This window comes from Vigna unguiculata, chromosome 10 (assembly GCF_037176805.1).
Source record: "Vigna unguiculata cultivar grain cowpea cultivar isolate G323 ecotype 2 chromosome 10, ASM3717680v1, whole genome shotgun sequence".
NCBI classification, from domain to species: Eukaryota; Viridiplantae; Streptophyta; class Magnoliopsida; order Fabales; family Fabaceae; genus Vigna; species Vigna unguiculata.
Genome location: NC_140801.1, coordinates 24,590,233 through 24,734,411, shown reverse-complemented (window position 1 = coordinate 24,734,411; position 144,179 = coordinate 24,590,233). Strand labels below are relative to the sequence as shown.

The window sequence follows — 144,179 nt, the reverse complement described above, 5'->3', positions numbered from 1 at the left end:
ATACAATGCTCCAACAAATCTGTAAAAATACTCATCATACATCGCTAAAATGTTCCAGGAGCATTGCAAAGGCCAAATGGCATTTTCCTATAAGCATATGTACCGAATGGACAAGTAAAGGTAGTTTTATGTTGATCCTCTGGGGCAATACAAATCTGAAAATACCCAGAGAATCCATCAAGAAAACAGTAATGAGACTTACCTGCCAATCGATCTAACATCTGGTCCATGAATGGTAAAGGAAAGTGGTCCTTCCTGGTGGCCTGGTTTAGTCTTCTATAATCAATACAGACCCTCCAGCTATTCTGAATACGAGTAGGAATCAACTCGTTCTTCTCATTCTTGACCATGGTGATCCCAGATTTCTTGGGGACCACATGTACAGGACTCACCCAAGTGCTGTCAGAAATGGGATATATAATACCTGCTTGTAGCAACTTGGTGACTTCTTTCTTCACAACCTCCATCAGCTGAGGATTCAGTCTCCTCTGAGGTTGTCTTACCGGTTTAGCATCCTCCTCCAAGAGTATTTTGTGCATGCAGAAAGAAGGACTAATACCAGGAATATCTGCCAAAGTCTAGCCTATTGCTCGCTTGTGATCTTTGATAACCTGCAATAGCTTTTGTTCCTGCTCGTCAGTAAGCAAGGCAGATATAATAACAGGGAGTTTCCCATCCCTCTCAAGATAAACATATTTCAAATGAGATGGTAAAGGTTTCAACTCCAAAGTGGGTGGCTGTTCCACAGATGGCAACATTTTACTGCCTAAGGTAATTTCAGCCACCTCAGCATCACACTTGGACGCCACAGAGGTATCAAATAGTGACACCACGTCCTCAACATCACCTGTTTTACAATTTTCTCTTTCGTCTAAAATTGAGCCCGAAATATTCGAAAAAGAAAAATCCAAAGAAGAAGAAAAACCAGATAAAACGTCCAAAAGTCCAAAAGCATAATTGTTCACTACATTACTCAATAAATCAATACAAAACAAAGAATGGTCTTCAATTGGGTGCTTCATGGCTTCTAGCACGTTGAACTGCACCTTCTCATCTCCTATCTCCATAGTCAAGGATCCTGCATGCACGTCTATCTTGGTACGTGCTGTCATCATGAATGGTCTTCCCAAGATAATTGTGGTTGAACTCATTCCTTCATCATCCTTCATGTCCAAGATATACAAATCTGCAGGAAAAATTAATTTGTCCACACGGACAAGCACATCTTCTAGTACACCTGCAGGGTTAACTGTGCTACGGTTGGCCAATTGAACCACACCAGTAGACTTAAGAGGTCCAAGATGAAGTGAAGTAAAAACAGATAAAGGCATTACATTAATGGAAGCTCCTAAATCTAACATAGCATTGTCAAACTTAAAGTATTTGCATTGTCAAACAGATAAAGGCATTACATTGTATTTGCTTACCCGATCTTAAAGTAATAGCACTTACATTTCGCGGGTTAATTACAGTTTGTGCAGGCAAATTGCTTGAGCCTTGTTGAGACTTCATCTGATTTAACTCATTTGCCATTTGTCCAATCTGATTTTGCAAATTTTGATTGGTTGCTTCCATTGTCTGTTTCAACTCATTGATTTGTCCTTTCATCATGTCAGCCATCATTTTCATCATTGCTTCCATGTTTGAATCACCAGAGGTTGCAGCTAGTTGTGGTTGTTGCCTCTGTTGAGGTGGAACATAGACTTGTTGGTGTTGAGGCTGTTGATTTCCCCATTTCTGGCTGGGATATTCCTTCCAATCTGGGTTGTACTTGTTGGAGGACAAGTCATGGTTGTATTGCTGCCGAGGTGGTCTATTATTGCCATAGATGTTTGCAGCATATGCCTGAGTTTGTTCATTGTCTAACGTCCCTGTCTCTTTTAACATAGAACAAGCCTCTGTAGGATGATTAGTAGAAGCACAAATTCCACATAAAGTAGAAGGGATAGGCTTTTTCTGTAAGTCTGTCAAGGTCCTTACCATGGCCGCTAAGTCGTCCAACTTTCCTTCTAATTTCTTGTGATCTGCAACATATGAAGCTTCTACTCCATGGGTTCCCTTCAATAGAGTTATAGAATTACTCCTTGTGGAAAATTGTTGATGGTTCGACGCCATAGTTTTCATCAGTTGTCTTGCATTTGTTGGCGTTTTGTCCACCAATGACCCTCCACTTGCAGCATCTATCATTTGTCTATCCATGATACTCAATCCCTCATAAAAGTACTGAATGAGGAGATGCTCGTTTATTTGGTGATGAGGACAGGAGGCACATAACTTTTTGAATCTTTCCCAATACTCGTGAAGACTTTCTCTTTCTTGTTGCCTTATCCCATAAATATCTTTGCGAATAGCAACAACTCTAGATGCTGGAAAAAACTTTTCCAGAAATAATCTTTTCAGAGTCTCCCAAGTATTGATGGATCCTGGCGGAAGGCAGTATAACCAATTCTTAGCGGCATCTTGCAATGAGAATGGAAAAGCCTTAAGCTTGATATGTTCCTCTGTCACTGTTGTAGGTCTCATGGATGAACAAACAACATGAAATTCCTTCAAGTGATGGTACGGGTCTTCTCCTGCTAATCCATGGAATTTGGGTACAAGATGGATTAACCTAGACTTAAGCTCACATTCTCCATCTGGATATTGGATGCACATGTTTTGTGTAATTGCTGCATCCGGTGAAGCCAACTCTCTTATTGTTCTTTCTTCCATTCTATCTTCTTGAATTTCTGGTTCAGGTGATGGATCAGAGGATATGTTAATCACCGGAGGTGATTCTAGCGGTACACTTTCAGTGGTAGGTTCAGATGATGATGGTGCTCCTTCAGTAGAACACCTGAGTTCAAGTCTCCTACGTGATTTACGCAAGTTCCTTTCAAGTTCTGAATCAAGTTGATAAAATTGACCCGGATTGGCCCGAGTCATGCACTATGCAGTCCACCTGAAAGTGTTTCCCTGTGTGTTTTTTTTTTCTTCCTATTCTTGTTTTGGAGAAAGATTTCAAGAAAGAAATGAGTTAAGATGTCGTTGGGTCTACTTCCAGGAAAGAGAGGTGCGTCACAATGGGCAACTTAAATACCAAATCTTTCCTAGACAGAGTTTTCCAAACTAGTCTCAAAAATTTCTTAAAAGAAATTCTTAATCAAAACAAAAATAGAACTTTGCTTGGAATATATTAAAAGAAAACTAGAGACTACAAAATAACAAACTATATTAAACGTATATGCGTAAAATAAATAAATAAATAAAAATAAATAAAATAAATAAATAAATAAAATAAAATAAATAAATAAAAACAGAATCAAAATAAAAGAAATACTAATCGTACTCCCCGGCAACGGCGCCAAATTTGATATCGCTGTCGTTAGGCGATCAAATTACCACTACTTTAGCAACTTCAGTATTGCCAGTTAGTAGTGAACAAAATAGTTAGGGTTAAGATAACCCTGAGTCGTCTCACAACGAATACGGAATTGATCTCAAATATTTGATTCTTAAAAATGCAATTAAAACTAGCAATTATAAAAATAGGGGGTTTTGATATGCAAAGAAAATGACACGGAAGATTGTAAACACAGTAATAGTAAATAGGTCAATTCCACTGCTTTTTCTAAATAAGATTCTTCATTGGTTATCTAGAGATTATTTTTAAATTAATTATTGTTGTTGATTTACAAATCAATCAATGTAAAGACTCAATTCATTTGTTGGCATCCTCACTTTTAATCAAAGTACAGTCTCAATTAAAAGTGAGAATTGTTAGATTATCCATAGTAAATTCAATCAAAGTACAGTCTCAATTAATTTTACTATGCCTAATCATGTCTATTCCTTTGTTTCTTTACCAAATAGAAAACTTAATTAATCAAAGTAAAGTCCTGACTAATTTTAGTTCAAGTAATTACCTCTAATCAAATTAAAGTCTCAATTATTGGCAAAAACTTATTTAATCAAATGAAAGTTTCTAAACAAAATCAAAGTAAAGTCTCAATTTAATTTAAAAACCTTTTAACTCATATGATTAGCATGCATGTAGATTTAAAATCATTATTTTCTATTCGATTAAGAAGCAAAGGACATAGATAAACAAAAACCACAACAATAATCAAAATAACAAAACATATAAATTCATCTAACCTCAGAATCCAGTTAAGAAATTACAGTGGAATCAACCCTAAAAGCTTAGCCCTCCATGGCTCTGATGGAATACATGATGATATGAAGGTAAGAAAATAAAAGAAAGAATGAGAGATGTGGTGGAGACGGTATCTGCCAAAACCAGAGAGTTCTAAGTGTCTAAGCTGTAAGTTGTCAAATTTTCTTTTGCTTCTGCTCCCTTAAGTCTCTTTATATAGGCTTCAACTGGACTTTGGGCTTTATCTGTCAGTTGCTAAAATCTTTCATTTTTATTTAATTAATTAGCAACTCAATTTCTGTCCAATTTCCAATTCTGCCCCTCTTATTTAAGCATTTTTACAAAATTGACCAGAATTTGACCAGAGTTTGACCAGTTGACCAGAGTTTGACCAGTTGACCAGAGTTTGACCAGTTGACTGCCTATCAAATGCTGACACATGGCGCAGAGTGCACTTTCTAGAATTAGGGTTTCACTCTCACACTCTTCTCCCTCCCTCGTGATGGCGCGGCTGCTCCGACGTGGTGGCTGCTCCGGCGACTTGGCTGCTGTTGCGTTTGCGTGGCGGCTTCGTGATTCCTGTAGGTGCTTCCATGGTGGTTCAGCAGCATTTTCCGGTGAGGACAGGTACGTGAATGAAACTGGTTCGTGCAGATGCAGGTGCAGGCACTGGTGGCTCGTAGTGGTGCAGGTTCGCACTGGCTGCTGCAGAGATGGTGAAGCTGCGATGGAGATGCGCTCACCGGCGTGAAGGTGCAGATTCGTGGCTGCTGGTGCGCGGTGGTTCAAGTGAAGGTGGCAGAGGTTTGTGGACGCTGCTGGTACGCGAATGATGGTTGCAGGTGCTCGCGCTGGTGGCTGACGGAGAAGATGATCGCGACGGATAGTGTGGGAGTTTCCATGGCTGTTGTTGCGGTGTGAACGTGGTAAGGACAACAAACGATGGTTCTGCGTCAATGGTGGATTCAAAACTGGTGTAGCCATGGCTGCTGCGTGAGGAAGAAGAACTCGCTCCATGGCTGCTACGTGAGGAAGAAGAACTTGCTTCATGGCTGCTGCGTGATCTGTGGTGGCCGGAAGAGGTGCTGCGATGGTGCGTGAAGGTTGCGGGAATGGAGGCTGCTGTTTCTGGCGAGTTGCAGTGGTGGCCGGCGAGGAGATGGCGGCGACGGCTGCCATGGTGGGTGGAAGGAAAATTAGGGTTAGGGTTTCATGTGTGAGATGGAGGAGATGATGACGTGGCAAGATCTGAGTGGTCAATTTGGTGAGTGGAGGATTATGACACGTGGCAGCTTATGGTTGGTTAATTTAAAAAGGTGGGGATTGCCACATGGCATGATCTGGTTGAGTGGAGTTTAAGTGGTAGGAGGGGTGCAACTTAGTGAAAACTGGGGGTGCAGAACAGGTTTTTGTGGTCCACTTGAGGGAGGAGTGTGCAAATAAAATCTGGGGGTGCATTTAGCTCCTGATTTATTCTTTTCCAGAATTTCTTGATTTTGGACTTATTTTGTAACTTTGAATACTTCAAAATCACACTATTAATTGACCAAAAATAAATTCCAGCTACATTAACAAACGTTAGAATATCCAATAATATTTTATGCAATTAAAATCAATTTTTACGCCACTTTTACCAAACTTACTCAATAAATCCAATAATCACAAATCCTAATTAAATCAATCTTTAAGCACAGAAAATTCAATTAAATCCCCAAATTTAAATATTAAATGAGGGCAAAAATTTGAACTCATCAACGAGTTTATTGTAGTTTGTGTGCGTTGTTTGTGCGCATTGATGCGAATGTGGATCAAGAGATGTTATGCCATGAGCGGGTAGGTTCATGGATGGTGGTTAACATGTGATGGTATGAACGAGGAGGTTCATACTCAGTTACTCTCATGTGGGGATACGAGCTAGGTAGGTTCGTATGTTCCGTGCTCACATTTGAGAGATGTTGCGTGCAGGGAGGTACGTAGCTGGTAGATCACATGTGTTGGACTACGGGCGGGTATGTCCGTAGAGTAGGACTACGAACAAGGAGGTTCGTAGAGGCAGGACCACGAGCGGGCAGGTTCGTGTGAGCATTATAAATCCCGAGTCCATGACTAACTTGGTTATTTGAATTGAAGGCTGAAAAGCCAAGAGGATATCAAGGACTTGGCCAAGGTCTAATTTTAATAATATAATTGGATGTAATTATATTGTTTAATTTATGTGGTTTCTTTTATTACTAAGCTCACCCTTTTTGTTTGTGTTTGGTGATGATTGTGTAATCCTTTACACGGGAGCATTTGATGATGCAGGTGATGTTACTAATGCATGAGACGGAGAGAGGGGCTAGCTTGGGTTGAAGCTAGGAATTTATTATGTCGTTGCTATTTTATTTGGATTTTGGAAAATTGTAAAGATCTTAATTACTTTTATTGAGTAGTCTTGATGCGTTCAATGATACTTTAAATTTTCCGCATTGGAAATAGTAAAAGATTTGACGTTTGATATTCTCTTCTTATTTTCTTCATTTTAAATAAGTAATATATGGTAGGGATTTTACATTTGGTATCAGAGCAAAAGTTTTTAAGATTTTTGGGAGTCTGGGGAGTTTGTTGATCGTGTTTCCTCTGAGGAACTTGTGTATATTATTGATTGTTAACGATTGCTTGTTTCTTTATATAATTGGAGCTATTTAATGTTAACAGCTAAAAATGTGGCGTGCACAGGCAATGGCAAATAGGAGACGCAGAAACAATGCTGGGGCTGATGAGATTGCGAATGCAATCAATAGGATGGTGGACGCGATGCAGCCAGTGGCAGACGCATAGAGGACTTTATGCGTCATAAGCCTGCAAAATTCACTGGCAAGGCTACCCCAGATGAGGCAGACGCATGGTTGCAGGAGTGTGAGAAGATATTTTAGGTGATCGAGTGCATTGAGGCACAAAAGCTTACGTTTGCTACCTTTTTGTTGGTGACAAACGCAGAGTATTGGTGGATGGGGATGCAACAGCTGATGCAGACCCGGGAGGAAGAAGTAAATTGGGTGAATTTCAGGAGAAGTTTCCTGGAAAAGTACTTTCCTGACAGCGCTAAACATGAGCGCGAAACTGAGTTCCTCACTCTTCAGCAAAGGGAACATGTCAGTGCAGGCGTATGTAGAGCGGTTTGAATATCTGGCGAGGTTCTACTCGCAGGCCTTCTGATGAGTTCAAATTTTTGCCCTCATTTAGTGTTTAAATTTGGGGATTTAATAGAATTTTTGTGCTTAAGGATTGATTTAATTATAATTTGTGATTATTGGATTTATTGAGTACGTAAGGTAAAAGTGATGTAAAAATTGATTTTAGTTGCATAAAATATTATTGGATATTCTAACATTTGTTAATGCAGCTGAAGTTTAATTTGGGTCATTAAAAGTGTGGATTTGAAATATTCAGAGTTACAAAATAAGTCCAAAATCAAGAAATTCTGGAAAAGAATTAATCAAGAGATAAATGCACCCCTAGTTCTTATTTACACACTTTTCCTACAAGTAGACCACAAAAACCTGTTCTACACCTGCAGTTTTTACTGAGTTGCACCCCTCCTACCACTTAAACTCCACTCAACCAAATTATGCCATGTGGCAATCCTCACCTTCTAAATTTGTCAAACCACATGATGACACGTGTCATGATCCTCCACTTACTAAAATGACCAATCATACACTGCCATGTCACCATCTCCCAAAATGGAACCCTAACCCTAATTTTCCTCCTCTCCTTGCATCACCATGCCAGTAGCCACCGTCGTTCACCGTCGTTCACCGTCAACTTGCCGGAAAGCACCAGAACAACAGCCACGCCGGAGCAGCCACCATCTTCCATTGATGCAGATCCACGCACAACCTGCAGTAGCCGCTGTCAAACCTCCACCACCGCGAGTTCCTACACCGCAACAGTAGCCGCAACCGTGCCACCATCACCAACATCACTGTAACACCAATGCCGGTAGTGGACCTTCATGGTAGCACCGTCTTCTTCGCAGTGACACCAGCACCGTGACCAGCTCAGTTTTCATCATCTTCAACCAACATAGATCTGCAGCGAAATCAACCATCTTCATCACTTCCTCACCACATCGGAACACACCTGCAACACAGCCTTGTGTCGCAGCAACACGAACCCGCACAACCATCTTCCACCTTCATAGCGCGCAACATCAACATCTGCATCTGCACCGGGAGTTCGTGTCGTTACAACAGCACCTGCAAAGGCAACATCAACGTTTCACCATTCACCACAGATCTGCAACTCCATTCGAACTTGGACCATTTCCGCAACGCACCTAAACCGACAGCAGCAAGCCTGCACCATATTTGCATCACGCAACAGCTAGATCGGAGAAGAAGACCTTGCCGGAAACGAAATGGTAGCCACCGTTCGTCGTCATCCGTGCAACTGCCAAGGGAGGGAGAAACATGGAGGCAGAAACCCTAATTCTGGAGAGAGAGTCTCTGCGCCACGTGTCCACCTTTGATTGCACGGTCAAATTGGTCAAATCTGGTCAAAACTGCAAAAATGGTCAAACAAGATGGGCATAATTGGAAATTAGACAGAAATTAAATTGCTAATTAATTAAATAAAGATAAAATATTTTAGCAACCGAACAGATAAAGTCCAAGTCCGATTGAAGCCTATATAAAGAGGCCTAAGGGAGCAGAAGGAGGAAACTTACAACTTAGCAATTCTCTGGTTTTGGTAGATATCGTCATCCACCACATCTCTCATTCTTCCTTTCTTTTTAATTTTCTTTCCTTCATCATATTATCATGTATTCCATCAAAGCCATGGAGGGCTAAGCTTTAAGGGTTGATTCCACTATAATTTCTTAACTGGATTCTGAGGTTAGATGAATTTATGTATTTGTTATTTTGATTATTATTGTGGTTTTTGTTTATCTATGTCCTTTGCTTCTTAATCGAATAGAAAATAATGATTTTAAATCTACACGCATGCTAATCATATGAGTTAAAAGGTTTTTAAATTAAATTGAGACTTTACTTTGATTTTATTTAGAAACTTTCATTTGATTAAATAAGTTTTTGCCAATAATTGAGACTGTACTTTGATTACAGGTAATTACTTTAACTAAAATTAGTCAAGACTTTACTTTGATTAATTAAGTTTTCTATTTGATAAGGAAACAAAGAATAGACATGATTAGACATAGTAAAATTTAATTAAGACTGTACTTTGGTTGAATTTATTATGGATAATCTAAAAAATTCTCACTTTTAATTGAGACTGTACTTTGATTAAAAGTGAGAATGCCAACAAATGAATTGAGACTTTACATTGATTGATTTGTAAATCAACAACAATAATCTCTAGATAACCGATGAAGAATCCTATTTTGAAAAAGCAGTGGAATTGACCTATTTTCTATTACTTGTTTACAATCTTTTATTTCCGTGTCATTATTTTTGCATACCCAAACCCCCTATTTTTATAGTTGCTAGTTTTAATTGCATTTTTATAAGAATCAAATATTTGAGATCAATTCCATATTCGTTGTGAGACGACTCAGGGTTATCTTAATCCTAACTATTTTATTCACTACTAACTTGGCAATACTAAAGTTGCTAAAGTTAAGTAGTGGTAATTTGATCGCTTAACGACAACGATATCAAATTTGGCGTCGTTGCCAGGGAGTACGGTTAGTTTTTCTTATATTTTGATTATTTTTTAATTCATTCATTTTAGGGTCTGTCGCCTGGCAGAGCCTACCTACCGCCAGGCACTACGCAGTACAGGAGCACCCCAGGTGATCCTATAACCTGGCGCACACACCAGTGCCGCCAGGCGCTATGACAGTAGCGCATTAGTGCCTGGTTTACAACACCCAACATGTCACTTTAGCTTTATACTACTAAATACCACTATGATATTCGTGTTCTCACATTCTTCACCCTCTGTTCAGCGAAGTCTTGCCTTACTCTACATGATCCTTTACCTATAATCTAATTTCCATAACTCCCTACTTAAGTCTCCACGTAATATGACTACTCACCTAGCCACTACTGCATAAACATTATACTTCTCCAAAAGTGCCCTTGCCTAACACATTTGTTCATGTACCTACTCTCCCAACCAGAGTAATACACTCTTTATTTCTTGATACCATTCACATTTTAATTCTAATCATGCTCTAGTACACATATAACATTATGTTCCTTAAAATCTACTCCTCGTCTTACCTCTATACATTAGTCTTCCCATCTTCACTCACCAAATGTCCCATAACTTTCAATTACCCAAAACTCTCTCCCTCTCTCACAGCCAACTACAACACTGCACCCAAACTAGGTCTGCCCACGTCATCGCCTGGCGGCAAGCAAGGCACCGCCAGGCGGCGTAACAGTATCAAGCCAACAACTGTTTTTCTCCATCCTGCGAGTAATTCAGCCCTCTCTAGTATACATCCCCATTGTTAAGTGAACCAAAATGCAACAATTCGCATATAGTAAACTGGACTTCTATCCCCAATTCAATTTCTTAAAATTTATTTGATCTTTACTCTTTGGAATCAACCTCAATTCACTCCCTTTCAAAATTGCACACATGATCACGGGTTATCAAGCATGAGTGTTTCCAACAATTTCCCAAACCCACAATTTTAATTAGTTTCATGGTATCAAGACCCCCAACAAGGTTTACACAAATCAGTTCCAGAAATCACATTGGTTTCCACTCAAACAACATAAAAAACAACCAAGAAAATGCGAACAGTGTCACGCCGCCTAGCGGACATTCATCCCTGCCAGGCGGTTCATGCAAACATGCAGCGGAAAACAACACAGTCAGATGAGTCGTTTGGCGGCTCGGGCCTTACCGCCAAGCGGTTTCTGGGTAGAAACCCAGAAACCTCAAAAAATAGTGTGAATTGAAGTGTTTTACATGCAATGTGATCATATCAAGGCACGATACATTATATATGAATCAAACACATAAAATACAACTCCCCTTACCTGGAAAATCCTTGCTCATAATGGTCTTTTAGCCCTTTTCTTCATGATACCCCAACAACCTTCCTTTAGCACTCTAAAAAAATCAGCTATCACTTCCAAATCGCACAAAATGATTCTGAAAACCTCTCTTCTCATTCCTTACGAAAATGCAGTATTAATTTCACCCTTTTCTCTCCAATTCAATCTCTCATAATTGTCCCACAATGAGGGTTAAAGCTCCAAAACGAATTTTGAACATAATTATGAGCTTAATGGCTATTCAAGGTCCATTAAGACTATTGTCTCTCTCTTTTGGCTGCCACTTTTGCAGCAAGGGTTTTTCTACCCTTTCATCTTCATGCTAAAGAAAATCTTGGCAAAAAAAAGTTAACTTTGTTCTTAGCAAGGTTTAAACCCACAACCACTCAATCACAAAGCAAGTGCACAACCAATTCAACCAATCATGTTTCATGATAATTCTTATAATTTTAGGATTACATTATCACGACTCACATTCAAATATCATTAAAAACATTAAAATAATGCACAAGTTAAAATAACATACAATTGACATACATAAGACTCAAACCCAAGTCCTTTCACACACTAAAGTACCCTCAACCACTTGAGCTAGTACTTTTCCACGTCATAGCACTCCGCATTAAATGCCTTAAAGGCTCCTACTACCCACATTTATTAAATAATTATTTAATTAACTATTTAAATTTCTCTGGTCTTACCCGCAAAATGCACACATCAAGAATCAAACCCTTGACCATTAGCCCATGACAAGGCTCTAACTTATTATGTTACACTTCACTTCTGTCAAATTATTCATTTATTAATTTAAATAACATTCCTTACATCCAATTATGATGAAGGATTATCTTGTTCCTTTTTAAGATTATTGAATATGGTGTGAGTTGATTAGGAAAGCTAAGTGAAATCCCCACTTAAAGCTCAAGTGAAAGCTAGATGTGAAGGTTCCTTTCTCATAGCTCAAGAGAAGAAGGTGATGGATTGATTCAAAATGAAAAGGAAATGGAAAACACATAAACCATAGAAAACCAAGAACAATTAAAGGAAGAAGAAAACATAAAATGGAAAGGAAAGAAATGGTAGAAATGTGAGAAGCACGCCACTACAAGGCTAGGTTAGAAGCCATGACAACCTTGAAGATGAGTGGATGTGTGCCGCCACTTGCTATGCAAGATAAGGCTTAAAAGTATTCACTCCCTAGGGAGGAAACTCTCACAAATGGTTGAGACACAAGAGTGTTTTTACTTCAAAATGTTCAACCCTTTTACATGTCTAGGAGCACCCCTTATATAGAAGAGTTTAGGGGCCTCTAAGCAAATAAAAGGTACCTAAGGATGTCTCTCCAAAAACCTAACCCTAGCTTCTAGAAACTAGGTCAAATAAGGTTACAAAAAATGAGAGACAAAAGAGCTACCTATGGTGTGTGTGCAAGGCTAATTTCGTTCTAGTACAAAAGGAGACAAAGAATGTGTCTCATATGTCTCCAAAAAGTGGCCAAAGTGTGCTAAAAACAAAGGAGACCAAAGGTACATAGGTACACTTGGTTTATGCCTTTTACTTTATGCTTTATGCCTTTGCTTTACTCTCTCATCCACATCATTTAAGCTCCACAATCACCATGCACCACCTAGCATTGCTTTCTTACTCCTAATTAACCTACAAAGCAAATAAACATAGATTAGCATGTTGGCTTAAGTCAAGTCAACTATAGTCAACAAGTCAAACCTAGTCAAAGGTCAATAAGTCAACTAAAGTTGATTCAACTAAGTCAACTTAGGGAATCAAAAATAACAAACACAAATGAAAGGGGTGAAGGATTAGTGAACTTCCTTTCTAAACATGCTTAGTCTTCTTAAGCATGTGCCTCCATCCTTGGTTGGGGTCAATCCTTCATCAAATTACCACCTTGAAAAATATTTATTTTTCCTAGGTCTTACCGTAGAGGTTAAGGAGGCTCATCAAATTTTAAGGGTTGTTAAAATTCATTTTGTACTAAAATTTAGCTTCCAAATATTTGGATCGACCAAATTTTGACGATTAAGTGTTGACTTAGCTGACTCTAATATGATACAAAAAATTAATTAAAAAAAACTAAAAATATAAAGTTATTTTTAACTTTTTTTAATAACTAAATATTTGTGTTAGTGTTGGCTTAGCAAACCCTAACTAAAATAAATAATAAAATAAATAAAATTATTGTTGGCTCAGTGGACGTTAATCTTATTTATTTTTAATATTTACATTTATTTAAGTTAGTATTGATTAAGTGAATGTTAACTAAAAAAACAAAATTAAAATAAATATTAAAAATAAACAGGGTTAGCATTGACTTAGTATAGGTTAAACCTTATTTGTTTTTAACATTTATATTTATTTAAGTTAGTGTTGGCTAATCAGACACTAACTATAAAAGAATTATAATAAATATTAACAAGAAAAAAGGTTAGTGTTGACTAAGTAAACACTAACCTCATTTATTTTTAATATTTATATTTATTTAGGTTACCATCAGTTTAGTCGATATTAAGTTTCATATTTTGAATACAATGTACGTTTTTCACATTTGTTTTGGTATGGAAAAAATGCTTTACCAAAACACTATTCTGGTTGTGTGATGTGTCATCCTTATCCTAGATCTTTGCTCCTCTATTGGTAATCGATCTAGGTTTCATGAGCAGTTGAGTTTTCCTTTGTCATAAATCATGAGATTTTAGTTACCTCAATTCGTTCTATAACCGATCGACCTATGTACTCAGGTCGATGTTCATTGTAATTTGGGCGACTCAATAGGTGCCTCTAACCGATCCTTCACTGACAACAACCCCTCGGTTATGGATCAATAGATCCTTATTCCCCTTATCCAAATCATTTCCTACCAATCTTTGGCCAACACCGCTTCATGATGACCAACATTGAATATGGATTGTAGATTATTTTCAATATAAAGGTCCAAATTTAAAGATGAAAAATCTCTTCACTTATAATTTTCTTCTCCCACTTTTTGTATAAATCTCATGATACCCATCTTCTTGATTCAAATTCATACATCTCCAAAAACTCATATCTTTCATTCACACTCATCTTGACCCACATCCATCACCTTCATCCACTATATTCTTTTTCATCCTCCTACATCTCATTATCAGCATTTTCTTTCTTCATCCCCTTTGTCCACATTCTTTATTTGATCTCCTTCATTTGTACTTATGTTTTTTCATCCATATTCATCTTCTTCATTTACATTCATGTCCTTAATCATTATACATTTTTTTTTCATTTATATTATTTAAAAATTGAGGTATTGAATTTTTCCTTCAAAATTCAATTCTAACGAATTAACGTCCATGATTTTACATACGATGCAAAACCGATGCTAAATACTATTTAACGTTGACTTTTGGTCGATGCTAAGTATTCACTTTCTAATACCAATAAATAAATAAAATGAGAAATATAAAATCAAGAATAATTATTAATCATTGGATTTTATAATTTCCTTTGCATATTTATGCTTTTCCTTTGATAATTTATTTTTATTACATTCATATTTCTTGACATTTAAGTTTCTCCCATTTACATTTCTTATAATTTACTTACATTTATACTTTCAGATTTTACTTTTTTCTTCTTTTACTTTTTATTATTTGCTTATATTTCAAATTTTTTTGTGCTTTGATTTTTGCACATTCTTCTCATAACAACCTTTTTATTAAAAGACCTATTTGACACTTATTTTAATTAAATTGATTATTTTAGATCCAAAATTAACTTTATATACATATGTGATCTAATGTTAGATGTTTTATTTCTTAATGTGGGCTATACATATTATTTGTAGCATTTCTATTAGTTATTTACGTTTAGTTGGGCTCCATTAAGTGATCTAATTTTAGTGGGTCTTTGGACTACTAGTGGTGAAGCTGATATGAGCTTAAATAAGTGGAAACCATATTTGATCTTGTAAGGGTTAAGGGGAACCCTAATAGGTTTAAAATCAAAAAGGATGGTCATGGTCACCAAGATGCCAAATTTGAAACATACATCTCTATGTCTCCCCATTAGTAGAGAAATATCAAGTCCTATTGAGGAATATGGTAATTTAGTTGAGGAAGATCATTGCACCAAAATACTATTTCACTACAACCTTTATCCAATACCAAGATGAAACATGTATGTTTTAGAAAACAAAAGATATTGGTAATCTGATGAAATGCTTATATGTATTTTTTTGATAATTAATAAAGAGAAAAAGATTTTTTCAAAATAGTTTATGTACAAAATCATAAAGTTTATTCCAACAAGTGGTACCAAAGCCAAAATTGTTATTATATTATTCATATATGTGTTCACCAGTGCAGTGAGGGCTTTTGGGGCGAGGCCAAAAGGCACCCCCTTTGGCCTCGGTTATCACCCGAGGCCATAGAGTTTGTTTTCTGCCTCGGGTATGGGAGAACCGAAGCCATAGGTGTTCAATATTTTTTTTTAAAATTAAAAATTTCGTAGGACCTTTGGCCTCGATTATGGTATGAATCGAGGCCATATACCCACTTTTGGCCTCGGTTTTGGTAAGAACCGAGGCTTATTCTGCTGTTTTTTTTAAATAAATTTTCTATTTTATTGTGATTCCCACATTTAAACCTGCATATTTTTCACAGAATAACACAAACCAGAACAAAATATTTTCTCAAACATCCACAAAGATAGTTGGAATATTCACAATCCAAATACATATGTCCTAATCAATACTATTGTACATTTGAATTATGAACTTTGCGCATGCTATCCTACCAAAGTTTATGGACTTCGTGGGAATTGGCACAAAACGCTTGAATGTCTGCAAAATAAGACATTAACATTAACTTAAGTTAGTATATAGAAAAACAACTTTAGTATACCAAACTTTAGTATATTGCAAAGTAATTGTTTTAATTCAAATATATATTACTGTTTCCCAATTAGTTGTAATACGAGCACGCACAATGGTTGTCATCCATTGCATTATATAGTAACCGCACTCATATGAACCAGTTTGTCTATTACACTACATTACATCAAAAACATTAAAATTAATTAAGGTAGAAAATCAAATCAAACAATTATAAATATATGGATAGAAATATCAAACCTGGAGGGAGCACCATGCAAGACATTTTGCCTTAGTTATTGATCTCCCTAACAACATGTTATGTCCAATAATTGAACTATGATAAAGGGAATAAGTTAGGATACTTTTATATAACATGTCATATTCATGAGATTGAGATTGAGATTGAGGTTTCTTACCAATCTATCACTTGTCTAAGATAGTTGGGGGGAGGGTAGTGCAAAGAGAAAAACCACACAGCAAGGTTCTCCCTTAGGGAAACCACAAGTAATTGCCAATGATGTATGAGAAGAAAATAAATTCAAAGAAGATGCACAATTGAGAATTCAAAAATCCACAATGCAAGAGTACCTAATCATGAAAAATGAAACCACAAAACTCAAACTATTACAATTCATAATAGAAAGAAAAATCAAAGCAATATAAATGAACCAAAACGGCAAAAAAAAAAAAAACAAAACGCGTAGGGAAACCAATTTTTCGACCTCACCGGGAGCGAGGGACAAAGATTTAATTGACGACGCGCGACGGTTGATGGTGGATGTTGGTCGGTGATGGAGGCGGAGCTTGGTGGTGGTGGCAGCAAAGTTCATGCAGAGTTTTTGAACTGACCCGCAGCGGGAGGTGATTTGCAATCGGTGAACCTGGACAGCATGACGGAGGCGACGACGCACGACTATTGACGACGGATGCTGGTCGACGACGGAGGTGGAGCGTGGTGGTGGTGGTAGAGCGGAGAAATTCGCATAGAGAGAAGAGAGTTGGGGAGACGATGAATAGTAGTTAGGGTTCGCGAATTGGAAATTTTAACAAACTTTATGACCTCGGTTCAATTCATAACCGAGGCCAAAAGCCCCATTTACTGCCTCGGTCCTTAAAGAACCGAGGCCAAAAGCCTGATGCTGGCTTTATGGCCTCGGTTCAATTAATAACTGAGGCCAAAAGCCCCGTTTACTGCCTCGGTTCTTAAAGAACCGAGGCCAAAAGCCTGATGCTGGTGGCATTTTTGAAAATTTGAAAACTGGGTTGCCTTATATGCTTTGGTTCATTTGTAATTGAGGCCTAAATTCCCCTTTATTGCCTCGGTCCTTAAAGACCCGAGGCCAAAAGCCTAACAAAATTGCAAAAATGCCACCGCCTCCTTATAGGCTTCGGTTCAGTTGCAACTGAGGCCTATAAGGCGAAGTAAAATGTCAAATCTGCACTAGTGGTTTGTGAATTATTATTTTTATATACCAATAAGCATATATCAAATTTTTTATATGTGTGATTACTATTTGTGCCTTTTCTATCACCAGGTTATGAAAACATGATTATGTGGCATTCATTTTTTTTTTAACCTCATGGCTTCAAATATTTTGACACAGATAAATAAATAGATAATTTTGACAAATTATAGTTTTTTTTTTGTGTCTAGTAAATTTTAATTAAATTAAGTTTATATAATATATTGTCAAAGCAATCTTTGTTATAGAAATTGATTTAATTAATATTACATGGATTTTAGTAAGAGATTATTTATGCTTTTTGTGTTCATCCCAAAGGAAGACACAATTTAACCAAATAATAACATGTTTGTGATAATAAATATGTGATGATTATAAAGTTATATTCATGTGAATAATTGTTGGTCCAAAGAAAGACTATTATTTGAAATAATTAATTGCTAATATTTGATTATTGCACATAGAGTACCAATTGCAAATTAATTTCTATGTCTAAAGACTAAAATATTAATGTTATGTTCAATGGGTCTGCTGTGAAAATTGTCTACTTTTTTTTATTTATTTATTTGAACATATTATTAAGTTTATTTATATTCTTTTCGGTTGTTGTTGATAGTGCTGTTAATTTTTCTGCTGAAATTAACTGTATCCCCATATTTAATGAGACAAACTTTAAGGTTTTAAAGGAAGCAATTAAGATACTTCTTGGCTGCATAGATCTTAATCTCACATTTGGGGCTGAGAAACCTACTTCAACTCCAAAAAACCCGGAGGAGGATAAGGTTGAAAAGTGGAAACGCTCAAACTGAATGTGTCTGATGATCATGAAGCGATCTATTCTAAAAGTTTTTTACGACTCTATTTTTGAGAGCCATGACGCTAAAGGTTTCTTTGATGTTGTTGAGTAGTATTTCAATAGTAATGAGAGATATGCAAATGTCTAATATCACATCAAAACTAAAAGCACTACAGTTAGATTTGTCTGATGGCTTACTTGTGGACCTATTTGATTTCCTTCCTACACACTTTGGGCAGTTAAGGTTAGTTATAATACTCAGAAATATAAATGGACCTTTAATGAAGTAATTTCTCATTATGTGGAAGAGGAGGAAAGGTAGCACAGAGAGAAGACTAAAAGTGTTCATTTAGCATCAAACTCTCATTTAGCACCAATCATATTACTCACTTATACCATTCAAACCTCACAATTCTAAGCCATAATCAAAAACCATAATCCTGAGAATAAACATGTTCATAAACTCAACCAACACATATTACCATTAAGTAATATCAAACGGTATGTCATACATGTATATCATACTTCATCATCACCTTTATTCAATCAACATATATGTTTTAGAAGATAAATATATTGATAATATGATGCAATGTTTGTTTCTCTTTTATTAATATTAAATAAAGAGTAAAAGATTATTCCAAAAAAGATTATTGCGAACAAAATCATAAAATTTATTTCAACATCTAATTCCAGCATGTTACTTATTTGAAACGATGAGATTTATGATTTTATTTGTATAAAAAGCAAATATTCATTTTAGTTTTGAATTGTATTGACTTTGTATGTTGGTGAATATGACTTTGGTTTAACATATTTAACTTGAAAACATTATGACATTTTAGCCTAAGTAAAAAAAAAGGTTAAAATATCTTTTTGGTCCCAATTTTCGTGAAGTTTTTTCAAATAAGTCCTAATTTTGGTTTTGTGTTCAAATAGGTCCCAATTTTCGTCAATTTTGTTCAATTTGGTCTTTTTTTGCTAACACCGTTTAAATCAATAACGGCCATGAACAGTGACTGCCACGTGTCACTTTGTGATTTTTTTGAATTTTTTTTAAATGTACACATGTCAACCCAAGAGTGTGCCACATGTCACTTCGTGGTTTTTTTTTTGAATTTTCTTGAATTATTTTTTACATTTTTTAAAATTATTTTTAACTTTTTTTAAATGTCCACGTGTCAACCCAGTAGCGTGCCACTTGTCAAAGTCAATGTTCTAAATTTAATTTGGTTCCTATATTTGTAATTTTTGTTCAATTAGGTCCCAATTTTTGTTAACATTAACCAATTTGGTCCCTCTCCAAATTAAATCCAAATTTAATTTTTATATTAAATTCACATTTTTTATTAAATATTTTTATATAATATATTAAAATTCACATCATTATAACTTTGATATAAAAATTAAATTTGGTCACATCTTCGATAAGGACCAAATTGGTTGTTAACAAAAATTGAGACCTAATTGAACAAAAATAACAAATATAGAGACCAAATTGAATATAGAAATATTGACTTTGACACGTGGCACACTACTAGGTTGACACGTGGATATTTATAAAAAAAATTCAAAAAAAAATCAATAAAATAAAATAAAAAATTCAAAAAAACCACGAAGTGACACATGGCACGCTCCTAGGTTGACACGTGTACATTTTAAAAAAATTAAAAAAATTAAAAAAAAATTAAAAGTAAAAAAAATAAAAAATAAAATTCTAAAAAACCACGAAGTGACACGTGGCAGTCACTGCTCATGGCCATTAATGATTTAAACGACGTTAGCAAAAAAAAACCCAATTGAACAAAATTGACCAAAATTGGGACCTATTTGAACATAAAACCAAAATTAGGACTTATTTGAAAAAACTTGACGAAAATTGAAACAAAAAAGGTATTTTAACCTAAAAAAAGCTAGAAAATTCTAATTGTTTTTTCTTTTGGAAATTTAAATCAAGTTATTTTCATCTCAAAATAGTATAATAATATACTCCTTATTTTCCTGATTAATTGTTTACAAAAAAAGGACATGCACACAGTATAGAAATAACTTGTCGTAACCAAACTGGCCACATTTGGCTGCAAAAATCATACATATTTCAACAGTAATATTTTGTTCCCCTTCACTGTGAACATCTTTGAATTATTGAAACTCGTATTCTGACTTTCGTTACGATGCCGACTAGTATTAATTAATCTCAATCACGTCACCCAGTTCGATGAACAAATCTACTAAGAAATTGTTTCTGTAATGACTTGTATTTCCTTAACTACCGTGTAATATATCAATTTTTTGGTAAAAAACGTGATTAAAGGAAAATATGGTGCACTTCCATATCAAGTAGTGAATAAACAATGGTATAATCAATTTTCCTGACCATATATAGTCAGAAACAAGCACATTTAAATATCCTGTTTAGGTCAAAGTTCTAAAAGATTGACGAATCGTGGTTATATAATCTTTGTGTACATTTTTTTTACGCTAATTAGCGTCATAACAAAGTTGCATCCAACTCCTTATCCGACGAAAATTCAATGCTTTTGCTTCTATCAAAGAAAACCTTTGTAAATATTCCAACCACACCAAGAAAAACGTAAAATTTTTTGAATAGTCAAACTCAGGTCTAATCTATATATATTGAACTTGTATTCGTTGTACAGCATATTCAAAAACATTCTTTCATTTCGTTAAGCTGTACTAATATTATCACAAAATGAAACGTTTTGTGTTTTTGGTTTTTGCTCTTGTGCTAGCTTCTTCATTGGCTCATGCTGCGATTGTGGAACACACTTTCAATGTATGATGAGTTTGTTCTGTTCTTCTAATTTTCATGGGATAGTCAAAGTATGCATTATTTTACTAAGGTTTTGTGCTGTTATGTAGGTGGAAGACATATCTGTTCAACGTTTGTGTCGTCAACAAGTGATCACTGCCGTTAATGGAACCCTACCTGGACCTACAATTAACGCCAGAGAGGGTGATACCGTTGTTGTTCATGTGTTCAACAAATCACCCTACAATCTTACTATTCATTGGTAAAAAAATTCTTCTCTCTCTCAACGATTAAATAAAACCCTAGAAAACATATATTATACAAACAAAACGCGGTTGGGCTTAACAATGATTTAAATAATGACTTGTGACATCTGCTTTATATATGTTTATATATGTGCACTCTTATATAACCGTTAAATCGTTACCTTTTTTTTTTTTCTTATTAACGAAAAGTATGTCAAAGTTCTTATCTTAAAGTAACCCAAAAAGTTGACTTATTGGTTACAAGAGCAAAATTCTATTTCCCGCTGTCAAAAAATGAAAAGTAATAAGTATTTTGTATTTTGAATAGATAGTTGAAATATAGATACACTACTGAAATATCTTTTTAATTTTTTAAAGATTAATATATATATAGAGAGAGAGAGAGAGGAAAATAATATAATTAATATGGAAATCTTCTTATTTATAATTAGTGTAGTCTTTATATTTTTATTACATATAAGATGAATTTTTGAACATGTAAAACTAAATTTGCGTACCTTATACAATGTATCTCGCAGGCACGGAATTCTTCAATTTTTAACTCCATGGTCAGACGGTCCTGAATTTGTAACTCAATGCCCAATACATTCTGGCAGCAGTTACACATACAAATTTAACCTAACGGGACAAGAAGGGACACTTTGGTGGCATGCACACTCGTCTTTTCTACGTTCTACAGTCTATGGTGCCCTTTTCATTCGCCCTCGACAAGGACACTCCTACCCTTTTCCTAAAGTTTACCAAGAAGTCCCAATACTCCTTGGTACTTTTTCCTCCAATTTTTTTTCCCGAATTTATATTATATATCCGATTGGATCCGTTGAAGTAGAAATTAAAACTACAGAGATTCGTCATGTACAAACACGTACTTTTATTTTAAATATGCAACAATTTTGAAAATTTTCAGGAGAGTGGTGGAATGCTAATGTTGTAGAGGTTGAGCACAATGCAACGGAGTCCCAAGATGCGCCAATCCCGTCAGATGCGTATACAATTAACGGTTTACCCAGCGATGTATACAACTGCTCTCAGGATGGTAACTTCATACTCCAACAAATATTTCAATCCAAATAATTTGGTTCATCTTTCATTCTATAGAGTTTTATTTTTTATAACCATGTCATAAATTCAGGAACGTACCAGGTGAAAGTGAAACAAGGAAAAACCTACATGCTGCGTGTCATCAACGCTGCACTCAATGCGCAACACTTCTTCCAGATAGCGAACCACACGTTAACGGTGGTAGCCATCGACGCTATCTACACCAACCACTACGACACCGACGTTCTAGTGCTTGCTCCGGGTCAAACCGTCGATGTCCTCCTCAGAACAAACCAGCGCGTCGCTTCTTATTACATGGCTTTCACCCCATACCATTCCGCTCCTCTTATAACAATCAACGCCAACATAACCCGAGGACTCATCATTTACGAGGGTGACACGTCAGCAAAGCCCGTCATGCCGGACCTTCCGGCTCAGACCGACACCGAAAAAGCCCACAGGTTCTACACTAACATAACGGGCCTGGCAGGTGGACCCCACTGGGTCCCCGTGCCACGCGACGTGGACGAGCACATGTTCATCACTTTCGGGATCGGCTTCACGGTGTGCAGCAATTTCTCAGGAGGCTGCACTGGGTCCACGCGTCCACTTTCTGCCAACATGAACAACGAGTCCTTCGTGCTGCCACGTGGCAGAGGGGCATCGATGCTTGAAGCGTTTTACGGCAACAACGTTGATGGTGTGTACACCAGGGACTTTCCGGATGAACCTCCGGTTGAGTTTGACTATACCAACCCAAACATATCGAATGAGATGCCTTTCGCCTTCCAAATCGCGCCGAAATCAACGAAGGTGAAGACGTTGAAGTTCAATTCGACGGTTGAGATTGTGCTTCAGAACACCGCCATCATTACCACGGAGAACCACCCCATTCACATTCACGGTTTTAACTTCCATGTTTTGGCTCAAGGGTTTGGGAATTACAACGCCACCAGAGACGAACCCAAGTTCAATTTTAGGAATCCTCAAATACGTAACACTATTTCTGTGCCCGTGGGAGGATGGTCCGTCATTAGATTCCAAGCAAATAATCCAGGTTCCTTAATTTCTTCCATCAAATAATCAAATAAAAAAAATTATTTCAGTTTCTACTTCTTTTTTTAATTGACTAATTGTTCGTAGGTGTTTGGCTTGTGCATTGCCATTTGGAGACGCATTTGCCATGGGGGCTAGCCATGGCTTTCGAGGTTGAGAATGGACCCACTCCTTCATCCTCAGTGCCCGCACCTCCTGCTGATCTTCCTAAGTGCTAATTAACTCACGCCATGCATCAACCATATTTCACACTTTTACTGCAAAACAAAAACATAGATTGCTCAATGTTTATTATTTTGTAATATAGATTTCTAATTTCATTTTCTTTATTCAGAAAAATAAAGTGTAATACAGCATCAAAGTTCGGCTATTCTTTCAACCGTGTGACTTGATAGCCAATTACTCTTATAAATAACACGTTAATCTCCGATGGCGATAAAATATTTCTTTAATTTTTTTCTCATGCGTTGTCTTGTTTTTCCTTTAACATACTTCCTACCGACATAATATTTAAACAACTTTACCACATTTTCCCCAACTGTTAAATTTTTATTGCCTTTTATTTTTGGACGTGAATTAAAAACAACACTCATAGTGCTCGATAGTTAATCAGAAAATATTTATGTTTAGTTTCAAGAAGCATATATAATAGTTCAGGAATATAAATTGTGAAATAATTAATTTATCGCCATCATTACCACGGAGAACCACCCCATTCACATTCACGGTTTTAACTTCCATGTTTTGGCTTGAAGAAGCATATATAATAGTTCAGGAATATATTCACGTTTAGTCTCGGAGGTCGATACTGTGGAAACTTTGATGTAAAAGCCTTGTTATTTTGTTGGAAAGTTTGTTTTGATTGGGTTTGTGGTTGTTAATTTGTTGTTGAATGTGAACCTTTACCCTTTGCTTTGTCTGTTGATGTATTTGCTAGCATTTTCTTTTTCTTCTTTTTTTATAAGGATTGGGACAACCCTATTGTCCCTATTTTCAATTCATATCTTTTATTGTTGATAAAAAAAATAAAATCAAGAGTCTATACCCTTTTCAATGTTTTTCAAAAGTCTTATCATATTTTCTCCTAAATAATTTTTTTTTTTTTGTTATTTGATACATGAAATTGGAAATACACGACCAAAATACAAGATTAGTTTTAATAATATGTAATACTCAATTATGTCTTGTCAAAAACTAATTAATATTATCTGGGTCAGTTTGCATAAATTTCAACCGCTATGATTTTTAACGGATATTTTCAATAGAATTTAAATCATTTGTAAGAATTTAGTAAAAACTTATCTGAGCACATCCGACCATGAACAACATTTACATATTTAGGGTTTTACCAACTCTAAAATCAATTACAAGTGTATTACCAATGATAATAATCAAGCAAGATAATTGTTTTTATAAGAATTATAAAAGTTTTATGAAATCTAGAATTAGGTTTTAGTGATTTATGCTATTATGAGATGTTCATATATGTTTTGTAAAAGAGTTGAAGTATCCGCAAATACTTATTTATTTATTCAATCTTTATTGTTGATAAGAAGAACTATTTAGGTATTTAAAAGGCCATAGTAATTATAATAATTAACAGTTTCTAAAATAGTACTATTACGCTGAAATAGCTCAATTAAATAAATAATATATAAATAGGATTGATTATATTTATAAAAAAATATGAACAAATATTTATATTATATCCTTAAATTAGTGTCTCAGTTTTAAGAAAATTGTCAATAATATAAAACAACATGTTCTTAAAAAAACATCGTCGTTATCAAAATATATACGTATATAAAATGACTAACTATAGTCATAAAAAGATTATCTCGATTTCCTTGTTGTAATTTATATATATGTATAACTTGACGTAACAAATTGCCGAACATTGGCCTTTGTTAATTTTTTTTTTCCCCTTAGAATGTGAATTTGTTTGAATTGTTGAAAAGCACCCATATCTGACTTTTATTATAGAATACTTACTAACCAAGCTTGTTCATACGTCTGCGCCTAAAACACGTTTACTAAATTACAACTTGATTCTGTTCAGTAATAAAACATCAAAATACGGCAAGGTAAAGCTCCGCATTTTTCAAAATCATGAAAACTAAAATAAAAAAATAAATCAGGGTTTAAAAGAGATTACTAGAAAACGAAAACCTTTTGAAAAGCATTTGTAACGAAATTAAATCCCTTACAAATTATGATGGATTATGAAAACTAATTCGTCGTGAACATGTATCACAAAACAATCATTCTACTAGTAAAAATTGATGATCATTAAACTCCATGTTGAAAGTTATGATAAAAGAAATCATCATGTAAATCTTTTGAAAACCAAATAATTGACAATTTTAGTGATAGCACCTAAAATCACACAACTAAATATCAAGCAAATTTTGGTTGTTGTTTTTTATAATGCGGACGATTTTAACCGTTACAATTTACACATTTAATAACTTTAAAAGTTTTTATAAATTTTATCATCACAAAATATAATATAACAATTTAAAATAACTATTACAAGAATATCATTTATTGAATGGTATAAAATGTCGGTTTTCATACGTAAATAATGATAATTAAAATTGTCATAAATTTTCTAATAAAAAACAATAATAATATAAATTAAATGATGATATTTTTAAATATCATTATTCTTATTATATTACAACATTTTTAACCATCATAACTCAATTATTATATTATTTATAATTATTTTCGTAATTTAATAAAGTTTGTTAATGATAAAGATAAATAGAAAATATACATTATAAATTTGATTTAGAAGATTTCAAGTTTTTATTTGATTATGTATAGGGATGTAAAAAAAATCCGCACACGTAGGTATCCGCAGATAAAATCCGCAACGGGTACGAAACAGATATTAAAAATGGATACCCGCTACCCGCGGGTACTGGTATTTTTGTTACCTGCATGTTAATGGGGCGAGTACGGGTATCATAGTATTCGTACCCGTGGATAACCGTACACGCTCAACTTTAATTCACAAAAGTACCTTCATATATATATATATATATATATATTAGTAAAAAATATTCTGGCATAATTTTTTCTAAGTTGCACATCTTGTCTTTTGTCTTCATTCTTCAAACTTCAAGTATTGATACGTTGTCTTGTTCCAAGTACACCCCTTTACATTCTTCTCTTTCCTTTATTTAAAATTGGGCATATACATCAAATCCTATATAGACAATGATGTTTATGGTATGCTTGTTGTCAAATGATAGAATCAAAATAAATACTTGGCACGTGGCAATTGAGGTTTATTATTTGTTTATTTTGTTTATTTTTTAGGAATCAATTGGAGAAAGTGGACTTTTTTTTATCAAAACACTAATTAAAGAATTTTCATTGTGTTGAACATCATTTTATATTTACTTTTATAATTATTCGGACTTGTATGAACTTGAGTTTATTTGAACTTTATTTAAAATTTATGACAGTGATGTATTTTATTTGAATTTATGATAAAATAAATATATATATTTTTTAAATAATTTTTAAATAATTTGGTAAATACCTGTGGGTACCCGTGGATACCCGCAGATATGAAAAAAATAGGCGGATACCCGCATAACGAATACCCGACGGATATGGGTACATGTACGGGGCATATATTTATCCAGCGGGTAGGGTATGGGGCAGCTACTACCCGTACCCTACCCGCCCCGTTGACATCCCTAATTATGCATCAACATTTTTTGTGCAAATGATAAAACTTTCAAAATAACATCTTTTATCACTCAACTTTTCCAACACGCACATTTCTGGGTGGTTAGAGAGTATGTTCGGCGTTGCTGACCAGACGACTTAATAAAATGCACATCAAACGATTGTTGTAGTACATTGCCCAGACAAGATGTCCTTTATCGTCTTCTCTTTTTCATTTTCAAGAGCATTTTATTTTTTTCATGAAGCTTCCCATTTTAGCTTTTTCTGGGCCATTGAGATCTAATCAAATTAGACTTGATTACATGGTTAGTAGTGTATTAAATGATTCAACCTTGTACACTATTAATTAAATACTAATTAATTTTAGTGATTAAAAATTGTTAGTCACTATCAATTTAGATATTAATTTACAAAAAAAAGAGGTTTTTATTACTAAAATAATCACTATTATGAATACAAATTATAATTCGTCGCTAAATTGTTCACTAATTAATTAGAAACTAATTTAGAAACCAATTTTTTTGGTAGACAAAAACCTTGGTAGTTAATGTTTATTGACCAATTTATAAACTAATTCATTTGGTAGCCAAAACATTGGTAGCTAAATTTTAGAGATCAATTATAATTTTTTATTCATAATAGTGACTATTTAGCAAACAATAATTTTTATTCTGTAAATTGATATTTAAATTGATCACTACAGTGACTAATAATTTTTTGTCACGAAAATTGGTTATTAATGAAAATTTTTCTTGTAATGATCCTATATCGACTTACGAGCTTACTTTCACTTCAACCATACAAAACACAAATGGGAAACATTCAAGAAACATCTATGCAACTATAAAACATCATCAAAACTTAGCTCATAGATGATTTATCAAGTCATCTGGTAAATTTCAACACTCTACAAGTAATTATTATATTTAGTCACTACAAGAATTTTTTATCTTTTCATCGACCAAAACCTACGCTACAACTAAAAGGCCGACGATAATATGTACATGGCGTTGATCTAGCAATGACAACGTGACCCACGTCCATTTCCTAGATGCAAAGGTCATTTGTGTCGGCTAAATGGGGACGCATGATTTCTGTGAATTTCTTGTCGGCTAAACCGATGAAAATGAATAACAAATATAATAATAATTTCACATGCGTAGGTCAAGCCAATGAACAATTAAAAGGAAAAAGAAATTCAAATAGTTTTCGTCAGTCAATACGACGCAAATAGGAAGATTTCAACGCAATATTCTGAATTTTGCGTGGGCTATGCGTGGGTCAAGCCCACGAAATACAGAAATAGAAGCTGAAATAGGTTATTTTCGTGGATCTGGCCTACACAAACAATTAGATATTCAATTGTTAGCATCGGCCTTGCGTCGGCTAAGCCTAAGCACTTTACTGCATAATTTGAAATGACCAATCTGTTTCCAAGCGGATCCCAGAAGCCTTATCTAATTCCTCAACCTACATCTAATACCTATCCAGACACGTTTCAAACAATCTAATCAATCTAGCAATCCAACATATGATTTCATTCATTCAATCCAAAAATCGGGCATATGATTTCATTCATTTACAATTGAAATTGCAAACATAAAGTTAGTTGTGAGTTTCACAAAAATCCTGGAGTCTAAGATCAGATTATAGTCAAACAAAAAGTGCCAACATTGGCAGTACAATCCCACTAGCATTCTAAGATCAGATTACAGTCAGACAAAAAGTGCCAATATTGGCATTGCACTCCCACTAGCATTTCATTCTATGTTTTCCTACTTAGCCTATACTAAGCTTATACTAAGCCTATACTAGTTATTGGCAGCAAAACCTACTAGCATCCACCTCCAAGCCACCATCCGCAATGGAAAAGAGAATGATACAAGAAAACTTGTAAAATGAAAAACAAAAATGTAAGAGATTAATCTCTAAAGCCACTTTATGAGTATCCTATAATATAATTAAGAAAGTATTTTTTTGGAAAATGTATACACAATTTGAACAAAAATAAATATGTACCATCTTCAAGGAACTAGATGATCATCCAAGTCCTCATCATAATGCGGATGCACACGACTGGTGCTTGTTGAACTGCCTCTACCTTGTTTCTCCAACATCATGGCTAATTATTGCTTGATCAAACTCAGTTCATCTTGAACGAGAGCATATTTTTTATCAGTTTCATCAGCTCTCATAGTGGCTTGTTTTACTTCTTCTAGAAGCCTTTCTATCTCAATCAGCTGTCCTAGCCTTGGATGAATTGTGCGGGCTAAAGTAGAAGGTTGAGTGAGGGATGACACACCATGATGAATGTTTGCAGCCAAGTCCCTAGTGCCATAAACTCTTCCTCTACTTTTCCCTCCAGCAACATCTTTCTAGCATTGAATCTTTGTTGTTATTGTAGCTCCTGCAGAACTATCCATCTCCATGTCTCGCACACGCTGATGATATGTCTCCTACTCATTCATAATATTTGAAAGTGTCAGAATTGTATAGAATTAAACCAAACTAAACCAACTATTGAAAACCTACATATACTTCATGTGCACGTGTATCTACCCAAGCATCGTCCTTCTTCTTATGAGTGACAAGAAATAACTCATCTGGATTCACAAGACGCCCATGTTTTCGCTCTTGAGAAAATTTATGCAATTAGTAAGATTATATCACCAACCATATAAAATGTTCAATAACATTGTAAGCAAATTTTTTATACGTGTTACAGAAAACTTACGAGTCCTAATGCAATCTCAGGGTGAGATTTACGACCTGTAGAGTGTAGTGCTCCACCTCTAACTGAAGCTCTGTTTGTTTTATTCTGAGAGGATATGTCTTTGAACTCTTTACTCTCCCAATAGTCAAGCAATTGAGTCCAAGTTATTTCACCCATCCAACTAGGTTTCTTCATTTTCTTCCTTGCTTTGGTAAGCATATCAGATAGGCATTTTTTGACTTTTGCCTCATACATCTTTTGAATATGCCACTCATGCTCAGGTGCCCAAGTAATATGGGTCTGCAAAAATAGAAAATAATAAAGTGATAAGTGCTATATAATATTATAATTCATAACAAATATATTCTAATACCTTAAAGTATGTTCACCATTTAAGTTGAACATCTTTAGGGACCTCCTCATAATGATGGTATGGGCCCCTGAACTGTGTCCTTATTGCCTGTCCAATTGCCTCACTGGCATAGTGGTTAGGCGTCCACCTACAAGAAAAATAGAGACAACTTTTAGTATTAAGTACACAATTACTAAGAAAATAAAATAACATAGAAAACTTACCCTTTACCAATGAGTGTAATAATGACCTTGCCATGTTCATCACGCTCGACCTCCTCAGTAGGTAAATTATGGTGCAAAGGAGGTTCAACAGATGGGGAGGGGTCCACTAGGACATCAGGTGGGGTCTGGAGGAGAGGAGGTGGGATCTGGATTGTAGGGTCTAGGATTTGACCTATATGTGTTGGAGAAGACTAAATAGTCTGACCAACTAAAGGAGAAGACTGGAAAAGAGTAACTCGTGGCATTTCTAGGGATGTAATTCTCTCTTTTCACTTTACTTTCGCTTACAAAGTTCACTTTTGATGAAGGATTATTTTGTTTCCTTTTAGAGTTATGAATATGGTGAAGTTGTTTAAGAAAGTTTTTTGAAAATTCCCACTGGACATTAAGATAGCAAGTTATCTAGATGTGAAGGTTCCTTTCACAAAGCTCAAGAGAAGAAGATGATGGATTGATTCAAAACAAAAAGGAAATGGAAAGCACATAAACCATAGAAAACCAAGAATAATTAAAGGAAGAAGAAAACATAAAATGGAAAGGAAAGAAATGGTAAAAAATGTGAGAAGCACGCCACTACAAGGCTAGGCTATAAGCCATGGCAACCTTGAAGATGAGTGGATGTGTGCCGCCACTTGCTATGAAAGATAAGGCTTAAAAGTATTCACTACCAAGGGAGGAAACTCTCACAAATGGTTGAGACACAAGAATGTTTTTACTTCAAAATGTTCAACCCTTTTACATGTCTAGGAGCACCCCTTATATAGAAGAGTTTAGGGGCCTATAAGCAAATAAAAGATACTTAAGGATGTCTCTACAAAAACCTAACCCTAGCTTCTAGAAACTAGGTCAAATAAGATTACAAAAATGAGAGACAAAAGAGCTAATAACTATAGTGTGTGCAAGGCTAATTTGGTTCTAGCACAAAAGGAGACAAAGAATGTGTCTCATATGTCTTCAAAAAGTGGCCAAAGTGTGCTAAAATCAAAGGAGATCAAAGGTATATAGGTACACTTGCTTTATGCCTTTTTCTTTATGCTTTATGCCTTTGCTTTACTCTCTCCTCCACATCATTTATGCTCCCCAATCACCATGCGGCACCTAGCATTGCTTTCTTACTCCTAATTAACCTACAAAGCAAATAAACATAGATTAACATGTTGGCTAAAGTCAAGTCAACTATAGTCAACAAGTCAAACCTAGTCAAAGGTCAACAAGTCAACTAAAGTTGATTCAACTAAGTCAACTTAGGGAATCAAAAATAACAAACACAAATGAAAGGGATGAAGGATTAATGAACTTCCTTTCTAAACATGCTTAGTCTTCTTAAGCATGTGTCTCCATCCTTGGTTGGGGTCAATCCTTCATCAACTTTACAATAAATATTGTAATTATTTGTTTAAAGCATAATTAACTAATCCAATACATGATTATGGGAGTTGAGTGTGACTTAAACAAAGACACCCCATGTTCTAGTGATCTGTGATTGATGAAGCCACTTGGTAGTAAAAAGTATGTGCAAACCAGAAAAAAGTATGTACTTAGAAAAAATTTCCATAAAGCTCTCTAGTACGCAAATATATATATATATATATATATATATATATATATATATATATATATATATATATATATATATATATATATATATATATATATATATTTCTCATGGACAAACCAGAAATGCATAACATACACATAAGGTATTTGAATATGGCAAGCCAAAAATATATATTCACATCTTACCTTCTGTGCGTAGGTACTTAATCCAAAATCTGTAATTTTCAGAACACCATTTGAGTCCAAAAGAACATTCTTTGGCTACAAAATACATTGAGTATTAAATGTGAGTCTCACTCGAGAAGAAAAATAATTGATTCCTGCTCACACTTATATGAGTTATGAATCTGTTAATTAAATTAATGGAGAGAATTGTGGTAGATAATGATAGACCTTCAAATCTCTGTGGTACACCCCTCTACTATGGTAGTAATCAACTGCATTGATTAGTTGGTGGAAATAACTTCTTGCTTCATCCTCTTTAAGTCTCTCAGTTTGAGCCTACAAATCAAATATGCAAGATCCAAGGAAAATCTCAATGTACTAATTATTATTCTAATAATATCACCTCCAAGAGAAAAAACAGAGTTAAAATAGTAGGAATATATACATATATATATTCTTAAAATCCAGCTTCATCCGTCTGCAACAGTTAGTAAGTGTGTGGATTAATCTTTGTTCTAATCACAATGTGAAATAAACCAAAAACTCAGAATAAGAAAAAACTTATAGTGAAAAAAAACTCAGAAATTACTGCAGTGCAATAATGCTACATGGGTGAGTCCTAGTTAGTAAGGCATAGATGGGGATGGATTAATCTTTTATTTAATTAATTGTAGCAGTTTCTTAGTGTCCATTACATTTTCAATAAATGAAGATTGGGAAACGACATATTCCCTTTGCCATCAAGTTTCCATATCAGTAAAATGTGAAAGACTGTGAAGCACCTAGCTATGCTAATATCTCAAAGAATAGCAGCAAAAACACAAGCTCAGACCTCTTTTACAAGTTTCCATTTCAGTAATATGCTATTCAAGAGTCAAAGTAATATGCTATTCAAAACCCAACTTAGTTACGCACCTCAATTCAATATTTTAACTCTCCAAAAGTAATTTACCTCCACTTAAAACGCTTAATGACCAACACCAATCAGTCCTGAATCTTCACTAGACAATGCAACCTTCACTCTTGGTGTTCAAATTAAAAAGCTATAGTTGAAAAGCATGTCTTAAACATCAACAAAGCCTCCCAGAACGTGCCTCCCAGAATGTGCATCAGGCAGATAGAGAGAGCAAGAATGACACAAAATCAATCGAATTTAATCATCCCAACACACACAACAAAGAAACCCTGATAGGAAAAACCCCAAATTAAGAAAGAGAGGGATAAGGAGTTATTGGAAATTGAAAATGGAAAACAAAATCTCTTTGCTCCCCTTGTTGGCTCGTGGGGTGACTGGAACGAAGAAGCGAGAGTGTCCTGGAAGGGGCTTTGAAGCTGAGCACGGAAGCGATGCTCTCGGACCAATGCAGTGTGCGATAGATCATGGAAGAGTGCAGAATGACTTGAAGAAGCCCTTACAATGAATGTAGAAGCAAACTCCCCACAGTCAAAGACGTTGTTTATGGTAGATTGGCGAACGAACTCGCCTTCACAAGAACCCCCGATTCTGCATAACCAATTCCAAACCTTCTCGTCTCGCACTCACTGTAGAAAAGAGACGGCAAACATTGAGAGATGATGCAATGGTTATGGTTGTGGCACACTGTGTTGCGGAAGAGGGGGCAAAGGGTTTATGTTAGAGAAACCAAATGGTGGAGCCAAAATGAAATTAAGAAAAGGGGAAAACTTCACCGCGAAACATAACCTAATTAAAGATTTTTTTTTAAGAGATATATGCGTGGGCTAGCTGACGATTGATTTTTATATTATGCGTCGGCCAAGCCGACGATAAAAGCAATTACTCTTATTTTTTTTATATAAATACTATAGAGTGGGTTGTGCGTAGGTTTAGCCCACGCCCTTTTGTGTCCCCATTATAGCCGCCGACGCCATTTTTGGAAGCTAAACAGTGACATTCTTGTAGTAAGTTATTTATTTTGTTTAATTAATTTATATTTTCTGTAGACTAGAAAATTTTGTGAACAGTTTATTATGACAATTTAAATATTTGATTAGTATGTTAGTCGTAAATTTATGTATACATTACATCAATTCTTCGACACAATCAGTTATGACTCCATGTAAAAAAGTCTGTCAGTTTTTATATTGATAACATCTAATTCGATCATCTAACTAATATTGAATGTAAAAAATAATTGATGTTAAAGTAATTTTTACTACAGTATTTCTTTTTTCGATATACTTTGTTCCCTTAATTTCACACTTCACACTTGGGCATGAGATTGGTTGTAAGATATTGTACGACTGGTAAATTTGAATCTTTGTTCATATTATTTTGGATTAAATAAAGAAATACTTTTTTTTATCAGCAAAGAAATACTTTATTTATATGTATATCTGTATATATGATAAGTAATTTCCAAAGTTTTTTCAACCTTAAAGTTAAACTCCTCAACATCCAAAGTTTAACCGAAAGAAAACGAGCCAAGTCAGAGTCAGGGGATCATTAATCAAAATTTCCGGTTAGATGATGAAAACAAGTTATTGACCAAGTGGTATATTGTTATTTCCCACTGCGGATGCTTCTGACGGCGAACCTAAACATTCATAATTACCATAATGACGATGATTTGCGTCTAATGTGGAGAAAATTCAAATGCTTATGTCAAAATCCATATGCAATATCATAATTACATATACTGCAAAACACGTAATGCTGCTAATTTGAATTCTTCGCTCTCTCTTTATATATACACTAACAATTTTAGCTAATGCTTACTTATTTAGACCATGAAGCGTTTTCTGTTTACTTTGGCCTCGGCTTTTGCTCTTTTCCTAGCTTCTTCATGCGCCTCTGCTGCAGTAGTTGAACACACTTTCAATGTATGAGTTCATAATTCTTCTCCTTTTCTTTCCTTATTACAAGATGAAAAATATATAGATACTGCAACTTTTGGGGCTTGCAATTTTTTTTTTTTTTTTTTTTTTTTACTCTTTAGTCACTCTTTTCAATTTCAATAATAATAACTTATTAGCTTTATTTTTAGTTCGAAATAGTCGTTGTTTTAGCTTTCCATGCCATTTCCCCCCAACTATACAATTAAGAGGATAAATTAGTAAAATACTACTTTTATATGTTGAAAAGTATCATAAATCATGAATGTGTTTCAAGTCATCTTTGAAACATGATCCTAGTTATCAACAAAGTTGAAGAGTTTTACATTAGATATTTCTTATACGTATCTATTACTATAAAAAGTTCCTTTTTTTTTATGAATTTTAAAAAATAGGTGGATAGTAGAATGTATTTATTATTTATAAATCTTTTTCATTTTCTTTTTATAACTCTAACCAGTTCTTAGTTACTCCTATTTTTTATTATGAGTGGTTAATAACTATAAAAAAAGATTATATAAAATAATTTATGAGAATAAAGTTGAAAATGTAAAAATAGTTGATCTAAATTTATATTAATTGAATATTTCCTATTTAGCATGTCATAACATTAAAAGTTTAGAATTCTGAAAATAAAAACATCATCTTGTTTCCAATATGTTCGAGATTTGAATGATTTATACACAAAATAGAAAATAAAAAATGTTTTCGATGTTTCTTGTACAGATATTTGAAAATTTCATTGATTGCAGATTGGTAACTTGACTGTGTCACGGTTGTGCAATCAGCATGTGATTACTGCAGTTAATGGAAGCCTCCCAGGGCCAACGATTAACGTTGAAGAGGGTGATACTCTTGTGGTCCATGCAATTAACGATTCACCCTACAATATTACCCTTCATTGGTAAATTTTTCTACCTTAACAAAATCAATTATCTTTCACGCATTTACATGGAATAGAATTTACCAATATCATTACATATTTTTTTTTCAATTAAATGTATATTAGAAGTCACATTAATTAAATATAAGATTAATTTACAATATACAAATAAATATATATATATATATATATATATATATATATATATATATATATATATATATATATATATATCATCTTACCATCTGAATTTAAAAAAAAATTAAATTTGATTTAAAAATTTATTTTTTAAAATTTATTTTAGTAAAATTTATTGTTTATTAAGAAGGTATATAATATAAATACATTTCTTAAAATTTAATTGAAATTGAAATTTATTATTTCAAATTATTAGGTTCAATGTTTAAATTTATTATTTGAACTTAGGTTCAAATTCATCCTTTAGTCCTTACCATAACTAAAAATGAAAACATTACAGCATATGGGACACCATTTTTTTAACTCATGGAGTTTAATATTTACATGCAAATAACTACTCTCTCAGCTGTGCTATGACACTTTAGATATATATTCGGGTTGAAACCTTGGTCTTCATTTTTTCTTCGATATATTTTATCCTATCTTAAATAAAACATTAAGTTTTACAAAAAATGTATCTTTAATAAACAAAAATGATGAATAAAACTTTTTGATCAATTGTGTTTTTCAGTTGGAGATTTTTTTTATCAGTTAAAATAAAGAGACATCAATATTGAAAGTTGACTAAAACGTTTATCTCACGCGTATGTAATTTTTTTCTAAAATGTTTTTATACCGTAAATTGAAAGTCAAGGTTTACTATACCTGCTAAACTAACAAAAACTGTCACATCACTCTATTAATTTAATGAAAATTTATTTTTCTTTCCACCGGCCTGTGGTGACATATTTTCAATCATTTGAAAAACTAAAGTTAAGGCAAAAAAGACTCAGGTTTCTTCTAAATCTAACTCTTCTAGTTTCTACTTGCGATTTTTCTATACGTAGAAATGTGACTAAGATTTCTGTTATAATGTTTTGACTAACGAAATATATATAACAAAATAATATTAATTATTGAACAAGTAAGTAGTTGGTGTGATATTATTGTTATTATATTATACGTGATGGGTAATTGTAAATGTTTAGGTATCTTTCATGATATATACATGCAGGCATGGAATTTTTCAAGTTTTGAGTGCTTGGGCAGATGGTCCTGAATCTGTAACTCAGTGTCCAATACGTCCTGGTGGAAGGTATACCTATAGATATAACATAACGGGACAAGAAGGTACCCTATGGTGGCATTCCCACTCTTCTTTTCTACGTGCAACTGTTTATGGGGCTCTCATCATTCGCCCTCGAAAAGGAAGCACATACCCTTTTTCTTCATTTTACCAAGAAATCCCCTTATTGATTGGTACTCTTTTCTTTTCTCTTTTTATTTCCTTTAGTTAATCACTAAGTTAATTTATTCAAACGTTTATAGTTGAAAGAAAATAGACACATTTATTAGGTCAATAAAACGCTAAGAAGAATAGAGATAATGAATAAAAAAACTATAAGAACTTAACTTTTATTAGGTTGTAATTCTTAGAATCGAGTACTTGTTACTATGTCAAAAATCTAGTCATTAACGAGGACACAATCATTTTAACTTAAGAGTGTAATAGCTCAAACGCTACTGTGACTCGACTCTGTTGCGGAATAATTGATGTTATATGTAACAATCTCTCCTTCAGCAATTGTCTCACAAGGAATTCCACACTTAGATTGTGACTTGGCCCACCTGACATTCGTCACGAAACAATTGTGCAACCCACAACAATCTTTTCCTTAACAATTACTCATCGAGAATCAAACTCCTAACCTTGACTAAAAAAGTTTGGTGATTAATTGCAGGGGAATGGTGGAATGCTAATGTTGTTGATGTGGAGAACGATGCAACGGAAACTGGTCTTGGTCCAGTTGATTCAGATGCCTACACCATTAACGGCTTGCCCGGTGATTCTTACAATTGCTCTCAAAATCGTAAGTCAACAATTCACCATAATTTGGAAATCAAATATATTTCATACTATATTGAAACATTTTGAATGCGTGACGATCTTATTTTCTTCAAAAATTTAATTATCCCACACTAAGAAATTGACCGAATCTAATACGTGAGAATTCACGAATTTGTCCACATCAACGTGTTCGTTTTTTCAAAACATACTATTACTGGAGTTTAAATGTCAAATACAATGTACAGCTAATAAAAACCAATTGAATATAACTTTTACTATGATTTTTGTAAAAAAAAAGATATTAAACATGACTGGGTGACAAAGTGAGATTATATGGACAATGGACACATTTCAATCGAATTCTCATAATTATATAAAGTTTACGTAAATTTGTATTTAGCATATATATTTAATAAAAATGGAGTAACTAGTTTTAATTAACTCAAAATATATAGCTTCTATAATTTCAAAAATTAAACATAAATAAAATTTTATAAATATTTTAATTAAAAAATTAATATAGTCAATTACTTCAGGGATTGTTTTCAAACATTGTCAAATATTAATTAATTAAAAGTAATATAAGAGTTAAATATATTTTTAGTCTTTTAACTAATAAAAATTAAAAAAATTTGACCTAATTTAAGTTTTAAACTTTTTTACTTTTTTCTTTTTCTGTATATATTAAATGTTAGTAAACCTTATAACTTTTATTATCTCACTGTATATCAAATGTTGATGAAATTTTTTGTGTACAGGAATAAATTTTAATCTATGTATACGTTTCTAACATTTGGAGTATGGTATTTCAGAGACATACGAAGTCCACGTGAAGCATGGAGAAACCTATTTGCTTCGCATCATCAACGCTGCGCTCAATGAGCAACACTTTTTCATGATAGCCAATCACACATTCACAGTGGTAGCGATCGACGCCTCCTACACCAAACAATACAACACCGATGTTATTGTCCTTGCCCCAGGCCAAACCGTGGATGCGCTCGTAACAACAAACCAAACCCGAGCTTCTTACTACATGGTTTTCACCCCATACCACTCCAACCCCAACGTCGGAATCAACGCCAACATCACGCGAGCCTTGCTCGTTTACGACAATGCTACGTCAGCATCACCCGTCATGCCAAACCTCCCGCTCCAAACAGACACACCCACGGCCCACAAGTTCTACACCAACGTCACGGGCTTGGGCTACGGGCCCCACTGGGTCCCCGTGCCACGTCACGTGGACGAACACATGTTCGTAACTTTTGGGATCGGGTTAGACCACTGTAACGAGACGGGACCAAACGCGTGTAACGGACTAAACTTTAGACTCTCCGCGAACATGAACAATGAGTCGTTTGTTTTGCCTAAGGGGCTTTCAATGATGGAGGCTTTGTACCGAAACGTGAGTGGTGTTTACACGAGAGATTTTCCTAGTAATCCTCCGTTTGTGTTTAACTATACTGATCCAGCGTTGGAGACTAATGGTACGGAGATAGCGTTTGCACCAAAATCGACTAAGGTGAAGACGTTGACGTTCAACTCAACGGTGCAAGTCGTGCTTCAGAATACGGCTATACTTGCCCGGGAGAATCACCCCATTCACCTTCACAGCTTCAATTTTCATGTCTTGGCACAAGGCTTTGGGAATTATGATGCAAACGTTGATGAATCAAAGTTTAATTTGGATAATCCTCAGATTCGTAACACAATTGCAGTGCCGGTCGGAGGATGGGCCGTTATTAGATTCCAAGCAAATAATCCAGGTTTATTATCTTTTTCTTTACTAAATTCATATTTCTATTATATGAAAAAAATTATATGTGGATGAACTTAAGTTTGTATATGGTGTGGCAGGTATGTGGCTTATGCACTGCCATTTGGAGACTCATTTGCCATGGGGGTTGGCGATGGCTTTTGAGGTTGAAGATGGACCTGAACCGTGGAAGTTGCCTCCGCCGCCAGCTGATTTGCCGCAGTGTTAAGTGAAAAATGTATCAATAATTTAGACCTCATAAATTAAAGTAGAAATAAATGGTGGAGATTTTATCATATGTATTATGTACAATCCTTTTCGATAAGGTGAATCCCTAATTCAATTTGTTTGACCTGGAATAAATAAAGAGTATGTATGATAACCAGATAAAAGTTTTTTTATGATTCTCTAAGTTCATGCATGCATCTTCTATAAAATATAGATATTTTTTTTTTTATGGGCAAGGCGTCCCCGATTGTGATGTATTTTATTATGAGATTGTAAAATTTGTGACGTCTATTAATAAATAATTGTCATGGAGACTAAATCATATTTTGTTAATTATTTTATTACAAAAGTTATCAAAACCTTTTTTTTCAAATGTGGTAGTGAGAAAACTTGTGGTAGCTATACTTCGTCATTAACAAGTTCATTATAAAAAATGTCACAAATCATGTGAACAATAATGAGTGACATTTTCTAATTATATGATTGTTTCAAAATTACCGTAACAAAAGGAAAAGATTATTAAAGTTCGTAAATTTTTAACCGAGTAAAAGTATCAAATGGTCACATTTTTTAGTGTAGTCGCTCAAATCAAGAATGTAGTCACTTAATGACACTATTTTCAAGCAATCTTGTTAAGCCATTCAAAAGTGCTGAAGCAACACACTCAAGCAAACATGGTGTTCACTTATCTTTGCTTTAAACCACAATGCTCTAGTAAACATTGTATTGCCCTTAAGTAAGCATGTGTAAGTATTACATAGAAAGCAACTTCATAGATTGAAAAGCAAAGTATTTGATACAGGAAAAGCAGTACAAGCCCAAATATAAAAGGACATCAAAAGAAAAGACGAAAATAACAGAAATAGTAGATCCCCTCAAGGGAGAAAAATCTTATCAACTCTCGTCTTGGAAAGAATAGATATAAAGGAATGTCTTGGCAGATTTGACGAAGACTGATAGTATTTTGAGGTTGTGAAAGGAATAGTTGATGGGATAGAGAAAATTGTGGAGATAGTAAAATGTGGAAGTTGTAGTTGGAAGGAGTATGTAGTAGTTGTAGTAGTGAGTGATGTGCTAGAAGTGGTCTTAGTTCTTGTCATTCATCAAATGATTGAGTACATGGGTATTTATAGACCTATAGAATATTCTAGAAACTTCTAGCTAGAACTTGAGCAAATAGTTCTAGATCTTTCTACATAGTAGAATGTTTTTGACTTTTCTTCCTATCCTAAGCTTTTCTCCAATACTCAAGAAGTTTCATTACATTTCAATAACTCTATCTTAGATTTTTTCTAGATTGTTCTAGAATTTGCATTATACTTTAATACTCCTCCTTGATGCAAATTCGGTAACTCCAAGCATAGCGCGTAGTAGTTCAAACCTTGGTCTTGGTAGTGCCTTTGTAAAAAATATCTGCAATTTGGTCTTCTGTTGTGCAGTACTTTTTGCGACCAATCTGGCCTTGTGCTTTTGTATAGTTCCATTAGGATTGAACTTTGTTTTATATACCCATTTCACTCCAATGATGTCTTTTCCTTGAGGACAATTTACGAGCTCCCAAGTATTATTCTTCTCAATCATTTTAACCTCTTCTTCCATAGCCTTGACCCATACCTCTTGCTTTGATGCTTCCTCATAGCAATTAGGCTCAATCATGGCCATATTGCAGGTTTCGTATATGTCTAGCAAAGATCTTACTCGTCTTGGAGTGGACTCTAGTGAAGAATCTTCTAATGGAGGTGGAGAAGGCGTACCTGAAGCTTCTACCTCTTCTTGAATTTCTTCTTGATATTGTTGCACTGGGACTAAAGTGCTGCTTTTAACAATTTTGTCTTCTTCCCAATTCCAAGAAGCATTTTCATCAATTTCAACATCTCGACTAATGACGAGCTTTTTTGTTTGTGGGTTGTAAACTCGATAGCCTTTTGATTGTGTGTTATATCCCAAGAATATTCCTCGTATAGTCTTGTCTTCAAGCTTGTGCCTCCTTTGATCAGGAACATGTATGTAGCAGATAGATCCAAATACTCGTAGGTGTTTGGCTAATGGTTTTCTTCCACTCCAAGCTTCAATAGGAGTCTTGTCTTGGACTGCCTTAGTTGGACATCTGTTTAAAATGTAAACTGCAGTGTAGACTGCTTCAACCCAAAAAGTGTTAGGCATACCTTTCTCTTTTAGCATTGATCTTGCCATCTCCATGACTGTGCGATTTTTTCTTTCTGACACACCATTTTGTTGTGGAGTATATGCGACTGTGAGTTGTCTCTTTATGCCTTCATCTTCGCAGAATTTGTCAAACTCGCGAGATGTATACTCCTTTCCACGATCACTTCTAAGTACTTTTATCTGTTTTCCACTTTGCTTCTCGACAAGGGCCTTGAATTTCTTGAATATTCCAAAGACTTCTGACTTTGCCTTTAAGAAATAAACCCATGTCATTCTAGAGAAGTCATCAATGAAGAGGATGAAATACCTATTGTTGTGATGTGAAGGCGTCCTCATTGGTCTGCAAACATCAGTATGGATCAACTCTAGTAAGTCTTTTGCTCTCCATGCTTTGTCCGTCGAGAATGGTAATCGATGTTGTTTACCAAGGAGACATCCTTCACATGATTCATTATTCTCCTTTAAGAATGGAAGATCTCTCATCATGTTTTTCTGATATAGAAGCTTTAAGGCATGTGTGTTGAAGTGGCCAAATCTCCTATGTCAAAGCCACGAGTCATCAACTTCTGCCTTCATGGCAATATTAGTTCCAGGTTTGAAGCTTATGGGAAAGCTTCTATTTCTCTTATCAATTTTTACTTGGCCAATTTCTATCTTTCTACTGTCATAAATTTTGCATGTATCTTTCTTAAAGTGAAGAGAATATCCATTCTCCATCATTTGGCCAATACTTAAAAGATTCTCTTTAAGATTGGGAACCAGTAAAACATCCTTGATGAATTTCGTACCTTTCTTTGTCTCCACCATGACAGTTCCTTTGCCTTGAGACTCCACTATGACACCGTTTCCTAGTTGAACTTTAACACTGACAGATTTATCAATGTCTTTGAAGATGCTTTGATCTTTGGCTATGTGATTGCTGCATCCACTATCCAAGTACCAACTTTCTCTTCCGCTAGGAGATTCTTGATTGGCATAAAATAAGTGTTGCTCTTGATTACGTTCTTCAGCAAAGTTTGCTTGATACTTTTTATTACGACAATACTTCTCTACGTGACCAAATTTCTTGCAGTACTGACATTGAGGTTTTTCATGATGCCAACAATATTTTTCCATTTGACTTGTTGATAACGCTGTCGTTGACGTGATCAAATTAATACTACTAAACTATAACAACTTCAGTATTGCTAAGATAGTAGTCAAGAAAATAGAAAGGGTAAAATAACCCTAAGTCGTCTCCCAACGAACACATAATTGATTTTTAACAAATTAATTCTTATAAAACTATACAAATGAGTTAGTCAAATAAAATAAAAAAATATAGGGGATTAAGATAAACAAAGATAGAAATAAAATTTAAAAGATAAAAAGAAATAAAAACAATAGTAAGGAAAATAGATTGATTCCATTGCTTTTTCAAAATAGATTCATCATCGGTTATCTAAAGATTATTGCTCAATTAATTATTGTTATAGTTTTACAAATTAATCAATGTAAAGTCTCAATTAATTTGTTGGCGCTCTCACTTTTTACTAAAGTACAGTCTCAATTAAAAGTGAGAACTTTTAGATTATCCACATTAAATTCAACCAAAGTATAGTCTCAATCAAATTTACTATGCCTAATCATGTCTATTCTTTTATCTCCTCACCAAATAAAAAGCTTAATTAATCACAGTAAAGTCTCAATTAATTTTCGTTAGAGTAAATACCTTTAACCAAAGTAAAGTCTCAATTATTGGTAAAAACTCGTTTAATCACATGAAAGTTTCTAAATAAAATCAAAGAAAAGTCTCAATTAGATTTAAAAACCCTTGAACTCATATGATCAATATGCATATAGATTTAAAATCATTACTTTTTATATGATTCAAAGATAAAAGACATAGATAAAAAAAACCTCAACAATAATAAAAAGAACAAAGAAATTATTTCATTCTAACCTCAGAATCCATAATGAAATTACAATGGAATCAACCCAAGAAATTTAGCAATTCATGGAATACAGAATAAAAATAGAAGAATGGAGAGAGAGAAAGGAAACGAAATTAGGGCCCCCTAAGGGTTCCAAAACTCCGAAGTCCCGAGCTTGTTTTCTACTTCTCCCTTGGTCTCTTTATATAGGAATTGGACTGGGCTTTTCTGATGCTAAAATCTCTCAAATATCTTTTAAAATAAAGATAAATATAAATATTTAAAAATATTTGGAGAGATATAGAGTATTTGACAAAAAGTTGGTTGATAATATCAATCTCTAATATAATTAAATAAATTAATTACTTAAAGATATATGATAAATTATCACCAATTAATATTTGTATTAATTTTCCAAATCAACCATTTGCAATCTCCTCAAATTATCTTCTAAATAATCCAATATCTTCAAGATATATTTGTTTGTTGTGGATCTAAAAAGATTCCAGAAGATCTTGTCATATTTAAAAAGATTTGGTAGTTAATATCTTTTAATATTTTATGATATAATTAAATAAGATAATTATTTAAAAATATCAAATAAAATATCTAAAGATATATTTTTCCCAAATTATCTTCTATCATAAAGATAAAGAAAACCGCAAGGTCCAATTTTTTTGTTCCTCTCTTCTTGGTTTAGCCAAACTTCTTCACCTTTTCAAGTTTTTCTTGCCGTCTTCATGCAATGCTTGGCTTGAGTTTTTGTGCTTTTGATAATTTCTTATTCTTGGATTTATCTTTAAGGTGTCATGAAGCTTTAATCAATTTATTTCCGCACCTCCATGAGCTCAACTTAGCTGTAGCTGCAGTAACACACCTCAAAATATCCAAAGAACATTTATGCAACTAAAAAGCTATTTTTAACATGTTTTTGTATCTCATGCTCAATAAACCCAATTATAGGAAATCCCAATTAAATTAATCTTTAAACACACAAATTCAATTAAATACTCAGAATTAAACACTGAATGAGGGCAAAAATACGCACTCATCACTTGTCTTTTTACATATGCCACATGAGGGATATTTTCCTTGACGGGACATAGGGAAGCTTCTAGAATTTTCTTTATTTCTAGAAATTTCTCCTTTACTTTTATTTCCTTCATATTCTTTATTCTGAGATCGTAATTTTAGTTTTGATTGAATGGCATTTTCGACTGAGTCTTCTTCATGCCTTTTCAATCTTCGTTCATAAGCTTCAAGAGAGCCCATTAGTTGTGTTACTGACAATGTGGCCGAATCCTTTGTTTGTTCAATCGCGGTTGCAATTGCATCATATTTTTGGGGAATAGAAATTAAAATTTTCTCAATGATTTTTTTGTCAAGAATAGTTTCCCCATAGGCTCTCATCTGACTAACTATTTCCTTTATTCTAGAATAGTAGTCTTTAATGGTCTCAGATTCTTTCATTCTTATTAATTGAAACTCTCGTCTTAGAGAATGAAGTTTAACATTGCGTACCTCATCACTTCCTTGAAACTCTTCTTGTATTGTGTTACAAGCTTGCTTTGCACTTGTGGCACCAATTATTCTCGGAAAGATTGTGTCATCAACTGCTTGTTGAAGAGCAAATAAAGCCCTTGAATCCTTCTATTTGTTTTCCTTCAACTCCTTCTTCTGAGCTGCAGTAAGAGTTGAAGTGTCTTCTGGAATAGTGAATCCCTCTTCTATAATGTCCCATAAGTCTTGAGAGCGAAAAAATGTTTTCATTTTGACACTCCAAAAATCATAATTTTCTCCTGTGAAAATAGGTACTGGAATTGATGATGTTTGATTGGTAGTGGCCATAGATTGAGAAAATATTTTGGAAGTAGTATAGAATGGAGTTCTAATTTTTTGTTGAAGTAGTTGAAAAATTTATCTACGCCCAGTAGATGACCGAACGTAGCTCTGGTACCACTGATAGTATTTTGAGGTTGTGAAAGGAATAGTTGATGGGATAGAGAAAATTGTGGAGATAGTAGAATGTGGAAGTTGTAGTTGGAAGGAGTATGTAGTAGTTGTAGTAGTGAGTGGTGTGCTAGAACTGGTCTTAGTTCTTGTCATTCATCAAATGATTGAGTACATGGGTATTTATAGACCTATAGAATATTCTAGAAATATTCTAGATCTTTCTACATAGTAGAATGTTTTTGACTTTTCTTTCTATCCTAAGCTTTTCTCCAATACTCTAGAAGTTTCATTACATTTCAATAACTCTATCTTAGATTTTTTCTAGATTGTTCTAGAATTTGCATTATACTTTAATAAAGACATTTGCAATTTGATGATGTCTTCTAATATGGAAGAGTTTGATGACACCTTTTATCCACTTGTTCTAGCACGAAATGGAGATTTATTTCCAAGTGTTTTGTCCACTCATGGTGAGTAGGATTGGAAGCACTACTAATAGTAGTTTTGTTGTCACAATACACCGCAGAAAAAGATGTAAAAATGTGGAAGTCAGTGAGCAAATTTCTAAGCCAAGTGATTTCAGTAGTCACAGATGCAAGGGATTTATACTAAACTTCTGCAGTAAATTTGCTGATTGTAGGTTGTTTCTTGGATTTCCAGCAGACCAAAGAGTTCTAGAAGAATATGTAGAAACCGGTGGTTGTGGCGTATCAATACAAGAACCCCAATCAGCATCCATATAGGCATGTAAAGAATAGTCAGAAGCAGATTTAAATAATAGCATTATCCAACAGTAAGTTTTAAGGATCTCAGAAGGAAATGTGCAGCACTTAAATGTTCAGAACACGGTTTAGACAAAAATTGACTTAATTTATGGACAGTAGAGCAAATGTCAGGTTTCGATAAAACAATATTTTCAAGAACTAAAAAATAGTAAACGGTAAATAGTAATAAAAAAGATAAAAATAAACAAAATAAAGAGTAAATAAGAGATAATAATAAAATATAAATTAAAAAAAATGAATCGGTTGAATTAATTAAATTAATTAAAAATAGTGAAAAATTTTCCTTTTATCGTATCTCATTTTCTATTTTCTTACTACTCATAATCTTATTCTGAAAAGTACTCAGTGTTATTGATATCGGATAACGGAAAATATCGGCAACCCCAAAAACCTTTATAAAGTTATAGCGGAAACCATAACGGGTTATGGCGGAAGTAATTATAACGGAAACCATAACCTTTATAAAAAAAAAAATATAATACCACCACATATAATTTTAATGAAAAAGTAATGATATTATGTATAAAAATTCAAAACACTACAAATTTAAAGTTCAAAACATAAAATAGCAAAACATCATTAAATGTATGTATTAAGTCTCTTTCTAATCATCATATTCTTCTTCAACTCCAACATAATTGTCTTCAATGTCATCATCCAATGGGGCATATCCCTCCTCCTCTTCCCCTTCTGAGAGACTCTTGTCAAAGTTAAGTAATTTTTCAAACTCGGAATCAGAGCTATCATGCAATTCATTTTGAACTTGAATTTGAGTCCTCTCTTTACCCTTCTTAGATTGTGTTGGAGTTGGAGTTGGAGTTGCACCTGGACCTTTCTTAGAAGCATGGGAAGATCCAATAACAATATCATCATTTGATGGTTGCTTTCTTTTATTAGTTGTTTGTCTCCTTGTATAAACTACTGGTTCTCCAATACCTGAAGCTTCATAAACAGTTGCCCAATTAAGAGCGGGATCATCATGAAAAACCAAATCATTACCTCCCTCTTCATTATCATTATCATCATCAACTTCTCCCACTAACCACTCATTACATTCATCAATGTCATTCAATAAAATAGGGTCTATTTCATCCCTAATATTGTATCTTTGAGCAAGTTGTTGATTATACTTTATGTAAACCAAATCATGCAACCTTTTGTGGTCCAGTCTATTCCTTTTCTTTGAATGAATCTGCAATGTGAATAAGTAATATGTAAATTAATTTCTTTCTACAACTTACAAACTAATATAATAATGAAATGAGTTGTCTTATTACTTGCTCAAAAACACTCCAATTGCGCTCACATCCCGATGAACTACATGTCAAGCTTAAAATCTTGATAGCTAGTTTTTGTAAGTTGGGAGCTGCATGCCCATAATTCTTCCACCATTGAGCTACACGAGCAACGAAAGTAGCTTAGAATGTAACCATTATATCTTAGCACAATTTAAAAAGTGTTCGAGTGTCTCACCTGGGGTTGTGGTTTTCCTTGATTCTTTGGCAAAATCATCACCAAAGAGTCCATTTGCACTCTTATAAAGAGGTAACTCAGTTAAAATTTTTTGTTGCACATCTTTACTTGGCACCAACCTCCTAATGCAATCATATAATCCGTTTGTAACTTCCAAATCATATTCCATGTCTGGGTTGGAATAAAAGAACTCTGGGTTCAAAAAGTGACCAGCAGCATGCAAGGGGCGATGAAGTTGACATGTCCATCTATTATCAATAATTGTGAATACATCATTGTATTTACTTTCATCGTTGTTGAACGACTTCATTATTGTTTCCTTGGCTTTCTCCATTGCTTCATATATATAACCCATAGCTGCTTTTCTTTCCCCATCAACTAAACGAAGCACATGAACAAGAGGAGCCATGACTTTGAGAGTAAATACTACTTGATTCCAAAATGAAGGCATAAGAACAATTTTTGTAGCCTCCCTCCCCTTGGCTTCCTTTGATAGCTTGTTATTGCTCCATTCATCAGAAGTGAACATCTTTCTCAAACTTCCCTTCTCTTGATGCAACCTTTGTAATGATAAATAGGAGGTAGCAAACCTTGTAACTGCATGTCTTACTAATTCCCTCTTATTTGTAAATTGTCTCAACAAACTCAAGGTACTAGAATGGCTATAGATAAAGCCAACAAGACTAATTCCTCTTTGAATTGTCTTCTTTATCAAAGGAAGCTTTCCAATATCCTCAAGCATCAAATCTATACAATGGGCAGCACAAGGAGTCCAATAGAGATGAGGTCTTTTCTCTTCTAACAACTTACCAGCCAACACATAATTGCTCCCATTATCTGTTATAACTTGAACAACATTTTCTTCTCCAATTTCCTCCACAAGGGAATCAAGCATCTGAAATAGTTTTTCTCCTGTCTTCACAAAGTTTGAACCATCAATGGACTTGACAAACATTGTCCCTGCAGGGGAGCTCACCAAAAAGTTAATCAAGCATCGTTGCTTTCGATCAGTCCATGCATCTGACATAATAGAGCAACCATGTTTGCTCCACTGCAATTTATGATCTTGCAACAACTTCTCAGTGTACTCAACTTCCTTGTTGAGAAGCGGAACTCTGATTTCATGATAACTAGGCGCGGGTAAATTGGGTCCATAAGCACCTATGGCATCAATCATATCTTGAAAACTTTTCAATTTCACAAGGTTGAATGACAAACCTGCTTGGTACCAAAATCGAGCAATATATTGATGAACCGAGGCCTTTAAATTTTTGTCACATGCCTCTTTGATGTTAGCTTGCCTTAGTTTTTCCTTTTTTCTCTTCTCTATCGCAGCGGCTGGATTTCTACAGAACATATCCATTGGTCCTTTCCTTCCACCGCTATTTTTCCCTTTATCATTGCTAGTCGTAGAAATTTCAACTTCATCTTCACTCTCATGGTTATCATTGGTTGCATTATATCTAGGATTGATAGAGGAGCTATCTGCTTTTTCTTTATATAATTTCCAAAGTTCTTCTCTCACATTTTTCGGAGTCTTAGTGCAAGCAGCAACATTGCCCTTCTTTGCCATGAGATGTTCTTTTGCTCTAGTAACTCCTCCTTTCATGACTTTCCCACAATAATTGCAAATAGTTGTATTTAAATTTGATTCATCCATCAGATGACAATATTTCCATCCCGGATCACTCCTTTGGGATGTTCTTGGAGGATCATTATCATTGGTCATTATTATTACTGAAAAATAGATATATTTTTTACAAAATAATTATAGTAAAATTAGACAAATAGAAAAGATAAACAAAAAAAATTGAAAAAAAAAACAAACTTGACAGCAGCGGCGGCGGCGGTCGGCGGCGGCGGTCGGCGGTCGGCGGCGGTGGTCGGCGGCGGGCGACGGTGGCAGCTGGTGGCAGTGGGTGGTGGCAGTGGGTTGCAGTGGGTGGCAGCAGCAAGTAGAAAAATTTTAAAGACTTTTGGTGTTGAATATAATAAAATAATGAAGAAAGTTTTACCCAAAACTTGGTTAAATATTAGTTTAATGGGTCAAGATTAGATTTTAGAAAATAAATATGGTAATTGAAAAAATAAATATGGTAACTGAAATTATGATGAAATTATGATAGACAAATAAAATCAGAAAAAAGTATTTTAGAGACGTAATCAAATTTTTAAGTTTATTATCTGGGAATAGAATAAAAACAAAATCATAGTTGAAATGAGGTAATAGTGAAAAATTATGGACAGAATCAAAGTACAAATGAGGTAACAGTGAAAAAAATATGGAGATGTTTGATCGGGACTTAATATTAATGAATATATAATAGGTGAATGAAGAAATTTAGATTGGCAGAGTTGAAATAAGGTAACTCTGTACGTATGATCAATGCTGAATATTAAATGGGTGAGTGAAAAATTTGGATGGAGAAGTGGGCCAAGGCCCAATTTCAAACCACTTTGGTTTATTAGGTTTAGGTCTTAAGTTTTTGGCCATCTTCTCTTTCTTCAACCCGCCGCTGCAACCAACACCAACCCGCCACTGCACAGCTTCTTTCTTCTCCTTCTTTCTTCTCTTTCTTCTCTTCTCTTCTCCTGCTGTCCGAGATTTTCGCCACGAGCGTTCCGCAACCGCCACCCGCCACGCGCAAAACGGCCGCCACGAGCCGCCACGCAAATTCCGATTCGCCCCCGCCTTGTTATGGCGGCTGGCCGGAAAACCGCTACCGGTTTCCGCCATATCGGCGCCATGGCCGATATTAAACAACACTGAAAGTACTATTCTTATTTCTAACCATATTGCTGGTTTCTTCTTTTCTTCATACCAAAAATCCATTATACAAGACTGCAACGTGTCATTTTTTCCTTTCTCACACACTCGTGGGACGCGCAGTCCACTCACATTTTTTCTCTATCTCACACACACCCGTGCGACCTACACCCCACTCATCCCTCACTTCACTCACCTTTTCATTCACCATTCACCATTCACCATTCATTCACTCATCCCTCACATCACTAAACCTCAATGCACCATATAAATAAAAGAACCCAGTCTTTTTCATTTTTGTATTCTATGTTTAACTTGAGCCGTGGTCAAGTCAGTGTTGTTTAATATCGGCCATGGCGCCGATATGGCGGAAACCGGTAGCGGTTTTCCGGCCAGCCGCCATAACAAGGCGGGGGGCGAATCGGAATTTGCGTGGCGGCTCGTGGCGGCCGTTTTGCGCGTGGCGGGTGGCGGTTGCGGAACGCTCGTGGCGAAAATCTCGGACAGCAGGAGAAGAGAAGAGAAGAAAGAGAAGAAAGAAGGATAAGAAAGAAGCTGTGCAGTGGCGGGTTGGTGTTGGTTGCAGCGGCGGGTTGAAGAAAGAGAAGATGGCCAAAAACTTAAGACCTAAACCTAATAAACCAAAGTGGTTTGAAATTGGGCCTTGGCCCACTTCTCCATCCAAATTTTTCACTCACCCATTTAATATTCAGCATTGATCATACGTACAGAGTTACCTTATTTCAACTCTGCCAATCTAAATTTCTTCATTCACCTATTATATATTCATTAATATTAAGTCCCGATCAAACATCTCCATATTTTTTTCACTGTTACCTCATTTGTACTTTGATTCTGTCCATAATTTTTCACTATTACCTCATTTCAACTATGATTTTGTTTTTATTCTATTCCCAGATAATAAACTTAAAAATTTGATTACGTCTCTAAAATACTTTTTTCTGATTTTATTTGTCTATCATAATTTCATCATAATTTCAGTTACCATATTTATTTTTTCAATTACCATATTTATTTTCTAAAATCTAATCTTGACCCATTAAACTAATATTTAACCAAGTTTTGGGTAAAACTTTCTTCATTATTTTATTATATTCAACACCAAAAGTCTTTAAAATTTTTCTACTTGCTGCTGCCACCCACTGCAACCCACTGCCACCACCCACTGCCACCAGCTGCCACCGTCGCCCGCCGCCGACCACCGCCGCCGACCGCCGCCGACCACCGACCGCCGCCGCCGACCGCCGCCGCCGACCGCCGCCGCTGCTGTCAAGTTTGTTTTTTTTTTTCAATTTTTTTTGTTTATCTTTTCTATTTGTCTAATTTTACTATAATTATTTTGTAAAAAATATATCTATTTTTCAGTAATAATAATGACCAATGATAATGATCCTCCAAGAACATCCCAAAGGAGTGATCCGGGATGGAAATATTGTCATCCGATGGATGAATCAAATTTAAATACAACTATTTGCAATTATTGTGGGAAAGTCATGAAAGGAGGAGTTACTAGAGCAAAAGAACATCTCATGGCAAAGAAGGGCAATGTTGCTGCTTGCACTAAGACTCCGAAAAATGTGAGAGAAGAACTTTGGAAATTATATAAAGAAAAAGCAGATAGCTCCTCTATCAATCCTAGATATAATGCAACCAATGATAACCATGAGAGTGAAGATGAAGTTGAAATTTCTACGACTAGCAATGATAAAGGGAAAAATAGCGGTGGAAGGAAAGGACCAATGGATATGTTCTGTAGAAATCCAGCCGCTGCGATAGAGAAGAGAAAAAAGGAAAAACTAAGGCAAGCTAACGTCAAAGAGGCATGTGACAAAAATTTAAAGGCCTCGGTTCATCAATATATTGCTCGATTTTGGTACCAAGCAGGTTTGTCATTCAACCTTGTGAAATTGAAAAGTTTTCAAGATATGATTGATGCCATAGGTGCTTATGGACCCAATTTACCCGCGCCTAGTTATCATGAAATCAGAGTTCCGCTTCTCAACAAGGAAGTTGAGTACACTGAGAAGTTGTTGCAAGATCATAAATTGCAGTGGAGCAAACATGGTTGCTCTATTATGTCAGATGCATGGACTGATCGAAAGCAACGATGCTTGATTAACTTTTTGGTGAGCTCCCCTGCAGGGACAATGTTTGTCAAGTCCATTGATGGTTCAAACTTTGTGAAGACAGGAGAAAAACTATTTCAGATGCTTGATTCCCTTGTGGAGGAAATTGGAGAAGAAAATGTTGTTCAAGTTATAACAGATAATGGGAGCAATTATGTGTTGGCTGGTAAGTTGTTAGAAGAGAAAAGACCTCATCTCTATTGGACTCCTTGTGCTGCCCATTGTATAGATTTGATGCTTGAGGATATTGGAAAGCTTCCTTTGATAAAGAAGACAATTCAAAGAGGAATTAGTCTTGTTGGCTTTATCTATAGCCATTCTAGTACCTTGAGTTTGTTGAGACAATTTACAAATAAGAGGGAATTAGTAAGACATGCAGTTACAAGGTTTGCTACCTCCTATTTATCATTACAAAGGTTGCATCAAGAGAAGGGAAGTTTGAGAAAGATGTTCACTTCTGATGAATGGAGCAATAACAAGCTATCAAAGGAAGCCAAGGGGAGGGAGGCTACAAAAATTGTTCTTATGCCTTCATTTTGGAATCAAGTAGTATTTACTCTCAAAGTCATGGCTCCTCTTGTTCATGTGCTTCGTTTAGTTGATGGGGAAAGAAAAGCAGCTATGGGTTATATATATGAAGCAATGGAGAAAGCCAAGGAAACAATAATGAAGTCGTTCAACAACGATGAAAGTAAATACAATGATGTATTCACAATTATTGATAATAGATGGACATGTCAACTTCATCGCCCCTTGCATGCTGCTGGTCACTTTTTGAACCCAGAGTTCTTTTATTCCAACCCAGACATGGAATATGATTTGGAAGTTACAAACGGATTATATGATTGCATTAGGAGGTTGGTGCCAAGTAAAGATGTGCAACAAAAAATTTTAACTGAGTTACCTCTTTATAAGAGTGCAAATGGACTCTTTGGTGATGATTTTGCCAAAGAATCAAGGAAAACCACAGCCCCAGGTGAGACACTCGAACACTTTTTAAATTGTGCTAAGATATAATGGTTACATTCTAAGCTACTTTCGTTGCTCGTGTAGCTCAATGGTGGAAGAATTATGGGCATGCAGCTCCCAACTTACAAAAACTAGCTATCAAGATTTTAAGCTTGACATGTAGTTCATCGGGATGTGAGCGCAATTGGAGTGTTTTTGAGCAAGTAATAAGACAACTCATTTCATTATTATATTAGTTTGTAAGTTGTAGAAAGAAATTAATTTACATATTACTTATTCACATTGCAGATTCATTCAAAGAAAAGGAATAGACTGGACCACAAAAGGTTGCATGATTTGGTTTACATAAAGTATAATCAACAACTTGCTCAAAGATACAATATTAGGGATGAAATAGACCCTATTTTATTGAATGACATTGATGAATGTAATGAGTGGTTAGTGGGAGAAGTTGATGATGATAATGATAATGAAGAGGGAGGTAATGATTTGGTTTTTCATGATGATCCCGCTCTTAATTGGGCAACTGTTTATGAAGCTTCAGGTATTGGAGAACCAGTAGTTTATACAAGGAGACAAACAACTAATAAAAGAAAGCAACCATCAAATGATGATATTGTTATTGGATCTTCCCATGCTTCTAAGAAAGGTCCAGGTGCAACTCCAACTCCAACTCCAACACAATCTAAGAAGGGTAAAGAGAGGACTCAAATTCAAGTTCAAAATGAATTGCATGATAGCTCTGATTCCGAGTTTGAAAAATTACTTAACTTTGACAAGAGTCTCTCAGAAGGGGAAGAGGAGGAGGGATATGCCCCATTGGATGATGACATTGAAGACAATTATGTTGGAGTTGAAGAAGAATATGATGATTAGAAAGAGACTTAATACATACATTTAATGATGTTTTGCTATTTTATGTTTTGAACTTTAAATTTGTAGTGTTTTGAATTTTTATACATAATATCATTACTTTTTCATTAAAATTATATGTGGTGGTATTATATTTTTTTTTTATAAAGGTTATGGTTTCCGTTATAATTACTTCCGCCATAACCCGTTATGGTTTCCGCTATAACTTTATAAAGGTTTTTGGGGTTGCCGATATTTTCCGTTATCCGATATCAATAACACTGGGTCAAGTGAAGATGAAGAATATTCATAAAGACTCATAATGAGATAAGACATATATGCGAGGCATAAACCACACTATCTTCAAAATGAATAGATTAAAACTAATTAATTATTAGGAGGAAAATGTACTTAAAAGACATCATTTATATGGAAATGAATAGAATTAAAAACTAACCAGCTATCCAAAAAGGCTTGCCAAGAATCAAGTTCAAGGAAGCTCCGAATGAGACACCATCAGCATCAGAATCAAAGCATTTGGATGCATATGTGAGGCTATAGAGTCTCTTCCCAGAATTTTGGTCCTCTTCACCAAGACATGAAGATAACATGGAGTGATCCAATAGCCTCAGAATCCGATTCACCATAGTTGGTGCTTGTGGGTTCTTTATGCCAACTTTTTCTGTAATCTCTTCTGCTAAGAGCTTGGCACCTTCACCTGCTTTGGCCATGATCTCAAAAATACCAAGCTCATTCGTGGTCTTCACCCACACTTGAATTTCACCAAGAACCTCCCAATACAATTCCAAGACTTCTTCACCACTCAATAGTAAGGTGCAGATTGGTTTTAGAGGTTTAAGGCTGAAATGAGTGGTTTAGTCAACAAAAACAGGTCAAAATGACTCAAAACTTCAGGTTGAATGGTAAATGATTTAAGGTACCTATGGCTCAAAAATTCAGGTTTAATGTTCGATACAATCATATCTTTATCCGTCAAAATATAATGGTTTATGTTATTTTCACTTATCTGAGATTTGGAGCATTTTTTTTATTGATAGAAAGAGAGATGTATTTATATTGCTCTGATAGAAACAAATTAAACTTCCTAAGCTGTCACCCAACTCTCCTCCCATGTTTGCACCATTCAGAGTTCTGTCATGAATGACAAAGAGCTACTGGTTATATATTCTGTGCATTTCAATCAATGTGAGATAGAAGCAAGAGAAAGTGGTTACATACATTTCTTGAATTACTGAACCATTACATCGAACACCCTGCCACCCTTGTCTGCACTGATCACCTACACTAGGAACCCACCCGGGAAGAACAAGGTTGCCCAATGCAGTATATAAGTTATGTATTGCTGCAACTGCTCCAATTACAAAACTTTAACACTCTTAGAAGGCACCACAGATAGATGAAATAAAAACAATCAAGAAATAATGTATTAGAGAGTAACAAAGCAAAACATCACAATTATAATGCCACATATTCAGTACCCATTGCACATTGCCCCAGCTAAAGGCATGATACTTCAAAAATTAGTCACGAAAAAGCCAGAAAGAACCACAATCTTAAGCCAATATAACTTTTATTTAAATGAGAAACCTTGAATATGAAATATAACAAAAGAGGTAAAGAAGGATAATTATCAACCCAAACCATGATTTATAAGAACGAAAACAGAAAGAGAAAACAGAAGAGATTAAGATACCTAGCACACAATCAAAACTGCACCAGCAAAATAAATCAGGGAAACGTCGAGATTCCTTCTACCAACACAATATAACCGTATTCAAACCACCATAAAATAGGAGTTCCCAAAATCAGTGAAAATAAAAAACGAAAAGCATGCTCACTTCTCTTAAATATTATGAGAACCCAAACCACACCAATAAAAAATGAAACATGGAAGAAAAAGCAGGACCTCATATAAAAAATGAAATAGAGAGAGAGAAGTAGAACCTCATATAGCAGCTACGGGAGAAACGATCCTCGTCAACACAACGATAAGAGGACGTGAGCTCCAACGGAGTAGTTTCCAAGACGAGATCGAAGGTCCGATCTGATGACAGTCTGGTGACGAAAGACGAGTGCGAGAAGTGCGCATGGTGGTGGGCGGAGCGGAGTGGTAATGTAAAGTGGAGTTTGGAGCGGAGCGGAGCAGAGAAGAATGATGAAAGTGCTTGTGTTTGTTGCCAGAAAGAAGATGAAACACTAATCCTTCATTTTCACTTGGTTCCCGCTTGTACAAAATATCCCACCGTAAGCAATTCAAAAATTAAATCAAAATTGCTTTCAAAATTCCAACTTGATCAGAATTGGCAAATAAACCTGTTTATGTGGATATTGTCTTAACCCGTCCCTATCTTGATGAAAATTTTCGCATTGACTGGGTATGAGTTTGGGTATGGAATATGAATATGGGGAATCTTTGATTTTTTCAATTGGGTATGGATGGTTATGGGGATGTACATATCCCCGCCATAATATTCGTCCCCACCATATATCTGTTATCATTTAAATTATTCAAATATTCACAATTAATGAAGAAAAAAAAAAAATATATATATATATATATATACTAGCGAACACAGGCGTTGTCGTGCCTATGTATTCGCTTTTTTCAATTTTAAAAAAATTTAAGATCAATAACAAATATATAAATTTTAAAATAGTTGTTAAATATAAAATTTAAAAAAATAAGATATGTAAAAAAAATTTAAATAATGATTTAAGACAAGAGATTTCAAAAGAGATTTGTACAAAAAATGATTAAAAGTAAATTATTTATAAAATAAATAAGGGTAAAACGGGTATTATGAAATGTGGACGCAAAAAGAGGAATCTCCTTTATTGTTATAGAGGATAGATATAGATATAGATATAGATAAAATAATTAAGGGTAAAACATGTATTATGAAATGTGGACACAAAAAGAGGAATCCCCTTTATATATATATATATATATATATATATATATATATATATATATATATATATATATATATATATATATATATATATATATAAATTTTTTTTTCTAATTATTTGGTTTGTCATGAAACTCATTCGCATCTCTAATATATTTTTTATCTTATCATAACATTTATGTAATTATGTTAAAATGATGTATGTCAATTAAAAAAAATTTGTCTCATATTTGAATATTTCTATTATTTTTTAGTAATTTTATTTATTGTATATTTTCCTTTCACATGAGTATGTTTAATACTCTCAATTTAAGTGTTTAATAACATAAACTTTTCATTTACTAGGTAATATAAAAAAAAATTACTTATTTTTATTAATTTTTGTTTCATTTGAAGAACTCTTTTGTTTCGCTAAAACAATTATTTCTCAACCATTGAGTATATATGTTGATATTTGAAAAGTGTTCTTAGATGTCTAAGGTATTTTTCATCTTATCATACCCTTAATTATACATTCATTTCCCTTTATGCGATTTCTTTCAATAGTTTCTAAGACATACATTTGTTAATTTTTTTAATATTTTTATTTGTTGTTTATTTTCATCATGTAGAATATTATTTCAATACATTTTATCTACTTATTTTTTTATTTTCTAACTCATTATATCAATCATAATATAATTTTTCACTATAACTGTATAAATAACTTTTATTTACTATAATATCAAAATTTAATGTAATTGCTATGAATATTTTTTTATCACCATCCAACATATATTGGAGTTCAAAAGATACAATATCCATGTTAATTTTGTTTATTATTTGTTATTTGCGTCATTTTGATTAAGTGATGTATTATCATTTTTATTAGTGTGTAAAAAAAGAGATTCATTAGAATTTAAAACATTTGAAGTAAACAAACATTTAAAATATATTTTAATTTGAATATTTGTTTTCCTTTAAATTTTTTTAAATATATTTTTAAATTTTATCAACTAGATTTTATTAATGTTTACAGTTTGCAAATTTAATAAATGTTTTAGTTCTCATGAAATTTTATTTCGTATTCCAATCTAAAATGTAAACAATTATAATTTATTTCAAAGTATTTGATATCGAAGAAACAACCATCCTCCTAATATTGAATATTTGATAATATTATGTTTCCTTTACCGTAATTTGTTATTATTTTATAAAAATTAATTAAAATTTATATTAAAATATTAAGGAAACGGGTACGGGTATGGGTACAAGATTATACCCGTTACCCGATGGGGATGGGATAAAACTTTGATACCCGTTGGGTTTGGGTATGAGGATGAGGATGAATTGTTTTACGGAGATGGGTATAGGATAATGAAACCCGTCCCCGCCCCGTCCCGTTGCCATCCTTAAACTTGATTGACACATAAACGAGTTAAAAGTGGATAAGTTTTACAAGGTTAAAGTATCATTTTGCACACACCACACCTCACGTAACACACATGATGTGACCCCACCAAGCCCAATTGCACCTTCAAGCCCAAGCCCAAGCCCATTAAAAGGTCCAATTACAAGATCAATGATGAAGTAGATTCAAAAGGGCCTCCCATTAGATGATTACAAATTCAAAATGGTCTTCTCACATTTTTTTACATGGGCCAAAGAGATCACAAAGACTTGAAGAAATGCATGTAAATCTAGTAGTGTAGATTTAAATTGGGCCATTGTTTGGGCTTTGCTTTCCAATAATACATAAGACATGAAAGGAACATAGGATGGGGTTCAAATTGGGCTCAGCCCAATTCTCTTCATACATGGCCGAGAATAGCAAGGCAAGGAGGCTCCTTTTGCTTCATTGTTTGACTAAGGTTGCTCATCACATTTAAAGGATAAGAATCCTTCTTGTTCTTCAAGCCAAGATCCAAGGGGCGTGACCTTGCCTCCTTCTCCAAGCTTGATCTAAGGGCCAAGATCAAGGCCCACTCCATCCAATGGCTCTCCTTTCTCATGTGTAAATGGCTTCATATAAAAGCTAAAATTTCACTCATTTGTAGACACTCTTGAAATTTTAAGCAATAGATACAACTTGAGTTGAGAGCACTCCTCCCTCTATTGCCTTTGAGAGTCACCCCCTTTCTAGAGATTTCCTCTCTCTACCTCTAGCCACCTTCCTTAGGCTAGCATAGATTAGGAGATCCTATCACCTCTCTCACTTTCCATTAATTGCAAGTGCCTTCCAACTTGCCTTCATTCCTTCCTCCAATTTCCACTGCCATGGAGTTCTTCACGCACCTTTGGAGCTCCACCAACACACCTTTCTCTCTTTTCTCTTATAGCACACAACACCACTCATGCACTAAATCTCACTCACACATCATCTCACATAGCACACACACGCCACACAATAACACTCATCTTTTTGTTTTTCTTTCTCATTGCACTCGCCAACATACACACTCACTTTCACGTAATACTCACACACCAGCACTGCAAAACACTCACACACTAGCACACTCATGCATACAGTTTAAACATTGAACTCACATCACATCAATACACCACATACAACACTTTAATTCTCTCACATCACCACTATTCTCTTCTCCCTATTAATGTATAATGCAAATACTAGAATAACCTAGAAAAATCTAAGATAGAGTTATTGAAATGTAATGAAACTTCTAGAGTATTAGAGAAAGGCTTAAGATACGAAGAAAAGTTAAGAACATTCTACTATGTAGAAAAATCTAGAACTATTTGTTCAAGTTCTAGCTAGAAGTTTCTAGAATAATTTATGGGTCTATAAATACCCATGTATCCTACCATTTTTAATATGAAGAACAACTAACACAACATCCAATACAACTACTCTCAACTACAAAATACACTTCTCCAACTACTACTTTCATACTCTACTATCTACACATTTTCTCTATCCCTTCAACTACCCCTTGAACAATCTTAAAATACTAACAATGGTACCAGAGCTACATTTGATCATTTATTGGGCATAGAAAAATTATTCTATTACTTCCAAAACCTTCCTTCTATACTTCTGAAAGAAGAGAGTTTTTCTTTTAATCCATGGCTTCTTACAATGTTCACTTTTCTTTAGTCCCCCTACCAGTTTTTATGGGTGAAAATTTTGACCTCTGGAAACTCAAGCTAACTAGATAATATTGAGACTCTGTCTGAGGAGGAAGAAAAAAGGTAGAAGATTTTGAACAAAAGGATGCACAAGCATTGTTTGTTCTTCAACAAGCTGTGGGAGAAACTATCGCCAGGAGGATCATGGATGCAGAAACTGTAAAAAGGGCGTGGGATATTTTGGAAGAAGAATTTGAAGGTAATGAACAGGTACACTCCGTTAAACTTCACTATCTAAGAAGAGAATTTAAGACCATCAAAATGAAGGAATCTGAGACCATTGAAGAATACTATGGAAGAATAAAAGAAATAGTGAATAAAAAGAAGTTATATGGAAAAGAAATTAAGGAAAAAAAAGTGGTAAAAAAAGTTCTTATCACTCTCACAGAGAAATATGATTCCATAGTAGCTTCCATAGAAACTTCCTCGGATCCATCTTCTCTATCGATAAGTAAATTAGTTGGTCTCCTTGGAGCACACGAAGCAAGATTAAATAATCATGTTGGTACAAATTCATTCCAAAATGCCTTCCAATCAAAGCTCAAATTACATCCTAAAAGGAGAGAAGAAGAAGAAGAAGAAAAGAAAAATATTGAAGAATATTCTAGAAGCAAAGATTCTAGAAATTTCTCTAGAAGCAAGAAAGATAAATATCCTCCGTGTGGCATTTGCAATAAGTCAAGTCATGCAGAAAAAGACTGTTGGAATCATGGGAAGCCAATATGTCATTATTGCAAGAAGCCTAGACACGTGGAGAAGTATTGTCGTAATAAAAATAAGCATAAAGCAAACTTTGCTGAAGAACATAATCAGGAGCAACGTTTATTCTATGCTAATCAAGAATCTCATAGTGGAGAAGGAAACTGGTACTTGGATAGTGGATGCAGCAATGACATGGCCAAAGATCAAAGTATCTTCAAAGACATTAATAAATCTGTCAATGTCAAAGTTCGACTTGGAAATGGCGCCACAATGGAGTCTCAAGGCAAAGGAACGGTCATGGTGTGGAGACAAAGAAAGGTACGAAATTCATCAAGGATGTTTTACTGGTTCCCAATCTTAAAGAGAATCTTTTAAGTATTGGCCAAATGATGGAGAATGGATATTCTCTTAACTTTGAGAAAGATACATGCAAAATTTATGACAGTAGAAGGTTAGAAATTGGTGAAGTAAAAATGGAGAAGAGAAATAGAAGATTTCCCATCAGCTTCAAACCTGGAACTAATATTGCCATGAAGGTGGAAGTTGATGACTCATGGCTTTAGCATAGGAGATTTGGCCACTTCAACACACATGCCTTAAAGCTTCTATATTAGAAAAACATGATGAAGGATCTTCCTTACTTGAAGGAGAATAATGAATCATGTGAAGGATGTCTCATAGCCAAGCAACACCGATTACCATTCTCAACAGACAAAGCATGGAGAGCAAAAGACTTACTAGAATTGATCCACACCGATGTTTGTGGACCGATGAGGACGCCTTCACATCACAACAACAGGTACTTCATCCTCTTCATTGATGACTTCTCTAGAATGACATATGTCTATTTCTTAAAGGCAAAGTCAAAAATCTTCCGAATATTCAAGAAATTCAAGGCTCTTGTCGAGAAACAAAGTGGAAAACAGATAAAAGTACTTAGAAGTGATCGTGGAAAGGAGTACACATCTTGTGAGTTTGACAAATTCTACGAAGATGAAGGCATAAAACGACAACTTACAATCGCATATACTCCACAACAAAATGATGTTTCGGAGAGAAAGAATCACGCAGTCATAGAGATGGTGAGATCAATGTTGAAGGAGAAAGGACTACCAAATATATTATGGACAGAAGTAGTCTACACTACTGTCTACCTACTCAATAGATGTCCTACTAAAGCAGTTCAAGACAAAACTCCAATCAAAGCCTGGAGCAGTAAGAAACTCCGAGACGAATTAGATCTCTAACAAACATCTATGAATCTTGCAACTTGGCCATACTAGAGCATGAAACCTTTGAAGAGGCCGCAAAATAAGAAGAATGGGTCAAGGCAATGAAAGAAGAGATAAAGACAATAAAGAAAAACAACACTTGGGAGCTAGCAGATTGTCCAAAAGATAAAGATATCATCATAGTTAAGTGGGTCTTCAAGACAAAGTTAAACCCCGATGGTACCATACACAAACACAAGGCAAGGTTGGTAGCTAAGGGTTATTCACAACAACTTGGAGTAGACTACAATGAGACATTTGCTCTAGTTGCTCGACTAGACACAATAAGAACTCTAATAGCCCTTACAACACAAAAAGGATGGAGCACCTACCAATTAGACGTCAAGTCTGCATTCCTCAATGGTGTTCTTGAAGAAGAGATCTATATAGAGCAACTACCAGGATTTGTGGTTAAAGGCCAAGAAGCCAAAGTGTTGAGATTGAAGAAAGCTTTATATGGCCTGAAACAAGCTCCTTGTGCATGGTACAACAGAATCGATCAATATTTCACCAATCAAGGATTCAAAAGGAGCAAAAGTGAGCTTACACTATACATCAAGACCCAAGGTCATCATACTCTTTTACTCTCTCTATATGTAGATGATCTTTTTTATACTGAAACCAATACAAAGATGTTGATGGAGTTTAAAGAAGATATGATGAAGACCTTTAAGATGACTTATCTTGGCTTGATGAGTTATTCCTCGACATAAAGGTAAGTCAAAGAAATGATGGAATATTCATCTCACAAAAGAAATATACAGAAGATTTGCTGAAGAAATTTAAGATGTACGGGTGCAAACATGTAAGCACACCACTAGTAACGAATGAGAAACTACAAAAGGTGGATGGAGCACCAAAAGTCGATACATCTCGATACAAGAGTCTAGTTGGAAGTCTACTATATCTGACGGCTACACGACCAGATATCATGTTCGCTACAAGTCTCTTATCAACATTCATGCAAAACCCAAGCCAAATACATCTTGGCGTAGGCAAAAGAATTTTAAGATATCTACAAGGAACCAAAGAGTATGGTATATGGTACAAATCCACAGGCAATCCAACATTGCTTGGTTATACTGATAGTGATTGGGCAGGGTCAGTGGACGACATGAAGAGCACATCAGGCTATGCTTTCTCACTTGGATCAAGAATATTCTCTTAGGCGTCAAAGAAGCAAGCCACAGTTTCACAATCAACCGCTGAAGCAGAATATGTGGCAACCGCTGAAGCAACAAGTCAAGCTATATGGCTTCGAAGAATACTCAAAGATATGGGACAAAAACAAAGTGGCCCTACTACAATTAACTGTGACAATAAATCAACTATTGCAATGACAAAGAACACGGTGCATCATAGTCGAACAAAACATATAGCAATTAAATACCACTTCATCAAAGAAGTAGAGACAAATATGAAGATTCGACTTGAGTACTGCCCGACAGAAGATCAAATTGCAGATATTTTCACAAAGGTCTTACCAAAACCAAGATTTGAACTACTACGCGCTATGCTTGGAGTTACCGAATTTGCATCAAGGAGGAGTATTAAAGTATAATGCAAATTCTAAAACAATCTAGAAAAGTCTAAGATAGAGTTATTGAAATGTAATGAAACTTCTAGAGTATTGGAGAAAAGCTTAGGATACGAAGAAAAGTCAAGAACATTCTACTATGTAGAAAAATCTAGAACTATTTGCTCAAGTTCTAGCTAGAAGTTTCTAGAATAATCCATGGGTCTATAAATACCCATGTATCCTACCATTTGTAATATGAAGAGCAACTAACACAACATCCAATACAACTACTCTCAACTATAAAATACACTTCTCCAACTACTACTTTCATACTCTACTATCTACACATTTTTTTTATCCCTTCAACTACCCCTTGAACAACCTTAAAATATTAACACTCCCACACATATGCTACACCATGCGTTCTCTTTTTTCTCTCACGCACTACATAACCATTCACGCACTACACTTAATCGCTTCATTCCCCTCACTAACCAACATATTCATTGAACCCCTAACTAACACCCAACTAATTCACCCCACACTGGACGTTTTCAAAAACTCACGCACTTCATGCAACACGAAGGCTCTTCATTCTTGAACTTTCTTCTTCTTCTCTACAAAAACCCACCAACACGGGACGATTCATTTTCAGGGCGGGGAGCGGGGTTCGGGCTTCTTCTTCATTCACCCTCCAATTTATTCATCTTCTCAAGCAATAGATTGGAAAGTCAGAGTTCTCCACTTCCATTATCATATCTGGACCCACTATATCCGCTGAAATTCATTGATCATCGTCTCCGTTCTAATCTTCATCAGAACGAGCATCTTCGATCCTCTCTGGAAATCCCCCTTGTGCCAAACTCATTGTGGTTGCAGAAAAAATGAAAGAAAAAACCAGAGAAAGAAGGAGGGGAGTTGGGAAAGCTTTCGGAATTCTGGAGGAGAAAGAAGAAGGAAGACGCGCGAATAGAGAAGTGAGGAAACTGAACGTTGCGCAAGCCTTCCACTAGGGTGAGAGAGTTCTTTCTGAAGTTGGAAGATACCACGAGATTGCCTTCGCCTCTGGAAATTGCTTTCTTTCTTTTCTCTATATCGGAACCGAGGTATTCCACGTTATCCCTTCTTATTTGTTTTTTTTTTTAGATTGAAAGTGTTGGTATGTCATGGAATTATAAGATGTTTCAATAGATTCTGGATGATTCGAGGTTTGATTCATGATTAATATTCGAGTATGGAAGTGCTATGATACCTTGAATGATTGAGTGGATTTCCTGTTGAGATTTGAATGGATGTCCTATTGCAATTGCAATACTAGAATATTGGTTTATTGTGGTTATTAAAGACAGATTATGAGTTACGAATATAACACTGTTTGTATCTCTTGTGTTTTTGTTAATTTTAATTCATTACTGTGATGATTTGGGACTGATTATATAATAATCTGTTGAGACTGGATTGTAATGAAGAAATGGCATAACTCGTGCAATGACCTCTGATCGTGTTTGGATTGGGTTGGTGTCAAATGTGTTGATGAATATTTGTATTGTGTTCTCTGAGTTTTTTTTTTTTTCTTTTGTTGGATTTTTAGAATGCAAAATTGAATATGAATTCCTTTCAGATATGAGTGAATGTTTTTATTAGAATACATCTCATTTAGATGCTACAATTTATATACTAATAGTGAATAAGAGTATGTTGTTACTGTGGTTGAAGAGACTTATGTTTAGATTTGAGCCTATGACTATTCTATCATTTTTTATTTATCTTGACCTAAAGCTTAATTGAATTCCAGGTTTAATTGATTTGGTTTAAAGTTCATTTGGATTTGATTTGAGAGTTCCTGGGTGGTATTGTTTGAATCCCTTTGTGCTTTCCATTCGTTTCTAGAGTTTCTGTTGCAGGTATGAGGTTGAGCATATTCTATTGAAGAGTTTGCGTTTCTGATTGTTAAATAAAGAAGGATTTAATTTTTTGTTTCATCTTGGCTGCTTTAATGATTGAGTTTGGTGTTATATTTGGTTTAATAATTTTGTAAGAAATAATTACCCACGAAGGAATTACCTACCAATTAAAATGTTTAGAAAAGATAGCAGGAAAAAGTCTTTTCTTGCTAATTTTTTTAACAAATTTGCAAGAAAATTTCCATGTAATAGGAGAATTTTTAGTAGTGGGGTTACGATGGATACATGAAATTCTAAGTTTGATTTAAATGTGTTTGGGGTCGTCCATTTTGTTGTCATTAAGTATGGAGAAATTCATATTACATGGAACCCTAATTGGCTTAAAGAGTTATTTCTAGTGATAAGACCCCAACAAGCCTAAGCCCAAATGCATCAACAAGTCCAAGCCCACTTCGAGGTCCAATCACTAGAAGAATGATGAAGAAGATCCACATGGACCTCTACAAGATGATCAAGTCAATCATAGGCTTTTCACTTTATTCATATGGGCCAAAGAAATCTCCAAAGTATGAGTTGATGCATGGAGAAAGTAGTCTAGATTTAAATTGGGCTATTGTTTAGGCTTTGTTTTCAATAAATAAATTAGAACACTTGTGATTGCATGGTGTATCAATTGGGCCGAGCCCAATTTCTCTTTTGGCCGAGAATCCTTTCGCATGTGCTACACATGGAGACAAGCAAGCTAAGCATGACCAAGGCAAGAAGAGTGTGATGGTGGCAAGGAGTATGTGACCATGCCACTTGGTGTCATTTTACATCACTTCCTACATCACATAACTCCAAATTTTAACTTGTTCTTCAAGCTACATCTATGTTTCATTTGTGCTTAATTTGAATTGCATTAAGGAAGCTAATCTATTATAAATGATAGCTTCCTATGCACACGTAAGGGTTACTCTTGAATTGTAATGTAGAAGCATAGTTGTTGAGAGCACTCCACTTCTTCTACTTTTATTTGATAGCACACTTCGCTATCCTTCTCCTCCATCTCCTCTAGCCACCTTCCATACCATAGCACCAATTCTACTCTTCATCTTCACAAATCTCCATTTTCGAGAGCAAGCTTCAACTCCTTCTCCATTTCCCCTGCATCTCTACTCATTCTAAGCATTCTCCATGGATCTCATTCCACTTCTCCACCAAGGACGTCCATCAATTGGTATCTTGAGCCATCCAAGCCTATGGTGCATCCATCCTCTTGGTTTGGGTAAGGTTCTTGGTCCATACTTGTGTTTTGTTTTCAATTTCCGTGTTGTTCTTCTTCTCCATTGCTTGAGTGTGTCCTCTATATTGCTTCAATATTGCTTTGCTTTGAAGTTGAATTACTTCCTTCATTTGCCACTGTTTTGCAATGAGTACTTCAACCATATTTTTAGCACTTTTATCTTGCTGTTTTTGCTGTTTTTCATCTATTCTAGTGCATTTTTAGGTTCCTTTTGTGGTGCTTGCCTTTCTTTCCAACCTTTAATTTGTTGTTTGTCAATTCTTATTTATTCATTCAGTCATGTTTCATTAACTTCTCTTTGGTTTAGCATTTCTAATTAGGTTTTCTTGCTTTCTCCTTTGATTGGTTCATACACTAGCCTCTCGATTTTTGGTTGTTTGATGATGCTTTGTAGTTTAGAATAGTTTCTATGATATAGTAGCATCTTAGGTGGTGGATATTGAAGTAGAATTTTAGCTTGTGTGTTTTCTATAAGATTGTCTTCTCCTTACATTTGAGAGTTTGAGAGTTTTGAGCCTATTCATTTGAGAGAGTGTGTGCTAATTAGTTTGCTTGCCATAATTTTGTTTTGTTTCTTTCTTTCACTCTTTGTGCAGGTTTATGTTGCTATTTTGGCACAAAACCATTGTTGTTTGGTGCTGATTTGAGCCTCAATTTGGTGGCCTAAGGTGCTTTACAAGTTCCTTAGTTGGAGGTTGATCTTTGCTCATTCAAAAGAAGGCTACAAGCCAAGCTAGTGGTTCTTGGAATTGTGCAAGTTGGCAGCACATTGGCTGCACATTTTGGATCTCATTTCAGCCACACCTTTAGTTCTTTTACTTGTGTATAATTTGGACACTTATTTTGGTACAATTGAAGAATTCTAAGGTATTTTCTTGGTTCTCCAAAAAGCTTTAAAATCTTGTTTTCTAGCATCTAATTTGCTCTTGTGCATTAATTTCTTTTGCTTTGAACATTCCATTGTAAACATGGCCTACTTAGGTGTCTTGGGGAACCAAAGATGTTTAGTCTCATCTCCTAAGTAGAACCTTTTTCATACTATAGTGCATCATTTTTAGTAAATGAGTGTGTTGAATGTGCTTTCTCACCTTTCTTTTAGGCCGCATAGTTAGATACTTAGTGGTTTAAATTTGTGAGACCAAAGTCTCTAAAATTTTTGTCATTTAGGGGTCAATTTTTAGTGTTAGTCTTTTCTTTTCTTTGAGTCTTGTTTGTGCTTGTTTTGTGCTTAGTGTCTCAAGTGATTCTATTTACTTAGCACTTAGACAATTGTGTGCTCTTTGAAACCTTTTGCAAGTTCATCATGGCAAGGATTGGCCTTGGTACTTAAGAAGTCTTAAAGACTCACCTTGCCTAACCTGGAGATTTACTTGTCCTTGGTTTCTTCTTTCACACTTTGTTAAAGTTTCTAAGTTCTTTTAATCACCATGAGCACTAGAAGGGCTACTCGTGCTAGTACCCAACATCAACAAATGTTGATGAAACCAACCTCCACACAAGTGGTGATGAGGAGGTTGAAGTTGATCCTAGAGTCCTAAATAATCTCTCTCAAGAGGTTAGGGACCTAAAAGCTCAAATGGCTTCCATGCAAGCCAATCTTCAATTAATTGTAAATCAACTTAACCATCCCACTCATACCATCCATGCCTCTCCTAGGTCTTCCTGTGCTATTTCAAGGCATGACTATGATTTTGAAAAGGAGGAAGACGAGCGCAAAAACTTTAGACAATCGCCTCATATGAGAAGGAAAAGGCGTATACCTTCTCATCTTAAAGAAGTCAAAATTGACTTGCCTCATTTCCATGGAAGGAAAAATGTTGAGGCTTTCCTTGATTGGGTTGTCAATGTAGAACAACTTTTTGAAAGTCATGTTGTGGAGGAAGAGAGGCGTGTGTCTCTAGGTACTCTTCGCTTTCAAGGGCATGCTCTTAATTGGTGGACTTCATTAGTCCTCCAAAAAAGGAGAAAAGGTCTACATGAAATTGGGTATTGGAATGATCTTAAAGAAGCCCTTCATGCCTGTCATATTCCCTCTTATCAAAAGAGAGCTCTTGGACAAACTCCAAAGGCTCCAATAAAGGTCTATGACAATAGAGGAATATAGACAAAAGATGGAGCTTTACATTATGAGAGTGGGAATTGAGGAAAATGAGGACCTTACTATTGCAAGATTTTTAAGTGGTCTCAATTTTGCCACAAGAGATAGAGTGGAATTGCTCCCCTACAATAATTTGAATGATCTTGTGCAAATGTACATTAGGGTTGAGCAACAACTTTTAAGAAGACCTTCTCGCAAGGATCCTTCTATCTCTTATTCCAAAAATGATCCATCCAAAGATTTCAAAAAGGATTTTTCAAAGAAAAAAGAGACCACTCATAAAACTCCTGCAAAAGTAAGTGACAAAGGAGAGTCCTCTAATAACAAAAGAGGAAGTCACATCAAGTGTTTCAAGAGCTTAGGTAGAGGTCATGTGGTTGCCCAATGTCCTACAAAATGCACCATTGTGCTTAAGGGCAAAGACTTATACACTAGCTAAGAGGAGTCATCTTCATCAAGTACTCTGATAGTTCCCATTCCAGTGCTTCTCAAGAACATTCATATCCACAAGAAGGGAATCTTTTGATGATTAGGAGGCTTCTCAATAACCAACCTAGCCTTTTTCTCAATGACCAAAGATAAAATATTTTCCACACAAGATGTGAAGTTTTGAAAAACACTTGCTCTTTGATCATTAATAGTGGGTCTTGTTGCAATTGTTGTAGCACAAGATTGGTTGAGAAGTTGAACTTAACTTTGTTGCCCCATCCAAAACCTTATAAACTGCAATGGCTTAATGAAGATGAGGATCTTAAAGTCGAGCATCAAGTAAAAGTCAAGTTCTCCATTGGGAAATTTAAAGATAAAGTTTTATGTGATGTGATTCCAATGGAAACTTGTCATATTCTCTTGGGAAGGCTGTGGCAATTTGACTGTAAAACCTTGCACCATGGCCATACTAATGAGATCATCCTTCAACATCATTCAAAAACTTTTGTGTTGCATCCCCTCACTCCTAGCTAAGTTGCTAGTGACCAAGCTCAAATGTGAGCTAGGAGGAAGGAAGAAAGTTCCAAGAACTCTAAAGTTTCTAAGTTATCCAAGGACAAGACAAAGGTAGAGGAAGTTTCTTCTTTTAAGGATGTAGCTCATGAAGTTCTTTTAACTCATAAAACTCTTTTGCACACTCTTCATGATGAGCAACCTCTCTTCCTCTTACTTTGTCAAGCAATCCTCACTTGTCTTGAACATCCTTCTCTTAAGGATCTACCTCCTTCAATACATGCTCTCCTTCATGAATTTGAAGATATTTTTCCAAAGGATGGCCCCCATAATCTTCCACCTTTTAGAGGGATTAAACACTAAATTGATTTTGTCCCAAGGGCAAGTCTTCCCAATAGACCAGCCTATAAGACAAACCCAATTGAGACTAAGGAGATAAAATCTCAAGTGAATAAGTTATTAGACAAGGGATGGGTTCAAAAGTATCTAAGTCCTTGTGCTATGCTTGTGTAATTGGTGCCCAAGAAAGATGGAAAATCACTAGTGCAGGGGAGGGATTTGATCGCGATTATTTTGACTTTTTGGCTTCGGTTTTACACCCGAGGCATATACTGACGAGGTAAAAAAGGATCTATTTATGTCTCGGTTATGAACCGAGGCATATGCGAGGGTTATTGCCTCGGTTCTGGAGGGAACCAAGGCCTAATGGGTATCATGAATTTAAAAAAAAAAAATTCTGACCCACCCTCCCTCTCTGAAGTTAGGGTTTCCTCTCACCAACGCTGGCACTGCAAACCACGTCGACGATCTCAGCACCATCCTCGTCGCTTCAATTCAAAATGCCATGGACCGCATCGCGCAAATTGAGTACATCTTCTGCTCCCAACTCTATCCTTAATTTAAATTCGATGCGGCATCGAAACGGTGTCACACTGACCAGCTCCAACGCGAGGTCAACGAGAACATGGTGCTACACAAGAACCTCGTGGAGTTGGTGCAATCCAAGGTGTCCGGAAAAACGCCGAAGAGAAGCGAAACGTTGTGTTTTTGAAATTGGAGGACTACAAGAGCGAGAAGGTGAAGTTGCTCGCCAGAATCAAGGATTGGGACGAGAAATTGAGGAGGAAGACGCGAGAAGTTGAAGAGGAAGGGGCGCAGAACTTGTTTATGCAACAAAACTGGCGTTTGAAAATGGAAGAGAGAAAAATTGTTGTTGCTCACGCGAAGAAGACGAACAGTGGCACGATTTCTTTTTAACCGTAAGAAGACTTATTGCCTCGGTTGATTTTAAATCGAGGCATAAACATCTATTTGCCTCGGTTACATGCAACCTGAGGCATATTCCACTCAAAAAACAATCAAATATGCCTCGGTTATAAGAGACCCGAGGCATAAACATCCATCTGCCTATGTTAGATTTGACCCGAGGCATAAAAGTCTGCCACCTGTTTAAAAATATCAAAGTGCGGGAAAAGTAAAAATTTTGGGGGTTTATGCCTCTGTTCTATGTACAACTGAGGCATAAAAGTTTGAAAAAATTACAAAAGTGCCACCGTGTCTTCATATGTCTCGTTTGCACATGAACCGATGCATATTGGGTGTTGTAAAATGTTTATTCTGCACTAGTGAATGGTGCATGTGCTGTGATTGTAGGGTTATCAACAACATCACCATAAAATATAGGCATCCAATTACAAGACTTGATGATATGTTGGATGAATTACATGGAGCTCAAATATTTTCAAAAATAGACCTCAAAAAGTGGTTATCACCAAATTCGAATTCAAAAAGGTAATTAGTGGAAAACCGCTTTCAAAACAAAATTTGGTCTACATGAATGGTTGGTCATGCCTTTTGGCCTAACCAATGCTCTTAGTACATTCATGCGCCTAATGAATCATGTCTTACATGATTGTATAGGAAAGTTTGTTATTGTTTATTTTGATGACATTCTGGTGTACAATGGTAATTCTAGTCTTCATGTAGGTCATCTTAGAGTAGTGTTGTCTCTTCTGAGAGACCATCAACTCTATGCCAACATTGACAAGTGTCCTTTCTATGTAGAGAGTGTCATCTTCTTACAGTTTGTGGTCAATAAGAGTGGGGTACATGTTGACCCCACAAAAATCAAAGCCATCCAAGAATGGTATGTGCCAAATAATGTTGGGGACATTCGAAGCTTTCATGGGTTAGCTAGTTTTTATAGAAGATTTGTTCCCAGCTTCTCCACTATTGCTTCACCCCTCAATGAACTTGTCAAGAAAGACACACCTTTTGAATGGGATGAAAGGCAACAAAAGGCTTTTGATGATATCAAGGCTAAACTCACCCAAGCTCCTATTCTTGCTCTTCCAAACTTTGAGAGAATTATCTTATGCCCCAAAGAGTTTATTATCCACAGTGATCATGAAACTCTCAAGTATTTGAAGAGCCAACACAAACTCAATAAAAGGCATCCAAAGTGGGTTGAGTACTTGGAACAATTCCCTTATGTTATCAAATTCGAGAAAGGGAAAGCTATTGTGGTGCTTGATGCACTATCAAGGAGATACACTCTCTTAGCCAAGCTTAGATCCCAAATTCTTGGATTTGACAACATATGTGAATTGTATATTCATGATCCCTTCTTTGCCAACATATATGATTCTTGTTTCAATAAGTCCCAAGGTGGCTTTTACCTATCCAATGGGCATCTTTCCAAAGAAGGTCGCCTATGTATCCCTCTAGGTTTTCATAGAAAACTTTTGGTCAAAGAAATGCATGAGAGAAGACTTATGGATCACTTTAGGGTCGCCAAAACATTGGCCATGCTTAAAGAGAAATTCTTTTGGCCTCATATGAAAAGGGAAATACAAAAACATTGTGTTAGTTGTTTGACTTGTTTGCATGCTAAGTCTAGCATAATGCCTGTAGGAATGTATACTCTTTTGCCTGTTGTTTCCACCCCTTGCGAGGACATAAGCATGGACTATGTCCTAGGGCTTCCAAGGACTTCTAGGGGTGTTGACTTTATCTTTGTGGTAGTGGACTATTTTTCTAAAATGGCACATTTTATACCATGCCACAAAGTAGATGATGCTAGCAATATAGCAAAGTTGTTCTTTAAAGAGGTGGTTCGCCTCCATGGCTTACCTAAATCAATTGTATCTAATAGGGATGCTAAATTCCTAAGCCATTTTTGAAGGACCTTGTAGTCTTGGCTAGGAACAAAACTTTCTTTTTCTACTTCTTGTCACCCACAAACTGATGGGCAAACAGAGGTAGTTAATAGATCCATTTCCACATTGCTCAGGGTTTTGCTTAAGGGGAAGCATAAATCTTGGGATGAGTATCTTCCCCACATTGAATTTTCTTACAATAGAGTGGTCCATAGCACCACCAAACTATCACCCTTTGAGGTAGTTTATGGTTTTAACCCTCTCACACCATTGGAATTATTACCTCTTCCAAATTCTTTTCATTTTGTTCACAAATAAGGGGTTTCTAAGTCCAAGTTCATAAAAGATTTTCATGAGAAGGTTAGAAACCAAATTCAAGCCTAAGTTGAAAAGATTACTCATTTTAAAAACAAGAGCAAGAGAGTTTGGTCTTTTAATGAAGGAGACCTAGTTTGGTTGCACTTAAGGAAGGAAAGATTTCCTAACCTAAGAAAATTCAAACTTAGTCCCCGAGGTGATGGTCCATTCCTGTTCTTATGGGACCAAGTTGTACTCCCCAAGTCTACTTAATAACTCTAGTACCCGGTTATTGACTAGTCTCTTCTTGCTCCGATGTCAGGGATTCAGAGAATACTTTAATGCGCAATCAATGTATAGAACAATGTGCTATTTATATCTTTTTTACCTGTGGGTCCTACCTGGAATGAGCTTTTGGGGCCAAATTACCTCTTTTAACTATCTCTAGATCCAGTAGCAATGGGTGAAATTACATGAAAGGCCTTCAATAGTCACTGGCAAGCGGCCTGTGAGTCAATAAAGACGGATACCGCATACTTTATGGGAGATTCTAAGTATGCAATATCTGGTAAGCGGGCATGTGGGTTTGAAGGGTTGGACACTTCTTCGGCCGCCTAGTTATTTAAGTAGTGAGGGTTGGATGTCTGAGGCTGCTTATTGTGTACTAAGGGATTTCTTGGTACATAGTAAGCGACCTTGAAGGTTTCTGATGGCCGCTTACTATGTACTAAGGGATTCCTTAGTATAGAGTAAGCGTCCTTGAAGGTTTCTAATGGTTGCTTACTATGTACTAAGGGATTCCTTAGTATAGAGTAAGCGACCTTGAGGTTTCTGATGGCTGCTTACTGTGTATTAAGGAATTCCTTAGTACAGAGTAAGCGGCCTTGGAAGTTGTTGATGGCCGCTTACTGTGTACTAAGGCATTCCTTACTACAGAGTAAGCGATGTTGGAGGTTATTGGTGGTTGCTTACTGATGGCCGCTTACTGTGTACTAAGGGATTCCTTACTACAAAGTAAACGACCTTGGAAGTTGTTGATGATCACTTACTGTGTACCGAGGAATTCCTCAGTACAAAGTAAGTGGTCTTGGAGGTTACTGGTGGCTGCTTACTGTGTACTGTGTGTACTTGCACTTGGTTCATGGTATGGTTGAGACAGCAGCATCCCAATCTTGAAGAGCGTAGTGGGGTATAAACTTATTATGAGTTGGGCTGCATTATTTTCGTGTTTTTTGCAATTTTTATTTGTGGCCTTTGGCCATGTACTGTATATGTATACTAGCCTCCTAGACTTGAGGAGCGTAGTGACATATAGACTTATTGTGAGTGGAGGCCGCTATGTTCATTTTTGGTGAATTTTGGTCGCTACGTTCGTTGTTGGTGAATTTGGGTTGTTATGTTCGTTGTTGTGAATTTTGGCCGCTATGTTTGTTTTTAGTGGATTTGGGTATTCGATTATGTACGTTTACATGTTTATGATTTTGGTTTGACCATTTTGTCACGTACGGGTTTTTGATAGATGATGGGATGTTAGATGTATTGAAGTGACGTGATTGTTGGTCGTACTGTTTGGTGTCAGAGTGCGTCTTTCAAAGCATTTTTTGGTGGTTGGGCCTTGGGCTTGTTTATTCTTAGTTGAAGATGAAGGGTCTTAGTGGAGTCTTTAAATATGGTTGTGCTCATTTGTACTTAATCATATTTTCCTCTTCTTGAATTATCTTGGAATTCTCTGAAACTCTGCTTTGTGTAATTTGTTGCTTCGTTGTTGCTGATTACTTTGAGGAATGTCGACTTCTTCTAATGCGTCGAATTCTGGTGACTCTGGTGCTAGCTTTGGTGGTTCGAGCCTAGAGTTTTTTAGTACGACATCTGAATCATTAAACATGGAGACTGAGACAGAAATCCGCGAGAATCCAGCTAGTAAGCATGCTGAGTCATTGTGGCCAAAGAGGGCTGGATACAAGTGGATTGCTAAGGGTGTTAGAACGTCGTTAAGTATAGGTGGTCTCATCTTCTAAGGTCTTGGTTAAGGAGTGTTTATTTATTCAAGAGGGGAGTTGATCCGAGTATGCTGTCTATCGAGCGGTTAGTGGCGTCGAAACCGTATGTCATGGTCGGGAAAGGGCGAAGGATGACTTCTTTTATATGTATTCATGTATGTTTATGAAGCTCTATATACGCCTTCCATTTGATGAGTTTATGATGGGGGTCCTTTGTATGTTGAACGTGGCGCCTATGCAACTACATCCGAATAGTTTGGATAGTTTATGTAACATCCCTACTGAAAATTACTTAATTAAAATAAATAAATAAATAAGAATAGAAATTCGAACGTCATAATTTATTATTCCCAAAACGCGGGAAAATTTAAAACATTATTCAGTGCGCCATAATTTAAATAAAGCTGAATAGTAATGTCATTACAAGTTCCAAAATCCGACAAAAACAATGGAAAACATAATAAAGTCCCTAGCTCGACATCCCAAGCTAGCCCCTCTCTCCGTCTCAAGCGTCAGCAACATCACTTGTAGTATCATCTGCTCCCGTGTAAAGAATACACGATCATCGCTAAACACACACATAAAGGGTGAGCTCATAAAATAAATAAAACGACATGTCAATTAACATAATAAAAGCAATTCACCCATTTGATTCATCCTAATTAGTTCTTGCCAAGACCGTAATCCTCAAGGCTTTTCAACCTTCAAATCACACAAATAGTTAGCCTTGGACTCAGGATTTATGATGCTCACACGAACTTGCCCGCTCGTGGTTCTGCCTCTACGAACCTGCCCGTCCGTAGTCCAACACACATGATCCACTAGTTACGTACCTTCCCGCACACAGCATCTCTCAAGTCTGAACGCAGAACATACGAACCTACCTCGCTCTTATCCCCAACTAGAGTAACTGAATATGAACCTTCCCGCTCATATCATCACGTGTTCACCACCATCCATGAACCTACTCGCTCATGGCTCAACATCCCTTGATCCAAGTTCGCATTAATACGTATAACAACACACAAAAGTTAGAGACCTGCGTAGACCGCATGCTAGGACGTCTTCGTCGCCAAGCGCTAGGCTCCAGACAAACCCACTATTTCAGGGTCTATCGCTTGGCAGAACCCACCTTGCCGCCAGGCACCATGCGATGTAGAGATTTCCCTAGAGGTCCTATCGCCTGGCGCACATACCCGTGCCGCCAGGCGCTATATCAGTAGCGAAATTCTACTGGTTTTAGCACCCCAACCAGTTGACTTGCAATATAACTCAGTCCCAAAAAGTCCAATATACACCCATCCATTAAGGTTAAGTTATTGGTAATCTACAACTCTCATATGCATCAATTACCAATACTTATAAATTCTCAACTACACTATTCAAGCTTATAGTTTACCTTGTGCTATACCATTGCATAATAACTCAACCCAGTTTATGGAATGCTTCCTAATCCAATATATTAACATCAGGCACATCCTCTCTGCTACGCTATAATATCTGAAAATCTTTCCTTCAATTACCTTTCAATTTATATACTCTCATTCACCCAAAGCTTCCTTCATTAAGGCACCCCAACTTTTTAGACCCTTAAGGTTCAATCACACCACATCTATCTCTATCTATCATATCTCTTAACCCACCAAGGTAGTCTCCATATAATATACATCTACAAACATATTCTCCCTATTAACACTCATCTTATCCCATTCATTAGCCTTGTCATAACTAGACCTCGTGCCCATCTCTGCCAAGACCACAAGTAATATTCCACTCCAAGTCCCCTCTAACCTCATTACCCAACCATCCAATTTAACCCCAAAATAGTGTAGTTTCACCACTATCGCCTAGCGGCCAATAAGATGCCGCCAGGCGGCACATCAACACCTAGAAAAATACCAGGTTTTCTATGCATAAGGGTACCATGGGTTTAACCTGCAAAAATTCCATTAATACACCCACGACACCACATTTTACAATCTCGCTATTTTAGGATACGTGTTTGACCCATAACATAATGTTAATCCATTCAGAACATGATTGATTCATAAATATACTTAACTTATCAAATTCCTAATTTGTCTTCCAACCTCAATCAAGGTTAACACAATTAAAATTCTCTCATTCAATCCTTAAGGTTCATCCACACAGATAAGCAATCGTAATTTAATACAATTCATGATTTCTCATCATGCACATAAACAATCTCAGCTAACCCAATCAATCACAAGAATCAAAACATACACAAAAACACAAACACGTTTGCGTCGCTTGGCAGACTCATGCTTCCTGCTAGGCGGTTCATCTCAAAAACCCAGAATTGGGTTATCACTCGTGCGTCGCCTGGTGGTACATTCCAAGCCGCCAGGAGGTTTCTTGGAATTTTCCAGAAACGCGAAAACAACAGGCTTTTGATCATGCAGAGGCATCATATTCATACAGTATGACACAAAATTAATCACAGATTAGATATACAAGTAAAAGAACTCTCCTAACCTGGACAATTCTTGTTCAATTGAAAAGATTTCAACACTCCTTTTGTGCCATCAATAGTCCAAACTTTGCCTCCTCTCTAATGCCCTTGATGTTCTGGTTCAATTCACCCAAGGATTACTTTTAGAACTCTTTTTCTCTCTGTTAATTTCGTTCACCCTATGCTCCCTCACTTTTTCTCTCTTTCTTTTCCCAAAAACCACCTTAATGAGACCATTAACTAAGCCTTAATGCTTGTTAATTACGTCAAAACAAAAAATGACTTGAATTGGGTGTTAATGGTCATTCGAGGGCCATTAGTGGCTGCCTTTCCAGCCCACTAGGTTGCCCTTCTTGCAGCTAGGATTTCCTCTGCCCTTTCATATTCAAGTCAAAGTAAAATTTGGCAAAAAGAGAGTTTAATTTCGTTCTTAGCAAGATTTGAACACACAACCCCTCAAGTACAAAAGTCAATGCACCACCAATTCAACTAATTCATGTTTCGTGATAATTCCTATAATTTTAGGATTACATTATCACTACTCACATCCAAGTATAACATTAAAATAATGCACATAATAAAATATCATACAATTGGCACACATAGGACTCGAACTCAAGTCCTTTCACACAATCAAAGTACTTTCAACCCCTTGAGCTAGTACTTTTCCACATCATAACAAACCGCATTAAATGCCTTAAAGGCTCCTACTACCCACATTTATTAAATAATTATTTTAATTAATTATTTAAATTTCTCGGGTCTTACAGTTTACAATTGTTTAGGTTGATCTGCAAAGCATTGTACTTATCGCTGACTCTTGAAAGCTTCTTGTATTTTTACGTTACTCGTCTAAGGGATCCCATAGCGTGGCTGTTGTTGGTTGGCAGACCCAGAATTTGTGTGTTGGACGATTTTACACAGTCGTTTAAAAATTTTAAAGATGGGTTTTTTCGCGTAAGGGTTCTTGCGGGTGGGCGGTCATCGTATTATGATGGTGGGGGTTATCCTAAGTTTTCGTTTTATTGGACAGAGTCGCCTAGCCGACTAGAGGCGGTGTCGAAAGAAATATTGGATGTTGATAGTAGGCGGGGGTGGAGGTGTTGGAGAGGTTGCCGTCTAGGGTTCATGGGAAGTGGGTTGTGTGTTGCTATCTAACGAATAACCCGAGCAAAGATGTTTGCGGTATGTTCTTTTGCGTTTTGCTTGTTCATGTGTTAAACTAATCTAAAGAATTTTGTTTTTCGCAGGTGCAATGGCGAATCATGCAAAGAAGGTTGGTGGGGATGGTGATTTGTTTGCTATGATTAGGGATAAGATGGAAAATGCCGCCAAGGCTGAGGGACAGTCTCAGGCTCCTAAATGGGGATGCAACAAACTTTTTTTTATATTTATAATTACTTGTACTTTTAATTGCTAAAACACGAATTATATCTTTCCACTTCAACTATAATAGAATAAGTGACATTTATAGTTCAGTTTTTTCGCAATATTTAGGAACTACAATTGTTACTATTGAATCATTTACTTGAAGATACATCCCACCTAATAAATGAAGTTCTAATTCTTCCATTAATATGATTTTGCTTTTCATGGTGGTTATGTCTCATCTGATAACTAGTTTATACCTTAAGAAAACATGTAGAAAAGTAATAGATTGATTTGACTCTCCTTTTTGACAAAACGAAATATGGGGAAACTCAAACTAAAATGAAGCCAAGTTTAGAGTTATGGAAATGTAATGTGTGAATTGGAAAGGACCTTTGTTGATACACGCTGATCTAGGTATATATATATATATATATATATATATATATATATATATATATATATATATATATATATATAAATATTTTTGTGCATACTATATAAAAATATATTTAATATTAATGGGACAAATTTTATTAAGGAAAGACAATTCTATTCTCTTCTAATTTTTTTCTCCAGGAATTCTATGGTATGAAGAAAAACTTTGCCAAGATTAAGAGTCGCCAAGTCATTTACATGTGTTTTAATGCCAAGAAGTAGCTCTTGTCATATTAGAACAATTGTTCTTTAGGTATTATGTTGATGGTTTGATTGTTCTCTAGGTATTATGTTGATGGTTTGGTTGTATAGTATTTGGATTTCTCACAAAACAATTGTTTTTACATATTATATTATATTTATGGTTGAATTTTTTTATTAAGATGGTTGGATTGTATAATATTTTAATTTTTCATAATATTGAACTTGTATATGAACATTGTAATAATAATTATTTTTTTAATGATACTTTTAAGTATTTATTATAAATTCTCTACATTTATGATTGCAATAACTATTTTGAATTTTTATGATGACTTTCAATGTGTCTAAGATTGTGTAAGCGTTGTAAAAAAGTTATTTAATTAAAAATGTAGAACACATTGTTTATGGATTTGAGTAGATAATTACCTGCAAATTTATCAGTAGGTAAATTACCTACGGATTTATCAGTGGGTTACCTACGAATCCGATCTGTAGTCACATTACCTATAGATAAATGTGTAGATAAGTTAGTTACGACTATTTTTTCTACGAATTTTTGTTTATGGGTAATCTGTAGGTAAATCAATCATACTTACGGATTTTATCCATGATCTATGGATTTTTGTAGTAGGTAATACTACTTTTTCTTATAGTGAACATGTACGATAAACTTGTGGTCTATCTCGGGAAAAATGGAATCAACAACTATGTACGAAGACAATAGTGCATGTATTTCTCAATTGAAAGATGGATATATTAAAGGTGATAGAATAAAACATTTTCTTCCAAAATTCTTTTTGACTCATGTTCTTCAAAGAAGTGGTGATATAAAGACCCAAAAGATTTGTTCATATGAAGATCTGGCAGATTTATTTACAAATGTTTTACTGAGGAGAACCTTTGAGCAATTGGTTCACAAGATTGGATTCCGTCATCTTAAAGATGTAAGTTTACACGAGGGGGAGAAATAGAAGATGTGATGACTAATATTATATCGAAGAATGAAGAATGATGTACTCTTTTTCCTTGACTAGGTTTTTATGCCATAGGATTTTTCCTAGTAAGGTTTTAACTAGACACCCAAAGGGGAGTGTTATGAAATTTATGGACGTCCATTGAGTTGCTAGCCATTACCTATGATTGATTGCTATTGATGTTATCATTAGTATTGTAACCATGGAGTTGTTTCTCTTGGGTTTCCTTTTGGATCTATAAATAGGAACTTCTCCTATTAATAAATGACACATAGAAAATCATTCTCTACTCTCTATTCTCTTTTTCTCCTTTATTTTATAACAATGAAGAGAAAAATTGATTCTCTAACTTATTCATAACTAAATTCTTCGTTAGCTATGTATGGTTATTATTCATTTAATTTCTTAAACAAATCTGAATTAACCAAACAAGCATAAATTAATTCATTAACTTCATCACCTTTTCCATGCTTATACATTTGAGATTCTATTTTTTTTATCTCTTGAATTAAACATACAAGGGGTTATTAAAAAAATTAAGCAAACTAATAAAAATTCTAATCAGAGAATAAATTGTACCACACCTAGCCAATTCGACCAAGTAATAATAATAAACGTCCACCATATCTACACGCGAAGTTATTCAGGTAACCGACTAAGGCTGACCTAACCCTAACCGGCCTAAACCAGTGACCTAAGACACTAAAACCAGCCTAATACCACGTATTAGGAATAGCGGCACGAGCCGCCAAAGAGGTAATCGGCCTATGCCGACCACCTTGGTATACTTAATGAAATTAAAGCCCGCAACAGTCGAGACTAAGGGCGTGGGCCAAAGCCTAGGCCCACCTATAGCCCAAACCAAGGCCCAGCCCATGGAATGGGCAAACATAATTAATAATCTATAAATACACATGGACCCCACGAATTAAAGGTACGCATTCATTACTCCATTAATCACCTAATTTGACTTTTTGAGAGCTTTGGCTGACTTGAGCTTCAGAGTCCCTTCTGCAGGTAACCCCTCCCGGGTCCAAGCCGATATATACCAAAGAGGGAGAAGCCAACCGAGGAGATAGCGGATATGGGTAAGGTGATACTTGTGCCTAAATGATCTTATTTGTTCTCTGCAGGAACAATTGGCGCCCACCGTGGAGCACGAGATAACACTTTACTACCCGTTTTCTCCGAAGATGGTTTCAACCCGTATCAGAGCTGGAGTTAAAAATCAAGCTAGCGCTGGCCCTTCAGGACCCGCTAACATAACTCCGGATCTGGCCGCCATCCTGGACATTTAAGCCAAGATGCAACAAGAGCAGGCTGATCTGAAAAAGTGCAACACTGATGAGATGGAAGCATTGCGACAGGAAAACTCTCGCCTTAGGCGAAAGATCGAGGCCGATCCCACTCAAAAGGGAAAGGCCAAGGAGGCATCTGAAGCTGCAAGGTCCCCGGCCTTCCAGCCCACAGAAGAAGAAAACGAGTACAATCCTACCCCACACACCTTCACCACCACCCAACAAACACCCATCCCCTCAACCCATCCCACTCACTTCCCCTCCACCCTACTAGGGCACACCATAGGCCCCACCCCTGTCGCCACCCTCCCCACCACTCAGGTCCCCTATAATATACCCACCACCCTACACACTACTCATATCCCACCACCCTACAACCCCCACTACCCCCACTACCTCCCTACAACCCACATCCCCCCTCACAACTTCATCTCCACCTTTCCCACCCTTGTCCACCATCTCATTCCCCCCATCCACTCCCACCCCACCAACCCAGACGTCGCCACCCCTTCACCGACTTTATCGCTAACACCCCCATTCCCATCGAATGGGAACCCTTCACACTAGAACGTTACACTGGGGAAACCGACCCCGACGAACATCTTAAGGTCTACATCACCCACGTCGCCCTATACACTTCCCAAGACGCCGTCTTCTGCAAAGCCTTTCCCACCACCCTGAAAGGCCCCGCTCTCGAGTGGTTCACAACCCTACCACCTTACTCTATCGACAGCTTCGACATCCTCTCCCACATGCTCACAACTCATTTTGCTGGCAGCTGCCCACATCAAACTACTACAATCTCCCTCCTCGGCATCAGGCAAGAACAAGGTGAGCCGCTTCGGGCATTCATCGACCGCTTCAGCAAGGCTGCCCTTCGCACCCTACACCTCAACCAAGAAATGATTCTTCAGTGTATGGCCCTCACCCTTCAACCCGGCCCCTTCGCCAACAACGTCTACCTTCATCTACCTGCCTCTATGCACGAGCTAAAGTTGCGAGCCGCCAACTATGTTCGCATGGAAGAAATGCAGACCCTCCACACCAAATTCTGCAATGACTATGCACCCATCGCCGCCAACCCCACCCCACAACCCTCCCGCCCTGATCCGAGACCACGAGAGCCCCGACAACCCTGCTTTACTAGATATGTTCCCCTCAATGTCCTCAGATCCCGCCTCCTTGATGAGGCCTTACAAGCTGACCTCATCCCACCACCACGAAAGACGACCACTACCCCCAATGCTGATATGACCAAATATTGTCGCTATCACCGCAACCATGGCCACACTAAAGAGGGTTGCAAAGCACTCCAGGATAAAATTGAAGAACTGTTGTGTGTTGGTCACTTTTGCCGCTTCATCCGCAGAGAGGATCATCCCTCTCGATCCCGTCATTCTCCTCGCTCCGACCACAGACGCCCTTCCCATGACTCTCGCCACGATAGACGCCCTAACCCACCCACCAACCAAGACCCCCAACCGGCTCGCACCGATGTTACCCCTGCCGACCCTCTTCTACGCGGCATTATCAACACCATCTCTGGTGGTTTCGCTAGAGGAGGATCCACCTCTTCTGCCAGAAAGAAACACCTCCGTCATATCCAATCCATCAACCACATTACCCATTCCCATCACAAACGTCGCATGCCTCCCATCACCTTTACGAACAACGATTTCCACGACCTCGATCACCAATAAGACGACCATATGGTCATCACTGTTGAAATCGAAAACTACGCAGTTAAAATAGTCCTCATCGATTAGGGCAGCTCCGTTGACATCCTCTACTGGGCTACATATTAGAAACTCCAACTCCTAGATACCGCCATGGTCCCATACGATGAACCAATTTATGGCTTTTTTGGAGAACAAGTTTCCACCCGCGGCTACATTGACCTTCACACCGTCTTCCGTGATGGAGCTCAAACCAAAACCGTTCCCATCCGCTTCCTCATCGTTGACGTGCCCACATCCTATAATGTCCTCCTTGGCCACCCCTCGCTCAACACCTTTAGCGCCGTCGTCTCCACCCCACACCTGGCTATGAAATTTCCCTCCCTCTGGAGACATCTTCACCATCCATTGCGACCAACACCTGGCACGCGAATGCTACATGGCCAGCCTACGCCCACAACTCCCTATCCAGCAAACCAATCGCATCGAGCGGCCACTCGGTTCTGGGATCGCTCTGTCGGGTGACGATCTAGACCCTAGAGTGGGCCGAGATATTCGTCTCGAACCTGTCGAAGAGACCACCCCCTGGAACTTTTGAATGGCCACTCCATCAACCTTGGCACCGGATTAGACTCTAACGAGCGTGCCATCATCACACCCGTTCTAGTCGGCAACACGAACCTTTTTGCCTGGTCAACCACTGACTTACCTAGAGTGGACCCTCTGATAGCATCCCACAAGTTATCCATCTACAAAGAAGCCCGCTATATCTCCCAGAAAAAATGCAAACTCGGCGAGGAACGACGCTTAGCGGCTAAGGTTGAGGCCGATAAGTTACTGAGCACAAGATTCATTGAAGAAACTCACTACACCACTTGGCTTTCTAACGTAGTCCTGGTGAAGAAAGCCAACATCAAGTGGCGGATGTGTGTCGATTACACAAATCTAAACAAAGCCTGTTCTCGAGATGCCTACCCCTTACTCAACATTGACCGCCTTGTTGACGGCGTGGCGGGAAACAAAGTCCTCAATTTTCTTGACGCATATTCCGGTTATAATCAAATCCCCATGGCCGCATCCGACATGAACAAAACCGCTTTCATCACAGACGACGCCAATTATTCTTACAAAGTTATGCCTTTTGGCCTCAAAAACGCCGGAGTAACCTACCAATGGTTGATGGACAAAGTTTTTAGTCATTTGATGGGCAAATGTGTCAAAGTATACGTCGATGACATGGTTGTCAAATCTTCAATCCATCACCAACACGCCCAGGACCTCTCCGCAGTCTTCTCCGCATTACGCCAATACAACATTCGCCTCAACCCCGACAAGTGCAAATTTAGCGTCGACCGCGGTAAATTCCTCGGATTCATGCTAACCCAGCACGACATAGAGGCCAACCCTAAAAAGTGCAAAGCGATTATCGAAATGCGTAGTCCCACTAACGTCAAAGAAGTCCAACACCTCATAGGCCGCCTTACAGCCATTTCCCGCTTCCTGCCCAAACTAGCTGAACAAACCCAACCTATTATACAACTCCTCAAAAAATCTGTCAGGTTCACGTGGACTGACGACTGTGAACAAATTTTCCAAAAGATGAAAACCACCCTTGCCTCACCACCTATCCTCCATAAACCGGACACTCATCAACCCTTGCTGGTTTATATCACAGTCAGTGATCACACCGTCAACGCCGCGCTGGTTCAGGATGTAGGCGGCACTCAGCATCTTGTCTACTTCGTCAGTAAAACGCTGCAAGATCCTGAAACCAGATACCAAATGGTGGAAAAGTTGGCCCTATCTTTGGTACACGTAGCCCGCCGCCTGCGGCCATACTTCCAAAACCATAGCATCATCGTCAAAACCGATTACCCAATTCAGAAGATATTGCAAAAACCAGATCTGGCAGGACGGATGTCGTCCTGGGCCGTTGAGTTGTCCGAATTTAACATTCGTTATGAACCTCATGGCCCCATAAAAGCTCAATGCCTCCTAGACTTCGTCAACGACCTCCAACACACACCCATAGAGGACCAGTGGACACTTCACGTAGATGGTTCTTCAAATCCGAAAGGTGCAGGCGCTGGCATCGTGTTGGAAGACCCCAACGATATCCTCATTGAGAAATCCCTCCACTTCGCCTTCAAAACATCCAACAACCAAGTTGAATACGAAGCCATCCTCGCCGGCCTATCCCTGGCCCGCGAGGTTGGCATCAAATCCTTAACATGCAAAACCGATTCCAAGCTTACTGTGGGCCACCTGAATGACGAGTTCCAAATCAAGGACCCCACCCTTTTGCAATATTACCATCTAGTCCGTGCAGTCATTCAATCCGCCTTCGACCAAGTCCGCATCGAACACATTCCTTGGATCGAAAACATCAAAGTCGACATCCTATCCAAATTAGCCAGCACCAAATTAAAAAGCCGCCACCGATCCCTATTGCAACAGACACTATCCACCCCTTCCATCACAAATACTTGCCATAACCTAATCCACACCCAAGCCGACAACCTAACCCATTCCCAAGCCCACAACTGGACCACTCCTTATATCTGATATCTCCAAACGTGTAACCCCCCACCAAATACTGACAAAATTTGGTTAGCAAAAGCCGCCAGATATACCATGATAGGCGATGATCTTTACAAACGCGGATATGGCCAACCACTTCTCAAATGTGTCATTGCAAAACAAGCCAGTACATCATTAAGGAATTGCATGAAGGCATTTGTGGCTACCATTCTAACGCACGCACCATGGCTACCAGAATCCTTCGCGCCGGTTACTTCTGGCCGACTATAGAAGCGGATTGCCAGGACTTTGTCAAAAAATGCAAACCATGCCAAAAGCATGGCAACCTCATCCACCAGAAACAAGAACAACTTCATTCTATACTATCCCCATGGCCCTTCGCTAAATGGGGGATGGACATCCTCGACCCCTTCTTCCCCGGCAAGGGCCAAGTAAAATTCTTAATAGTAGTCGTCGATTACTTCACCAAATGGATAGAGGCCAAACCACTAACAACTATCACAGCCCAGCAAGTCCAGCAATTTGTTTGGAAAGATATTATATGTCGATATGGTGTCCCACATACCATCATCACCGATAATGGCCGACAATTTATAGATAAGGAACTCGCCAAATTCTACACCGGTCTAGGCATCAAACACATAACCAGCTTTGTGGAACACCCACAAACCAATGGAAAAGCAGAGGCGGCAAACAAGGTTATCCTAGTGGAACTACGCAAGCGGTTGGACAGCGCCAAAGGCCGATGGCCTCAAGAACTAGTAGAAGTGTTATGGGCTTACAAGTGCACCCCTCAATCAGCAACAAACGAATCTCCGTTCAGCCTAGTATACGGTGCAGACGCCATGATACCCGTTGAAATTGGCGAACCATCCCTGCGCCGAGAACTATATGACCCAACCCACAATCATCAAAACATGGCCACCCACCTCGACCTCCTACCCGAGCTAAGAGAAAAAGCCTAGATACGCAACCTAGCCGCCAAACAAAGAGCTGCCAAGAAATATAACGCCAACATATGCCCAAGATCGTTCATAAAAGGAGACTTAGCTTGGAGAATGGCCAATAGTGCAAGAAAGAAGGATGACAAGTTCTCCGCCAATTGGGACGACCCATACCGAATATGTGAAGACGCTGGAGGAGGAGCATACAGGTTGGAGCAGTTATCCAGGGAAGAAATACCTAATACATGGAATGTGTCCCATCTCAAGTTCTACTTTAGTTAAAAACATGTATTGTATCACATCAAACATTTGTAACCCTGGGTGTACTTTTTTTCTTCACATGGTCTTTTTTCCCTAAGGAGGGTTTTGGCCGGGGAGGTTTTAATGAGGCACCCCAGATTCAATGAATAATACGAAGGGTTCCCAACTCTACAACCATTCTTTACTTCACTTCTCATATTCGTTCAAGTTCCCTACCCTTACCACAAGTAAGAGGCTTGGGTCGAACACCCTTAACTTGTTGGTTAATTCGTTTGAGTTCCCCACCCTTACCACAAATAAGCGGTCTGGGTCGAACACCCTTAATTTGTTGATTAGTTCGTTTAAGTTCTCAACCCTTACTACAAGTAAGCGGCCTGGGTCGAACACCCTTAATTTGTTGGTTAATTCGTTTAAGTTCCCCACCCTTACCACAAGTAAGCGGTCTGGGTCGAACACCCTTAATTTGTTGGTTAATTCGTTTAAGTTCCCCACCCTTACCACAAGTAAGCGGCTTGGGTCAAACACCCTTAACTTGTCGGTTAGTTCGTTTAAGTTCCCCACCCTTACCACAAGTAAGCAGCCTGAGTCAAACACCCTTAATTTGTTGATTAATTCGTTTACGTTCCCCACCCTTACAACAAGTAAACGATCAGGGTCGAACACCCTCAACAAACAATCGAGTTCGCCAAACATAACATCACGACTATTGACATCCGACAAACAAGATGGCATACGCAAAGCATTAATCACATTAAAAGAAAAGCAAAGTAATGTACGGAGTACCACAGACATAATGTACCAATTATTACAGACATAGGATCAATAACCATTTCAAATCATAAAAAATAAAATTCCTATTCCGCCTTGTCATTGCCACCTTCCACGGCAATCTCTGCTTCCTTCTCCTCCTCGGCCACTTCCTTCTCCACCTCCTTTTGGCTACTCTCAGCTTCGTTAACGAGCTGCCCATCAACAACATCTTTGTTTACATCAAACTTAGAGTCAGCTGCATCAACATCCTTATAAAAGAAGGCCGCCTGCCGCAATCCCTTTTGAAACCCATTGATGTGCTCTTGGATGATACAACCCTTCAAATCATCAAGTTCCACTTCAGCACCCTCATATTTTTCCTTCAAATCGTCATAGTCCGACTCTAGGTCCGTTATCCTCTTGTTAAGCTTACCCTCTGAATCCAAACATCGAACCTTCCAAGTTCCCAACCTTTTATTTTCGTCCTTCCAACTTTCCTTCTCTTTCTTCCAGGCCGCCCTCTCCTCCGCAAACTTATCAACCTTCCCCTGCAACTCCTCCACCTTTTCCCAGTTTCCCTCCTTTACTTCCCGACGATACAAAGATCCAACTCGGCGACTTAAAATCAACGCCTTGCTTCCAAATTCCACCATAGTCCACACAAGATAATCCGGCTTCATACTATCGATAGAGTTGATGATTGTCTCCGGAAGATTGATATCGATATCTTTCCTAACAAACGTTTATGGCAGCTCAATCAAACCGGATTCTGGCCCTTTCGCCCCACTCGATGACCCCGGCCCAAGCAGCGCCGCCCTAACTTTCTTCACATCTTTACCTTTGTCGGGTCGAGCTGGTAATTCAGCCTTCCTCTTAGTGCCGCCATGCACATGCACCTCAACCAGTGACTCTTGTAAGTTTGGAACATCACTGTTCCCAGCTGTTTTGGCCTTCGCGGCCATCTCCTTCCTCAATGCTTAGAAAAGTGTCAAGTTCTTCTTCCCGGATTGAGCCATGTGCCCTACAAAAATGCACAAAGACCCGGTTAAGTTAACTTAGAAACATTAATATAGTTTAAGTCATAAACAGATACCTTCAATATCAATAATCGGGTGAACCGAATTATAAACCCTAACTAGACCCTTAGTGGGCAACTTATCAGAAAACTTCATCAAGACCTCCACCACCTCTTTATCCACCACCGACAACTCGTCGGTGCCCATGTCCTTATACCGAGAAGGGTTGCCCGTCCAACTAAACGGGAATTTTGTACTCCTATCTACATTAAGGAAATAGGACCTGCCCTCCTCCTTCACCACAACTTTAAAGTACCCGTCCTTGAAATGCTTGAAGGTTTGTGAGAACGCGTCCAATCTACTAATGCTAGGGCGGCTCACCAAAGATAACCAAGTAGTCAGCTGGCGGGACCTAGTGTCATAAAAGTACAAAAATCCACGAGGAGAAGGTTGTAGATATAATGATTGACACAAAACACGAAATGCTTGCATGTAGGCCCAACTGTTCGGATGCAACTATGTAGGTGCAACGTTGAGCTCACGAAGTACCCCCATGGTAAAGTCGTCCAACGGTAACCTCACATGCAACTGGGAGAAATGACACACATATACATATAAAAGAACTTCTCGGCCGCCCCTTCTTGCCCGTGGCATACGCGGTCAATGGCGCTCACCCGCTCCAAGGAAACGATACCCCGGTTTACACCTTTCGGATAACAGGGGTACAGTTTAACCAAGAATTCAGTAGACGAGACCACCGAAACAAAGACGATTGGTTACGAACATCAACAGCCACCCATGCATAACCGCCCTTGGCCGGCCATTACTCTCTGCTATTTCTTCTAGAGGGTCTTCTCGCACCTCAGTCACCGTCTCCATCGGAATTCTACCCACCATAGCCGCAGGGCTAGTACTCTCCTCTTCAACATGTCTACCTATACTCCTCCCGGACTCCATACTCTCACTACTGGAAGAAGACAACGACACACTATCATTACTACTAGACATACCTTTTTTCTGAAAAGTTGACGGCAGGAACTAGGAACTAGTTAAACTAGTTGAAATTCTCGCAAATGAACCAACAAACATAAACCCATCGTGAAATCCACATTTATAAGTGTGAATCCCAAACGATAAAACTTCTTCCCGCCAAAATTACAGCCCATACCAATCGACACAATCATCCCAAAGGCCATGAGTATCAGAAACGACGGCACAAAAACCCCTCTTTGATTAGACCTCTGACACCCTTTCACCTACTACCTACCTTTTCCCATCTTTAGCCTTAACACTGTTCATCACACTTAAAGGCTAGGGGACTGGTGTATCACACCTAACCGGCTTCGCTGGCATATCCGCACATATCATCCTTCACCGACATACCTATATCGGCAAAGGCTGGGGGACTGGTGTACCACACCTAGCCAATTCGACCAAGTAATAATAATAAACGTCCACCATATCTACACTCGAAGTTATTCAGGTAACCAGCTTAGGCTGACCTAACCCTAACCGGCCTAAACCGGTGACCTAAGACACTAAACCAGCCTAATACCACGTATTAGGAATAGCGGCACGAGCCGCCGAAGAGGTAATCGGCCTATGCCGACCACCCTGGTATACTTAATGAAATTAAAGCCCGCAACAGTCGAGACTAAGGGCCTGGGCCAAAGCCTAGGCCCACCTATAGCCCAAACTAAGGCCCAGCCCATGGAATGGGCAAACATAATTAATAATCTATAAATACACATGGACCCCACGAATTAAAGGTACGCATTCATTACTCCATTAATCACTTGATTTGACTTTTTGAGAGCTTTGACTGACTTGAGCGTCGGAGTCCCTTCTGCAGGTAACCCTTCCCGGGTCCAAGCCGATATATGCCAAAGGGGGAGAAGCCAACCGAAAAGATAGCGGATATGGATAAGGTGATACTTGTGCCTAACTGATCTTATTTGTTCTCTGCATGAACATAAATCAAAACTCAAAAAAGAATAAATGAAACCGACTTAGTTTTCAGAAATTTCATAACAATACTTTATCTGCACATATATTATTTGTAGTAATCCCGATCCAAATTAATGCTGAATTGATGGACTCCCGATTTAGCTCTTCCATATATTATTTATATTGTATTGTATTGTGTTGAATGTATAATATTAACACCGTTATATGTATTCTCCTTTCGTTTTGAACTCTTTAATACCTGTTATGTTTACAGATATATGAAGTTGCTAGTTAGAGCACTGCTATAAAAAATGTTACTCAATTAATCAGTGTCATAGTTTTAAACATTCAAGAAATTTAAAATACAATAATACGTTGTAGAATCTGGGTGCGCATATAAGAAAAGATGAGGATGGAACAATAGTAATGGTACATTAGGTGGTAGAATCTAAAGCAATAATTGTGCTAAGGTTCATTGGGTGCATGTAGTCAGTAGAGCCTGTCATGAATTTATCAACAATCAATCTATTTGCTGTCTCTGAGGGATGGAAAGCGTCCCAAAAGGCATAGAGATTCCTGTTGGGGCACAAGTTAGAAGCAGGAGTGCAGAGTCCTATTCCATTGTATGCTCCTTGACCACAGCATGCAACTTTTGAAGTAACAAACCCTGTTTATCAAACCAATATAAAGAGGATAGTAAATGCTTCCTAATTGAGGATAAGCAATATAACTGATGTTCTCTTTAATTATCAACTACGATAAGCAAGTATAAAAAAAAAAGAAAAAGAGAAATGAAGGTTAATAACGTACCGTATGCTTGTGGGTCAGTGACGAAATCCAAGTGCATAGCGAAGGCGTTTGCGGAAATGAAGACGTCGGAACCAATTTCAGTGTTGAGAGCTTGCAGCAGTTGAACAAGTTGAGGATTGAACAAGTTAACGGCCCGTTGCAGCTCTGTCGCACATTCTCCGTTACGGCTATGCATCGCCAACTCTGCTGGCACACAACCCAGTGGTCCAGTTCCCGTCACCAGAACCCTTCGTGCTCCCAACTCATACAGGTGCTGTATTAATCATGCATTTATTTCCTTCTTACAACACAAATTCTGGACGCTATTTTATAACTATTTGGATAAAGATAGCATGATTCTCATTTTTTTTTTCTTTTTACTTTCGTCCTTTACTTGATATCATTTTGATTATTGATTAACGTACTAATATTTTTTTTTTTAAACAATCAATAACTTATACTAAATTATGTGGAAGAGCAAATGATAAAAGTAAAAAATTGAAAATTATAGTATAATTTTCCTAATTATTTATATTTAACTAAATTATTTAATCTGAACAGGTGATAAATATTTAATCACAATAAAAAAGCATTTTGGTTTTACAAAAACATTTATCGATTGCATTAATCAAATTATTTACAAATCTTAAAATAAAAGATACATCTGCCTCCACTACCCAAATTTAAAACCCTCGCAATAAATAGAATCAGAATAGTAGAGTGAGAGAGGGACAGCACGCATTTAGTTCATGCTGCATCTTCAGTGACATAATTCGTGTTGGTTTTAATTTTAATTTCCAAAATGCATGCTGCTCTCAACTACCAAATTAATCGCCTCATTTATCATGTTTGCCTCACAATGTCCACATTTCCATCATCACCTATCATAACATAACATGATATAGGATCTTCTCCCGTGTAAAATGTATCTTCTTTCACAATTCTATTGTAAAATTTCAGTGTTTTCTTTTTCTGACCATTCTTATCAAACAAATAAGATATACACTTTTTTTATATTGCTAAGACATTACAACATTCTTATCAAATAACATAATATTTTAACAAAATTTTAGTAAGAAAGTACAATTTTATTATTTCATTTTGATTAAAAAATAAAATATTTATTCATTTTAATTTTATTTATGGAAACTTTGTCAATTTTGTAGAAAAAAAAATCTTGGTCATTATTTAATACTTCTTTTGGCAAAGTGACAGGAAAAACCGCAAAATGTTGAGGATACAGCCACTCAAACATAAATTTTTCTAAGTCGCTTGATGCAATTAATTTTTCTTTTTCTTCCTCTATATTTTCAGCCATTGTTATCCCATGTCTTTTATTGTTACACAACCACACATGTCAGGGGGTAGGAGCAGGCATTATGATTTCAGAAAAAAAAAAATGTAATACTAATATTTTTTTTATAGGCAAAGAATAATACTACTATGCAACCACTTCTATACAGTCCTAGAATAATTTCTACTATAATTTCTTTTTATTTTATGTTTTTTTTTTATCAAAACACTATATTTCTCTCTTTCTCTTTGAAAATAACAAAAATAATGTAAATTACATGCTGATGAATAATTTTCCAAGAAAACAGAACAACTAAACCACATTGTTTTTAACCTATTTTATTTATTTTTCACTAAAACTCGTACGGTTTAGCTGGTCCAACTAATGGTAAAATTGTGTAAAACATTGTAAAAAAAAAGTAATGACATGCATTAACGCAAGCAGAGTAGAAAGAGTAGAAGGATGAAAATACCGCAAGAATTTTACGATACTCTGATATGAGAAAGACAACGTAGTCTGGAAGAGCATATTCGCGAGATCTTGCAGAGAAAGGAACCAAGAAATAGTTGTTGACAAAATCGTTGCCACCTAAGGTTATGAGAACCAATGCTTTGTTAACTAAATCTCGTGTTTGTTCTTCTCCAATTAGCGCAGCGACCCTCTGCTGATACTGTCTGAAATACGCCAATTGTTCTGTAATTCGGATAATGTTTATCTGCAAAATCAACCTTGTTAGATAGATAATAGCTTAATGCTCTCATTGCACTCTCTTATTAATCAAGTAAATTATAGATTTAATTTCAAATAGAAGGAAGATAACCCTAGCCTTGGAAATTCCTAAAAACTCTTGAATGATCACATATGTCATATATATGACTAATTTACATTGGACAAATATAGATAGCCTTAACGTGATTTTCTCACGTAATCATATTTTCCCAACTAGCATGAACCGAGATTTTATTTAAGTCTTCGAACTCACAATATTTGGTTAACACAGCGTAAGGTATGGATGTGATGAAATTCACTTACAAACTGAAATCCTGTGTCATTGAGAATTCCTACTCCAGCAGAAGCAAAGTTTGCACCAACAAGCAGCTTTTCACCATTCAGCTGTGGACTCAAATATGGTAATGTGGCTTCTGAGCCAATTTTCTCACCTAAATACATGCATCACACGGTTTATATATGCATATATACATGGCTTTCTTAGAGATTCTCCCGTGGTTTAATTTCAAGTAAAATAATTAAATATATTTTTAGTATTTAAACTAAAATTAGTTTTTCACATTTTAAACTATGATATAGTTTCGCTATCAAATTTCCAATAAAGTTCTTGTGTTAAATTATTTTTGATGCATCAATCAACTTTTCATATTGACGGTTTGAGCTTTTCACATAATTTGACATATTTTAACTCAAATGTTGACTGTCATTTACACGTACAAAAATTTAATTTTATTGGATTAAAAAAATTATATTCATTTATTTTTAAAATTTGAGAATCAAAACGTATAAAATAGAAATAAATTCTAATTTTGCATTTAAAAATTTCAAATATATTTAACTAAATTAATATATAGATATATAAGGATAATTTAATTGAAATCCCAAAACAAAATATGAAGAATAAAGCAACTATAGATATGGTGAGCACTCAACTGATAAGGTCAGGCATGTTGAGGCCATTGGAGAAACGACCAGAGGCTCTATGAGATGCAGAGTCAATGCCATAAGGATATGAATCGGCACGTGCAGTTGTGGCTAGGTAGTTGTTATTCCCATTATCCACAAGCGAATCGCCAAACACAAAAAATGCCCGTGCCTCAGCTTGTGGAGCAACAGTGCTCAAGGTGAAAAACAAACATAAAAATATAGATTTAGAAGAAACAACCATTTTCTTGTTTTGTTCCAAGAAACCCAGAACAATGCTGAATGCTATTCTAAAACCAGAGTGTTAGGTGCCTTATATAATGCTCGCCATCATTTGTTGTGGTCTTTGTTCTGACAAATTAAATGCCTTTGGTACCAGTAGATAAAGAAATGGTGTAATTATGTAGGTTTTTTTATTACACTAGATTGTGTATTTTTTTTCTTTTAAATTTATTAAAAGGAACAATTGTTTATAAAATCATGAATTTAGATAAATTATCTCATTTTAATATAATTTCATTGTGAAAAAATCATGTCACGATGACACGATTTTAATACAGAACATTTTAAGTTTAAGTTGAAGTCGAATTGAAATAAAACAATTTTAATTAAGTTTATTTTAACTCTGATGGTACAATTTTAATTCAGTTTTGATAGATTTTGTTGATATAACTTCAACTTAAAATACATTAAACTAAAGTTGACTCACTTTAATATACTTTAATTTTAAAAATATATTAAACTAAAATCATATCATCTTAACACCACTTTCTCTTAATGAAGTCCGTTTCACCTTAGTGACACTTCCTAACGTCCATAACTTTTTTAAAAGTTGTCCATTTAAAAGGCAGTTAGCGTCCTTTGTAAGGTTTTTCTACATAAACTACATTGATGACGTTATGGGAACTGTTTTAATTTTTAGAAAAATTGACATAAAGCCTTTTTTTCTATATAATAACGAGCCAACATGTAACACTAGAGATTTTAAGATGTCATGTCTTATGCTTTGAGCCAACTAAGCAACCTTCACTCACAGAGTTATTTGATGTGAAAGGTAAATTATTTATTATATGAATTACTTATATGCCTTATGCATGTCCAATCACTGAATGTTTTAGCGTTAACTTTGAACCACATGGTTATGAATATTGAACTGAACATCTTCAATGACTTTTGACAGCGGTACTGCTTGTAAATGCAACGTGGCCTACACCGATAAATAATGGTTCTTACACAACTTACATATATCCAGCTAAGATACTGCACATGAACAAGAAAGCTGAATCAAGTGGCCTTTACATTTTTACTGCAACACAGCTACTTTTTATGTCAAAAATTCTGCTCCAACTAGGTCAAATTGCTTTAAGTGAGAAACCTTTTTCCTCATTATCTAAAACAACGACATTTTAATGTTCAAACTTGGACTGCTAATTAAGTTTATAATAATGGTTGGAAATCCAACATTAACTAAAAATAAAATAATTTTACAATATATAAATAAATATAAATTTTACTTTACAATTTTTTAAAATTAAATTAGATTTAAAGTAGATTTTTAACGATAACTATGTTAACATCCATATATAAGTTCTCCACCGTAGTCTCCCATCTATAGATATCTAAAACAACCGTCTTTACAGCAGACAGGACTCAAGAAAAACCGATAAATCAATCCCGATTGATTTTGTTTTAAAATTTGAATCTAAATAAAAAAATGGATTAAAATAGAATTAAATTTATATTTTCTAAAATATTCCAATTAGACTTTTATAAATTTAAATATAATAGTTAGACAAAATTTTGAATTTAAATTAATATTATTTAAAAAGGTAGTTTAGAAGTTTATTAATGGGTTTCATATAAATTTTAAAATTGATATTTTCTCAAAATCAGTTTCAAATCTAAAGTAATTTAAAAAGTATTACATTTGTTCTAAAAGTATTTTTCAGAATAAAATCTGTTTAAATATTTTATATTTCATAAAATGCATAATTAGTAATTAAAAATAACCAACATTTTATATTTTTTACACGCTATGTGTAGATTAGATAGATTATTTTCTTACACGTCTTAAATGTAAGTTGTAAGGGTCTGTCGTAATCTATTGGGCCTAAGACTGGTCCATAGGGTGTCCAAAACCCCTAAACAACCCTAACACTCTCATTCTGCAATCACTTGCAAAAACAACCACCTTACTCTCTCCTTTTTCCCTCAACAGAAGCTCTGATAGGGTTTGAACCTCCTTCATCTTTAAGCTAGCTCAACTCTGTTCCTACGTCACGTAAGTTGGTTTTCAACCCGTACCTCTCCCCTCTAGTCATATTTTTGTGATTTTAGTTAGGGTTCACCGTAGTGAGCTCGTCTTAAATCTGTTCCACTATTTTTTAGCTCACCAAGTTGTTCCTGGAGTTGTGGTACTCCTTCGTAGTATGCTCGTGTTATTAGCTCTCCTCTGTCCAGGTAAGGGAAGCTAAGGTTTTGCGTTTTAATGTATATTGCTTATTTTTCAACTCTGTTTCATGCTTTTGGTGATTGTATCGTGTTTAAAATGATATTAACATATATTATGTATTACTCTAGATGAATCTTTGTGTTGTCTTGCGTGAACAGTGGAGGAAATTTGATATTCTCACCCAAGCGAGTGGGTCTAGCCTAAGTGAGAGTATCAGAAACCCTCCCAAGTGCTTGCGCGAGCTGTCGCTCAGGCGACGAGCTCCAGTTTTTGAGCGAGAAGTAATTTTGCTTAAGCGAGGAGGTCTCGCCTAAGCGAGAAAACGTGAAAGCACCACTGTTCCACTTTTCAAGCTCTCACATAGCGAAAGGAGCTTGCTTGAGCGAGAGAACCCTCTCGACTGAGCGAGACCTTCTAGCTTGAGCGAGAATTGGGCGAGAACGTGCTCAGGTGCTGTGTTCTCCTCTGTTCTTGATTGATGGTCGCATGTTTGATTGGATTATTATGTTGAAGCATGAATTGAGTGATTCTGCATGCTGGAATTAATGAGTTTGATATGATCTTTCGTATGGAACATGATTGGATGGTTGGTTGTGTAGATTGGTATGCATGATAACTTTATGTTGGTTGGTAAGACATGATTTTTGGTATGGTTTAGGACGTAATTCCATGAATCTCGTGGCGAGATCTCATGGTGGTGCCTCATGGTCAAGACATAATTCCATGATCCTTTTTAGTGGAGCTCATGGTGGTGCCTCATGGTTAGGACGTAATTTCATGAAGGATTCATAGTGGTGCCTCATTATATAATTTAGTAAGGATTCAAGTAAGGATTTTATTTTGAAACTCTAAAGAGTCAGTTAGTCTCATGTAGAGCATACTGACTCAAGTGGTGAGAGTAGCAGGAGGCCCTAGTCTTTGACAGGATAATGGTCTTAGATGTTTGATGGCTAACCTTGTGCGTGGTAGGGTGAAACCCATTGACAATAGTTCTGTAGAGCAGTAGAGGCCACCACAAGTGCAAGCATCCAGTGAATCCGACTGATTATATGTATCCGGATAATTGAATCTTAGAGTCTTGCTTGTTGGTCATCACATGCTTGGTTGCTTTGGTATCTTTGTCTTTTAAATTGTATATGCAATTGTATGACAAAACATTTTTCACTCTAGCTTACCCTTTTGTTCGTTTGTGTGTTCTATGTGTGGTTTTCTCCTTTTTCGATGATCATCAATTTATTGATGTGGGCAGATGTGAGAAATCCTCATGGTCAACAGAGTGATAGAAATTTCGCTGCATAGTTATTCTTGGGTTAGAGTCCCTGCTCCGAGTATTCTTTAAGGTCGTGGCCTATGTACTACCTTGTATTTTGGATATTGTTTAACTTTTATCTTGTTTTGTTAATGACATCGTGATGTGGCTTAGACTTTCTCTCCAAATATCTTGGACAACTGTAAAGAAGGATATTTATACTCAATAATGTTGCTCTTTAAATTACTTTGTGTGATATTTCATTTAATTAAGCATATTTATTACATGGGACATCACATAAGTTCAAATAAAAATAAATGATATATTATATAATAATTTATTCTCAAAATATGAGGATGAAAATGCATCAACCACTGTATTTTAGTTCTTAAAGGAATAAACAAATATAAAAGTAGCATGCATGTTTACTACCTATTAATAGTTTTTGTTGGGTTGACTCAAAAGCTTACGCATAGGTTTTTGTTTAAAGAAAAGCGTATACTTATTAAGAGTTGAAAAAAAAAGAAATAAATAATAATATAAAAAATTTTCTAGTACTAAATCACACACATAAAGTATCTGACATTATGTAATGAGTGAGTTCAATACCTTAAATCATACATATGAGTAAGTGAAATTCTTTAATGGGTGCGGTGTCTATTTTTTTTTTTAATAAAATGAATGATATAAAATATAATGAATAGTATATTCTGTCAAACTGTATTTTATATACTTTTAACTAATATTTGTTTAAGAAAAGTGTTTATTTTCCTACTATAATTGTGGAAAACATTACCTCAACCCCTCATTAAGAGCACATTAGGATATTGTGAAGATTAACATACCCTAAACACTCCTAAACAAGGTCCAGGCTATGTGCCATAGGCCCATTCAGGTTTATATGAAAATAGAACAAAAGGCGCTGAAGAAGAATTAATCATTCATTTATTACCGTATATAATTTTATTTGACAAAATTAATGACATTATAAGAAAATTTCTATATAATATTAATTTTAGTGATAAAAAATAATTAATTACTATAACGATCAATTTAAATACAAATATACAAAAGAAAAAGTTATTGGTTACAAAAACATATATCATTATAAATAAAAAGTTATGCTTATTAACTATCAAGGTTTTGCTTATCAAGGACATTTGTTTCTAAATTGGTCTTTAATTAATTTGTGACTAACTTATGAACTATTTTTTTTATAACCAAAACCTTCTAATTAATTTAGAGATCCATTATAAATTTTTATCTATAATTATAATTATTTTAGTACTTAATAATTTTTAGTTTTGTAAATTTATATTTAAATTTGTCACGATAATATTTAACTATTTTTAATTACTAAATAAAGTTAGTATATAAAGATTTTCTTACAGTGTGACATGAGTTTGGAATTGTCTAGTAGGTATCTACCTCTGCATCATAAAGTATATTCAGTTATTAGTTTGAAAATTAATATCAAACTGATATATAAATATTAAAATGATTTTCTATGTTTGGACAAAGTCCAAATATAAAGTACATTGGATTTAACCCAATAGGATATCAACCAAATCAATAATATATAATTAAATGAGCTATAAATGCTCACTTATTGTTGTTTAGTATATTTACTCCTAATCGTGTCTTGTCATAAAGGATGTTTTTGTTAAGACTTGAGTGCACAATATAAATTCAATTTACAATATTAATCTATTGAGGTAGAGCATTAATAATCACATTAAGGTTATTGAACTCCTAAAACGTTGTCTTCTCGTTTAAAGAAGTTGACAGCAAAAGTTTAGCAGCTAGGCACATAAAAAGAATTCAATCCAAAAGATTAATCTACAAGTATCACATTAAGGTTTTCCATCTTTTTCTTGCTATAAAGTATATCGTAATCAAAAGTTATCATACTCGTTTATTAATTGGAATGGAATTTTACTTTTCTAATAAAACTATAAGTTGAGATTAATCCTAACTTTTAATCTACTCAATGTCACTTCTAACCATCATGTGCATAATTCTGACCGATTGATCTTGCAAATGATTCTAAATATATATATATATATATATATATATATATATATATATATATATATATATATATATATATATATTGCTATTACTGTGTTTTAAATGCAACATGGCCTACAGCTAGCTGTTCTTTACTTGGGTTATTTGTTCACTTGCTTTGATTTTTTCTGTCATAATGTAATCGTAGTTATTATTATCTACTTTTTGTTGGTCTTCAGAAGTTGCTTTTGCAAGTACTGCTGGCCCAATGTACAGTGTGGTTCCAGCAGTGATTTTATTGGATATAAATTCTCATCAGAAAATTTGAATAATTCATTTATAAATTTACTAATTTAATACATTTTCAAACATTTTAACATGAGATGATATTAGGTACATAATTTAAAAATATCTCAACTACCTCCAATATTTAAATAACGACGTTACACTAAAATTTTAACAAAGGAAGGCATGATTCAAACCACTCAATTTGATTTTCGATTTATTTGGATGGATGAATTTACTACTAAAAAATATTTTATTATAAACACAGTCATAAAATAAAGAAAAATTGGTGAGGGAAATATATCACTTTGTCACAAATAATGTCGCTTGCAAGGAGTGTTTAAAGATTAAAACAACATTTATAAGGCCCATTAAAATCAGTTTCTCTTTTCTGTCCTAGTGTGTAAGGGCTGACCTTAATCTTTTGGGCCTAAGGACTGGTCCATAGGGTGCAAAAGTCCTAAAGTTGCTAGGGTTCCCTTTGTAGCCTCACTTTTGCAAATTCGTACCTAAACATTGTCCCTCTTGTTTCAGAGCTCTGCTAGGGTTAGCCGTCACCCTCTCCGAGCGAACTTCAACTTTTCCACTCCATGTAAGTTATTTTCGAGCTCGTTGTAGTTTCTACTAACTCTTCTGTGGCATTTCCGTGAGACTCTTTTGATGACCCCTTCTGCTATATTTTCTTTGGTTTCCTTCCAACCGTTGTTCTCCTTCCTTGAGTTGTTGTGCTCTTACCTTCGGTGTCGAGGGCGTGTAGGGCTGTCTTGCTAGCTTATTTCCAAGTAAGGGAAGCTAGAACCCTTTTGTCTAGTGAAATGATGGTGGTTTTGATGGTGTTCTGTGATTTTTCGTGCTTATATGTGGTTGTAATTGTATGGCATGATTTGTGTTGTTGTTTGGGCATGAACTGTGTTGATAGCAGTGAGGAACAGTGGCAAAGTCTGTTAAACTCGCCTAAGCGAGCCTGCCTCGCCTAGGCGAGGTTAACATGGACTCCCCTGCGTATTTCTCCACGAAGGGTCGCCCAGGCGACCCACTGCACTTTTGGGCGAGCGAACGTCTCGCTTAGGCGAGGAGGGTCTCGCCTAAGTGAGAACGCACGCAGGGTTCTAATTCTGGAGGTCGAGCTCTCGCCTAGGTGAAGGGAGCTCGCCTGAGCGAGGGTCCTCCTCGCCTGGGCGAGAACCTTCTGCTTGAGCGAGATGCTGGGCGAAAAGGTGGTTGGAATTGATATTTTCTTTGATTTCAAAAGTGGACAACATGCTTGTATGAGTATTCTTTTAAGTTTATGAACTGGACGACCTTTGTGAATGAGGTGGTTTATGAGTTATGATTTGTGGGCTTTAACATGATGTGAGCATGACGATTGTATGAGATGATTCATGAAATTGAAATGATGAGTTTGGTATGAGTTCAACATGAGATATGAAAGGGTTGGTATCAATGTGACATGGTAATGGTATGAGACAGAGCTCCATATTCTGGGCTCGAGAATAACGAGTTGGCAAGGTTTGGTTGGGAATACGAAAGATGTGGACAATGAGAAATTGTATGAGATGTATATGTATATGTATATTGTGTGTATGCATGCCGAATCTGTTTGATTGATTAAGAAAGTTTGGTCCGTGTCAGTGCGTAAGTCCTTGGGATCTCTAGGTGAGATTCCCAGGGTCGTGCTTCAGTGGTCGGGACGTAATCCCATGGCCCCTGCTAGTGGGTGTCCATGGTGGTGCCCCATCTGTATAGCTAGGTAAGGATTCAAGGTAAGGTTGCATCCTGACACTCTAAGGAGTCAATTAGTCTCACCTAGAGCGGACTGACTCCTGTGGTGAGAGTAGTAGGAGGCTCGAAATTCATTAAGGGCTAACTTGTGGTGAGGGAAAATTGATTCATTATAACACTTGTAACACATAACTGGGGGGTGAGCAGAGGTATCCACCACAAGCGTAGGCATCCGCTGAATCCGACCAAGTTATATGTATCCGAATGAGTCGAGTCGAGTCATAGTGTATTGCTTGGAAAGTCGTACATTCTTGTTTGATGCATGTATAATGGGCTGTGAATATGTATATATCTAACTTTTGATGAAATGATTTTGTGTCTCTAGCTTACCCTTTGTTTGTTTGATTGTCTTGTGTGTGGTACTTCTCTTTTGCGATGATCATCAATTTATTGATGTGAGCAGAAGCGAGAGGTTCTCACGGTCAATAGGGAAACTGTGACTCCGCTGCATAGCCCATCTGGGCTGGAGCTGGTGTTTTATCTCGTTGGGTTTCTTAGGGCTACGGCCCATGTATTTCGTTGACTTATGACCTCCTTGTGTTTCCTTTAATTTTATGTTTGGTTTCCTGTGGCATCGTGGTGTGCCTTACGTTGTATGGAGTGGGTTTAGACTCTAGGACTGCGCTGTTACATTATAATCGTGTGACGTTTTCTTTTAATTACGTTCATTAATTAATTGGGACGTTACAACATCCGTTGGAATGGCTAATTAAGAGTTGAATTAAGTAGGCTTACGTGTGGGAGGTTAGTTGCTTAAGCATGGGAGCTAGGTTGCTAAAGCTGTGAAATTGAGTTGACTTAGGTATTAAAGGTAAGTTGCTTAAACGAGTGAGTATTGTAGTTTACAGGAACTACTAAAATGAAGCACATTCCACAAATGAATATTAAATTGAAACATGTTCGGCTTTTTTGTATTTAGGGTCTGTTAGAAGTGAAATTTGTAAATATGAGTTCATTGATTTTTTTTTGTCGTTGTAGTGGAGGACGACATTATAGGTGAAGTCGTCCTCCACCTGACCGGTTTCTCTTTTTTTTTTAAAAAAAAAAACAAAATCGTCATGGAAGACGACGGATTTAGTTTTAAGAAAAAAGTGAAGTCGTCCTTGCACATGACGACTTCACTTTTCAGATTTTTTTTTATTTTCTTTATCGTAATTAATGAAAACTGAAAATTTTGAAAAAAAAAAGAAAAAATAATTAAAACTGAAAATTTTGAAAAAGAAGAAAAATAATTAAAACTGAAAATTTTGAAAAAGAAGAAAAATAATTAAAATTGAAAATTTTGAAAAAACAAAAAAAATAATTAAAACTGAATTTTTTTGGAAAAAAAAAGTGAAGTCGTCATGTGCAAGGACTACTTCACTTTTTTCTTAAAACTAAAACTGTTGTCTCCCATGACGACTTTGCTTTTTTTTTTTAAAAAAAAAAAAGAGAAACCGGTTGGGTGGAGGACGACTTCACCTGTAATGTCGTCCACCATGACGACTTAACCCTTTTTGACAAAAAAAAAAAATCAACGAACCAATATTTACAAATTTCACTTCTAACTAACCCCTAAATAGAAAAAAGCCAACACGTTCTACTAATCACATCCACCAAGTCGTCTAATAGGTTATCAATAATACAGTTGTCTACTGTCACAGGAAAATTCAGTATACATTTAAAATCATGCATTCTTCATTCACCAGACATAAAAAGGTTTTAACAAAACGTAGGTTCAAATATTTTCAAGTTAAAAATACAAGCCTAGACACAGCCCTTGAAGCAAGAGCGAACACAACATTACACCAAGATGAAATATGCAGAAACCGAAACTAATGAACCAAAGAAGAAGAAAACACCAAGCACAACAACTTAGAACCAAATGAGATAACAGTAATGTTAAATAGATGGATTTTTGCAGCATGCTGAAACAAAATCTTGATCTAGCTATTGAAACAGAGATAGCATGTTGGTGAGGTCATCAAGCAAAATTTTCCAGTTCATGTGTTCTTAAACAAGTAGTAGTTAATCATCAAAATGAGATGTATCACATAATATCATCCTTGAAACAACAAAAACATGAAAATAATCCAAAGTTCTTTCAATAATCCAAGTGAGACATGAACATCAATGCCTTGTTAATGTTCTAAGAAAAATACCCAAGAGCTCCAAAGCCATAACACCAATACATTTTTTTTAAATGTTAGTATAAAGAATATTAACAGTTATTTTGTAACATTTTTAAAAACGTTACTATAGGTCATTACACTTTTTTATGCTTTTAGTAACATTTTTTTATTATAGTTATTAAAAATGTTACTATAGATAATATTTATAACTTACGGAAACGTTTTTTAAATAAATATTATTATAAATTTTGCTTTAAATAAATGTTTATTTCTATTACCTACAAATTTTCTTGATAAAAATTATTCATAAGAATATTTTCAATTTTTATAATAAAATATTTTCTAAAAAAAAATATTTATAATTTTTTAAAGTTTTTTTTCAGGTAATACTCACAATTTTTTGTAAAATATTGTTTCCAACAAATCAAAATTGATACCTGCAAATTTTTTGAATTAATAATAATATTATAAATTGCAGAAAACTTATAAAAAGAATTTTCATAAAAAAATATTTTTAAAAATCCAATAATTATACTTATCAATTTTGCTGCGTAATATTATATTTTTAAATTGTTTATAAAAATTTGCAACAAATCAACATTTTCGTATACTCTCATTTTCCTCGTCATAGATTTCACTTCCCTCGTCATAGATCGTCGTTGTCGCTTTCGTTGCATTGGAGTCATAGGTCGTCATTATCAACTTTTCCTCTCGCATTTTCACACAGTCTCCTCAATCTTTCGTTGAGCTGGCAACGATTTCATATTTTCACTCTGATCTCAACGGCTCAATTTCACTCAGGTTTCTTACTTATTGTTTGCGCCCTTTTTTCTTCTTGTTCTCGCTCACCTATCTCTCGCCCTCTCATGGTCTCTCGTGTTTGTGATTCACACTGTTATATTTTTTCATAGGTAATGGATTGAAATTCGTTCTGACATTTGAATATTAATTGTCTATTTTTGTTTTTTTTACAGGTTCTCGTGTTTCGGCGTTTCATAAGTTCTGAGATTTCATAGGTAAGTTTTCTTGCTTTTTCTTTACTTTTCATTTTCAATTGTGATTTGATTTTCGTTTTCATAGGTAGGTTTTCATTTTCATAGGTAGGTTTTGCAATTCACATTATTAGTTTGGTTGTTCTTATTTTTATTGTTGACAATGCTTTAATTTAACTAGATCAAACTGTTAATAAGGTCATGGGCTAGATGGTTAAAAATGCCCAAATCGTAATTGTTAAATTCATGAGTCTAGTTCCTATAATATGCACACCAATGAGTTCTCATTTTCAATTGGTTTGTTCAAGTGAAAATTTCCCCAACATCAATATAAACAATAACATAATCAACAAAAAACATGTTTTAACAAGCATACATTTATATCCAGAAGAAGGCTATAGTGGGAAAGAACCTTGTGGTTACCAACCATCATAAAGTAAATTTGAACATTAGATATAGTAGTTTTTAGATTAATGGCTGAAATGTTTTTTGTTTTTCTTCTCTTTTTGTCTGATTTAACAGTGTTACACAATACAATTTAACACGACAGTTTTCTGAGTTCAATTCAAAAAATATTTATGTTTCTGCCTGGAAAGAATTCTGGATAGCTGATAGGTTCTAGGTATATAGGAAGGGACATATAGTAAACCAAAAAGACGTCAAAATAAAATTTCTCCCTTCTCTCCCCTTTGATACTAAGCTTATTAATAAAAAGATTTACTTGGATAGAAGCTTTGCAATGTGATAACGCTGTCGTTGACACGTTCAAATTAATACTACTAAACTATAGCAACTTCAATAGTGCTAAGATAGTAGTCAACAAAATAGAAAGGGTAAAGTAACCCAAAGTCGTCTCCCAACGAACACAAAATTGATTTTTAACAAATTAGTTCTTATAAAACTATACAAATGAGTTAGTCAAATAAAATAAAAAATATAGGGGATTAAGATAAACAAAGATAGAAATAAAATTTAAAAGATAAAAAGAAATAAAAACAATAGTAAAGAAAATAGATTGATTCCATTGCTTTTTCAAAATAGATTCATCATCGGTTATCTAAAGATTATTGCTCAATTAATTATTGTTGTAGATTTGCAAATTAATCAATGTAAAGTCTCAATTAATTTGTTGGCGTTCGCACTTTTAACCAAAGTACAGTCTCAATTAAAAGTAAGAACTTTTAGATTATCCATAGTAAATTCAACCAAAGTACAGTCTCAATCAAATTTTACTATGCCTAATCATGTCTATTCTTTTATCTTCTCACCAAATAAAAAACTTAATTAATCAAAGTAAAGTCTCAATTAATTTTAGTTAGAGTAAATACCTTTAATCAAAGTAAAGTCTCAATTATTGGTAAAAACTCATTCAATCACATGAAAGTTTCTAAATAAAATCGAAGTAAAGTCTCAATTAAATTTAAAAACCCTTGAACTCATATGATCAACATGCATATAGATTTAAAATAATTACTTTTTACGTGATTCAAAGATAAAAGACATAAATGAATTAAAACCTCAACAATAATAAAAAGAACAAAGAAATTAATTGATCTAACCTCATAATCCAATTAAGAAATTACAATGGAATCAACCCAAGAAGTTTAGCAATCCATTGAATACAAAATAAAAATAGAAGAAAAATAGAGAGAGAGAAAGGAAACGAAATTAGGCCCCCCTAAGGGTTCCAAAACTCCAAAGTCCCGAACTTGTTTTTCTGCTTCTCCGGTCTCTTTATATAGGAATTGGACTAGGCTTTTGTGTTGCTAAAACCTCTCAAATATCTTTTAAAATATAGATAAAGATAAATATTCAAAGATATTTGGAGAGATATAGACTATTTAACAAATATAGTTGCTTAATAATTTATGATATAATTAAATAAATTAATTATTTAAAGATATCTGATAAATTATGACCAAATAATATTTGTATTAATTTTCTAAATAGTTCATTTTCAATCCTGTAGTCCAATTTTGCAGAGACATCCAAAAATATCAATATTTGCAATTAAACCCTTCTCTTTTGACCAGTCTTTGACTTTTTGACCAGATTTGACCAACTTTGACCATTTCAGTATCCATTAAACGATGACACGTGGCAGCTCCTTCTTTCTCCCAAATTAGGGTTTCGCATATGCTTCTAGTTGCTCCAACGGCGTTGCTGGTCCAGGTGCGGTGCAGCTGCTGCGCAAATCGTGGTCTGTGTGCTCGTGGTATAGATGCAATGGAAGCTTGAGCTGCTACAATCGCGGCTGCTGGCGCACGGTTGCTTCCAGCGAGGGGTGCCGACAGAACTGTGGTGTGGACGACGAAAGGTGCGCGTCACTGGTGTGGTCTTCTTCTTCTTCCTCTCTACATCTGGTTCGTTCTCGCTCGCGGAGAAGGATATGGTGGCGCTACTGCGTTTCTGTTGGTGATGGTGGCACTACTGCATTTGCATCGTGCTTGCGACGTGAACGAAGGTTGAAGATGGTGCAGGTTCTGGCTTGTTTCGCTGCTGAATGCGTGGAGGCCTGCAGTGGTGGTACTGTTGGTTTGAATATGCAAGGCTGCAACTGTTGTTGCGAAACAATGGCAACGAAAACGGTTCCAGAGCTGTGGTGGCTGCCGTGATTGGTGCAGGTGCTGCCGGCGAGATCCATGGCTGACGGTGGTCCGGCGGTGGAAACATGGTGAAGATGGAGTCTAGGGTTGCTGGTTGTGTGGAGATGAAATGATGACATGGCAACATGTTATTGGCTTAGATTCTTTAGTGGAGATTAGCCCATGTGGCTTGTGCTGGTTGGCCAATTTTAAAAGTTGAGGATCGCCACATGGCAGCATCTGAGTGCATCTATTTTATGAGTGGAAAAAGGGGTGCAAAGAAACAAAGGCAGGGGTGCAGAAGTAGGTTTTGTGAGACCCATTTTGAAAGAGGGAAGTGTATAAGTAATGTATGGGGTACAAAAGTGATTTTTCCAGAACTTGCTGATTTTAGCCTTTCTTAAAGGTGTTTTGTAATTTCAATCAATTTATTTTCCCACCTTTAAATAAGCTTAATCTTAACTTCAACTGTTGCAACAAACGTTAAAGTATCCAAAAATAATTTATCCAGCTAAAAAACACTTTTTAAGACATTTTTATCACACAAACTCAAACAGCCTAATTATCAGAATTATCAATTAAATCACTCTTTAAGCACATAAATTCAATTAAATACCCAGAATTAAATACTGAATGAAGGAAAAAATACGCACTCATCACAATGATCAACAAATAATTGTAATTCTCCTACTAAACAAAAACCCTGTGTTATAATATATTGTATAATGGAAGTAATGATTTTGTTTCCCCTTCTAACTTGAGTTTTTCACTTGGATAAAGGGAAAACAATGAAAGTTGTTGAATGAGGGAGTTGATTAAATGACAAAAGTTTGTTGGCCAAATTTTGATCTAGAGTGTGAGAACTTCAATAACGAATCAATCCTGCAAGTTTGGTTTTCTTTTCTTTTTCTTAGCAATGGTGTGCAAATTGTGCAGATTCTCTCTCCATTTACATATAGCTTAATTGGTTTAATGTAATCTCAAAGGTAAAAGGAAAATAAAAGCACAACAAAAAGGTTAAAAGCTTAGGTAATTCTTAACTTAATTAGTCTTTGTTATCAATTTAATCCTCACTTGAGTCCAAGGTTAGTCTTAGCTATAGCTTTCTATTAGCCATCTGTTAGGCTTTATTTTTCTGTTCTCTTTTTCCTTTTTCATTTATGTTATTCTCCATCGTATATATATACCTGCTTCTCTCATAATAAAAGATGAAATCCTTCATTGATCATTCTTTTCACTTATTTTCTTACCCTAGGTAGCTCCCTATGAAAATGGAGAAGAAGTGACTTTTTGATGGTAACTTTCTTTATTGCCTTTGATTAGAAACATATGTTAGCAGCTCCTCTATTTTAATTTGAACAAATGAACAGAAAAGATAGCTGAAAACTAAATTGAAAAGCATATTAAATAGACATATTTTTTGTTAAAACTCCATTAAGTCAATTGTAATAGAAGACCAAGATGCACTAGTGGAATCTACCATCTGCGGTTAGTTCTATCTACCATGAAATGAAAAACTATGTTTATATTAGAATATTGACAAAGTGAATGTTATTAATTGTAATTTGCATCTTGATAGGAATATATAATGGAAGAAGGGCCGAAGGGGAAGAGTTTCTTTGACTCATCAAGTTAACTCTCTCTTATAGCATTTGATACTATTTTGGTAATTTTGTTCATCATGAGACTTTAATAAAATCATTTTTCATTTATATGTTTCGTCCATAATGTGGTGAGAAAGAAAAACCATCCTTATTGGCCAGGAATGTTAAAGTGTCATTTCCAAGTGGTTATTGGAGACACTACAAGTGAGCTCTTAGAGAAAAATGCACATGTCTTGAATAACATCTCTACTAATCTTGAAAAAAAGGAAAAAGTCCGGAAAACTAAGACCAAGTTAACTAAGAGGTGATTAGCATATTTTTTCTTTAATTTTCTTTTATATTATCTATCAATTAGTTTTGTTAATAATATTTTGGCACATATCTTACTATTTCTTTTATCCAGGAAATTAGAAGATCTTAACACTACAAAAAAATCGTATTTTACCGACGTCCAGATCCGTCGGTAAAAACTCATTTCTGTCGGTAACTACTAATTTTCGACGGATTTTCGACGGCAAATTATCCGTCGGTAACAGGCTTGTCTGTAATGTTTACCGACGGATAAGTCGTCCGTGGGTAATTACCGACGGAATTATCCGTCGGTAATGACTTCTTAAACCGACGGAATTTTCCGTCGGTAATTCCCGACGGACGGACGATCCGTCGGAAAGAGTTGTACGAGTTGCAGCGGCGGATAAATCCGTCGGAAATGCCGTCGGTAAATATTAATCAGACTGCAGAGTCTGTTCTGCATGTTTTCCAAAACCACACATAATTAACCAGACCTGCAAATCACAAACATTCAGAAACAGACCTGCCAATTATAATATCCGATCCATTCTAAAAAAATAGTAGATATCTACTTGAACTCCAATATTAAACATAAACATATATGTCTACATTATTTAAACATAAACATACTAAAAGTATGAAATGTTTATACTCAATCAAAGTAAAAACTAGTCCTCAATGATACTACTACAAACAGTCATCTGTATCACAGAAGTGAAAGCATCAAGTGTTTATTATTAATCAAACTGAAAAACTCAATCAAACTAAAAACTATAGTCCTGAGTAACTCTAACATGTGGTCCTAATAGTCTAAGTAGTCATCTGAATCAGAGTCCTCAGGATTTGTTGCGGGCTGGACTGGTGCGGGCTGGACTGGTGTGGGCTGGACTGGTGTGGGCTGGACTGGTGCGGGCTGCACTGGTGCGGGCTGCACTACTGTAGGCTGGACTGTGCTGGGTTGGACTACTTCGGGCTGCTGCTGAGACGGTGTTATGTTGGATTGAGGTTGTTGAAGGGCATGATGGTCAGGAGGCAGCAATGTTAAGACCAGATTGTGTAAGTTTTGAAATTGGCCTTTTAATTCCTCATAAGCCTGATCACGAGCTTCTAGTCTTTGTCTGAGGTACGTAACGTCCTCAGCACTGGAAGACGAAGAAGACGGTTGGCGCCTGAGGCTACCGCTTGCACCTGAGTTTGCAGCAAGTTGGCCTGCCCCATATACTCTTCCTTTATTCTTTCCACCAACAACCTCAACCCAACACCGAGTCCTAATTGTGTCCTCTGCTGTAGGATCAAGATTAGGATCTACTGGGCCAACACAAGAGCCTTGCTCAGATCTTACCTGTGAAAGTCTATTTTCAAATTCTTCCTATCAAGTAAACAAGAAGGTATTAGTGAAATAGGGTCAACAATATACTTTTATGGAAAAGTAATGAAAGTGTTTGTTTACATGGGTCCTCCGAGATCTTTCATCAACATACTCGCTGGATCCTTTACGGATATGGGTTTGTTGAAAAACCTCATCAATGTGCACATATCGGCCAAGCTCTTGTGCCTGTAAAACAAAATATGGTGTTAATTTTTAAGCATAAATTATTAAAATTCGGAGTGTGATGAATTACTTAAGAGAGAAGTTTATTACCATACGAATGGCATGCTCATGAGTAGTAATGGAACCGCCTGTGTGTAGGCTCCCACCCTTTGGGGAAGCTCTGTTCCTTTGGGCTGTAATACATTTATTGCGATAGGCTGGAGAATTCCAATGTGTCAGCAATTGATTCCACACATCATCCCCAAGCCAATAAGGTCGTTGTCCTGCAATTCTGGCCTCTCTAAACATCTCTGAGAGCCTATGTGAAGCTCTAGAGTTAAAATTTGTGTGAATTTGAGCTTCATGTTCAGGTCTCCACTGAACCTTCCTCTGCGACAACCAATAAAGTACAAATCATCAATTGCATTGCATGGTTAACATACACAATTATTAAATATTTAAAAAGACTGATGATATGTTTACCTTAAAGCGTTGCCAAAATACATCTCTATCTGTTGGAGGTATTGCTCCCCATGTCGGCCAAGCAGTCAAATATTGTTGTTTAATAGACCTTGTGATGGCCTGGGAAGCAACTCTAGAAGGATAAAACCTGCACATGATTTAAGAAAATAAATTCAAAAAAGGACAAGGTAAAATAAGTCATGTAAAAGAAAATAGTTTTTAAGATGGGAGAAGTTATTCTTACCCTTTCCCATAAGGTTCAATCGTGGGTCGTTCATTGGGAGGAGGGTCAACAAAAGCAGCATCTGCATCAGTAGGACCAGAAGAGGCAGGATCACTAGGTGAAGGGACTGATGATGGAGAAGGTATGGCGGCAGCAGCAGCAGATGGTGAAGAAGAAGGTTGTGATAGCACAACAGGGGGTGGCATTGGCACCATCACAGGAGGTGCTGTGGGTACCACAGGAGGGCGTGGAGGTACCAAAGGAGGGTGTGGTGTGGGTACCATAAGAGGAGGTGCTGTGGGTGGCATAACAACAGGTGGTGTGGGTACCATTACAGGAGGTGGTATGGGTACCATAACAGGAGGTGGTGTGGGTTCAACTGCAGGAACGGTTGGGGAAGGTAATGATATGGGTGCAAGACCTACAGAGGTTGACTGTAAGGCTGCACTATGTGTGTCAGCAAGAGGGGATGGACTGGATGTGGATGGTCTTCCAGGAGGAACTTTTATCAGGTAGCGTGGTCTTTTTGGTGCCCTTTTTGGTTTTGCTACCTCTTTCCCCTTGCCAGGATTAGGTGGACCCCCAGATGACATTGTGCACTAACAAATACTATTAGAATAAATAAACGATGAATATTAATGTCAAATTATACGTACAAATATTAAAAGGTAAAAGGTCATGTTACAACTACACAACAACAATGGCACACAATACAAATTACAAATATTAAAAGTTAATCATCATCACTGTCATCGTTTATGACTTCATAATTTTCATCATCATCATCGTCATCTTCTTCTTCTTCTTCTTCTTCTTCTTCATATTCTTGTTCTTCTTCTTCTTCTTCTTCTTCTTCATGTTCTTCTTCTTCTTCTTCTTCTTCTTCTTCTTCTTCCACTTCATCTTTTTCCAATTCTTCACCATCCCCATCAATGTCATGCAATGTAGAGACACCTTCAACTTCAATTATTTGATGGGCATGTGACATTTCATCAACTTGATAGGGAATATCATCTTCCACCTCATTTGACTCAACACGACCTCTAGGCTTAGTTTGTATTGCAACACACCAACCACGTTTGTTGATGTTCCGAAATGTTGGATACGGGACATAATAAACTTTTTTAACATTACTTGCTAGAATGAATGGATCAAATGGTGGGTATCTTAAATTGATTTGAAGTTCGACAGTATTATATGTAGGATGTACTTTTGTACCATTTCTAGAAGGATCAAACCATTCATAATAAAAAAGAACAACTTTCTTTGGATAAGTAGAGGTGTTGTACTCTAGCTCATATATTTTATGAATTATTCCATAAAAATCATCATAACCACCCTCTGTGAGGCCCTTCACGTACACACCACAATTAATTGTCTTTTTCCCGTTCGACCATGCATTAGTGTGGAATTTGTATCCATTGACAAAGTATGTGTGCCACTCCTTCACGCATCTCATGGGTTGGTTTGCCAAATCCCTTAACTCTTGATTTCTAACACATAATGGCTCGTTGTAAACCTAAAAATTGTGTGAAAATTGAAAGTTTAGTCAACTTTAGCAACAAAGGTTCTTGAACTAAGAAGACTGCACTTACTTGGTTTCTAAACCAATGAGGAAAATTTGAGTATATGTTGGTAGAAGACGTTCCTTGAGGTATTTGCTCAGCTACAAGGAATGAGCTGTCAAAGGAAGATTAACAATACAGTGAATACAAATACCTTAAAAGGAATTAACCGTTTAGGTTGTGGACAATGGGATTAGGACTTACTCAAGGTACGATTTAACTTCAGTGCAATTAATTAACACATGCACATGAGCAGAGTTGAATTCAGCATCAGTTAACCAATAAGTGCACTCCTTGCCTGCGTGACGACCGACTTGTTTAAACACCGATAATGTTGACTCAGATGTTTGACTTTGCCATGGTGTTTCATTCCTACGATTTTTCGGACACAACGTGAAGTTTTGAAAATAGTGAGAGCAAAAGTATGTGGTCTCACGATGCAAGTAAGTTGCACAAATGGATCCTTCTACTCTGGCTTTGTTTTTTACAGAACGCTTTGAATCCCCCATAAATCTTTACGAACAAAAGATGTGCACATTAGAATTGAACACGAGAATAAGAGTTCAAAGTTCAAACAATTAAGTAATCATATCACCTTTCAAATGGATACATCCACCTATATTGTACTGGTCCGCCAAGCCATGCTTCATATGGAAGATGAATAGGGAGATGCTCCATTGAATCAAAGAATCCTGGAGGAAATATTCTTTCCAATTTGCAAATAATAAGAGGAATATTTTCCTCCAGTTTTTGTAATGAATCTTCCTTCAGTGTCGTTGAGCACAAGTCTTTGAAGAACTGACTAATTTCTATTAGAGGATTTAACACATGTATCGGCAACGAGCTGAACGCAATAGGGAGTAATGTCTCCATGAATACATGACAATCATGACTCTTCATACCATGAATAGTACCCTTTTCAATATCAGCACATCTTGCCAAGTTTGAAGAATAACCATCTGGCATTCTAAGCTCCTTGATCCAACGACAAACTATTTTAGCTTCATCTTTTGTCAACGTATAATTTGCTTTTGGCTTGAGCCACTTCCCATTGCCCTGTGACTTCAACTGCAAGTCTTTGCGCCGACAATATAAACCAATATCTCTTCTTGCTTTGTCATTATCTTTTGTCTTACCACTGACATTCATCACTGTGTTGAAGATGTTGTCAAAGAAATTCTTTTCTATATGCATGACATCAAGATTATGTCTTAGCAAGTTATCTTTCCAATATGGAAGATCCCAAAAGATACTTTTTTTAGTCCAATTATGCCACTCTCCATATCCATCGATCCTTATGAGACCACTTTCAGTCACTTTTGGAAAATGTTTGACTCTTCTCCAAAGTTGTGATGGAGTCAACCTCGGAGGTGGCCCATCCGTTTCAACTTCCCCTTTGCGAAATGCCCTAGTGTTTCTCCTAAATGGATGGTCACTTGGCAAGAATCGACGATGACAATCAAACCAACAACTTTTCCGACCATAATTCAAATTGAACGACTTAGTATGCTCCATACAATGCGGACAGGCTAATTTACCATGTGTGCTCCAACCGGATAACATCCCATATGCAGGGAAGTCATTAATAGTCCACATCAAAGTTGCCCTCATTAGGAAATTTTGCTTCCTTGAAACATCATAGGTCCAAATACCACTCCACAGCTTATTCAAATCATCAATCAAAGGCTCTAGATAAACATCTATCGATGCCTTTGGATTAGATGGACCTGGTATTATACACGTCAAAAACATATAAGGCTTAGTCATACACATCTCAGGTGGAAGATTATAAGGAGTAACAATCACAGGCCAACAAGAATAGGGTGATGACGATGCCTGGATGTACGGATTAAATCCATCTGAACAGAGACCAAGTCGAACGTTGCGGGGATCACTGGCGAAGGAAGGATGCTTTCGATCAAAGTGCTTCCAAGCTTGTCCATCGGATGGATGACGTAGCATGCCTTCTATTTTGTTCTCATAATGCCATGTCATATGTTGTGCTGTTTGCATTGAAGCAAACATTCTTTGTAGTCTTGGAATTATAGGCAAGTAGAACATGGACTTCAATGGAATTGGTTTTTTTTGCCTCTGGCCTCCATGGAGTGTACGATATCGAGGGTGTCCACAAAATTTGCATTGGAGCAAAGATGCATCGTTTTTTCCATTATCATTGTCATAAAAAAGCATACAGCCGTTCATACAACAATCAATCTTCTTAGACTCCAATCCCAACTTTGAAACTAATCTCTTTGCTTCATAGTAATTCTTGGGCAAAGAATTATTTGGTGGTGTTAGATCTAAAATGAGTTTTGCAATGTTGTCCAATGCTTGGTTAGGAATGTTCCAGTTGGATTTGAGGGACAAAAGTCTGATGCATACTGACAATTTAGACTCTGTAACCCCTTCAAATACAGGTTCATTGACATCTGCTAATAAATTGTAAAATCTCTGAGTGAAGTCATTTGGAGACTCTTCTAAATGACTCTCGTCTGCTTCTTCAAATGAATCATGTTGGCCAAGAGCATTACTCAACATCTCTTGCATATACATAATTTGATTCATCTCAGAGGTATGATCCACCGTGCTTGAACTAGGTAAATGTGTGTCATGTTCACCGGAATAAATAGAGGGCACTTCTTCACCGTGAAATGTCCAAATCCAGTAATCTGGCATGAACCCTTTTTTGTATAAATGAACTTTAACTTCCTCATCTTTCAAAATATGAGTGCATTCGCACTTAACGCAGGGACATCTAATCCCTCCCTCAAGAGCATAATATTTATATTGTCGAGCAGTCTGAATAAACTGTTCAACTCCTATCACAAAAGATTCCTTCAAGCCTCTCCTACCACTGTAACAACGGTCATAAACCCAACGACGGTGGCTGGGAACTTCGCCCATGTTCTGTGACAAGGCAAAGATAGACAATGTTACATTTGTGATAGTGAAAGAACATGGGAATTAAGTAATAAACCTATTATTACTTAAGTCCAACATGGAAGGCCATGTAAAACAGTGAGATGTTCCCAAAAGTATCATATTGTGGGAATATATATCTCACTTATTGGGTAACAAATTTGAAGAGTTATGAAACTCATAATTGTCGTAATCGAAAGAACCTAGTCAAACTATGATTACAAGTGGACATCAGATAGATATTCACTTTAAATTTAATGTATTATTGAATACGTTTTTGACTTCATGCCTTTCAAGTAAAGGAAAGGCGAGGGAATGATTGAAGTGTAATCAAGAGCAAACCAACATAATAAATCAGTAACAAAACCAGCATCAAGTGATGAAGGGAAATTTTTAGTAAAGCAACACCAAATATACTACACTCATGAGGCCAAAGCCTACTTGCAAGATGTTGCAAAACAAAAACAATTTGAGGGGGCACTCTAAACCAAATTTCAAAATCTAAACACACATTTAACCTTTCACTTTAATTATCCATTTCAATCAATCAACACACACTTTACACTCTGCTCCCCACCACATCTCTGCCTACCAACTCAAACACATAATCAAATTAACGTACAAACAAAAAATACACCACATCTCTGCCTACTAGCTCAAACACATAATCAAATTAACATACAAACAAAAAATAACATCAATCAATTATCGCTTCAGAGAGAAAGAGAAAAAGCTCATACCTGCAATGGCTCAGACTCGCGCTTAAGCACCCAAAAATTTGATAGCAGCTGCCTCCCCCAATCCAAAGCTTCAACCACGGTGGTGCCCCAAAAAATCCTTACCAATTACATAACGACAATGAGAATATGCAGAGACATAAAGAAATCAAAGGAAGAGTGTCAATTACCACTACGCCAGTGACTTCGACGGAGAACGCTGACGGAGATCGTGAATCAAAGGACGGCTCAGGGCATGCTCACGGTGGCAGCGTGGCACCGGTGAAGTCCAATCGGAAAACGGGTTGCTCTGCACCACACCACTCCACTACGCCGGTGACCTCGACGGAGAACGCGGACGGAGCTCCCTGCCGTTGATTGCGCCGCACCCACGAACGTCACGGCAAGGCTAGGGCACACTCACTGTTGCAATGTCGCGCCGGCACGGGGAAGAACCTTGAATCGGAAAACCTTGGACGTCGCTCGCGCCACCACGCTGGTCTGCACCTTCGTCTCTCTGCACCTTCGCCTTCGTCTTTGCGTTTTCAGGGAAACTGAATTGGGGGAAGAGCGAAATTCGATTTTAATTTCAGCGAGGAAATTACCGAAGGAAATGATCCGTCGGTAAAGGATTAAGTTCCGTCGGTAAATTAGTGCACAGTCACTGGGAAACTTACCGACGGATCGATCCGTCGGTAAATAAATAAAAAATTTTAAAATACATGCTACCGACGGATTAGTCCGTCGGTAATGTTCGCAAAGTATAACCGTCGGTAAATCCGTCGGAAAAAATAAATTACCGACGAATTTATATCCGTCGAAATTTATCCGTCGGAAATAAACAGTTTTCTTGTAGTGTAATGTTAAAATGGTCATACTTAAACAAGATCTTAGCATTCTCAAATATCCATCAAATGCCTTTGAGCTTTTCCTGTAAGATCTAGTTCTCTAAAGTATGCTTCTAATTTTATTCTTTTCGTTTATTGACTTATAAATGATCACTATTACAAGCAAGAATTTGCAAACAACTATAAAGAAACAAAAGTTGATTTAGATAATTTTAAAAGGGTATGTGAATTTCAATACATTAATAAAGCTTAATTATTTGAATCACTTATTTTTTAACATTTCATTTAAAAAATAAGTTAAGAAAAAAGTTGTTAAGGCATGAAACTCTCTGACAAATAGTTTGGTTAAAAACATTTATGTATTTGTTATACCAATTTATCAATGTTAATTATCTTTATTTACAGTTGCTAGATAGTACACATACATTATTACATGCAAATGAGCTGAAGAAGCAACTTGAATAAGGTATGAATGTTATATTATATATATCTTATATGGTTGGTTGTTTTGAAAATAACAATTTTAGTAGCAAGTATACATAATATCTCATTTTACTCATTTTTGCAGGCAAAATAGTAGGGTGGAGTTAAGAATAATCTCAAGACTTCTTTGGTTGTGATCATATAAGTCATTAAGAAGGAAGTCAATTATGGAAGGTGGTAGATGGATTTTGTTAAAGTTTGAGTGATTTGGTGCTTTTGTTTATTTATGTTTGAATAATAATAGTTAACAATGATGAAATGCTCAAGAATACATCATTAGAGATTATTAATTATTTTTTTCTCCCTCTATACGTCTGAATTATCATTAAGTAATATAATCTATTATAATAAGGTGAAATATTTGTTTATTTGCGGTAAGAATTAAAAATAACTAGAAAAGGGATACAAATAGTTGTAGAGATTTCAAAGAATTGATCTATAAAAATTAAAATCAAATTTTCTTGTGATTACAAGAGATCGATTGGTCAAAAAAAGTGTTGGTGTAAGTATTTATATTAGTGACATTTTTATAATGTTGCCTTAACAAAAACAAATATGGCTAAATTTTTTCAGTAACAATTTTAAAATGTCTCTTTATTTCACAAAAAATGTTACCAACGAGTTTTAGTAACATTTTTGTAATGTTACTCATTTATAAAAAAAAATAACTAAAAAGATTTAGTAACATTTTTTAAAATGTTACATTTTTATTAAATAAATGTTATTAAAGATATCTAGTAACATTTTTATAAATGTTTGAATTGATACGTTAAAATGTCACTAATATTTATTAGTAATATAGGATATACGTAACATGTGGTATAATGTTACTAAATTATATTAGTAACATTTTTTATAATTTAGTAACATTTTTTAAATGTTACTAAAGAAGGAATATGTAATAGTGATACCTAGATACAAACATCATCATGTCTAAAGCATACCAACATACATTTTCACCAGTGCAGTAAGGGCTTTTTGTCCCAGTTATTTTCCTCATTTTGCCTCGGTTGTTACCCGAGGCCATATACCCCCTTTTATGCCTCTATTGTTAACAAATCAGTGTCATATACCCTCTTTTCTGCATCGGGTCAAGTAGGACCGAAGCCATAGGTTTTAAATAATTTTTTTAATTAAAATTTTCGCAAACTCTTTGGCCTCGGTTATTGTAAAAACCGAGGCCATAGGGTGCCTTTTTGCTTCGGTCTTGGTCACAACCGAGGCCTATTCTACTGCTTTTTTTTTTTAAATAAATTTTCTGTTTTATTGTGATTCCCACATTTAAACTTGCATATTTTTTTCATAGAGCAGCACAAACCAGAACAAAATATTTTCTCAAACAACCCAAAAACATTTAAAAGATAATTGAAATATACACAATCCAAATACATATATCCTAATCAATACTATTGTACATTTGAATTATGAATTTTGCACATGCTATCCTACCAAACTTTATTCGCGGGAATTGGCAAAGGACTCTTGAATGTCTACAAAATAAGACATTAAGTTAAGTTAGTATATAGAAAGAAAAATTTAGTATACCAAACTTTAGAATATTGCAAAGTAATTATTTTAATTCAAAAATATATTATCGTTTCCCAATTAGTTGTAATACGAGCACACACAATTGTTGTCATCCATTCCATTATATAGTAACCGCACTCATATGAGCCGATTTGTCTATTACACTACATTATATCAACAACATTAAAATCAATTAATGAAGAAAATCAAATCAAAAAATTATAAATATATGGATAGAAATACCAAACCTGGAGGGAATACCATGCAAGATATTTTGCCTTAGCTGTTGATCTCCCTAACAACATGTTATGTCCAATAATTTAACTATGATAAAGGGAATAAGTTAGAATACTTTTATATAACGTCATTTTCATAAGATTGAGATTAGGTTTCTTACCAATCTATCACTTGTCTAAGATAGTTTGGGGGAGGGTGGTGCAAAGAGCAAAACCACACAGCAAAGTTCTCCCTTAGGGAAACCACAAGTAATTGCCAATGACGTCTGAGAAGAAAATAAATTCATTGTTATGCATTAAAATGACAGATTATATTCATAAGTTAACAAAAATGACTTACCCAACAACATAAGGGACAAAATAAAATTCTTTTCTGTGTTGAAAGCATCCAGTCACATATGATTGGATGTCATCAAACTTGTTGCCTTCATGAGTGAGTTGGGGGTCTACAAACCCATATACATCATTCAGTCCCATAGTTTCAGTGACACTAGACACATAAAATTGATTTGATATAAGTAAATAGATAAATATATCATATAACTATATATAATGACTGAAAGACTTAGATCATCTATAACTGAATAATGGTAATATTCAGTTCCTCTTGTCCCCGTGCAAGCTCCAAGACATCTTGGGAATGCAAGTAAAGTGGGATGTCAAGATCTCTCCCAAAAATGTTAGCATCCCAAGGAACCTGCATCGACTTATCGGCTATGATTTCTGCAAGTTGGAGCAATGCACCAAAAGGATCCTCTAAAGAGAGAAGAATCTTCTTTGATTGAGGTTTTTCCTATATTGATGCAATTTCAGTTAAAATGGAATATAATTTAAGTTTGAATGTAATAAACATGTAAACTTAAAAATGTAGTATATTTGTGGGTTTAAGAGTCTGTATCGGGGGATCAGTAACAACCAAATCTCTAGGCCAGGCGAGGAAACACTGGAATGCCTGTGCCACAGTATACACCTCATCTGTTGGCACAGGAACTAAAGCAAATGACATGAGAACCTCCTCTACCGTGACCTTAACCTCATCCTCTGATAACTCCATGCCATGAAAAATTGTGGCTGCCTCAAATACTTTTCCATGAGCCACTAGTGTCTTCTCTGTACCATCCCAAATATATAGTTGACATGGATGCGTGTCATCCATGTCATCTCCGGGTGGAGCTGAACAACTCCCATTTTCGGTTCTACCTGTTAGAGTCAACGATTTATTAATGTTATTTAATTACTTTATTAAATATCATTTATTCAATTCATAACTTATAGAAAAAAAATTTACTTGTGGGAGGCACAAATGGGTCTAGTTCGGGCAAAGGATCCATTGGCGAACGAATGCCATAATACTCAAATTGGCGCATAAGTTCTTCTCTCACCTACGTCATGATCATTTCCTTCATTCTTTGTTCATAATCAGCACCATGACTGCGTGAAGACTGACAAGAGGAGGAACCAAAAAATTGGCGTATGCCGACTCCTGATCCAGCACCATGCACACGTCCAGGGTGCTTAGGCCGTCCAATTGCAGCAGTAAGTATGTCAAAATCTTCATGTAACGTTCAATGGGATACATCCATCTTAAGTATACTGGTCCACAAAACTTGATTTCTCTCACCAGATGAACAAGTAAATGTACCATGATGTCAAAAAATGATGGAGGGAAAGACATCTCTAGCTGACACAAGATGATAACAATTTCGGCTTGAAGTTCATCTAACTTTAAAGGATCAATGACTTTGTTACAAATTGAAGAGAAGAATGCACACAAACGCGTTATAGTTTGTCTAACATTTTTGGGTAAAATTCCACGAATAGTTACAGGTAACAACTGTTGCATTAAGATGTGGCAATCGTGAGACTTTAGGCCAACAAACTTCAAGTCTTGCATGGACACTAAACTCTGAATATTTGAAGAGTATCATTGAGATACCTTGACACTCTTTAAACGTAAGCAAAAACTTATCTTCTCTTGTCTGGACATAGTGTAACATGCAAGGGGCAAATAAGTACGCCTACCAACCTCCTTTGGTGCCAAGTTGATGAAGGATTGACCCCAACCAAAGATGGAGGCACATGCTTAAGAAGACTAAGCATGTTTAGAAAGGAAGTTCACTAATCATTCATCCCTTTCATTTGTGTTTGTTATTTTTGATTCCCAAAGTTGACTTAGTTGAATAAACTTTAGTTGACTTGTTGACCTTTGACTAGGTTTGACTTGTTGACTATAGTTGAGTTGACTTAAGCCAACATGCTAATCTATGTTTATTTGCTTTGTAGGTTAATTAGGAGTAAGAAAGCAATGCTAGGTGGCGCAAGGTGATTGGGGAGCAATCCTTTGAATTTAGCACACTTTGGCCACTTTTTGGAGACATATGAGACACATTCTTTGTCTCCTTTTGTGCTAGAACGAAATTAGCCTTGCACACACCATAGTTATTAGCTCTTTTGTCTCTCATTTTTGTAACCTTATTTGACCTAGTTTCTAGAAGCTAGGGTTAGGTTTTTGTAGAGACTTCCTTAGGTATCTTTTATTTGCTTAGAGGCCCCTAAACTATTCTATATAAGGGGTGCTCCTAGACATGTAAAAGGGTTGAACATTTTTAAGTAGAAACACTCTTGTGTCTCAACCATTTTTGAGAGTTTCCTCCCTAGGGAGTGAATACTTTTAAGCCTTATCTTGCATAGCAAGTGGCGGCACACATCCACTCATCTTCAAGGTTGCCATGGCTTCTAGCCTAGCCTTGTAGTGGCGTGCTTCTCACATTTTTACCATTTCTTTTCTTTCCATTTTATGTTTTCTTCTTCCTTTGAATTATTCTTGGTTTTCTATGGTTTATGTGCTTTCCATTTCCTTTTTGTTTTGAATCAATCCATCATCTTCTTCTCTTGAGCTTTGTGAAAGGAACCTTCACATCTAGATAGCTTGTTATCTTAATGTCCAGTCGAGATTTCACTTAGATTTCTTAATCAACTCACACCATATTCAATAATCTTAAAAAGAAACAAGTTAATCCTTCATCACAAGTCTTCTCGGATCTTCATTTCAACCAAATCCAAACGAGCATTTACTCCATCTTTTGTCTTTCCCTGAATGTTAAGTAGTGTACCAATCAAGCTATCATACACATTCTTCTCTACATGCATGACATCTATGCAATGCCTAACTTCTAACTTCGACCAATATGGAAGGTCAAAGAATATTGATTTTTTCTTCCAAGGGCTCGATGTAGATGACTTCTTGGACGTTTTACCAAGTACATGATGTACTTTATTAACTTTTTCATGAATTTGAATACTAGTTAATGGAGTTGGTGCTTTGTCATTCTCTTGATGTCCATTGAATGCTTTCTTTAACCTTCGATAAGGATGATTAGCTTGTAAAAACCTTCGATGGTGCAGATACACGGTCTTCCTTCCGTTTTTCAACTTATGAGATGCTATGTTTTCTTCACATATAGGACATGCTTTATGACCCTTGACATTGTACCCTGACAAATTACCATAAGCTGGAAAGTCATTAATGGTGCAAAATAACATTGCATGCATCATGAAAGTTTCAAAAGCAACAACATCAAATACTTCAACATCATCAACCCATAACAACTTCAAGTCTTCAACTAGAGGATTGAGATATACATCTATGTCATTTCCAAGCTGCTTTGGACCAGATATCATCATAGACAACATCATGTATTTTCTCTTCACGTAGAGTCTAGGAGATAAGTTGTAAATGAATAATATAATGGGCCAACAACTGTGGTTTGTACTTAAATTACCAAATGCATTCATTCCATCGGTAGCTAAGCCAAAACGAATATTTCTACATTCTTCACCGAACTTGGGAAATTCCTGATCAATATTTTTCCATTGCATTGAATCAGTTGGATGACGAAGGAGTCCGTCACATCTTCTCTCAATTGCATGCCATCTAAGGTTTTTAGCATCTTTAGGATTTGCAAACAAACGCTTAAGTTTGGGTAGGATTAGAAGGTACCAGACTACTTTCAAAGCAGATCCTTCCTTCTCTCTTTGACCATTATCTTCACTGTTTCTTCTCTGCTTGTACCGTGATAACCCACACTTCAGACATTTTTTCAAATCTTCAAATTCTTTTCTGTATAATATGCAATCATTAGGACATGTGTGTATCCTTTTATATTCCATACCCATCAGACAAAGAATTTTCTTGGCGTCATAGTTTCGAGTGGGTAGAGTATTTCCTTCGAGAAGCATTTCATTCAAGAGCATGAGCAATTCTGTGAAGCTTTTATCTGTCTAACCATTAGTCGCTTTCAAATTCATAAGTCTTAAAATCGCTGATAATCGCGTGAACTTAGTTGAACTAACATACAACGGAGTTTCTGCATCAGCAAACATCGTCTCATACACATGCGCTTGTGCAAAAGCTTCTACGCCAACATCCCGTATCATGTCCTCCATATTGTCTTCTTCTACTCGCTCTTCACATCGCTCTTCCAGTCGCTCTTTCATGGAGGAATCGACAAGATATTTAGTTCGAGAAATAGTTGGAATGTGTATTAATTCGCCGTGCCATGTCCATATTGTATAACTTCTAAGGAAACCATCACAAATAAGATGTTCCCTAACTTGAGTTGCATTCAATTTTCTTCCATTCAAATAGTTGACACAAGGACATCTGAACTTCACCTCATCATCACTTCTGTAACACCCCTGGCCCGCCAGACCATGTCAGGTTACTGCAGCCCAATGCACCCCAACCCCTCACCCTTCTCCGTCCATTCATACTGGGTGGGTTGTTGCCAGTGGGAATCGAACCCCCAACCTGACCTTTAACACCTCTGGCACACCAGCAGATGCTACCAGTTGTGCTGCAGCGCAACTGGTAGCATCTGCTGGTGTGCCAGAGGTGTTAAAGGTCAGGTTGGGGGTTCGATTCCCACTGGCAACAACCCACCCAGTATGAATGGACGGAGAAGGGTGAGGGGTTGGGGTGCATTGGGCTGCAGTAACCTGACATGGTCTGGCGGGCCAGGGGTGTTACAACTTCTCCCCTCATAACGTTGCGCAAATTTTATAAATTCTTCTACTCCATTCTCATACTCAGTGCTGATACGTGATAAATTAATCCAATCTCGATCCATACTGAAATTGCATGAACAATTTTAGTAATCTTTGAATCAATGCTCATGTCGTAATCAAGGTGTGACCCTATCCCATTTAAGAAGATTCACTTTCTTTATTTTATTGGTATATATTACTTTTAAAATACATATCTTAAATTTCACGAAATTTTGCCAGCATTTTGCATTGGCCTTCAGGATACACAAAATGAAAGTGATTATAAACCACAATCAAATATGCACCCGAAGATCAATACAAAACACAATTGACAAATATTCATGAATTTTAAGATATGTATTTTAAAATATGTATGCACTAATAAATTACTAGAAAGTGATTAATCTTCTTAAACTGTCCAATCGGACAATTCAAGGTTCAATACATTTAAATTATTAGTATTGTATCCCCTTATATCTAATTTAAAAAAATGTAGTTTTTCAAAATGAAAACTTGGGAACAATACATAATTTTCGTATTGAATCTCAAACGGGAAACAAAGGCTAACTCACATATAAGAAAAGCAAACAACATATTTTAACAAATAATTAATCACATATATAAAGCAAACAACATATTGACATCATAGGAAAAATATTAGAATTAGGAACCTAGGAGCGCGTAAAAAAACATATGACAATGGAAGATGCAATTCAACGCGTTCGAGAGGTACAAGAGATAACAAAAAACACAAGAGAAAGTCATAAGTAACAAATAAAAGCAAAAACAACAATTTTCTTAACATCATATATTACCTATTTAATTATAGTGTTCTTACAATTCTCCTAAATTCAAACTTAATGCTCTACATTTGAAGACACAATGCTCTTAAATTGAGACTCAATTCTCTCACAAAATTAATCAAAACACTCTAAACAATTTCAATCTCAATGCAAATTAACAATCACAATAACTAAAATTGAAAATTAACATATACAAAACGGAAAACCAAACAAAAACGCGTTGGAAATTTACCTTGGAGGAACCGCAGCGCGACAGTTGTGGGAAAAAAGGAAAATGTTTGTGCACGAAATGGAGATGCAGGAAAAAGAGGTGCAACGACGGTGGCCGGAGCAGCGTGGCCGGAGTCGAGACAGTTCGATGGCAGCACAACGTTGGTGGAAGAAGAAGAGGGGCTCGCGTGGTGGTGGAGGGTCGCCGAAACAGTTATAGAGAGAGACATTGTCCAATCGGAGCGACGACTGGCTGGAGTAGTGTGGCCGGAGGCGAGACGCAATAGTGGCAGCACAACAACATGCCCAATAATAACTAGGTCACCAACATGCCCAATTGTATACACACATTTCTCATAAGAATTTGTTTCACTATGTTTCAGCTTAAAGTTGTATAATATGGCTAAATTTGTTAAACAGAACACATCGAGATTGTTGAGACCATAAAGCGTTCGATGCAAACTAAAGAAATAAACCCAAAAAACTGCTCTTGAAGATTTCCTCCTCTATATAACCATGAAGTGAGACATTATTTATATCTAGTTGGAGAGGTCAATGGCAAATGACAACCATGACAAACAATAGTCAGGCAAACATGTAATACCTTTTAGTTTCTATATAATAGTCAAACATGTAATACCTTTTAGTTTCTATATAATAGTCAAGCAAACGATATTATTGACATATCACTCCTCAACATTTTTTATAATTTAACCAAACTTATCTTTCATTTCTTATGAGAGGGTTTATGTCAAACTCAACCTTACAAATTGATGAGGGAATTCCTTCTTGCACGACTAGTGCAGGAAGGGCTTTTGGCAGCGATTATTTTTATCATTTTGTCTCGGTTCTAGAACCGAGACATTAGGACGAGACCAAAAAGGTTAGTTTTTTGCCTCGGGTCTCAACCGAAGCAGAAGCTCCATATTCTGCCTCGGTTCTGCTGAGAACCGAGGCCATATGTGCCTCTCAGCATTTTCAACAACCCATATTCTCCACCAGAAACCCTAGACAGCCACCATGGCTCCACAACAGCTCCGTCAACCACCGCCACATCCGAAACTTAGAACCAAAGATCCGCAGCCATTGCAATCTTCTCCTTCATCGTAAGAGCAATTTGTGAATCGTGCCACCACCATGGAACCTCCATGTTCTTCATACACGAAAATGTGAACATCACACTTGCACAAATGCAAACAAAAATCAACCATCTGTAGTAAATCACAAACTCTAAATCGCGCCTCCTCCCCCAAATCGCGAAACCACCTCCGTTGCAACGACAAGTTTCTTCACGCTACCGCCACCTACACGTCTCATCACCATCAACGACAGATCTCCATCCATGCACAACACCAGTCTACCATGCACCTGCAACACAACGAACTGATGCCCACTTCGCGAGTCCCAAATCGCACTTCGCCAAGCTAGAACACGAATGATCCAAACGTCAAGTAATCGCAAGTGGTCGCCGGCAACAACAGCAATGGATGTGGGTGGCTGAGAGAGAGAACGCGCACGCGAGGAAAAAGAAGAAAAAAAGTGATTCGCGATTTTTGAACTCTAACGAACATTTTGGCCTCGGTTCAATTCTTAACCGAGGCAAAAAACATTTTTTGGCAGCGGTTCAATTCCACCCGAGGCAGAAAATAGTTTTTGGCCTCGGTTCAATTTTTAACCGAGGCCGAAAACAGTTTTTGGTAGCGGTTCAATTCCAATCGAGGCCAAATATCACTAGTGTAGTGGCATATCATACCTTTTGGCATCGGTTTTCTAATGAACCGAGGCATAAAAGTTGGAAAAATTTGCAAAAATTCCACCGCGCCATTTTATGCTTCGATTAAGCGACAACTGAGGCCTATAACGCGAGTTAAAAGGCCAAAACTGCACTAGTGCACCCTCATATTTTCTTCTTGCACCCCTATATTTTTTAAAATTTCAAATATACCCCTGCTGCAATTATAATTTTGAATTATGCAATTCATATATATTTTGGGTTGTATAATCCGTAATGCAAACCTATAATACAATCTGTAATGTAAATTACATTTCAAATTTATAAATCAGTTATGCAAATTTGGAAACCAATCCAGAATGCAAATTACATTATGGATTTTATAATCCATAATGCAAAATTACATGTCAGATTGTACAATCCGTAATGTAAGTTTGAAATACAATTTGTAATGTAAATTACATTCCGAATTTACAATCCACAATGTAAAATTACATTTCGGATTATACAATATGTAATGTAAATTATATTCTGAACTGTATAATCATTAATGCAAAATTACATTCTGGATTCCACAACCCAAAATTCACATGGATCGTGGAACTTATGTTTCACGTCTTTCATCTTTGATTCACATCTTCTTCCTTAGACTTCATATTATTGTGATGTTTTCATTTATTTTAATGGACCCTTGTAAATGTTTTTGAGAGTGAAGGTGGAAGAAGATGGGGTGGACGTGGAGGAAGAAGATGGGGTGATGGAGGTGGAAGAAGAAATTGTGGTAGGGGTGGAGGTGGAGGTGAAAGATGGGATGAAGGTGTATGTAGAAGAAGATGGGGTTGAGGTGGAGGAAAGTATGGAGGTGCATTGGGAGAGGAGAAGGGAAGAAGATGAGGGCAACCCTACTAATATAATATTATAATTCAGCCTTATAATCTATTTGAAATCTAGAACACACTATCAGGCGAGGAATGATAATATCGAGCATGTGATAAATATTTGTGGGTGATCCAACTTGAGCCTAATAGTGGTGGCACAAAAGCCTAAATGAACTCAATGTTGTTAAAATCGCGAGTAAACTCGCAAACTTGTTCGATCCTATGAGTTTGCACCTCCAAGCGAGCAACCGTGGGTTTTTTTCCCTTATAGGCAATTCACTCTCCATTATTACGTTTATAGGCAGTTTTTAAAAAAATTACGAAAATGGGCAAATCATTTTGGGGGAGCACGTTTTCGTATGAAGAAATCGTGTAGCCCCAAACGTTTTTGTGGTCAAGCGAGTCAACAGGCAAAATCGTGTGGGGGGTGAACGTTTTTCGTGCCGTATGCTGTAATCGATTACTGCATGCTGTAATCGTGTAGGGGGTAACGTTTTTGAAGCAGTAATCGATTACCATATGCTGTAATCGATTACTGCATGCGTTGTAGTTTTTGGGTGTTATGTAATCGATTACGCACGAACTATAATCGATTACATGCGTATTTTTTTGAAAAAAAAATGCTGACAAACATTTTACTGGATAGGAAAGCAATGACATATGATATAGTTGAATATGAAACTAAAAACAGTGATAATAATGAAAAAAAACATTACAATCAATTAAAGTACTAACATAATAATGTCAATGTGAAAGTGCATTAAACAAATACAAAGTTTTTGAATGAAATAAACATCAAAATGCATCTAAGAAGGGGGAAATTGGCGCCGCACATAAGCCATGTCTTCCTCAAGTTGACCAACCCGAGCATCTATACTGTCAAATCTTGAACCAGCAAAAGCCCGGAGATTGCAGATTTCGTGGATAATATCATTAAGCATAGCAGTAGATGCATCCTGGGTAGGCTGAGGCGGTGGAGATGGTGTGCGATCATCATGAGTAGGTGCATCCTGCATATCACGTTTATGAATCCATTCACCATTTTGGTTTTTTACAAAACCAAAGAAATGAATAACTTCAGCACCAATTGGACTTGTTCTCCAATTAACCTCCTCAAATGGTTCATCTTCTAGAGGAACATTAAACTTAATTAAAATGTCAGTAATGTGATTAGCATATGGTAAAGGGGCATGGTCTCTTAATGCCTTTTTCATGCGATATCTAATTACATGACCCCAGTTAAGCTGCCTTTCGGTCAACATTGCCCACATTAAGATAATGTCTTCTTCAGTAGCTTGGGCAAGGTTAGTTGATCGGGGCACCAGGCATCGACATCAGATGTAGTGCAGGATACGTGTTTCCACTTTCATTTGGCTTGCCAGTAATCTTCCTCCAATATTTACATTGTCACGACAAATCATTACTTTTGCATTGTGACTCGAATAATCATCTCTCCATTCCTCCACCATGTTTCCCTCAAAACAGACCCCTTGAGTGCCCAACTGGGTTATACGATAAAACATATTTATATCCATTCTAATCTTGACATGCTTAACTTCACTAAGAATAACCCTTTCATCAGTACTTTGTAAGTTAGAATAAAATACTCTAACTAACTCCGGATAATAATATTGACGATTAGTCAAAAAAGGTAATAATCCCAAGTTGTGCAGTATATCATAGCACTCAAAGTTTTGCTCAACAATAAAATCATCAGGATATCTGGGTTCAATAATATCTCTACCGAAAAATTTTGAAGTATACCTTTCATATTGTGCTACGAAAGAGAAGAGTCTTTGTGGCTGTGAAGGTGCAATTATTTCTTCAGGTTCGTTGATGGTGACACCACGGCGGCGTCGAGCACCGGTTTGTGTCTTGCGTTTCCTTGAAGATTCAACCATTTTTGGGTGTTTTTGAAGATTTTAATCGGTGGGTTTTGTAGAGAATTGAAAATGAGAAAGATTGCAACGAACGGAAGGTGATTTGGTTAAGAAATGAAGGCACAATGGTGAAATCACGGAGGAGGGAAAGGGGGCACGAGTTGGGTTTTTGGTGTGCAGCGGCGAAGAGAGAAAATGTTGTATTTATAGTGGAAGACGAGGTGTAATCGATTACAGAGTTTGTGTAATTGATTACCACGTTAAAAATAATTTTCCAGGGGCTCCTGATAGAGATGTAATCGATTACAGGGTTTCAGTAATAGATTACTAAGGCAAAAATTATTTTCCAGTGGCTCCTGATAGAGGTGTAATCGATTACAGGGTTTCGGTAATAGATTACTAAGGCAAAAATTATTTTCCAGTGGCTCCTGTTAGAGGTGTAATCGATTACAGGGTTTCTATAATCGATTACCAAGGCAGAAATTATTTTCCAGGGGCTCTTGTTAGTTCGTTAATCGATTACAGGATTTCGGTAATCGATTACGAAGGTAGAAATTATTTTCCAGGGCTCGTGATAGTTCGTTAATCAATTACCTGGTTTTTGTAATCGATTACGAAGCTAGAAATAATTTTCCAAGGGCTCTTGTTAGTTCGTAATCGATTACATAGTTTCTATAATCGATCGAAGTAAGAAATTATTTTCCAAGGGCTCCTATTAGTTCGTTAATCGATTACAGAAACTATGTAATTGATTACGAAGTTAGGATTTATATTCCAGGGGGCTCCTATTACGTCAGTAATCGATTACAAGCTTTGGTAATCGATTACATTTTACAATTTTAGACTTGTGTAATCGATTATTTAATCAATTAAGGTCATACGTAATTGATTACCTTCGCATCAGATGTCTAAATTTTGTTGATGGTAATCGATTACAGTACGCTTGCAGCAAATTAATTGTGGTGATGGATAACATGATCCATATAATTGATTACAGCATAACATATTTATTTTTATAGCATTTCTACTCCATTAATAAAAAAGTTTAACATATTCCACTAATTAAAGAAAAATAAAATGATTAACAAGTTGCACATAACTTAAAATGGAAAACAAAGAAAAAAAACTAAATGAAAAGTTGTAGTTGGTCCGGTGATCCACAAACCATTTGTATCTTCTTCTACCCCGGTGATCCACAAACCATGCAGAATTGATATCTTCATATTCTTCGGCAGGTGTTGGTGGTCCGATGTCTTTAGTTTGGATGAAAAGCTCGATATAGGAAGAGATACGCGGTTTTTTGACAGATTGGTCTAGACTTTGTACGTGTTTCCAACGACTGATCATCTGTGACACATCAAAGTCACATTTGATTTCCGCGGTGTCATGAAATAGTCGCTTGTTGCGTATTGTTGAAGGGCGACGATAGTCAATTTGTTTGACAACTCTACAATCACCACACTCGACTAATTGAGTTACGGTTTCTAATAATTCATTGTAGGTGCAATCATGTCTGATGGAGAAGGTTTTTGTGGCATCCAAACCAAACTCAAGACCAAAACCAGATGGACTCTCTATGATACCAGCACCCCTTAAAGGTCCACCATAATAAAGAATAGTTGGTGAAGTTGGGAAAGAGTTTGAGGATGATGATGATGGGGTGTTTGTAGTTAAAAGAGAAAGGATTTCTTCAGGTGATCTTTTGAAGGTGACATACAATTCAATCATTGTGTTGAAAGGGAAAAAAGACTTACATTGCAACATTTGAAAAACATGTTCATCTGTCTTTAATTCAAATGCGTCATAGACAATATTTCCTTTAGAAGTCATGGTGGGTCGTCTGAAGTATAGGTTGTTTATAGATGTGTTTGATTGGCATGGAATGGCTGCACAAACTCTTTGGTTGAGCATGTTGTATGTGCAGTTGTATGGAATGCGAAATATCTGGGGACTTTGACATATGAACTTCACCCCATCCTCACAGAGTTTCGTTTCACCGTTTGTGTATAAGGTAACTATGTAAGAATTGGTGAAATCCTGAGACTCTATGATGCCAAACATTTCAGGGGGAAAATGTTCCATCTTACGGTTTTGAATTAAGATGTGTTGGACACTTGAAAGTTTGCATTTCATGTAGTGTAGGGATGTGGTATTTATAAGCATAGTAGTTGCACCATTATTGAGTGAATAAACAAAGAAAACATTATAGAGCTTCAATTCATTACGTACATATGCAATTGTCATATTCAAATAGTACACATACATAGTACAATATTCTCCCATAATGTGATAACTTTATTTGACAATAACATTGTTCAACGATGGCTGCCTGTGCTGCATGGTGGCCTCCGTGTGAGTCGTCGAGGTCGTCTCTCAGGTTGTGGGGGAGGAGGGAGTGACTCACTTTCGTCATCAGTATCTTCCACTTCCACATATTGAAAACCTTCTTCTGAAACATTAAATGGAATTTCAGGTCTGTAGTATTGTTGTGAAGATGACGGGCCTCGGTGATGATGTCCCAAACATTTGTGATGGAACACCCCCATAGCTGGAAAATTGTGGGCCAAATGAACCACCATAATATTGGGATGGACCCGCTCCAAAGTTTGATGGCGGTGGGAAAAAACCATATGAAGTCGGGACCTGCTGAGATGGATGGAAGATGCATTCTTTGATCCAATTCCTAAAACCAGGAGTTAGATTTTGTGAGTGAAGGAGGCCTGAAAAGGGTCTATCCGGACGAAGTTGCTGATGTGAAGGCGAATTCTGATATTGCTCGGGCATGTCATACTAAAAGAAAATAAAAAATTAATTGATATTATTGAAATTCAATTATAATAAAAAGTTTAATTTAAATGTTGTGCATGAAATAAATGATTCTTACTTCATCTTCGGATGATTGTGCAATAGCCGAGATATAACGGATGGTATGATTTATGTACCATTGCATGTAGCACTACAAAAAAAATATGTAAATTGTGACGTTTTTAATGTGACGGTTGTTTAAAACCATCGCTTTTTACCGTATAATACGACATTTAGAGAACTGTCACATTTTACATATAAAATATGATTGTTTTAATTGCCATTTTTTAAACTGCCATATTTTAGACACAAAATATGACGTTTTTAATTGCCATTTTTTCAATATATCTCAATATTTTATTTTTACTTTTTCTCTGTTTTCACTTTCCCTCTGACTTGATATTTTTTAACTTTCGCAGGCCCTTATTTTCAAATTTCGCCCATTACCCTCTATCATTCTCTTTATCACTTAGGGTTTAATTTAGGGTCTTGAAATGAAGGGCTTCTCCTTTCCTTCACTCTCTGCTCCCACTCTCACCATTCCCTTGCCAACAAAGTTCTTCCTATTTCATGAAAGTGATTTCGTTGTTGGCTTAATCGGGAAAAGTCGCGTTGCGCAGAAGGTGACGCTTTCGACACCAAAATTGTGATGGTGCAAAAGGCCCTCAGAGGCTAAACGCTTTGCCATCAGACTTGACAAGATTGGTTCAGAGGAGCTAGGGTTTATAGTGGGTTTCCTCCTTCCTCTTTGCAATGTGCTTGTGGTGATTCTATAAATCTTGATTTTGTGGGGTTAAGGGTCTCTTAGGTTTTCTTTTTTCTTTTTGTGTTTTATGAGTTGTGTGCTGTGATATAATGTTACTTTTTTAATTTTTTTATCATACAGTCTTGCTGAAGCAGCAGTAACGATTGCTAGGCATGGTCGGTCTCCTCCCCTCAGTTAAAGAGAGCTTCACCATCCCAAGGTATTTTTATCTTACTTGTTATAGTTATTATTTCAACATATAATTTTAAGGCTAGTGCGATTGTGGATATTGATGAAGTCAGGATATGTTCCTTGTTAAAGTTAACAGGATATAGAGAGTTGGAAGGTGCAAATTAGTATTGGGAAAACGAAGTTGACGAGTTTTATGTTGTCTTAGGCATTAACACTCTGATGTTCGTCATGTCCATATACTTCAAATCATCGAAATGATAATATATTTAAACTTTTGTATTTCACTTCATAATGTTAAATTCTATTAGGTGCTCTAGATGTGATTCTTTTATTGTTTTTTCCCACGCTGTAGGTTGGTGGCAGCTCATACTCGTTAGTGTATTTAAGTAGGGGCCTGGGTTGTGGTAGCAGTTATATAGGTGGAATTGGTGCTCATTACTTAGATATCCTTTCTGGAGCAAAATAAGGGAACCAATATAGATTGGTGCATTTGTCTTTGTGCAATGTGAAAGGAGGTTATATACTAAATAAACAAAGCAAATAAAAACCATGACGGTGATGCTTTAAGAAAAGAAAAAAAGCCAAAAGAATACGGCTCTTGGTGTTGCCATTTTTTCAATCAATCATAATTCTATATAGTATAATTGTTTTGATGGTTTTTTTATTTGTTGTGCAGCTGCCATAGAATCGTTTATAAGCTTTTTTCCAAAAGTGAAGGCAATGGCATGCACAAGACAACTGTGGAGTGGGCTCGTTAATAATGCATGATCCATTTCTTCATAATGATTCATTGGTTACCTTCATCTAGGTGTAGCCACGGCCAAGGCAGAGATGCCTTTTTTATTTGGAAAATGCATCTAATAAAAGTTAAGCGCATACACTAATTTATAAAACTTTTTCCTTCGATTTGTGTTACATGTTTTATATCTATTTCAACCCATTTTCATTAGCTTTGTCATTTTTGAAGGGGAAGTCACACATAATTCTGAACTTTTTTTGTTATATAGGTTGAGGAGATGATTCATACATTCAAACAGAGAATAGCCCAAGCAAAAGCTATGGCTCGTGGTGACGTGCTTAGTTCTAGCCTGAGGTATCTATGGATTCTTCAAAATTCTGAAACTGGTAAAAAGGGCGAAACATGGTGAATTTTGAGCAAGGTGTTGGCATTTGGAGAAAGTATTGTTACTTGAAGAAGTTAAGCCGCAAATTTCTAGAACTCATGTTACATTGGTTGAGAATATCTTATTGGCCCCAAAGGAAGGTAAAGGGTGTGTTTTCTCTTTTATTTTATATTTTTTGGTTTACTAATTATTTTAATTAATTATTTCATTTTATTGTTTAAAGGATAGAACACCTTTCTCCTTGTAAGAATCTCTTAATTTATTTGAATTTCACTTACTCATATATTCTTATATTCTTTTTTTATTGTAGGCACCGAATGTTGGCAGCGGTGTGCCATCTCCATACTATATACTAAGTTCAAGTGGTGGAAGCAAAACAACTTAGAATTAGCGGTGCAAGTTTTATAATTGTCTTATGAAATTTTAATGTTGTCTTTTTTTTTGGATAATTGAATATTTTGGTAATTTGGTGTAATTATGTTATGTTGATAATAAAATAATTTAGTCTATTAATTTCTTTTTTTATAGTGTTATAATTTTTTATATATTTTAAACTATCATAAAAATAAATTTTATTAAATTATGAAAGTATAAATGCATGTGAAAAATAATAAATAATTAAATAATTAAATATTAAAATTATGTTTTCTATTAATAATGTCAGTTTTAAGTGTCATTTTTTTCATTGAATTTGTTTTCTATTAAAAATACTACGTCAGTTTTAATTGACGTTGTTTACCTCTTTAAATCGTCATTGTATACATAGTATAAAATGACGGTTGCTGCGGCGGTTCATCTTAAACCGCCATGTTATACTTTGTGACGACAAGAATTACGACATTTCTGAAAAACGTCGCTCAAGTAAATAACGACGGTTAAAAATGACATAAAATACAAAAATAATTGTCGCTACTTACACGTTTTTTTGTAGTGTAGGGCGAGTTATCACACAGATGGCCACTTTTGGTGCAAGGTTTGCCCTGAACAATGGAATTATGACGATTATTCCATAGCATTATAAACCGATGGTGATATTGCCTCCAATTAATTTCCTCGCTTCCTTGGAGATCAATTCGGTGAACCTCATCTAGGTTCATCGGGTCGGATGGGATGCTCTATCGCCAACCAAATTGTCTGACTACCCGGTCGACTTGGTGAAATTCAACAATCGCAAAACATATAAGAGGAACCAAAGCCCGACTTATGGGAGAAACATTTATGATTATCATGCGACTAACATGGGGTTGTCGATATGGCGTCCATAAAAACTAAAAAAATTAATGTTAATGTTAAACATAAAAAAACAAAGGGAATTTCAACAAACAAAGTAGTAGAGCATTGGTGATAATGAACCTGCTTTTGTTGAATATGATCAAATTTTTTTCGGAACCCCACCACAGTAGTTTGGTCATGGAAGACAAAATGTGTTTGCTGACACCACCTCATACTTAAGGGGAACACAAGGACAACCACAATCTCGTCCTTCGTGACTGGTTGTATTTCTGGAGAGATACATGTGAATCTCTCCCACGCCCAACACTGCAGCAATAACATGCATCCACCAATGTTGTCTTGTTGGAATTTTGTGCTGTGATCAAGTGCACGATAAAGGCATGCCAATACTGCGGACCCCCAACTAAAATTTGAAATATAATCTAATTCTCTTAACAATGGCAAGACCATAAAATACACGAGACTGGCTGATGTATCTGGCATCAACATGCTGCCAATCAGTTTGAGGATGTGTGCTCATGCATATTGTCCAATGGTTGCCAGGTTTGCGTCATCCGGTAATTCTCGGAATCTACTATTTAGCCATGATAGCTTTATGCGGTTTCCTGTGATCATATTTTTGGGTGGAATATCCCCCAATAAATCTTGACACAATTGTAGCAGGTTTCCAGAACTTCCACCGGTGACGGGTTCACCATCAATTGGCACCCCCAGTTATAGTGAAACATCTTCTAGGGTAACAATTGTTTCTCCTAGTGGCATGTGGAAGGTGTGAGTTTCAGTCCCCCTACCTTTCACATAATGCTTTTACCATGAGGTGGTTAATCTCCACATTACTCACTTTGAAAAGGTGACCAAAACCAGCTGCATCAATTAACATTTTGACCCTAGGTCTATAAGATCTGTATGTTTTAAAATCCAGATACAATGGCGTCGTGGCCGGAGGACCCTCTCATTTCCTTCCCAAATCTGGTTGGTGATGTGATCGTCTTGATGACGCAATACGGACAAGTTTGCTGGCAGGTTGTTGTTCTGAGCCATAATAAACTACATAAAAGTATATGAAAAGATTACTAGAATATCATTTAAAGTTGATGAATAACAAAACAAACACAAAAAAGATAATAAAAAAAATGACCGAACCTGTTAGATTGACGGATGAGAAACTAATTTTGATACGCTGCAAATCCAACTACAATGGCAAAGCAATGAAGTATTCTGTGATGTGAAATAACTCTTGCACCTAACATGGTTATTTAAACTACATCACCATATTATTCATTCACATGCCTCCCTTTTCATATTTCTCTCTCTCACGTACCAAATGAGTTGTCTCACCAATGGCAGCCTATTGTACTACACCTCCATGCACACCACCACATGGCTTCTTCTATTCACCACACAAACCTTTCTCTTCAATAATAATAACCTTCTGAAAGATTCTCACACCATTTTTCAAAGTTGCAGGTGCATGAAAGATTCTCTCTCACACCATTATTGTGAATAGTATTATGCAGAAGAGAAAGCATGCATTATTTTGAATAGCATTGTGCAGAAGCGTGAATTATTGTGAGTGTAGAAGCGTGAAGTTGAAATAGTATTATGGCAGGTGCAGCAGTACAGGAATCACGGTGAAGCGGGAAAATCAAAAGGTTTAAGAAGAAAACGTCATGGGGAAACGTTTTTAAATTGAAAGTGTATGGGGGTGCATGTTTTCTAAATAGAAAGTGTATGGGGGGTGCACGTTTTCTAAATAGAAAGTGTGTGGGGATGCACGTTTTCTAAATAGAAAACGTGTGGGGGGTGCACGTTTTCTATTAGAAAACGGGGTACACAATTTCTTTAAGAAAACGTGTAGGGGGTGCACGTTTTCTTTAAAATCAATTTTTTTTTCTTTTCGCACCCCCAACCCACTCCTTTCAATTTTGGAAACTGAAACACTTATATATCCATGCACACTACCATTGGTTCTTCTATCAATACTTCTCTCCATACTAAGCTTCACATCTCAAATCTCCTAATCTATATTTCCATACCAACGTGTTCATAATGAGTTTGTGGAATTATGGAGGATCTTCTTTGTCTAATCCAATTGAAGACGAACCTATCATTCCATACATTGTCGAAGAATTTACTTCCGATGATTTTTATGAAGATAATACAGACGATCAAGAAATTGTTCCGGTTCCTACAATGGATTACAATCCGTATGGGGAAGTCGAACTACAAGAACGCATGCAATTCGATTCAAAAGAGGCAACGGTGTTTGCCATCAAACATTATCACATCACCAATGGATATAACTTCAATGTGGTAGAATCAAAACCGCATCTTTATGTTGCACGATGCATCCATTACAACAATGAATGTCAATGGCATTTGAGGGCTAGTTATAGTAAAATCAGACATCATTGGGAAATCAAGTCCATTGATGGTACACATACTTGTTTCTCTACATTAATTTCACAAGATCACTGTAATCTGGATTCCACCCAAATTGCTTCCATTGGTTTTCATTTGGTCCGCACAAATCCAAGCATTCGCATCAAAAGCTTGGTCGCTGACATCAAAAGTCGTTACGGATACACGACCACATATAGAAGAACATGGATTGCGAAGGAAAAAGCAATTACAATGGAGTATGGTGATTGGGACCAATCTTATAATGAAGTTCCCAGATGGTTACTAGCTGCACAACAAACCAATCCTGGGACAATTTTTCAACTTTCCGGTCCTCTAGTTAATGTTGATGCTGAGAATGGGACATCCACATACATTATGGAACATTGCTTATGGGCATTTGGACCATGCATTGAAGGTTTTAAGTATTGTAAACCTGTTGTTGAAGTGGATGGAACCTTTTTAACAAGCAGATATCATGCAACCTTGCTAACTGTAGTTGCTCTAGATGGAAATAGAAACTTATTTCCTTTGGCATTTGCAATAGTAGAAGGTGAGACAAAAGAGACATTGATTTGGTTTTTTCAACTACTACTAGAGCATGTAACTCCTCAACACATCTATGCCTAATTACTGATAGAGGAAAGGGCATTTTGTCAGCCCTACGATCGGAAGAAGTTGACTGGGAATCAGACAATCATCACTTTGTCTACTGCATATGATGAAGGATTAACTTGTTCCTTTTTAAGATTATTGAATATGGTGTGAGTTGATTAAGAAAGCTAAGTGAAATCTTCACTGGACATTAAGATAGCAAGCTATCTAGATGTGAAGGTTCCTTTCACAAAGCTCAAGAGAAGAAGATGATGGATTGATTCAAAATGAAAAGGAAATGGAAAACACATAAATCATAGAAAACCAAGAACAATTAAAGGAAGAAGAAAACATAAAATGGAAAGGAAAGAAATGGTAAAAATGTGAGCAGCACGCCACTACAAGGCTAGGCTAGAAGCCATGGCAACCTTCAAGATGAGTGGATGTGTGCCGCCACTTGCTATGCAAGATAAGGCTTAAAAGTATTCACTCTCAAGGGAGGAAACTCTCACAAATGGTTGAGACACAATAGTGTTTTTATTTCAAAATGTTCAACCCTTTTACATGTCTAGGAGCACCCCTTATATAGAAGAGTTTAGGGGCCTCTAAGCAAGTAAAAGATACCTAAGGATGTCTCTACAAAAACCTAACCCTAGCTTCTAGAAACTAGGTCAAATAAGGTTACAAAAAATAAGAGACGAAAGAGCTAACTATGGTGTATGCAAGGCTAATTTCGTTCTAGCACAAAAAGAGACAAAGAATCTGTCTCATACGTCTCCAAAAAGTGGCCAAAGTGTGCTAAAAACAAAGGAGACCAAAGGTACATAGGTACACTTGCTTCATGCCTTTTACTTTATGCTTTATGCCTTTGCTTTACTCTCTCCTCCACATCATTTATGCTCCCCAATCACCATGCACTACCTAGCTTTGCTTTCTTACTCCTAATTAACCTACAAAGCACATAAACATAGATTAGCATGTTGGCTTAAGTCAAGTCAACTATAGTCAACAAGTCAAACTTAGTCAAAGGTCAACAAGTCAACTAAAGTTGATTCAACTAAGTCAACTTTGAGAATAAAAAATAACAAACACAAATGAAAGGGATGAAGGATTAGTGAACTTCCTTTCTAAACATGCTTAGTCTTCTTAAGCATGTGCCTCCATCCTTGGTTGGCAGACTCTATGTTAAGAGCTGGTCATCAATATCCAGAAGATGTTACTGCCTTGCTCCAACAAAATCACCAGAAATCTGCATATTGTCATGTTCAACACTATGATCGAGATAATTCAGAATTCGAGGTGCAAGAGATATCGAGCCCCCATCAATATCGGCCAAAACCAATCTCATTCACTATCAGATTAAATGATTCGTGGTGTGATTGTGGTCACTTCCAAGCTAGTCGGTTACACTGTCATCACGTCATAGCTGTTTGTTCTTTAGGTCATATGCCACTTTAAAATTTTATCGATCCAGTTTACACCCTTGATTACATAAATAAGGCTTATCAAGTCCAATTCCACCCCCTGCGAAATGAGCACTATTGGTCAACATATATAGGTCCTAATTTCAATCTGGACGACCTACAACGACTAGGATCCATAACGAAATGGATCATCCCGTTACGGATAATCCAAAAAAATGCTCTTATTGTCGCACTGAGGGTCATCATAGGGGACAATGTCCATTTTGCCAATAATTTGTACATTTTTTATTTCAATTAATTTACTTTTCAATGTTTTCTTCTTCTTTCTACAATGTTAAAACTAAGACAATTTTTTATGAACATTAATATTTCTTATGCCTTCAACTATAATTTGAAATACTTTATTCTTTGATGGACCAAAAAACTGTATAAAATCATTACAAATTATTATGCTTGCCTCTGTATCCAATTCTAATTTAATCACTTTTTTCAAAAAAAAAAATTGGGACTGTAATCGATTACAATTCACCCGAACATAATGCATTAACCATGTAATCGATTACACTTCGTCTGTAATCAATTACATTAAACCCAGAAAACTGCATGAAAAACGTAACCCCCCTGCACGATTTCATGTAAAAACGTACAACCCCACAATGATTTTCTTTAAAGATAGTCCACCCTCACACGATTTCGCTTGCTGACAAATTTTGACCACAAAACGTTTAGGGGCTACCCGATTTCTACATACGAAAACGTGCTCCCGCAAACAATTTGTCCATTTCCGTTTTTTTTTTAAAAACTGCCTAGTTCCGTAATAATGTAGAGTGATTGCCTATAAGGGAAAAAAACCAGCAACCGCAGTGGCTGCATCGAAAGTTATGTGGATTGGAGCGATTACGCTGGTATGCTCGTAGGATCGAAGGATTGTGCGTCATGTCGCTCTTTTGCATATCACAACCAAAGGAGAAGACCCACATGGGGCACGAGTTTCACAGCAACCATTGTTGACACCACTGACACACTTACCGGCGGTCGCTGCCTTCGCACTCACCAACAGTTGTTGTCTACACAATATGTTATGAGTACAATTTCGAAAAAGCAATAAATAGTAACAAAAAAGGCAATGAAGCTTTTGATGGAAATATGAGATAGTTTTTTATTGAAAGAGAAAATCTGACCATAAAGGATAAGACAAATACCCAGTGTCATACAAGGAAAATTGCATTAAGAAAGAAAACCAAAGGAGAAGGTTCACTCAAATTGACTACTCAGTTGCCTTTTCTCTCTCCAAAATTGTTTGTTATATATCATTCCTCCCCAATTGATAATCCTTCAACTACACATTTCATCCTTCTCAAATGCCCACCTTTCCTTGTTCCTATTCCACCATCATGTGTTAGATTACTAAAAGACTCCTCTGCCCCTTGTATATTTTGCCCTCTACACAATTTCTTGCTATCAACACC

At 36.2% G+C, this 144,179-nt stretch overlaps 8 protein-coding genes and 2 pseudogenes across 9 annotated transcripts; 4 read left to right on the top strand and 6 right to left on the bottom strand.

Annotated features, from left to right (window-relative positions):
* Positions 1 to 20,958: 20,958 nt before the first annotated feature.
* LOC114167217 (laccase-7-like) lies at positions 20,959 to 23,880 on the top strand. The gene is made up of 6 exons (XM_028052227.2): positions 20,959 to 21,080; positions 21,167 to 21,318; positions 21,841 to 22,085; positions 22,230 to 22,358; positions 22,455 to 23,420; positions 23,507 to 23,880. Exons 1-6 carry the CDS (start codon positions 20,997 to 20,999, stop codon positions 23,635 to 23,637), a joined length of 1,707 nt encoding a protein of 568 aa, XP_027908028.1. The 5' UTR covers positions 20,959 to 20,996; the 3' UTR covers positions 23,638 to 23,880.
* A 5,513-nt stretch (positions 23,881 to 29,393) lies between these two features.
* On the bottom strand, positions 29,394 to 34,025 carry LOC146882345 (uncharacterized; annotated as a pseudogene).
* An 858-nt stretch (positions 34,026 to 34,883) lies between these two features.
* On the top strand, positions 34,884 to 40,150 carry LOC114166329 (laccase-7-like). The gene is made up of 6 exons (XM_028051042.2): positions 34,884 to 34,976; positions 35,741 to 35,892; positions 37,064 to 37,308; positions 37,791 to 37,919; positions 38,710 to 39,666; positions 39,758 to 40,150. The coding sequence occupies exons 1-6, from the start codon at positions 34,884 to 34,886 to the stop codon at positions 39,883 to 39,885; spliced, it is 1,704 nt and encodes a 567-aa protein (XP_027906843.2). The 3' UTR covers positions 39,886 to 40,150.
* Positions 40,151 to 42,593: 2,443 nt separating this feature from the next.
* LOC146882344 (uncharacterized) lies at positions 42,594 to 43,166 on the bottom strand. Its single transcript, XM_085667356.1, has one exon. The coding sequence runs from the start codon at positions 43,164 to 43,166 to the stop codon at positions 42,594 to 42,596; it is 573 nt and encodes a 190-aa protein (XP_085523482.1).
* A 4,026-nt stretch (positions 43,167 to 47,192) lies between these two features.
* Positions 47,193 to 49,836, bottom strand: LOC114165341 (uncharacterized). The gene is made up of 3 exons (XM_028049986.2): positions 48,175 to 49,836; positions 47,979 to 48,097; positions 47,193 to 47,893 (listed from the first exon to the last, which is right to left on the bottom strand). Exons 1-3 carry the CDS (start codon positions 49,832 to 49,834, stop codon positions 47,306 to 47,308), a joined length of 2,367 nt encoding a protein of 788 aa, XP_027905787.2. The 5' UTR covers positions 49,835 to 49,836; the 3' UTR covers positions 47,193 to 47,305.
* Positions 49,837 to 52,386: 2,550 nt separating this feature from the next.
* LOC114166101 (uncharacterized) lies at positions 52,387 to 55,189 on the top strand. Its single transcript, XM_085667960.1, has 3 exons — positions 52,387 to 54,064; positions 54,142 to 54,260; positions 54,346 to 55,189. Exons 1-3 carry the CDS (start codon positions 52,405 to 52,407, stop codon positions 54,931 to 54,933), a joined length of 2,367 nt encoding a protein of 788 aa, XP_085524086.1. The 5' UTR covers positions 52,387 to 52,404; the 3' UTR covers positions 54,934 to 55,189.
* Positions 55,190 to 63,731: 8,542 nt separating this feature from the next.
* Positions 63,732 to 64,112, top strand: LOC146882343 (secreted RxLR effector protein 161 pseudogene; annotated as a pseudogene).
* Positions 64,113 to 92,337: 28,225 nt separating this feature from the next.
* On the bottom strand, positions 92,338 to 96,068 carry LOC114166576 (GDSL esterase/lipase At5g33370-like). The gene is made up of 5 exons (XM_028051324.2): positions 95,783 to 96,068; positions 95,153 to 95,280; positions 94,593 to 94,835; positions 92,848 to 93,100; positions 92,338 to 92,704 (listed from the first exon to the last, which is right to left on the bottom strand). Exons 1-5 carry the CDS (start codon positions 96,015 to 96,017, stop codon positions 92,472 to 92,474), a joined length of 1,092 nt encoding a protein of 363 aa, XP_027907125.1. The 5' UTR covers positions 96,018 to 96,068; the 3' UTR covers positions 92,338 to 92,471.
* Positions 96,069 to 108,896: 12,828 nt separating this feature from the next.
* On the bottom strand, positions 108,897 to 113,943 carry LOC146882342 (uncharacterized). Its single transcript, XM_085667355.1, has 6 exons — positions 113,372 to 113,943; positions 113,149 to 113,275; positions 112,777 to 113,055; positions 112,585 to 112,689; positions 112,019 to 112,503; positions 108,897 to 109,008 (listed from the first exon to the last, which is right to left on the bottom strand). Exons 1-6 carry the CDS (start codon positions 113,941 to 113,943, stop codon positions 108,897 to 108,899), a joined length of 1,680 nt encoding a protein of 559 aa, XP_085523481.1.
* A 140-nt stretch (positions 113,944 to 114,083) lies between these two features.
* LOC146882341 (uncharacterized) lies at positions 114,084 to 117,819 on the bottom strand. Of its 2 annotated transcripts, none has more exons than XM_085668385.1 (4): positions 115,511 to 117,819; positions 115,120 to 115,428; positions 114,946 to 115,030; positions 114,084 to 114,869 (listed from the first exon to the last, which is right to left on the bottom strand). In XM_085668385.1, exons 1-4 carry the CDS (start codon positions 117,817 to 117,819, stop codon positions 114,084 to 114,086), a joined length of 3,489 nt encoding a protein of 1,162 aa, XP_085524511.1. The 2 variants fall into 2 exon arrangements, with proteins under 2 accessions (XP_085524511.1, XP_085524512.1); XM_085668386.1 differs by having other exon boundaries at positions 115,120 to 115,287.
* Positions 117,820 to 144,179: the final 26,360 nt, after the last annotated feature.

Coding starts and splice junctions, on each gene's coding strand:
- LOC114167217 (XM_028052227.2), top strand. CDS start 20,997: ATGAAACGTTTTGTGTTTTTGGTTTTTGCTCTTGTGCTAGCTTCTTCA. Junction 21,319..21,840: donor TACAATCTTACTATTCATTG/GTAAAAAAATTC, acceptor TGTATCTCGCAG/GCACGGAATTCTTCAATTTT. Junction 23,421..23,506: donor ATTCCAAGCAAATAATCCAG/GTTCCTTAATTT, acceptor AATTGTTCGTAG/GTGTTTGGCTTGTGCATTGC.
- LOC114166329 (XM_028051042.2), top strand. CDS start 34,884: ATGAAGCGTTTTCTGTTTACTTTGGCCTCGGCTTTTGCTCTTTTCCTA. Junction 35,893..37,063: donor TACAATATTACCCTTCATTG/GTAAATTTTTCT, acceptor ATATACATGCAG/GCATGGAATTTTTCAAGTTT. Junction 39,667..39,757: donor ATTCCAAGCAAATAATCCAG/GTTTATTATCTT, acceptor ATGGTGTGGCAG/GTATGTGGCTTATGCACTGC.
- LOC146882344 (XM_085667356.1), bottom strand. CDS start 43,166: ATGGAAAAATATTGTTGGCATCATGAAAAACCTCAATGTCAGTACTGC.
- LOC114165341 (XM_028049986.2), bottom strand. CDS start 49,834: ATGGATGAATCAAATTTAAATACAACTATTTGCAATTATTGTGGGAAA. Junction 48,098..48,174: donor AAGGAAAACCACAACCCCAG/GTGAGACACTCG, acceptor TTGCTCGTGTAG/CTCAATGGTGGAAGAATTAT. Junction 47,894..47,978: donor ATTGGAGTGTTTTTGAGCAA/GTAATAAGACAA, acceptor TTCACATTGCAG/ATTCATTCAAAGAAAAGGAA.
- LOC114166101 (XM_085667960.1), top strand. CDS start 52,405: ATGGATGAATCAAATTTAAATACAACTATTTGCAATTATTGTGGGAAA. Junction 54,065..54,141: donor AAGGAAAACCACAGCCCCAG/GTGAGACACTCG, acceptor TTGCTCGTGTAG/CTCAATGGTGGAAGAATTAT. Junction 54,261..54,345: donor ATTGGAGTGTTTTTGAGCAA/GTAATAAGACAA, acceptor TTCACATTGCAG/ATTCATTCAAAGAAAAGGAA.
- LOC114166576 (XM_028051324.2), bottom strand. CDS start 96,017: ATGGTTGTTTCTTCTAAATCTATATTTTTATGTTTGTTTTTCACCTTG. Junction 93,101..94,592: donor AGTATCGTAAAATTCTTGCG/GTATTTTCATCC, acceptor TGATTAATACAG/CACCTGTATGAGTTGGGAGC. Junction 92,705..92,847: donor CACTGACCCACAAGCATACG/GTACGTTATTAA, acceptor TTTGATAAACAG/GGTTTGTTACTTCAAAAGTT.
- LOC146882342 (XM_085667355.1), bottom strand. CDS start 113,943: ATGTCATCTGGGGGTCCACCTAATCCTGGCAAGGGGAAAGAGGTAGCA. Junction 113,276..113,371: donor ATTGAACCTTATGGGAAAGG/GTAAGAATAACT, acceptor AATCATGTGCAG/GTTTTATCCTTCTAGAGTTG. Junction 112,690..112,776: donor ATGAGCATGCCATTCGTATG/GTAATAAACTTC, acceptor TTTGTTTTACAG/GCACAAGAGCTTGGCCGATA.
- LOC146882341 (XM_085668385.1), bottom strand. CDS start 117,819: ATGGGCGAAGTTCCCAGCCACCGTCGTTGGGTTTATGACCGTTGTTAC. Junction 115,429..115,510: donor TGGATGTATCCATTTGAAAG/GTGATATGATTA, acceptor TTGTTCGTAAAG/ATTTATGGGGGATTCAAAGC. Junction 114,870..114,945: donor CTCATTGGTTTAGAAACCAA/GTAAGTGCAGTC, acceptor CACAATTTTTAG/GTTTACAACGAGCCATTATG.